Below are 144,179 nucleotides of genomic sequence, written 5' to 3'. Positions count from 1 at the left end.
GGCCCACTTCATGACAGTGAAAGCATCGCACTTTCGACTTATCAACCTTCTTCCCACCATGAGAAGATTTGGATTGGGACACCTTCCCTTTCCCTTTCTTAGCTTTACTCGCTAAAGCTAGATTTTCTTCATCATCTTGTTTTGATGAAGATCCATCCCTAGTGCTTCGCCTTATCTCCTCCTGCATCAAATCCGACCAAAGTCATTCTCAATTTGGCAGTTTCTCTCTTCCATTAACTGAGTCCTGGTAGCTATGCTAGCTCTTAGGAAGATCGAGGAGTGCAAGACTCACCATGTCATCATCAACTGTCACGATCCTACGCTTCCAAGCTCATCCCTGCAGGTGGTGAGCTTATTCAGGAACGTAGAGATTTTGTCGCCCTTTTCGCACTTGATCTTTCGAAGCTTGTCTTTCAATGCCAGCTTCCTCTGATCGCTGCTATTCTGATAAAGATCTTTCAATGTTTTCCACATCGAAATTGGAGTCTCCTTCCCATGGAGGCTCAAGACAATGTGATCTCGAACTTCCTCTAGGAGGATTCTCCTTGCTATATCCACACACATTTTCCATTCCACCAGTTGAGTAGCATCAGTCGATTTTTGGACTTCTTGATCAATGAAGTCCTTTAGACCGTTATCTTCTAATACTGGCTCCATGCGATCCTTCCGGGCTATATAATTCGAACTGCCATCAAGGGCATATTCGAGTCTTAAATCACTGAACGACATAGGTGAAATAGATGTGATAAGAACTTAATTCAATATTCAGAAACCAAACTTCGAACTTCTCCTGCTTGTATACTATTCTTCCTTAATCACTTTGCTCCGATACCATGTAGAATTTTCACTATAGATCACCTGATATATGCAATATCCTAAAGCATAATACTAGATCTACTTCTACCATAAACTTAGCAGAAGCTTAAACAGATATGAGCATCATCAACCAAGAACAAATATAACTGAGAATGAGAAGTATTCAACCATAACACAGAAGATATAACACTAGGGAAAGCACCAGCCTAAAACCCTAACTCTGTATTATCATACAAGTGGAAATCTTATTCAAGTTACAAAATGAATCAGTTCTCAAGCTATCCTGCTCTCTCTGCAATTAAACAATACAGCTCACAGACTCAATAGACATAGAATATATCTTCCTCAAGCCCTCCAAGCCTCCTATTTCCTTACACAGTTTTGATTGGGGTCCAATGATGTCACATATGTGAATTAGCCTCATCACACTCACTATAACCTCTGATCCAACTGTGCAATACTTAAGGAATAATATTCTTTCTGCATGCAAGGAATATTCACAATAGAATATTCTTGCAACTGATAGTACACTGTCCCTCCATCTGATATCAACTAGGTCTCTCACTAAACTGACATGCATGAGTTATCCATGAGTGAATACTCAGTTATCTAAAATACAGCAGTTACATGCGTGCAAGCATTAACTAACTAAACTCTCATTAATTTAACAAACTGTTAAATTAATCTAACTGGACTTGACTCAGTTAACTGAGCCAACTAATTACAACTCACTCTTATCTCTTTAACTGATGGATAAATCACTCAATCAAAGGAGAAATTGTTGCATGTCCTCACATAGACTTCATGTTCATAATTCCTTAACTAATTAACTCAAGATGAATTAATTAATCAATTTACAAACAATTGTTAACATCAAATTCGAATTTTACTTCCTATGTTTAGTCCAAGGACTGACTAAAATAAGAAGGGATCCCGTAATGTTATTTTTAGAAAAGCTATTTTTAACACTTTCACTTTTTACCCATTGTAGCTAAGATCCACAATGGCTGAACTACTATTTATAGCCGGGAAGTGCTATTTTTAACATTTTCTATTTTTAGCATTTCTTGTTGCACATTTCAACAATTCTCACTTTTATTCAGCAAATATTAAAATTTTATGCCATTATTACTAATAATGTTACTAAACTCTTAGTCATTTTTCATCTCTCTAAGTATCTAATAAAACATTGTTAAAGTGAACCAGCACTACAAGGTTATCAATTGATCATGTTTTCGTATGAGAAAGAACAATCAAATCCAAATTGAAAATATTCCTTATATTATCTTAAGTTTTCAATCTCAAAAATATATTGAAGAAGCATGTGGTGAATATTCACATTTGGTAATTCTAAAATGGAATATAGTGGTGATTCTAATGTTTATAATTCCACTATTCTGGTGAAAATAGTGGTGATTCTAATTCCGTTCAATTTGACATGGGCATGATGAGTAAAGTAAGACCTACTCATAATCAAGTGTTTTCTAGAATTTGTATATATAAGACAAGGTAGCATTGTGGATAGAGAATAATAAATGAACCTATATCTGTCTCTTATTATGAACTATAATTTATCATAATTTAAGATAGTGACTAGTTACAAAATTGGAGTTTTAAAGGAATTGACTAGAAAACATGGTGCACACTACCAACTATGACTTATGAATAAATCCAATAGTTCAAATAAATCAAAGTAACAACTCAAAGGATTCACCATTATACAAAATTGCATGTAAAAGAATTCAAGTCAAAAGAAAGGCAATAAGTTTAGGAACTACACTACCTTTATTATCCAGGTAGTGTGTCAAAGGATTCACCATCATACAAAATTGCATGCAAAAGAATTCAAGTCAAAAGAAAGGCAATAAGTTTAGGAACTACACTATGTTTATTATCCAGGCAGTGTTACACATTTGATATGCATTTGACTTCTAATTAGTTACAGTTTATTTAAAAATTAAATTATGATCTCTAAACTAAATATAAGAAAACAATTCAAATTATTATTTTTAAATATCATTTTTTTGCATTTATCACAAATTTTATTGGCTGTAACTTATTTCTCTTATTATATAATCATTACTGATTTGATGGGTAGTACTCCTCTGGTAATAGATGGTTGTACAACCGAGCTTGTTGTACAACCTAATGCTTGTATTTCGCTAGATGCTTTTAATCATTTACCTATTCTATTAATTTGAATCGATAATGGTTTGTGGGTAATTCTTATTTCCAACCTCATAGAAAAGTTATTGTGCCTGACATGCGCCCTCGATAGCCACATATAACACGCTGTTTTTTCCTTTTTCTCTAATCATCACCGCGCGCCTGTTATATTTGGCTATCAGGGCCATGGTTTGTGTGACTCATTTGCGATATGTAAATCCTAATCCTTTAAATGTTACGTTGGGTGCCGGACAAATTTCAAAATGTTATCTGAGAGTGTATCACATCACGCAGTATGATGTATCACCTCACAAGTCTGCCCGAAATTTGTTTTATATTGGGATCCTTAAAACCTTTCCTAAAAAGCTTTGTTGCGTGTACATTTTTACAGACAGAGGTGTGCATTCGAATAAGTAGTATGAATATCAAGGTTGTAATAATATCATTGTCCATTAACCATTCAGAATAGAGTAGAGTCTATTGTACTTAGACTTCTTCATGTAACTATTGTAAAAAAATGCCTACTATTCCAATTGACCCACTAACTATATAATTATTTTTAATATAATTTTTCTGCAATTAAATGTATATATAGTTTCTAACTCTTTATTGTTTTGTTATTTTTTTGATACTATCCTACAGCTAATCGAGTTTTCCCACATTTACGACATTTCCAAGAAAGAAGGAAGCCATATTTTGAGTTGAGAATTAGTAAAATCGCGTTGAATTGCCTTTAGGAATTTCGAATTTCATTTATAAAACAAAAATAATGTTCGTAAAAGTGATGCTTTGAAATACATTGATTTTGATTTTTTATTGTTTTCACTTTGCTTTTTTTTGTTTATATATATGATAATATTTTTATATATTTAATTGGATGATTATTTAATATGAATTCTATTCTAAATTTAATTTAATAAAGAGAATACTAATAATATTTTTCAATTATTTTAAGTATTTTTTTAATTAAAAACTATACCATTTTATATATTCCCTAGATACTAAATATTTTTTTTTTTTTTTTTTCTTTCTCGTTAAGACTATGCTATTCTATTATGTACATAAACAGGAAAACAGTTACAGTCATGCGGTCATATCGCCAGAGGCCAAGGATGGCCTTCTGGACTGACAGTGATCAGAAAGAACCCCCCACACCTGTGCCCCAGCATCAGAGAAAACCTCACCCACGCAGGGGCCTTAACACATAGACAAGTCACCCACGCAGGGGCATCACCACTGAGACTAATCACCCGCGCAGGGGTGTCACCACTGAGACCAACCACCCACGCAGGGGCGCCACCACTGAGACCAGTCACCCACACAGGGGCATTAAACCGTTGAGGAGCAGTAAAAACGAAAATTGACATCCCATGCAGGGGCACAAAAAAGGAAAAGACGACTATCATAAGGAGCCCTTGCATGGGCATTGACAAACATTGAACATGAAAATTCACAAACCAAACAAAAACAACCACATTATACCGAGGGCCTTTGTAGCACGCGAAGCAAAACTTAAGAGAACCTGAGCAGCATCTGAAGAGGAGAACCGGAACGAACGGGCTACTATTCGTCCGGTTCCTCCTCAATGATCCAGCACATACCTTCCGGGAGAGGGTCCCATGCTGCTTTGTTCTTCTCTGGCGGAGGAGCTGCTTGAGTCGAAGGTTGAATGTCAGCATGTTCTGGGCGAACCTCTGGCAAAGCTTCAGCGTCCCCAGAGCTTCCAGCTTGGTGCAGCTTTGTGTTGGGTTGTTCCTCGTCCTCCTCCTTCGGTTCTTCAAGAAACAGGACCGAGACATGGGCGTTGATGCGAGAATTGCCCTGGGAATTGCTAAAGGAGAACACTGCCGTTCCAAACGCAGGTAGCGGAGCCGAATCCGGATCTGGATTGCTGGAGTCCACGGAGTGGCTCGCCTGGATGTGGTTAGTCTCTGCAACTTGGTGGCATAGACACCTACAGCAGCGGGAAGGGGGAATTGCCACTGAGGGGCGAGAGGACCCGCCTCTGGTGGTGCCTCAACGGCTAAGGAGGCGCTGTCGGGGCCTGACCATGTTTCCACTGATTGCAGGAGAACGAAACAGAGCAGGATAAGAGGAGTCAGAGAAATTGAGACCTGAAACCACCCTCTCAGACCTGAAACCACTGTCAATTGCCAAAGGGGCGACGTGAGCATCAGCCCTGTGAGCCGTCGACCATAAACCCACTCCCGAAATCTGAACTCGACCCAACACATAACATTCCAAGGCCTCACCATTCTTATGCTCCTCTGCTCTTCCTCGAATTCCACAAGCCATAACTGCACTCTGAATGCGAGATCGAAACCCAGACAGAGCAATGAATTGCTGTCCCTTACCGCCCCTGCACCCACGCTTGAGCTCCATGGCGGCGGATCGCAGTAAATGCGAGACTTATACTTAGGGCTGCCCATGGTGACCATGTGGCATCGCCTTCTCCGCTATCATGTCACCCGCATCCGGGGTCCTAGATACTAAATATTAAATACTACCAAGGTAAATATTAAATTGGTGTATGAGACCTCTAAATCAATTTTGTAATTAAAACTTCACTTTTATTATCTTTAAAATTAGATATAAATATAATCCCTATAATTTTACGACTGTTACGAATTATTCTCAGTTTAGTTAACCTATATGGAAGTATTTTAGAAAAGAATATTAACATAAGGCTTAAAAGCTATGGAAAAAGAGCTAAATGCCAAGTTAGCTCTAAAGACTATCATACAACATGTTGTCATTTTTATGCTTAAAATCATTATAGAGGAGATTCAATAATAAATCCAAACTCATTTATTTTTCCATTGATTTTAGAAAAACTATTGAAACTCATTTAACATAGTTATAAATTAAATCTTTAATTAAATTGTTAAATTTATATTTTAGTAAAAAATAGTTTACTCTGGTATAAAAATGTAATATATATATTTTATTATTTTTTAAAATATATATTTATTACTTAAACTTTTAATAATTTAAAATGTTTTATTTGATATATCCTTAATTTATATTTGAAGTTTGTTAACTTAAATTTAAATAAAATATAATATAAGAAAAAACCATTTCCATAAAACAATTTCAATATATATAACATTTATATGATATTTACTAGTAACAAGGGAATCATATCTAAGCAAGGGTAGTAGTAGAATACCATATCTATGCATATCATACTTTTGCTTAGTGTCATACCCATATTTGAAGTCAAGAATAAGGGAAGCATATGTAGTAGATCTAATCTAAACCCTCAAATTCACATGGTCATGGGTCATCCTAGTAATTATTAATTGGTTACCATCATCAAGGCAAAGTTTTTACTTCAATTTAGATGCATTTAAACTAAGCTGCAGGTACTCACTATAACATAATTATCTCTCACATGTATATGATTAAATTAGTAAACTATTATTTTGAATTTTGTAATAAATGCATAAATTCTCTTTGAAATCAGCTTAGTACCCATCGAGAGCAATTATTATTCATTAAATACAATCCAACTAAAATCCTAACCTTGTTGTCCTCATAAAAAATTATACAAACTTAACATAGCCAAATAAAGTTTATTATGAAAGTCATAAAAGTTTAGAACTTATATAACTTAAAGCCCACAATTCAAACAAATTAGTTAAATAATACAAAAACTCACATTTCCTTCTTTATATGAAGCATCATATTTCACATTTACTTACTACATATGCGCTTGACGCATTTTGTTCAAATGTGAGAGCTGGTTAATACCTTTCAAAGTTCAAGAATTAAACTAAGCAGGAAATGCATGATATTCGACCTTGCTTGTTTACAAAATAAAAGGAACTCTGTGACATATTTTCTTCTAATCAAAAAATTATATAGAAAATTATGAAAGTAAATGACCCACAATTGTATGTTCAATCACTCCTAATGATTTGACCCTCTGCATCCACCAAAGAACACCTATATTGATAACTATTGTCATCATGCTAGAAGTTTGGTGTTATATCTGGCCCCAAAAATATAAATAATAAAACTTCAACTAGTTTTCAAAAAAAAATTAGAAAGAATCCATCAAGACCTTCAAAAGTATCTAAAATATACTATTTGTTAAAGATATTGGTAGGATTTTTTATTATAAAAATAAATAACAAGGTTAGGCCTTCCATAGATGACGCATAGGTACTAATTAAGCATGTTGCTTAATAAAAATTCAAAGTTATGGCATAAAATAATATATTTAAGCAAGAAGCAACCAAACCTAAACCAAGCCAGCAAAATTTCACGAGAAAAAATATTGAAAATTATAAGAGAGCCCATAATAGGGTTTAGGTAGATACAAATTATTCATTATAGCTATTTCTTCTAAGTTTTCCAAAATACCTAACTTTAAATGCACCATATAGTATACATGTTTAATGAACTTTAACTAACACAATAAACATGGTATATTTCTAGAAAATAGAACCTTAACTTCAACATATGGAAATCCACAAAATACTTCTAGAAGAGAGGACTTGCTAGCTATGATTTCTATACCACTATAAGGAATGTGTGTCATTTCTCACCATCTAGGCATTAAAAAGATGATGAAAAGAAGAACATATCCATTCTCACACTCTAAGCATGGGGTTGATGAGGTTAAAATAGAAGAATGAAACCATTATATACATATATTAATACATGTTAATAGTTAAAATGGCATTGACATTAAGGATTCTATTTGAATACATAAGTATATAAGGCTTACAAATAAAATATAATGTACTAAAAATAAAACTAGCAAAGTGAGGTACATATCTTTTACGATATAAATAACAATGAATTGTTTTTAGTTTCCTACCTGACAATGAGCCACTATTTACATACCAAATGCACCTAATAAACAATGTTTTAAATGAGTATGTGAACAAGCTTATACTTTAGCTTTTGTATGATATCCTTATAAAGTCTAAATCAATAGATTATGAGAAGCAATATTATCTAGATCTTGATGAGGAGCATTATTTTCTAGGCATTGAAGTTGAAGACTAATTAGAATTTAAACAAATAAAATGAACATGAGAACCTTTACACACTTGTCATCATGAACAAGAACACCTAGTTATCGATCATGAAAAGGGACTACTTGAGAAAGACCTACAAAATCTAAGCAAATCAAGATTAAGAAACAAATAGAAACATGACTAAATTTTCTTATATTTCCTTCAATATTTCACTGAAATCTATATTGATATAGATTTTTTCTTTTATGTAGATTAAATATGGCATGCATTATAAGGCTACAATATTACCATAAGTAAAGACAATATAAGTCATCATATGATATGTAGAAATTCCTTGTAGATTCAAACTACAAATTGTAATATGCTAAAACAATTGACTTGAATATACTCTACTCATCGGCAAAAACAATAATTGATTGATGAAATCATGAAGTATATAAGAGAAAGAATTTAGTCACACATAACATAATGATTTTCTAGGGAAAGTTGCAGCTAAAAACCCATGCTATCTGTATATTTCATTAGTCAAAGAATCTGGATGAATACAATATGATCTACTCAACCTTGAGCTCAACCTGCACAAGTATTTTCTATGCTCTGCCTGATTGATTGCCTTTTGCAAATACTTAGCCAAATTTCCAAGCCTCCTATCTCCTAATTCCTTGCATGCCCAAGTCCTTATTTCCTTGTGTTTTTCCCTTGGGAATTATCTCGCATTTAATTGGGAAATTCTACAATTATGAATTGTGCAATCCTCATAGGTCTTCCTTTAATTACATGCACCATTAGTTTAATTTAGATGATTTTACAACTAATAGTACATTTTCCCTTAACTCAAATATCAACTGGGTCTTTCTCTGGTCTGACATGCATGAGTTAATTATGAGTGAATCTTCATTTTATTGTTTGATCACTGCAGGTAGCACCACACTGCACTTTAGGCAACACCCCACTGAACTTTAGGAAACACCCCACTAAACTTCAAGAAACACCCCATTGAACTTCAAGCAGCACCCAACTGAACTTTAAGAAACACCTCACTACTACAGGTAACACCCAACTACTGTAGGAAACACCCCACTATTGTATGTTGCACCCCACTACTGGACCTCCCACTAATTCCTCCATTAGTTGGAACTAGTTTAATTGACTTTAACTCAGTTAGACTGAATTAAATAATTACAGCTCAAAATAAACTCAACTAGTCCTCCCAATTGTAGGAGACTCTTTACATGACTCTAGTTAGATCCTCAAATTGAATTAACTGAGCTAACTAAGTCAAATTAACTTAGTTAACTAGTACAAGATGTCATGAGATGTGGAATTACAATTCCCAATTTAATTCAAGGAAAATTTAAATTCGAATTTTTCTTGATGTTATTTTCAACACTCCCTTTAAACAAGAAAGGAATTCAAATTTATCCCGATCCAATACCTTTGGAATGTTTTGCATGAAACTCTTGTCATTGATGTTATTGTCACTGCAACATCTGCAACCAAAAATCATGCAAAAAAAATAAAGTGAATCAACTGTGTCTGCAACTATCTACTAGTAAAATTGTGTTGTTGTTGACTCTGCTATTGGGCCTCCTATTATGTTGTCAACACTTCTCTACACTCCTCAGTATCTGATAGACACTAATCCTCCTGTTACAGAATACTATGGGCCCTCGTAGCAAGGTATTTATCCATGAGACAAAAAACACCTCAAAGGATCCTGCCCAATTTCTGAAACTTTTGGACTAAGGTTTCATATCACCCCACTTCACACCTAGAGGTATGGTTGCATGTTCTCCTTCTGCCCACTTGGCTTCAAATTTCCCCTTGCTGGGGGTCTTTGCTTGAGTGTATGTCTCCACTTGGTCTCCTCCCTTCTTCTCCAATTGTGGCTACTCCACAACTTGTTGAGGTTGCTTTTGAGGCTGCATATTGAGAGGTAATTCATTCTCCCTCTCAACCACCAAGTCTCTAACCTTTACCTTGCTCCTCAAGGCTTTACATGCATGAGCTAAATATAATCTACTCATACTGTTGTTTCTACTCCTTTGTTGTTGCTTCGGCACTGTTGTTGCAACTACTACAATAATGAGTCTGATCTCCCCATATCCTAAAGTACTAGCTTCCATAGAGCTACTCCCTTTGAAACTATACTCCCATTAATTTTTGATCTCCCTGTGGGAAATATTGTTGCTCCTCAATCTACCAATATTAATGATTAAAACTTATTTTTGTGTCACTAAAAATGGCTCATTGATCTGCCCACTAGCAACCTTCTTGCTCCATTAAGAAGTTTGCACATAGGGTCTTCTAGATCTGCCCTAAGCTAGAGCTCCATCAATCTACAAGGACAACTTCGAATTCTTATCTTCTATAGTGTTTTTATCTCTGATAACATGTAGAAATTCATTGTAGATTCAATCTACATATTGTAATATGCTAAAACAATTGACTTGAATCTACTCTACTCATCGACGGAAACAATAATTGATCGATGAAATCACAATGCATGTAAGAGAAAGAATTCAATCAAACATAACAAAATTATTTTTTGGGTAAAGCCACAGCTAAAAACCCATTCTATATGTATATTGCATTAGTAAAATAATTTGTATGCATACAATATGCTCTGCTCAACCTACACAAGTATTTTCTATCCTCTGCCTGACTGATCACCTTTGGCCAATACTTAGCCAAACTTCCAAGCCTCCAAGCCCCTAATTCCTTTCATTCCCAAGTCCCTATTTCCTAACGATATTCCCTTGGGAATGAGCCCCTATTTAACTGGGAAATTAAAATATTATGAATTGCACAACCCTCATAGGCCTTCCTTTGATTGCAAGCAACAAAGGTTTAATTTAGGTGACTTTACAACAGATAGTACACTATACATGAACTCCAATCTCAACTGGATATTTCTATGATATGACATGCATGAGGTAATTATTATTGAATCTTCAATTCACTGATTGATCACTGCAGGCAGCACCACATAACACTTCAAGAAACACCCCACTGAACTTCAGGGAGCACCCCACTAAACATTAAGTAGCACCCCACTACTACAGGAAGTGCCCCACTACTGCAAGTTACACCACACTATTGGACCTCCCACTAATTCCTCCATCAGTTGGAACTAGTTTAATTGACTTTAACTTAGATAGATTGAATTAAATAATTACAACTCAAATAAACTCAACTAGTGCTCCTAATTGTAGGAGATATCCTACATGACTCTAGTTAGAACCTCAACTCAAATTAATTGTGCTAAATAAGTCAAATTAACTTACTTAACTATTACAAGTTGTCATGAGATGTGGAATTACAATTTTATTCCCAATTTAATTCAAGGACAAATTAAATTAGGATTTTTCTTGATGTTATTTTTAACATTTCTTGTTGCTATTTTCAACATGATATTTGTCAAAATACTCATTACAGACTTCATGTATATTTTTATCCAACCTGTAATAGAAGCTACAAATATTGATTACCATTTGATTTGATATGCATTTAACAAAAAAGAAGAAGAAAATATAAGAACTTGATGAAAACATCGTTATAAATTATTTAAGGGTTGAGCTCATGAATTGGATGATTATGTTGCAATTTTGTTACTATCTTAAGAGAACTACTATATTTATTTTATCTCGTCTTAAGAATTCTTTAATCTCTAATAATGAGGCCAACCATAAGAAAGTGGAAGTTCATATGGATCCTTCCCTGACCTCACATCACTCTCATTTACCCATAGCCAATTTAATTAGTAAATAATGTGCATACACATCATAGTGGTAAAGAGGTAAAATAAAAATAAATACATAATACATCATAATGTTAAAGATAAAATAAAGAACACCAAAAGTACAAAGTATATGTCAAAATGAATCAATCATAGAACACATTTGTTTACAACAATATTTCCTCTTCGTTTTTCTTTAAAAAGTATTTTTGGAAGGACCACAATTTTGATGTTGGCATCTTCATCTTGATGCTCTTCTTCTCTTGATTTAGGTTGTTGTTGAGAATTCATGTTATTATTTGCATACTAGACTAAGGTCATATGGTACAAACTGGGTAATAACACCCTTTCCATGACACCCTACATCCTTCTCAACTTTCTTCATTCCACCTTCTTCTCTTCTTCATCTATTTCTCTTACAAGTGCAGGGTGAAATAAGAGAGGGGAGATTGAATCTAATATCAATCCACTTAAGCTTGATTCTCATCATGGACTCGTTGCATAGCTAGTCCATAAATAAGGTAGATTTTAATTTGTGAGGGGAGTGAGGCTCTACCTTCTAATGATCATAGCAAGGGCCACTCCATCTAGTTTTGCATGCTTGAGGTGCCTCTTCCCTAATAATCTTGATGTTGTCCTAAAAATGGGAAATCACCCCTATTTTTTTTTTTCCGAAATTCAGATGAACTCTAAACTAATAGTTAGGTATGCATGGTTGATAATAAACTTAGAAATAATAGCTTTTCTTAAAAAATTCCTCCCTTTTCACTCCATTCTTTTTTCCTTGGGCTTTTCATAACTTATAAATAATGGTTATCTTCCTTATCCCAAGGTATCCCCATTTGGGGAGTCATGAGACCCTACTAATCATTGGCTCATTCACTTGGATTACTAGGCCCTTAACGAATTCAATGTAGTCTTAGCTCTTGATGCTCTACAAATTGAGTGCAATTTCCATGAATACCCTAGCATCATATCCTTGTATCATGTTGTAGTGTTGATATGTTCCTAGTTACTTGGGAACTATGCCAAGACATCTCAAACCTAATTTAGGCCTCAAGTTCGATCTTGGGCTAGACAAAGTAGCCCTAAATCATTAATTATAACTTATTTTCCATCATTACTAAGCAAGAACCTACAACATAAGATGCACAAAATGATAGGTTTAAAGTGGTAAGAAATAGATAAAAGGGATGAGGGTAGAATGACAATAGACTTGAAATAAAAGCTATAAATTTCTTAGACCAAAGGGATTTTCATTAGGCATGGATTTGTTGGGAAAATATATGTTTATATTTCCAACATTAAATTCTTCAACTGGGATCCAACTTGGATCATGAACTTAGAGATGCAAGAAAAATATATGAAAGATTAAAGCACTAATTTATCCAAGTCTAATGTTGGAAATTAACACCCAAATAACATGTGCATAGGATAGAACTAAATGTCAATAAACATGTTGGCACTAAAATTTGTCTGGCAAGTCCTTGTCTCAAACTCCTTGGCACAACCTGAGAGTACAATATTTTTCTTTTATCAGACAATGTTCATGCACTCAATAGCAGGTTGGGTTTGAAAGGAAAAGCTTTCTAGTTCTAGTTTTTAATTCCCTAAAATAAAAGACTAAGAATCAAAAGACAAGGCCTTAAATCATAAATCAAAGTACTTTATGTTGGCATTATGGTACAAGTATTGTACTTGATGGCAACTCACTCAAGTGGCAAAACTCTGTTCAGGCTCTCAAAATGATGAAAATTACGAGGTTCGCAGGTGAATGGTTCAAAAGGTGCGGACCCGCAGGTTCGTCGTTCATGAAGTGCGGTCATACTCACAGGTTACCCGTTCAGAAAGTACGGTCCCCCAGTTCACTCACTTCAAGGCAGAGAAGTGTGCTCACGTGGGGTTTCTTATGTTTGGCCCGTGGTATTTAGCCCGTCGTTCATGATCCTATGGTTTTGGCCCGTGGTATAGGATCTATTTTAGCCCCAGTTTGGATCCCTTGTATTGATCATTGATGGTTTTGTCCCATGGTGTGAATAAGGACTTGACTATAAATAGGGAAGGAGATCTCTTGGCTGAGACATCTTTGAAAGTTGAATATCTTAAGATCTGAATTTTGGGTTATCAGTTTTAAAAGCTAGATCTAAATCAAGGTAAAATTTAAAGGCGAATCTATTGCTAAGTCGTGATCTCTCGGGCGCATGATCAGATCTGTGGATCTGACTGTTTGTGGTACATTGGAGGACTGTTAATTTGGCCCTAATCAGAGGTTCGCAGGCGATCTACAGCGTGAGTGCGGGGGTACGCAGTACAGAAGAGGGCGCAGTGCGGGTATACGCAGCGCAGCTGAAGGCACAGTGCGGGGTACGCAGTACAGAAGAAGACGAAGTGCGGGTATACGCAGCGCAGCTAAAGGCACAGTGCGGGGTACGCAGTACAGAAGAAGACGAAGTGCGGGTATACGCAGCGCAGCTGAAGGTGAAGTGCGGGTATCCGCAGGCTTATTTTGGTGAAGTTGCGGACCTGTTTTGAAATATTTGTTGGCTGCCTGTTTTCTATTTGCTGCTGTGATTTGGGTTTAGGTTACTGTTGATTTTCTGTTTACAGCATTCTGAGAAGTTTGGGGTGGCTCATTGGTTTGATTGTATAAGGGGATTGGTTGATTCACATGTACTTGATGTTTATTTGATGTTTAATGAGAAGTGGTCCTTGAAAGAAAAGAAGTAGGGGGTTGTAGCTCCCTTCCAGGGGAGACTGGAAAACGAGAGAGAGTTGTAGCTCTTTGCAGGTTGCAGCCTGCGTACTGGTAAAGGACTGCACCAGTACAAAATCATTGTAAAAGGAGTTTCTAATTGAAAGAAGATAGAGACATATTGCAGCAGGTGGTTTTCACCCACATTGGGTTTCCACCTTATATCTGGTGTTCTTTGGTGTGACTATCTGTTTTTCTTGTTTATGCTCATTATTTTATGACATACAATATCTGAAGAATAATTCAAAGTATAAATATATTGAAAAGAATTTGATAATACTGATTCACCCCCCCCCTCTCAGTATTATTTACAACAATTGGTATCAGAGCCAAGTTCTTCTGAAGGAGCTTGATCGCTTGAAGGAAGATCTATCATCATGAGCAACTACGAGAGGGAAGCATCAATCAGGCCACCGATTTTTGATGGGACATAATTCGTGTATTGGAATGTAAGAGTTACTGCCTATCTTCAATCTTTGGGTACAGAAGTCTGGGACATCATAGAAACAGGGTATACTTTTCCATCAGCTACTCCTACAGATCCAGTTGAGAAGAAGAAATATGAAACAAATGCAAAGGCAGTCAATACTCTTCTAGGATGTCTATCTCAATCAGAATTTGTGAAAGTTATGCAGTATAAATCTGCAAAAGAAATATGGGACAAGATTGTTCTGAGCTATGAAGGAGATGATCAGGTAAAACGTGCAAAACTTCAAACCCTCAGGATTCAATATGAAAATCTCAAGATGTATAATGATGAAAGTGTGGCTAACTATTTTCTTCGTGTGGATGAGATTGTTAATTGTATGAAAAATTTGGGTGAAGAAATAAAAGAGGCTGTTGTGGTTGAAAAAGTTCTAAGATCTTTGTCACCTAGGTTTGAATCTAAAGTTTCTGCTATAGAAGAAAAGGAGAATCTACAACATCTTAAAATGTCACAACTACATGGAATTCTAACTGCTTATGAAATGAGGAAAGGAGGTCCATATGACAGGAGAGAAGCTGCCTTCAAGGCTTCAGGCAAAGGAGAGTACTATGAATCAGGACATGGGTCAGAAGAAGAAGAAGAATCAAATTTTGTCAGAAATCTTCAACGGGGTGTTGGACGGTTCAGAGGTAAGTTACCCTTCAAATGCTTTTCTTGTGGAAGAGTAGGTCACTATGCTGCCAAATGTCCTCATAAGGATAAGATCGACAAGGGAAAGGAACCTATTAGATGGAACAAGAAACAGAATGCAAATAAGAAAAGCTACTACACTCATGAAGACAATGATGGTCTATCAAATAGTGATGAAGATGAACGAGGTAATGACTATAAACTTTTAATGGCCTTTGAAGATGATGATTACATGGATGCTATAGATGTGGATAGTTTTTATGAAGAGATATCTAGACTCAAGACATGTATAGAAGAAAAGAATGTGATCATTGATACTCTACAATCTCAAATTGATGAAAAAGAAAAATTTCTTGAAAAGTTAGAATGTGAAATTGTTGGCCTTAGAAAAGAAATTGAGAAAACAAAGGTTATTAATCTTAAGTTTGTCAAAGGATCTGAAACTCTGGATGAGATCATCAATGTACAGCGTTCTCCGCTAAACAAGACAGGTCTGAGGTATAATGGAGAAACATCTCAAGCATCCACCTCAAAGAGTTATCTTGATGCAGCAAGAAGGAATGAGCAAAAGCACAATGGAGATCACCAGGTAAGGCAGGGACGAATTACATCAAGAACAAACAAAGACTACCAGGTAACCTAGGGGCAATCTATCTTAAGGGTGAACAAAAGCTACAACCAGCCACAGGTAAAATCTTCTCAGTTTGCTTCAAGAATGGATGACAATAAGAATTACAATCATTTAGGCGGTAGATTTGATAACCGTAGAAGTTTCTTCAATGGCCAATGTTTCTCTTGCCATAACTTTGTTCACAAAGCAGTTCAATTTGTTGCATATAAAACAATCATGACCAGAGAAGCTCAAAAACAAAGAAGTATGACTAGGATTACAAAAAGGACCTATAACAACTTTTCGGCTCTTGAAAATGAAATTGAATGTTCTATTTGTATAACTTCGGTCATGAAGATTCTGAATGCAGGAGCAGATTTCAGCAGACAAAGGAACAGGCCTCAAGCACCAGAACATGGAGAATAAAGGAACCACAATCAGAAAGATGTGGGATAGCCTTTTATGCAGAGGGACAGGAAAATCTATGGTACATCGACAGTGGATGTTCGAAGCATATGACAGGTGATAAAGAAAAACTTGAATCATATTCTGCTTTAGAAAAGGGAAAGAAAGTTTCTTTTGGAAATGATACTCCAGCAGCTATAAAAGGAAAAGGCACAACTCAGTTGAAAGAAAAGGTCAAAGCTGGAAATGTTTTGTATGTTGATGGCTTGAAGCATAACCTTCTGAGTGTCAGTCAGATGTGCGATCAAGGAACCGAGGTAATATTTCGATCAAATGGATGTAGTGTTCGTGATCTTGATACAGGGAAAACAGTGATCAAAGGTAGAAGAACTCCAAATAATCTATACATATTTGAAGAAGGACAACAACAATGCTATTTGAGCAAGGATGATGAACATTGGTTATGGCACCGGAGGTTGGGACATCTAAGCTTTTCACAAATAAGGAAGGCATGCAAATATTAGGCAGTTCGTGGTCTTCCAGATATCAAAATTCCAGACAACACCATATGCAAATCATGTCAGTTTGGTAAGCAAACCAGAACCAACTTCCGGAGAAGGAAGGATCAGCCAGCAGGCCTCTTGAACTAGTCCATACAGATGTATGTGGTCCTTTCAGAACAAGGTCACCTCGAGGAGAAGAATACTTGATATTATTCATTGACGATTTCTCCAAGTTTGTTTGGTTAGGATTTTTGAAGCACAAAGGCAAAGCATTCGAAAAATTCAAATCCTTCAAAGCCTTGGTTGAAAATGAATCAGGTTACAAAATTAAGTGCCTCAAGTCCGACAGAGGTGGGGAGTTTACCTCAAATGAATTTTTCGATTTCTGTGAAGAACATGGGATAAGAAGGGAATTCTCTACAGCTAGAACTCCTCAACAAAATGGAGTGGTGGAAAGGATGAACAGAACAGTCCAACAAATGGCTCGTGCTATGCTTGATGAGTCTGGAACTCCCGCAACTTTCTGGGGTGAAGCTGCATATGCTGCGGTTGTTATTCTCAACAAAACAAACATCTGAGTGAACAGCACTCAAACTCCTCATGAGCTCTGGTATGGTGAGACTCCTTCGGTAAAGCATTTCAAATTTTTTGGGAGAAAATGCTATATTAAGAATACTGATGAGCAACTTGGCAAACTTGAACCTAGAGGAGATGAAGGCATTCTTCTTGGTTATTCTCCACACAGCAAAGCATATAAGTGCTACAATAAAAGACTTGGAAGAATTGTTGACAACATTGATGTAGTGGTTGATGAAAAAGGATACATTCCTAGGCAAGTAAATCATTAAAACATCGAAGAAAATGAAGACTACCCTCAAAGACAGAACGATGAAGAAGAAGAACCTCAAGGAGCACCAGAGGAACTGATAAGGATAGAAGAGAAAACTCCATCCAGGTACGTTCAGAAGAATCATCCAGAATCTCAGATTTTGGGGCAGAAAGAAGCAGGTGTACAAACAAGAAGAACAATTGCAGAAGCTTCAAGCTATTTGGCATTACTCTCCTCCACTAAACCACAAAATGTAAGAGAGGCATGCAAAGATGAATGTTGGGTCAAAGCAATGGATGAAGAACTTGAGCAGATCAAAAAAAATAACACTTGGGAGTTGGTTCCGAGACCAAAGGATAAAAATGTTATAGGGACAAAATGGATCTTCAAGAATAAGTTGAATGAAAATGGGGAAGTAAATAGAAACAAGGCCAGACTTGTTTGTAAACGGTATGCCCAGCAAGAAGGAATAGATTTTGAAGAAACTTTTGCTCCTGTTGCAAGACTTGAGGCCATCCGAATGTTCCTTGCTCTCTCAAGCTTTCAAAAGTTCAAAGTATTTCAAATGGACGTGAAATCAGCCTTTCTGAATGGAGACGTAGAAGAAGAAGTATACATTGAGCAGCCAGATGGTTTCATTCTTGAAAATGATCCAAATCTTGTATGCAGACTGAAAAAGGCTCTCTATGGTATTAAACAAGCTCCAAGGGCTTGGTACTATCGTTTGGACAAATATCTTCATCAACAAGATTTTTCAAAAGGATCAGCAGATAGCAATCTTTATATAAAAATTGAAAATGACAAATTGCTAATACTTGTTGTGTATGTAGATGATATTATCTTTGGTAGCAATGAAGAAGCTACGAGTCAAAGCTTTGCCTTGGTGATGCAGAAAGAATTCGAAATGTCTTTACTTGGAGAACTGACATATTTTCTTGGATTGCAAATCCAACAAAATGAAGGAGGGATCTTCTTGTTTCAAACCAAGTATCTCAAGCAGATTTTGAAGAAATATGGTATGGAAGATGCAAAACCAGTATGTACACCCATGGTCACAGGATGTAACCTCAGTGCAAATGATGAATCAGCAGCAGTGCATCAACCAACCTACAGATCTATGATTGGAAGTCTACTTTATTTGACAGGTACTCGACCAGACATCATGCATGTAGTGGGAATAGTTGGAATACTTCAGGCAAATCGAAAGGAAACTCATCTTCAGGCAGTGAAGAGAGTTTTCAAATATCTTCAAGGGACTCAAAACTATGGCTTATGGTATCCTAGAGATACATATCTCACACTTCATGCTTATACAGATGCAGATTGGGCCGGAAGCATGGATGACAGGAAGAGCACAAGTGGTGGTGCATTCTTTATGGGTTCCAGATTAGTATCTTGGTCCAGTAAGAAATAGAGTTCAATTGCTTTGTCTACAGCTGAAGCGGAATATGTGGCTGCTGCATCTTGCTGCACTCAACTCCTTTGGATGATGCAAACCTTGCAGGATTTTCAAATCACTTGTACACCACCTATCTCCATCTTATGTGATAATACAAGTGCAATCAGCATTTCAAAGAACCCAGTCATGCATTCAAAGACCAAGCACATACCAATCAAGTATCACTTTCTCCAGGAACAAGTGCTTGAACAAAAGGTCAAGTTGGAGTATGTTCCTTCTAAGGAACAAGTTGCTGATATATTCACCAAACCATTGCCCAGGGAGACCTTTGAATACCTCAGGCAAAAGCTGGGGGTTGTTGATGCATCATCTTGTTGTTGACTCTCTTCTAATTGTTGGTTGTACGCAAGGTTCATCTGGAGTATATGCGTACATTTGCTGAGTTGCGGATTGGTCGAAGATCGAATGGCACAGGTTCAGGGGGAGCATATAATGCATTGTTGGCATCAGGAAGTACAGAAGGAATATTGCTGCAATATGTCTCTATCTCTTTCATGGTCATTTATGGTGTTTGGTGGATTATGGTTTTTCTTGAAGAAATTTCTTTCCTTTGCAGATCTGGTTTATAGTCAGGGGGAGCATGTTCTTAGGGGGAGCATAACCCTTTGCCCTTGATGTCAAAGGGGGAGAATGACGTTGAGGATCTTGAGGTTGCCATCAAGTCCAAAGGGGGAGATTGTTGGCATTATGGTACAAGTATTGTACTTGATGGCAACTCACTCAAGTGGAAAAACTCTGTTCAGGCTCTCAAAATGATGAAAATTACGAGGTTCGCAGGTGAATGGTTCAAAAGGTGCGGACCCGCAGGTTCGTCATTCATGAAGTGCGGTCATACTCGCAGGTTACCCGTTCAGAAAGTGTGGTCCCCCAGTTCACTCACTTCAAGGCAGAGAAGAGCGCTCATGTGGGGTTTCTTATGTTTGGCCCGTGGTATTTAGCCCGTCGTTCATGATCCTATCGTTTTGGCCCGTGATATAGGATCTATTTTAGCCCAAGTTTGGATCCCTTGTATTGATCATTGATGGTTTTGTCCCATGGTGTGAATAAGGACTTGACTATAAATAGGGAAGGAGATCTCTTGGCTAAGACATCTTTGAAAGTTGAATATCTTAAGATCTGAATTTTGGGTTATCAGTTTTAAAAGCTAGATCTAAATCAAGGTAAAATTTAAAGGCGAATCTATTGCTAAGTCGTGATCTCTCAGGCGCATGATCAGATCTGTGGATCTCACTGTTTGTGGTACATTGGAGGACTGTTAATTTGGCCCTAATCAGAGGTTCGCAGGCGATCTACAGTGTGAGTGCGGGGGTATGCAGTACAGAAGAGGGCGCAGTGCGGGTATACGCAACGCAGCTGAAGGCACAGTGCGGGGTACACAGTACAGAAGAAGACAAAGTGCAGGTATACGCAGCGCAGCTAAAGGCACAGTGTGGGGTACGTAGTACAGAAGAAGACGAAGTGCGGGTATACGCAGTGCAGCTGAAGGTGAAGTGCGGGTATCCGCAGGCTTATTTTGGTGAAGTTGCGGACCTATTTTGAAATATTTGTTGGCTGCTTGTTTTCTATTTGATGTTGTGATTTGGGTTTAGGTTACTATTTATTTTCTGTTTACAACATTCTGAGAAGTTTTGGGTGGCTCATTGGTTTGATTGTATAAGGGGATTGGTTGATTCACATGTACTTGATGTTTATTTGATGTTTAATGAGAAGTGGTCCTTGAAAGAAAAGAAGTAGGGGGTTGTAGCTCCCTTCTAGGGGAGACTGGAAAACGAGAGAGGGTTGTAGCTCTTTGCAGGTTGCAGCCTGCGTACTGGTAAAGGACTACACCAGTACAAAATCATTGTAAAAGGAGTTTCTAATTGAAAGAAGATAGAGACATATTGCAGCAGGTGGTTTTCACCCACATTGGGTTTCCACCTTATATCTGGTGTTCTTTGGTGTGACTATCTGTTTTTCTTTTTTATGCTCATTATTTTATGACATACAATATCTGAAGAATAATTCAAAGTATAAATATATTGAAAAGAATTTGATAATACTGATTCACCCCCCCCTCTCAGTATTATTTACAACACTTTACATAAACATATACTAAAGCTAACTCCTAAGGTTTGCTCAAGCAATAAACCTAACACAAAATCTTTTGGATCAAACTCGAAGTAGAAAACATAAATATAATTTATAACTCTCAATCCACATATATACCAATCTCTATATATGTACTAAACTAGAATCAACATGTATTAAAAGGCAACTGTGCAAAGATTATTTGAATCTTGACTATCACAATGAGAGTTACAACATTTTTTCATATTGTTAATCGATCTCAAATGTAACCATAAGCAAGGTCCAAATCGATATATGCAAACATAGATAATGTACTTTATGGGAATTGAAACCAAACTTGTATATTGATTGGTTAGACTTCTAATTTGTAAGGTAAGGGTATTAAATTATTCCTTCGAACATAGATTGCCTTCTGATAAAATAAGTATAAAGGAAACATATCATTTATAGAATCAATGTAAATCATATCAGACCAAGGTCACTTGTCATAAAGTGTGACTTCTCAGATCTCAATATTGTATTAATGTTGAATCAAAGAGAAAGGGGGTCAAATTATGATGGGAAATAACAATTTTATCAATCTTGATATCTTAATATGATTCTCAACTATTTCTAAAGTATGTAACTTACCCTAATTCCATAGTATAAATGAAATCTTGAAGAAAATATAGAGATATGATATAGTCATGCAATCATTAGCATGAAGCAAGTTAAGGTCGAATCTAAACTCAAGTAATAATCTATATGCACTCAATGTTTCTTTGTATACTATCTGCACAACCATATTCACAATGATTATGAATTCATAAATTGTCAAAACACTATAGAGAATAATTTATATGCAAAAAACAACTATAAAGTATACACACATAAATGGAAACGATACATTACAAATCAAGTATGTAGTCAAGTGAGGGGCCCTTCCCACCAGTAGCATGTTGATTAACTTACAATCACAAAAAGAAGATTACAGTGAAACCATGAATTGAAGCCAAACTTGTATTAATACAAACCCTTCTACAACAAGCTTGTCAATACATAACACAAAGAACTATAGCTTGACAGAGTTTATAAAGAGAACCTAAAACATTATTTTGTCTTTCTAAGTTTAGGTTTATGTGATGTGAATAGATTTAATTTGAGTCTTCCAGATCCCTCACAACTTGTTATTTGAGCCAAAATTTCAATCCAGCAAGTGTGGCTCACCATTATTTTGTCATCAACCCCACTTCAAAGTGTTGTATGGTCATATTTTTATATATTCTAGTACAAGTTCTTACCCTTGAGAGGCTACTTACATAGATAAGAGTGGATCCCCTGTTTTAGAAAATAGAGCCACATGAAATAACCAAGACACCAAAAAAAAAAACTTTCTTGGGCTTTGTAACTTTTACTAGGAAAAACATAAGAGTGTGTAAATAGCCATATCTTCCTGATTTGACTCAATCTTGCATTCATTCGAAGAGATCTAGGTGTTGTATTTATCCTTTTTCAAATCTAAGAAAAATGTCCAAATTGTGGAGATCTATGTTGAAGAACCAGTCATAAATCCTAAATCGTATGTTATTTTAGAAAAAAATCCAACTTGATATTCAATTTTTCATATGCTAGGCAAAACCCATATTCCATAATTTCAAGATTTGCCTTCATTCTCCTGGAAATCACATCACAAATATGTTATTTGAAAACTATCGCTAAATTTGGATGAACCTTTGTTTATGAGTTGGAGGTCCACATGTGTGATTTGGGTGTGACTTGAACAATGCCTAACTATGTTGACACCTCATCCTTCAAATTCCATGTGGATGATTTCCTTCTAAAATCATGCACATATCCTAAATAACGATTCAAGTATCAGAAGTGAATTGTTGGTATATGAACTAAAATGTAGTGAACTATAGGGATTATAAAATCATTAGTAAAACTATGATATAATCGTATTTAATCACTAAAAACATATAAAAATGATGTATTAACCACACGAGAAAGATGAAAGGAAATGATAAAGTTTTATGGCATAATTGGATGTGTATTTTTGGCGAAACATAAGGAAAAGGTGTAAGAGTAATGAATTGATTGGGTGGAGAAATATGACAAATGTGGAGCCCATCATTCCTCCCAAACCTAAGAGTTTGCATGTCCTTATGAAAACAAGAGCTTGTGAGTCCTTTCTCACTACTTATTGTCTACTTTTTCTAATTATCTTGCATGAGTGAATATTTGTGACATTATTTATTTGTGATGGTGTTGGTTCTTGTGGAGCAACACTCTAAAGACCAAAGGTGTTGGTTGTTTTGGAGCAACCCTCTTAATACTTGTCACAACAAATAGATCTTGAATAGAACAACATAAATGAGTACAAGTAGTGAATGGGTCTTCATGAAGGGATGATGGATGGTGTGAGGTTGGAGTCATTCATTGAATGATGGAAATGGTGACAATATGAATGGACTTGGTCATTTCTATGCTCTATATGTTGCTTAAGACCAATATTTACTTGCGTGTTTTTCTTAGGTGAGCTACAATGACTTCATTCTTTTATTTAGAACATTCAAATAATAGTCTTAGAAATATTTTATGATGTACAAGGAGAAGACATTATAGATTTTTCTTTGTATTTGTATACCACAATAACTTTTCTATGGTCTCATAATTAGAATATAAATTTATAAATGATGGGAAAATGGAGGATTGATGGTTGGTGATGAGTTCTTTTTCAATGGTTATGTTATGTAGTGAAATCCGAAGTGGATAATAGTGGTTATGCATTGTGCTTTCCAAATTCTTAGTAAATTGGAGCAATTTATACATGTTTTACCTCAAGAACCTTTTCCTTGAATTTCAATGTGTTGCAGAATTGTGTGGAACTGATGCATGTTGATTGAGAACTAAAAATGAGGGTGAGCAACGATGAAAAGTTAATCAGAGATGAATCTAATGAAAGAGGTTGAACTAGATCATGTTGAAGGGAATAAAAACTGGTTGATGTGAATTGAAGATGTTATATACGTTGAAGATCTTAAAGGAATAGGAAGAGCTTCTCTAACTCTCCCCTAAACCTAAGGGTTTTCATGTCCTCATGCAAATAAGGTAAGGGATGTTTTTGTCTAAGACTAAGTGGAAGTATTTTATTGGAACATGTTGCTACAAGAAAATGGAAATGTTTCAAGTTGTTGATATCATAAATTCATAGAATGTTCAAGTGCGCCAAACCTGTGGTACAATTTTGATCATCTGAATGAATGTGTTGAGGTTGAACATGATTAAATTTCATTGTATTATTGGTAATTGATGTATTTCATTAACAATGCAGGATTTCTCATCGTTAATGCCAATGAGTGCCAAGGTACCTAAGTACATCTTGACAATTACGAATGAATGAGCTATTGTTGATTCACCTGCAAGATCTGGAAATCGAGGGACCTTAATGTATTCCCACTGTCATCAGCAAGAGAACCTACCATTATTGAATGCAAGCATCAAGTTACTTATGAAAATATCTAGCCTTGATCCAAGATTATGTGCTAGATTCAATGGGATGATATTTGTGAAAAGGTGGGCCTTAAGGAATCCAACATTAGTCGACATGAGTAGAAAACATGAATAATTTTGAAGAATAAAATATTTAAACCAACATTAACATAAAGGTTTAATTGTGAACTTTTCCCGCTAGTTTCCTCGTTTTCAAGAAAATCTCATGTCCTATTGCATTAGTAAACTAAATTTCCAAATAGGACTTATTTTTCTCTTTACTATTTTATTCATTTATTTATTATACTATCCTATCCTACTTGAAAAAGAACATTCTTGTAACACACCCCTTTACCACCTTAGATCACACCAACGATGTAAGGAGATGGTTGCTATGTTGACTTGACCTCCATAGTCCTGATATGGAAATAAGGTCCCAAAATTTCATCATTTTCAAAATATTTAAAATCCAAAATAAATATCATCATTGCATTCTTGTCATCGAGACCTTTCTAGTGATATAAATTTTTTCATCAATCCAATCTATGGATCAAAACTATTGACCATTTAAGGATTTTCCTATTAAATGTTGCCACGTCATCCTGACCTACCATGTGGTCCCCAAGTGGTGCCTCGTGGCTACCCATATCATAACCCTATGGTAAGTTATGGACCCATTCATACCATGTCGCATTATACAAGCACTTCCCTTTGGGAATTATAACTAAATATACATATAAGATTATTCTCCCCCTTATATGTGTGCGTGTGTGTAATATGTGTGGGGCCTCTGCCACCACATCACCCCAGGGATGAAATACTGGGGATTTCGTTTACTATCCTTATAATATCCCCGGGTTAAAGTTCATGTAATAAAGGATAATAAAGGAAAAATAAGACCAAGGTCATGTGAGAAATATCCCAAGACTAATGTTGGGAAAGCACTATAATGGGAATCACTTTTGGTTTATTTATGGCTATGTAAATTGGCAAAGGAAAGAGGCAATATATGGTATTTAATTATGAAAATAAGTGAAAATAGGAACACAGATTTGCATGTTCCAAGGGAAATTAGAGGAAAAATGAAGGAAAATGAAGAAAAAGGAGACATCAATAATAAAAAGGCATTAGAGAACCAGTTCACAACTTTTTTTGGTTTAGCTTTTATCATTTTTGGCTTGAGAATAGTGCTAGAGAGAGAAAGAGCTCCAAGAAGAGAAAGCAAGCAAAGGAAAGAAAAGGATAAGAAAAGGAGAGAAAAGGAAAGAAATGATAAAGTTGGATCAACAGATTCAATAGGAGGATTTTTCAAGTAACAAGTTGCATGTGTAATTTCCTAGCTAAGGAGTGAATGCATGGTTCATGCATTTGTTTATTCGATTCATTTGTTGTCATTGTCATGGTTTTTCCCTGGTTTGACGATGGTTTCTACCTTGCCTTACCATTTCCTAGATAATTATGGTGTGTTGGGATTCATTCCTGGTTGAGCTTTCGATTGTCATAATATTTTAGAACTAGGTGAGGTTGTCTTAGGAAAAATCCCAATGGTTGGGGGTGGAGATGTTTTTCTCTAGGAATCCCTCTATAGGTGTGTGGAGACAAGAAAATTCCTCGAGGTATAGTGAAGAAATTCCGAGGCATCCAATATTGGTTTGGTTTTGTGATCTTAGGTCCAGTTTAGGTGAGATCACGGTAGTTTGAGAGTGGAGGTGGCTTAACCTCTGGAGTCCCTAGTTTATTATGTCTTGGTTTAACCCATGATATCCCACTTTCATTCTTGGAATATGGCACGGGGTGATTGGCTGAAAGAAAGATTTGGCTTAGATCAATCTATGGTCGAGTGGTATGTGGAAGTCCCTAACTTGGTTGGATTTTTCATATGTTAATAAGAGTTATTTTTCTATTATTATCTATGAGAACTTTTACTTGTTATTAGGCTGATTTTATGGTTGTTTTATCATGGTTAATATTCTGGTTATGTGTTGTTTATAAGCATGGTTCTATGATGTTCTCTAGTTATTGCTCTTGTTCATGATTTAATACATAATTGAATGGTTGATGAATGCATGGGCTAACGAGTGTTGTTGCATCTACTTGAGAGGGAATTAGACCTTCTCGGTGATTTTCAGATGAAGTTTAGAGATTTATAATAAGATGTACATTCATGACCTATATCTTACATGTTTACCATATGTTTGATGAAATATATAGTGTGTTCTAGGTAGTCTAGGTCAAGTTTATCATTCAATTTTGAAGGTTTATTATTGTTTCTATGTCAAATATGATTCTAGAAAGTTACATAAAGTTTTGGGCAGTGGTCTAGAGGCTATCCCAGAAAAGTGGCTCGAATTTCAGGAATGTTGGAATAGAACAGGGGAAATTAGGTCATAACCACATGGAAGAAAACCTATGTGTGTGGTTGAAGGCCTATAACCACAATATTTCCTTGTTATGTGTGTGTGATTGAGGTGTTAGGTCATTCAAAAAGGGTTCTTTCTTAGGGATTGACCACCTGGGGTGGTTTGCAGCCTTCTAATTGGTTAGTGGTCTCTGAGGGATGTTAGTAAAGTTCTCATTTTGTCATCCCCACTTCCATAACTAGAACTTAGAGGTTGGGTCATGTCATAGTAGCACTCAGCTTCACATTTACCCATAGGGCTTGTAAAAGTAGGTAAATGTGGGGAGGGGTAGTGTTACAAATTTGTATCATAGCTCCCAAGTTCAAACACTTGTACTAGATGGGCTAGATGTGATTTTTATACATGCATGCCAGTCGATTGAATGCATTGCAATGGCTATGGTTGTCATGTATATAGTCGGTGTCACATTTTGAGTTATCATGCATAATGTTGATAGGTTGATATGTTGGTGTCATTATGAGTATATACATGTATATTGTGCTAATCTGGACTAATTTATGCATACCATATAACCTCCCCTAAAATTCACTAAGGTATGATTTTTATATTTTTTCTATTTGGTTTATCTAACATGGTATGTTTGTTGGAAATAGGAGATCAAGGATGAAGAGAATAGTAGTGGATTATAGTTCACATGACTCTCCTTATAGATCAGTTGAACAATAAAGAGATGAGTACTCTCCTGATATAGAAGATACAATGAGAAGTCTGAAGGAAGAAATCATAAGTTGCAAGGAATATAATGACAAGTTAATTCATTCACAGGAAATGCTTGCCAGAGATCAAGAAAATCAAGTCGAGGTCAATTCATTTATCCTTCAGAGGCTATCGTATTTGAAGAGACACAAACAACCAAGGATCGGTTATTGATAGGAGGAAAGGACTAATGGTGCATATGCTAGCAGGTCTTGATCAAGGAACAACTTAGACATGGATGACACAGTTAGAGGTGGCATATGGTTGGATACACCCAACCATAGTGGTTATGGCTCCTATTATAGTTATAGTTCAAAGAGATATCCTGGTCACCATCACCATCATCCTTACAGGAGGAGTGAGAGGGGGTACTTTCCATATGATTTCAAGAAAGCCAAGCCTCCTACCTTTGATGGAGACCTAAAGAAACCAGAAGATGCAGAAGCATGGATGCTTGGGATGAATAAGTTCCTTGACTTGCATGATTATACAGAGAACATGAAATCTAGGATAGCTATTTTTAGTCTCAAGAGAAAGGCGGAAATTTTGTGGGACGATGTGAAGCGTGTCAGAGGCATCAGGATAAAGGAGTTGAGTTGGGATGAGTTTAAGAGACTCTTCAAAAAGAAGTACATGCATGAGATAAATTATGATGGAAAGGCTAAGGAGTTCTATGAGTTGAATATGGGGTCTTTTATAGATGAAGAGTACACAACTAAGTTTTTGGAGTTGTTAAGGTATATGCCTTACCTCAAATATGAGAAGATGAAGGTACAAAAATTCATCAATGGATTTCCAGTAGTATTCAAAGATCGGATAAAGTATTATGAGCCTCAATCATTGGAAGAAGTCATTAGGAAATTGAAGCATTGTTATGAGCAATCGAAGCGTAAGTCTAAGAATAAGCATGATTGGAAAGGGAATTTGAAGGCTAAAGGAAAATGGCCTCTGAAGCAAGAAATAACTTAGGATGTAAGTGAGAAATAAAATGTGGCTCCTTACAAGAAGTTCGGTGCAACTGAGAAGGGTCATGGATCTTAGCATGGAGAGGAACAGAATAAAGGTAGTGGCAGGTAACCATTGTAGTGTTGGATTTTTGGTAAATATCAGCATAAGAAGTTTTGTCTGTTGTACCAGGGTGGTAGGCCTCAGATCTACAGTTCTTAGGAAGCACAAACAATTGGGGATGTTGGTCATAACATTCCTTGGCTCTATGTAGCACTTCATAATAAGCATGTAGATCATCTGGCATCCATTATTGAGATGGAAGATAAGCTTCGTGATTGATTTGTTTCCATTTTGATTGATCATGGATCTAATTATAGTTATGTTAGTCCTAGCCTGGTGGATAAGTGTGGCTTGAATAACGAAGTGCATGCAAAGTATTGGTTAGTATAGTTGGCTACATGAACCAAGAAATGAGTTCATCATTGGGTGAGATCTTGTGCATTTGATCTTAATGGTATGCCTACATCAACATATCTAAATGGGCTTCCATTGGGTTCCTATAGCTTGCTTTTGGGTATGGATTAGTTGTTTACTCATAGGACCAAGGTAGACTACTATGAGAAGTGTAGTGACCAATCCAGGGGTCTAGATTAGACTAAATTTAATGTCAACCAAGGTAGGTAAACTTAGAGGCACGTGTCTACAATATATAGACCTAAAAGGATCTCATCTACCTAGATAAGTTTCTACTATGACAGGCTACAACACTCTTTTACAAGAGATTGGAATATGTTTCCTTTCACACTTTAAACACTCAGATCATCTAATTTAATTAATTGTTCTAAAAACACAGCGTGTTACTACTCTGAGTTTTCAATCCTCTTACAAGTATATGTTGGCATTATGATTCAGGTGTTGTCCTTGATGGCAAACCCATTCAGGTGATAAATCAAGAAGGACGCAGGAAATATGTTCAGCAAGTGCGTCCCCGCAGGTATACCATACAGAACCCGCGTCCAGGGACGCAGGCCAGCCGTTCAGGAGGTGCGTCCGCCCAGTGCACACATTTCAAGGCAGAGAAAAGCACGTGGGGGTTTCTTGTGTGGTATCTAGCCGACGGTTTTGTGTTTCTATGGTGTCGGCTCGTGGTTTTGTTCCATGTTTTGGGGAGAAGCTTGCCTATATAAAGCAAAGGAGTTCATTTGGATTAAGCATCATCTTGGTTGAATATCTTTTGGTGAGATCTAGTCCAGATCTATGAAGGCGAATCTTCTAATGGACTGTGATCTCTATGGCGCATGATCAGATCTGTGGATCTGAGTGTTTGGGTTGGTTCTGAAGTCCTCATATCTTTTATATCTAAAGGGACGCAGGTTCAGTGAAGGGAAAGTGCGCCGGGACGCAGTACAGTAAAGGCTCAGGTGCGTCTCTGAGGCAAAGGACGCGGCGCGACTGTGTTATTGGGTGCGTCTCTGAAGCAAAAGACGCGGCGCGATAGTGTTTCTGGGTGCGCCGGTCGCAGCAAAGCATAGAGGAACAGTGCGTCAGCACGCAGAACAGTGGAAGGTAGACTGCGTCCAGTCGCAGGTCACAGAAAGAAAATATGCGTCCCTGTCTTAAGATGATCTGTTGACTGTATATTTCTGTTCATAAGGTGTTCTGGGTTATTTCTGTAATTACTGATCTGATATCTGTAGTGGACTGTATCTGTTGTATACTTGTTGATCATTTGATTCTTCATGAAAAGAAGTAGGGGGTTGTAGCTCCCTTCCAGGAGAGACTGGAAAACGAGAGAGAGTTGTAGCTCTCTGCAGGTTGCAGCCTGCGTGCTGGTAAAGGACTGCACCAGTACAAAATCATTGTAAAAAGAATTTCTTGAAAGAAGATAGAGACATATTGCAGCAGGTGGTTTTCTCCCGCATTGGGTTTCCACCTTACATCTTGTGTTCTTTGGTGTGACTGTCTATTTTCTTTATTCATGCTCATTATGTTATGGTACTAATATGCAAGAATAACTCAAAAGATCAAATAAGGAAGATTTGGTAAATTGCTTGATAATACTGATTCACCCCCCCTCTCAGTATTATTTCCAACAATTGGTATCAGAGCAGGTCCTTCAGAAAAGCTTGATCGCTTGAAGGTAGATCGTTCATCATGAGCAACTACGAGAGAGAAGCATCAATCAGGCCACCAGTTTTTGATGGGACAAACTTCAATTATTGGAAGGTAAGAGTTACTGCATATCTTCAATCTCTTGGTACTGAAGTTTGGGACATTGTAGAAACAGGCTATGCTTTTCCTTCAGCTACTCCTACAGATCCAGCTGAGAAAAAGAAGTATGAAACAAATGCAAAAGCAGTCAGTACTCTATTAGGAAGTATATCCCAAACAGAATTCATGAAGGTAATGCACTTCAAATCAGCAAAAGAAATATGGGACAAAATGATCACAAGCTATGAAGGAGATGAACAGGTAAAACAAGCCAAACTTCAAACTCTCAGAATTCAATATGAGACTCTCAAGATGTATAATGATGAAAGTGTGGCTAATTATTTTCTTCGGGTAGATGAGATTGTAAATTGTATGAAAAATTTGGGTGAAGAAGTAAAGGAGTCTCTAGTAGTTCAAAAGATTCTAAGATCATTATCCCCCAAGTTTGAATCCAAAGTATCTGCAATAGAAGAAAAAGAAAATCTCCGTGTTCTTACTATGTCTCAGCTACATGGAATTCTAACTGCTTATGAAATGAGAAAGGGAGGACCATCAGACAGAAGGGAGGCTGCTTTTAAAGCATCAGGCAAAGAAGATTACTATGAAGCAAGCCATGATCCAGAAGAAGAGGAAGAAGAATCAAATTTTGTCAGAAATCTTCAAAGAGGTTCTGGAAGGTTCAGAGGTAAGCTACCTTTCAAATGCTTTGCTTGTGGAAGAGTAGGTCATTATGCTGCAAAATGCTCTTATAAGGATAAAGGAAAGGAACCAGTTAGATGGAACAAGAAACAAAGCGCAAATAAGAAAAGCTACTACACCCATGAAGATAGTGATGGCTTATCAAACAGTGATGAAGATGAACAAGGTAATAAATATAGGTTGTTAATGGCATTTGAAGATGATGATTATGAGGATGCTGTAGATGTGGATAACCTTTATGATGAAATTACTAGACTCAAGAGATGCATAGAAGAAAAGAACATGATTATTGATACTCTACAATTCCAAATTGATGAAAAGGAAAAACATCTTGAAAAATTAGAAGGTGAAATTGTTGGTCTTAGAAAAGAAATTGAGAAAACAAAAACTATTAATCTCAAGTTTGTCAAAGGATCTGAAACTTTGGATGAGATTATCAGTGTGCAGCGGTCTCCACTAAATAAGACAGGTTTGGGCTATAATGGAGAAACTTCTCAAGCATCCACTTCAAAAAGTTATCTTGATGCAGCAAGAAGAAATGAGCAAGAGCACAAGGAAGATCATCAGGTAAAGCAGGGACAAATGTCAAGCAGAAACTATCAAGGGCAATCCAGCTTAAGGGTGAACAAAAGCCACAACCAGCCACAGGTAAAATCTTCTCAATTTGGTTCAAGAATAGATGAAAATAGAAATTACAATCAGTTGGCTGGTAGATCCAATAATCGCAGAAGCTTCTTCAATGGACAATGCTTTTCTTGCCATAACTTTGGTCACAAAGCAGCTCAATGTGTTGCGTATAAAACAATCATGACTAGGGAAGCTCAAAAACAAAGAAGTATGACAGGGATTACAAAAAGGACCTATAACAACTTTTCAGCTCTTGAAAATGAAGTTGAATGTTCTATTTGCAATAATTTTGGACATAAAGACTTTGAATGCAGAAGCAGGTTTCCGGAAAGAAAGGTACAAGAGCAGAAAAAGGAACAAGCCTCAGGCGCCAAAACATGGAGAATAAAGGAACCTCAAACAGAAAGATGTGGGGTAGCATTTTATGCAGAAGGACAAGAAAATCTATGGTACATTGACAGTGGATGTTCGAAGCATATGACAGGTGATAAAGAAAAACTTGAGTCTTATTCTAATTTAGAAAAGGGAAAGAAAGTCTCTTTTGGAAATGATACTCCTGCAACTATAAAAGGAAAAGGTATTGCTCCTTTAAAAGAAGATGTTAAGGCTGGAAATGTTTTGTTTGTTGATGGATTGAAGCATAATCTACTAAGTGTCAGCCAAATGTGTGATCAAAGAACCGAGGTTATATTCAGATCAAATGGATGCCTTGTTCGTGATCTTGATACAGGTAAAACAGTTCTCAAAGGAAAGAGAACTCCAAATAATCTATACATATTTGATGAAGGACAACAACAATGCTATCTAAGCAAGAATGAAGAGCACTGGTTATGGCATCGAAGGTTGGGACATCTAAGCTTCTCACAAATAAGGAAAGCTTGCAAATATCAGGCAGTTCGCGATCTTCCAGATATCAAAATTCCTGACAACACCATATGCAGATCATGTCAGTTTGGAAAACAAACCAGAACTAACTTTCCAGAGAAAGAAGGATCAGCCAGCATGCCTCTTGAGCTAGTACATACAGATGTATGTGGACCATTCAGAAAAAGAACAACTAGAGGAGAGGAATACTTGATATTATTTATTGACGATTTCTCCAGGTTTGTTTGGTTAGGACTTATGAAGCACAAAGATGAAGCATTCGAAAAATTCAAAACCTTCAAAGCCTTGGCTGAAAATGAATCAGGTCACAAAATTAAGTGCCTCAGATCTGACAGAGGTGGGGAATTTACTTCAAATGAATTTTTCGATTTCTGTGATGAACATGGGATAAGGAGAGAATTCTCTACAGCTAGAACGCCTCAGCAAAATGGAGTTGTTGAAAGAATGAACAGAACAATCCAACAAATGGCTCGTGCTATGCTTGATGAATCAGGAACCCCCGCAACCTTCTGGGGTGAGGCTGCACATACTGCGGTTATTATTCTCAACAAGACAAATGTCCGGGTGAACAGCACTCAAACCCCTCATGAGCTCTGGAGTGGTAAAACTCCTTCGGTAAAGCACTTCAAAATATTTGGGAGCAAATGCTATATCAAGAATACTGAGGAGCAGCTTGGCAAAATTGATCCTAGAGCAGATGAAGGCATTCTTCTTGGATATTCTCCACATAGCAAAGCATACAAATGCTACAATAAAAGACTTGGCAGAATTGTTGACAGCATTGATGTAGTGGTTGATGAAAAGGGATATATTCCTAGGCAAATACATCGTGAAGACATCGAAGAAGATGAGAGCTACCCTCAAAGACAGAATGATGAAGAAGAAGAACCTCAAGAAGAATCTCAAGAAGAACCTCACGAAGAAGCAGAAGAACGGACAAGAATAGAAGAAAAGACTCCATCCAGATATGTTCAGAAGAACCATCCAGAATCTCAGATCATGGGACAAAAAGAAGCAGGTATACAAACTAGAAGAACAGTTGCAGAAGCTTCAAGCTATTTGGCATTACTTTCCTCCACCGAACCACAAAATGTGAAAGAGGCATGCAAAGATGAATGTTGGGTGAAAGCAATGGATGAAGAACTTGAGCAAATCGAAAAGAACAACACTTGGGAGCTGGTTCCTAGACCAAAAGATAAGAATGTTATTGGAACAAAATGGGTCTTCAAAAATAAATTGAATGAAAATGGAGAAGTAATTAGAAACAAAGCCAGACTCGTTTGTAAAGGGTATGCGCAGCAAGAAGGAATAGACTTTGAAGAAACTTTTGCTCCTGTTGCAAGACTTGAGGCCATCCGAATGTTCCTTGCTCTCTCAAGTTTTCAGAACTTCAAAGTATTTCAAATGGATGTGAAATCAGCCTTTTTGAATGGAGACTTGGAAGAAGAAGTGTACATTGAACAGCCAGATGGGTTCATTCTTGGAAATGATCCAAATCTTGTATGCCGATTGAAAAAGGCTCTCTATGGTCTCAAACAAGCTCCAAGGGCTTGGTACTACCGGTTGGACAAATATCTTCATCAACAAGGTTTCTTAAAAGGTTCAGCAGATAGCAATCTGTATATAAAAGTTGAAAATGACAAATTGCTAATACTTGTTGTGTATGTTGATGACATTATTTTTGGCAGTAATGAAGAAGCTATGAGTCAAAGCTTTGCCTCAGTCATGCAGAAAGAATTTGAAATGTCCTTGCTAGGAGAACTGACATATTTCCTTGGTTTGCAAATCCAACAGAAAGAAGGAGGAATCTTTTTATCTCAAACCAAGTATCTCAAGCAGATTTTAAAGAAATATGGCATGGAAGATGCAAAACCAGTATGTACACCCATGGTCACAGGATGTAGTCTCAGTGCAAATGATGAATCTGCAGCAGTACATCAACCAACCTACAGATCTATGATTGGAAGTTTACTATATTTGACAGGTACCCGACCAGACATCATGCATGCAGTTGGAATAGTTGGAAGATTTCAGGCAAATCCGAAGGAGACTCATCTTCAAGCAGTAAAGAGAATTTTCAAATATCTTCAAGGGACTCAAAATTATGGCTTATGGTATCCTAGAGATACAGATCTTACTCTTCATGCCTATACAGATGCAGATTGGGCCGGAAGCGTGGATGACAGGAAAAGCACAAGTGGTGGTGCGTTCTTTATGGGTCCCAGACTGGTCTCTTGGTTCAGCAAGAAACAGAGTTCAATTGCCTTGTCTACAGCTGAAGCGGAATATGTTGCTGCTGCATCTTGTTGCACCCAACTTCTTTGGATGATGCAGACTTTGCAGGATTATCACATCACTTGTACACCTCCTATTCCTATCTTATGTGACAACACAAGTGCAATCAGCATCTCAAAGAATCCGGTTATGCATTCAAAAACCAAGCACATACCAATCAATTACCATTTTCTCCGGGAACAAGTACTTGAACAGAAGGTCAAGTTGGAGTATGTTCCTTCTAAGGAACAAGTTGCTGATATTTTCACCAAACCGTTGCCCAGGGACACTTTTGAATACCTCAGGCAAAAGCTGGGGGTTGTTGATGCATCATCTTACTGTTGATCATCTTCCTATTGGTGGTATAGGCTCAGGGGGAGCACATAATGCATTGTTGGCATTATGGAAAAGGAGATCTTGGAAATAGCTGCAATATGTCTCTATCTCCTTCATGATGGATTTCTGGTTACAGATCTGGAGATGCATGAGCATAGGGGGAGCATACCCTTTGCCCTTGATGTCAAAGGGGGAGAATGAAGCTGAAGATTATGTGGTTGCCATCAAGTCCAAAGGGGGAGATTGTTGGCATTATGATTCAGGTGTTGTCCTTGATGGCAAACCCATTCAGGTGATAAATCAAGAAGGACGCAGGAAATATGTTCAGCAAGTGCGTCCCCGCAGGTATACCATACAGAACCCGCGTCCAGGGACGCAGGCCAGCCGTTCAGGAGGTGCGTCCGCCCAGTGCACACATTTCAAGGCAGAGAAAAGCACGTGGGGGTTTCTTGTGTGGTATCTAGCCGACGGTTTTGTGTTTCTATGGTGTCGGCTCGTGGTTTTGTTCCATGTTTTGGGGAGAAGCTTGCCTATATAAAGCAAAGGAGTTCATTTGGATTAAGCATCATCTTGGTTGAATATCTTTTGGTGAGATCTAGTCCAGATCTATGAAGGCGAATCTTCTAATGGACTGTGATCTCTATGGCGCATGATCAGATCTGTGGATCTGAGTGTTTGGGTTGGTTCTGAAGTCCTCATATCTTTTATATCTGAAGGGACGCAGGTTCAGTGAAGGGAAAGTGCGCCGGGACGCAGTACAGTAAAGGCTCAGGTGCGTCTCTGAGGCAAAGGACGCGGCGCGACTGTGTTATTGGGTGCGTCTCTGAAGCAAAAGACACGGCGCGATAGTGTTTCTGGGTGCGCCGGTCGCAGCAAAGCATAGAGGAACAGTGCGTCAGCACGCAGAACAGTGGAAGGTAGACTGCGTCCAGTCGCAGGTCACAGAAAGAAAATATGCGTCCCTGTCTTAAGATGATCTGTTGACTGTATATTTCTGTTCATAAGGTGTTCTGGGTTATTTCTGTAATTACTGATCTGATATCTGTAGTGGACTGTATCTGTTGTATACTTGTTGATCATTTGATTCTTCATGAAAAGAAGTAGGGGGTTGTAGCTCCCTTCCAGGAGAGACTGGAAAACGAGAGAGAGTTGTAGCTCTCTGCAGGTTGCAGCCTGCGTGCTGGTAAAGGACTGCACCAGTACAAAATCATTGTAAAAAGAATTTCTTGAAAGAAGATAGAGACATATTGCAGCAGGTGGTTTTCTCCCGCATTGGGTTTCCACCTTACATCTTGTGTTCTTTGGTGTGACTGTCTATTTTCTTTATTCATGCTCATTATGTTATGGTACTAATATGCAAGAATAACTCAAAAGATCAAATAAGGAAGATTTGGTAAATTGCTTGATAATACTGATTCACCCCCCCTCTCAGTATTATTTCCAACAGTATATCATTCACAAAAACTCTTTCTCAGTAACACACTAAGCATCCTAATAATCAAATTCATGAAAATGAAAGACTCTTTTAAGCATACTAAAACTCAAATGCATGAAAACAGAGTCCACAGAGATACTTCGAAATTCAGTGCTCAATTAAATCTTTTACAAGATCTTTGATCCAGGTGGATATTGGTGGCCACCTGCCAAGTCCACCTAGACCCCCACCATTGTCCCTCTTGACATTTTCAGTTTCCTTAATTATAGCACAATTTACTATTTTTCGCAGTTTTCGGGTCCTAAACTTCCGGAGCCGTTTTGAGGCCCTAAACGACGTTTTTTTGGGAAATCCCGCTCCTGCGATTTTTTAGATAAAAAAATCGTTGTTTGCGTTATAGTCCTCAGAAAGATCTTTTCAACGGGCTATCATGCGCGTAAAACGGAGATCGTATGCCAAAGTTACGACCCCGGGAAGTTGATGTACCAATTTACCCAAACGGGGCCCATAGTTTGGCGTTTTCATCTTCTAGGGTTAGGTTTTGGAATGTTAAGGGTTTTCCATTGTTTCTCAATAATAAATAGGCCTTCGAGCCTCATTGTAAAGACAGTTCGGGACAGTTCAGAGGCATGTAGCCGACACATCTCTTCTCAGAGATAAGCTACCATCGCCCTAGCTGGGTCATTTCTATTTGTAAGCATATTTCAGTATTCTCCATTAGTGAAATGAAGTATTATTTCCGCTGCATCTCTATTTTTATGGTTATCGCATCTCTGTATTTATGGTTATCTCTGTAATCTATTGCGTTCCTGCTTAAATCCGGATCAATCTTGTTCAATAATTTAGCAATTGAAGTTTCAAGCTATCACCATGAATCATACAATAACACTCGCAAGAACTTCTAATCGAATTAATTAATTCACAAGCAAAGAAATGGCATCAAACGCTATTCAGATCTGAAGTCTAAATGCTATGAAAATGAAATGAAAGTATACCAGTCCCCACGTAGGGCCCGTCCACGCGTTGATGGTACACTTAGAAAACTTCAGATGATGAAACCGTTAACACATAAAACACTAGAATGATGAAACGTTGCCTGTGATTAAAGTCTGGAAATCAATTACATGCAAGAACAGAGTTCTGGTAACAATACAATATGCAGTCTTAAGTATGCTCAATGTCTATTTTCCTTTGTTCACTAACATTCCTTAAGGTTTACAATCGAATGTACATACATTATCACGCAGATGTTTCTGCTTTTATAGTCAAAAAGGCGATTTTTGTTTTTTTTTTTTTCTAATCTTAACTGATTTCTAAAACAAAACGAAATTAGTTTAGGTAACTTTGGCTTTTTGCTGCTTTTATGAGCAAAAAGGCTGGGTTTGACCAACATTGACCATGTATCCAGGAGCTCCAGATGTGATGCTGAATAGATCTTTCACCATGTATGTACATCCGTGATCACGCCCCTATCCTCTGTTTTGATTTTCCTACCATGCCACGTGTCACAACATAAACCAATTACAAGAAGTCATGACATCTCGTAATTTTGTTGAAAATTTCTAATTTTTAACATAAAAATCCACAAATTAAATTTAATGTAAAATAACAATTATAATGCTTAATTGATCAATTTCAATGGACTATGAGGGGTTTATGGGAGAAAATGATAGATGAATGATGGATTTTTAGAAGAAAAGGATGGCAATAAAATAGTACCAACATCTCCCCCAAGCTCAATGATTTAGCATGTCCTCATGCTAATCCTGATGTGCTCCCTTTATATTCTGTTCCTGCTTGTGCCTCTGCCACTTGTAACAAGACATCTATACTCTTCTGAACTTGGGCATTCTTCTGAACTTGGAACTCATGTTTCAGATTCTTATATTTTTCTTTGAGAGCTTTTTTCTGAGTGTACCATTTTGTCACCCATTTGCACATTTCGGTTTGTTCAGTCTTAAGTTCTTTGATTTGCTCCTTCAGTTTCTCATTTTTCTGCTGAGTCTTCTTGCTCTGAGCTCTCAACATTTCATTTTCCTTCTTTATGACCTTCTCTAACATGTTTGCTTCCATCAATTCCTCTTTTAGCTCTTCAATTTGTTTCTCTAACCTTCTCTGTTTCTTGTTTGTAAGTACTGGCTCTTTCCTTTCTTCCTTGTTACTCTCGATTTCCATTTCTGCTTCCTGTTCTATCTGTGAATTAGTATTGCTTTCAATGTCCATTGGTGCATTTGCATTCGGCTCTGGTTGATCATCTTGTGTTTGATTCCTTTTTATTCTCCTTGATCTTCTCTTATAAGTAGTGAATATTTTAACTTTTTCAATCTTCTTGGCAGTTTCTTGCCTCATCCTTCTTGTCCTTACACCACTGCTGGGTTGAGGAACATTGCTTGACTTACGCTCAAGGATTTCTTCATCAATATCAAGCATAAACTCTATGCGTTCTTGCTGCTGTTCATGTTCATCTTCTTTAATTTGCTTGGCAATTAAAAATTCTTTCCATGTTTTTCCTCTCCTCTGCAACTCAAATTCAATTAAAATTTTGATCAAACCAAAATGACACAAACTCTTGTCTTCCTTACCTTTTCGTTTCTGAATGGTCTTCGACATTTTAGTCAAACTCTGCAAGAGGAAGTAGGGCAAGCTGATACTGCATTGACCTTTTAAGTGCAACAGAAGTTTTATGTGATATAGGTATACTATACTGTAACGTCCTTCACATGTAACAAATTTTTGAATAATGTATACCATTTCGTCCCATGGGTGAATTAGCCAACATCTGGGAACACCCTTTTTCTAATTGACAGAGGAAACCCTTGACCTACACATAAACTGAGTCCATGATTTTTCTCTAAATTGCTTGGTTTTGAAATATTTTTCCCCTTCTGGACTGAGTTCCAATGTTTGTGCTATGGTATCCTCTGAAATTCTAAAAGAGAAGTTTCCTATTAAAGCTTTCTCTCCATTGAAGGAAAATGCAAATTGCTTTGTAACTTCTTCATTGTTTCCACTGAATTTCTCTAGAAAAGACAACCATTGTTTTTCCCTTAAAATCGTGACACAGTCTTCATGATATTGTGAGCTATCAAATTTTTCGGGCTCTGCTCTATTGGTCATTTTATTAAAAATCTCTGTTCTAACCCTTTTGTTTATGCTCAAAAATTTAATCAGGGTTTTTTCAAATTTTTACCTCTTTTCCTGCGTTCCACTGAGCTGACCTGGTAATGTCTTCAATTCTCTAAGTTCACTTCTTCAACTACTTGAGCGAGCGACCTGGTTAACGTCCTCGATTTATGGGTGGAAGTAAAAACTCAGGGTAAGCCCGTTTGCTATTCTCTCCCACCTACTATCTCAGCCCTCTTTGAGAAACTCAGAGTCTGAACAGTAACACACTTTATGAACTCAGAGTTTTATAAAATGAAAACTCAACAGCCGACCTTCATCCAATTGCTATGATGACAATGCAGAGTTGGAAGGCGCATTCACATCATGAAGACAAAGGAGCAGTACTAATTTGCAGAGGTATAATCATGAGAACACAATATACAAATTGTACGATGGTAACAAATATATATATTTCATGAGCAGACTTGGGTCAAAAGATTGTTTTATAACTCCAGTAGTTGAAATGAATGAACTCATTTGAGGATAGACGGTTTAACACTTGTCTTCCCATTGAACGGACTTGTACATTGAGTATCCCAATTGTTGGTACTTGATTGCCAGAAGGCCGATTTAAAAATGATGAGTTGATGACAAGGTTTGAAGAGCGGTGTAGGAAAAGGTTTGAAAATCGTAGTAGGAATATGGCAATAGGCTAAGGTGTGATAGGAAATGATAGCAGAGTGATAATGAGATGAGTAGTTAGGAATGTTACAAGGTTGATGGGTATAGGGGTTTTTGAAATTGATAACAAGCAATCATAATCATCATTTTTAACACTAAAATAATTCAAGAATTTTAAATGTTAAAAATAAAAATTTCACCAATACATTACACTTGTTGGTTGAAAATGGCTGATTTGGCATGCACAGGTAGGACTGATCTTCACTGTCAAAATATGACTGGTCTTCATTGTCCAAAATAGGTCCCTTTGAAATGAAATTGAATATAACAGGTCCCTTTAAAATCTGAAGAACTTTGAAGAACTCTGAAGAACCATGTTTGTGAAGCTTCTTTTATCCTTGGTGTTGATGTAGCCTTGATTATAATTCTGATGATAAGAAACCTTTGAAAACTTTGTTGAAGTAGCCTGATGTATCTTGAATGCAGTCTTTAACAGGTCCCTCTGATATTGGTGATGTTGATAGCGTTCTGAACAGGTCCCTCTGATATTGATAATGTTGACATAGTCTTCTGAACAGGTCCCACTACATATTGCTTGAACAGGTCCCTCATTGTTTCTTTAATGTTGACATAGTCTCCTGAACAGGTCCCTCTGATTAGAACAAAAACAGCTCTTTTATTGAAATACTAAATTACTAAAACAAATTCCTTGAAGATATAAAAATGAGGAGATTAGGTAGGGAAAACAAAATGTTGATTCTTGCTGATTCTTCTCCCCCACTAAAGCTTTGACTTGTCCTCAAGTCATTATTGAATGGATGAAAAACAGTAAACAAGTAGAACAAGGAATTCTGACCAACCAAATGATTGGTTTTCTAGTAAGAATTTAGGTTTAGAGTGTGCCTGAGGATGGTTTTCACATCTAAACCATTATTATTTTTTTAATTTCTTTTTATTTTGTATTTTTTTTATTTTTTTTTTTTTATTATTTTTATTTTTTTTTTATTGTTAAAGAAAAAATGAAATTGAATTAACTAAGGTAGAGATATCACAGCTGAAGGCTACAATATCTCAACCTCCCTTTCCTGAGATACAGTGTGAATAAAATCCTCCTTTTTGATGGGCTTATGATAGAGTTTCAACCGATGGCCATTGACAAGAAAGGTGTTGTCTTCTCCATCAATGGTAGTAAGCTTGATTGATCCATTTTCATATACTTGAATTATTTCATATGGGCCCATCCAATGTGTGGTAAATTTGGCTTTATGATCTCTGAATTTAGAGTCAAAGAGTAAAGCCCAGTCTCCTTCTTTGAACTGTTTCTTTTTAATGTGTGCATCATGCCACTACTTCCTTTGTTTCTGCATTAGGATTGCTGTCTCTTCTGCTTGTTGCCTCATTTCATCTAACTAGTTCAGTTGTCGAATTCTCTCTTTTTGTGCTTCATTCAGATCAATTCCTAAATCTACAGCCATCTTATAAGTATGTATTTGAAATTCAATAGGAAGTAGTACCTCTTTTCCATACACCAACTGATATGGTGTAAATCCTGTAGTGTTTTTCCACGTGATTCTGTAAGCCCAGAGTGCATCTTTGAGCTTCTCTTCCCAATTCTTTCTGTTCATTGCTACTGTCTTAGTGATAATTCCTTTCAATGTTTTATTGGTAGATTCCACCTAGCCATTGGCCTGTGGATGGTAAGGTGTACTTTTCCTGTGCTTGACTTTATATTTTTCTGTGATGTCTTTGACTAGCTTTGAGGTAAACTGAGTACCTTGATCCATCACTATCTCCCTTGGTACTCCATACCTTACAAAAATTTCTTCAAAAAGGAAGTTTACCACTGTTTTTTCAATTGCCCGGACTAGTGCTTTTTCTTCAGCCCATTTTGTCACGTAACCAGTACATACTAGGATGTACTTTTTACCTTTTGAAGTAGGATTGATGGGGCCTTTAAAATCTAGAGCCCATTTTTCAAATGGCTCTAAATGTACTTGAGGCTGAAGTGGAATTTCATCTATAGCTGTTGGTCTACCCATTCTTTGACAGCTATCACAACTTTCACATACTTCTTGGAATCCTTAAAAATAGATGGCCAATAGTATCCAAGACTGAGAATCTTGAATGCTGTTCTTTTGGCTGCAAAATTCCCACCACACGGTTCATCATGGCAAGATTTTAAAATATCAATTATTTCATCATTTCTTACACATCATCTAATAATCATATCATAACCGGTGTAAAATAAATCTCCATTAACCCATGAATATCTAACACTTTGTTTGATCAACCTCTTCTTTTCCTTTGGAGTAAAATATGGAGGTGTTTTTCCTGTTGACAAATAGTTGGCTAAGTTAGCATACCAACGATTCACTATTGAAATTGCAAATAAATTTTCATCTGGAAAAGAATCTTCAACTGGAACAACCTCACCTAAATTTTGCAATCTAGAAAGAAAATCTGCCACCTGATTCTCCTTACCTGGTCTATCTAACACTGTAATATTAAATTCCTGTAATAATAACAGCCATCTGGTAACTCTGCCATTAGTGATTGGTTTATTCATTAAATACTTAATGGAAGAGTGGTCAGTATGCACAAAAACCTCATAACCAGTTATATAATGTTGGAATTTATTCACAGCATGTATGATTGCAATCATTTCTTTTTCAGTGACTGTGTAGTTTAATTCTGCAGGTGTTAGATTTTTACTGATGAAATAGATGGCATAATTGAAGGACTCTTCTTTTTGGCCTAATGAGGCACCTACTGCAGTATCAGATGCATCTGTAAAGATGTGAAATGGTAGGGTCCAGTTAGGTCCTTTTAAGACTGGTGTGGTTGATAACTTTTCTTTGAGTGTTTCAAAAGCTTTCTGACAATTCTCATTCCAGTTGAAAGGTGTATCTTTTGCTAGAAGCTTAAACAGAGGTAAAGCTATTTTACTAAAATGTTCAATAAACGTTCTATAATAGCTTGCATACCCAAGAAAGCTTCTTACCTCTTTTTGAGTCTTCGGAATTGGCAAATTGACAATGATTTGGATTTTTGATGGATCAACTTTAATGCCTTGAGAAGAAATATAGTGACCTAATACTATCCCTTCATTTAACATCATAAAACACTTTTCATTGCTCAGGGACAGATTAGCTTCAATACATCTCTTCAAAACCTTTTCAAGATTTTCTAATGAATGCTCAAATGAATTACCATACCCTGAAAAATCATCCATGTAAACTTCAACACAGTCATGAACTAAATCAACAAAAATAGTTAATACAGGTCTCTGAAATGTAGTTGGAGCATTGCAAAGTCCAAATGGTAAAACATTATAGGCATAAGTGCCCCAGGGACAAGTAAAAGTGGTTTTGTCTTGGTCCTCTAAGGCTATCCTGATCTGGTTATAGCCACTGAAACCATCAAGAAAAGAGAATGATGATTTCCCAGCTAATGTGTCTAGCACTTGGTCGATAAATGTAGTGGGAAATAATCTTTGAGGGTTGCTTTGTTCAATTGTCTGTAATCAACACAAATTCTCCACTTGCCATTTTTCTTGGGCACTGCTACCAATGGGGATACCCATTGACTGTCAGAGATAGGATAAATAAAATTGACTTTCAATAGTTTTTGTAATTCATCTCTAACAATATCCTGAAGCATAGGATTCATTCTTCTCTGTGGTTGCCTCACTGGTTTGATATTATTGTCCGTATAAATATGGTGAGTGCATGTTTCAGGGTGAATTCCGTGCATATCGGTGTAGTCCCAAGCAAATGATTTCTGATATTTTCTCAATAATTGAATCAATTTTTCCTCCTAAGATGAGTCTAGGTGAGCGCTGGTATTCAAAGTTTTTCCTGGACTAATCTCTATGGTCTTGCTCTGTGTATTTGTGATAGATTGAATGGGAAAAATGTTCTGAAATGTTGTTTGCAAAGAATGAATGGTACATGTTTCCTGAAAATTCTATGCCAAAAGTTCATCTACAGCATGGTATTGGTCATTTCTTAATTCTTCAGAAATATCAAGTTGAGAAAGGAACAATTCTACCAAATCATCATTATTATGTTCTTGAAAATCATAGGTTTGATTGATGCTGAAAACAGATTGAACTTCTTCCTTATCATTGTATTTATCATCAAGCCATAAATTGTGTGCTACTACTGGTGATTGTGTTGATGGGTAAAGAGTGAGTTGTTTCCTTTCAGTTCCTCGTGAGATAATTATATTACCCGATCTACATCCTATGAATGCATTAGCAGTTGCTAACCATGGTCTACCAAGGATGATAGGGTGTCCTCCTAAATTATATTTTGGCTGAAGAACTAAAAAGTCCACTGGATACTCCCAAGAGTCCAATGAAACAATTACGTCCTCCAAAAACCCTTCAGGAATCACTTTAGACCTATCAGCTAGTTCTAGAACAATTGTTGTGTGCTGCAAGTTTGTGAGCTGCAATGTCTTCATTGTTTCAAGAGTCATCACATTTATTGCGGCCCCAAGGTCAATTAAAGTGTTTGGAATATGTATGTTGTTAATGATTGTAGTGACTTTAGGAATACCAGGATCAACATACTTTTCCATTGAAATGGTGTTTGTCACAAGGCCGGCTAAATGTCCAATAACATGAATAGTTTGTGGATCAATTCTTTTCCTAGTAGGGTTCTTGAGGCACAATTCTTTGATTGCTTTAGTATATATGGGAATGTCTTTTATGGCTTGCAATAGTGGAATTTTTATATAGACATTCTTTATCTCATCTAAAACATCAAACTGTGGTATAGACATGGGAAGTTTTGCTTGGACCAATCGTTCTAGAAAAGGTGGTGGATGCAACGGTTGCATTTGTTTATTTTTGATGCCATCATTTTGTTTCCTTTGAGTTCGAGTTTCATTTTCATTTTCTTCGTTTTCTTCTTGTTTTTCATCTATTGGAGGTTCTTTTTGAAGTACCTTACCAGACCTCAAATTGATATTTTGTAAAGGTAATGTGGGATATGATGGTCCCTCATGTACATCATAAGTTGGTCTCTCTGCTCTGTTATTTGAATTTGGTATAGGTTGAGCAGGAATCTGAGTGGGTCTAGGAGGTTGTTGGTTAGATGGGAGTTGTAAGTGAGGTGGATTTATTGGTGGAGGAGTAGGCAATGCTTGTTGGGTGTTTTGGAGTTGATAAAAAACTTGTTGCTGAGGATATTGCTGATATGTTGGAGGATATTGCAGATATGGCTGATGATACTGTTGATATGGCTGAGAATATGGTTGGTATGGTTGAGGATATGGTTGATATTGTTGAGAGTATTGCTGAGATGGTCTCCATTGTTGTTGTGGGTAATTTTGGTGTTGCCATGGCATGGGTACATTCCAAGAATTCTGAGCATACATCTGATCTTGGGCAGGAAATTGCAAATTTTGGTTTGGAAACATCCTGGAGGTGGAGGTCTAGGTTGCCACGGTCTCTTAGCGCCCATGAAATACACATTCTCCGTATCTGTGTTAGCTACTTCCACATTACAATTCTACAAAATATTGACTTTAGAGCAATGAAATATATCATGATTTTCAGAACAAAAGGCACAAACTTGAATGTTTTCTAATGGGCAGTCTTTCAAGGCATGTTTATTCTGGCATTTTGGACAAAAGACAACCATTAATTAATCTTCCTCTTCTTGCCTTTTCTTGGATTTCAGAGTGTCAATTTGAGTTCCTAAGGTACTTAATAGATCTGTTTTGGATTCTTCTAACAGGTTTCCTATTTCAGCCATTGTGACACTTGCTAAAGCAGATTTTGTGGCTTTAGATGATACAGCTCTTTTTCCATATCTAGCTTTGCTCCTTGAATACTTTTCACGTAAATCAACAATTTCTTCAAAAGGTAAATTGGAAATATCACCTTTGCCCATCAAATTAAGATCATCTAAGTATTCCTCTCGAATGCCCTTCAAAAATATTGTTCGAATCAGATCAAGAGACATGGTCCTATGTTTTGATTTTTGCAAATTGTAAACAAATCGTTCCAAATACTCCTCTAAATTTTCATCCTCTTGTTGATTCATCCTAAAGATATCATCTTTAGAATCTTTCGATCTGCAATAAGGTTGGTATTTCTTTAGGAATATTCTTCTCATGCCATCCCAATCAGTTATTGCATGTTCACCAAGTCCCATGAACCATCTTAATTCTGATGCTTTTAATGTTGCTGGGAAGAGTCTAAGCCTATGGGCATCATCTATGTAACCATATGTTCGACATACTATGTCAAATTCAAACAAGAATGAATCTGGATCTTCTGAAGCCATGCCATAAAAATTTGGTAGCACAGATGGAGGTATGTTTTTCATTTTTATTTCCTCATCATAATTTTCTCTTGGTTCTTGAATAGGAAATTTAAAGGTTGACTCTTCCTCCTCTCTTTGACCTTGATTTTGTGGTCCTCTTGCTGATCCATCTCCTTCCTCAGCCATTTTGATAGGTTCCTCTGTTGATTTAATTTCTTGTTTAGTGTCACTTATTTCAAAGAGAAGTTGTTCTAGTGATTTTTCTCCTTCTTGAGATTTTTCAAAGTCAGTAGGTTCAAGGAGAGATTGTTGAGTTATTGTGCTACTTTCTCTTGTTATAGAGGATTCAGGGAGATGTTTCTTATGTGATTCGTGTGCCAATAGAATTTGTCTCTCAATGAGTGTGAGTCTTTGCCCTGATTTTAGTTTATCCTCTAATTTTTGTATGGTGACTTTCCCAGCTGGTGTTGTGTGTTCAACTTTTCCTAAAGGGTCTGCTCCTAGTGGTGAATTAGTTTTTGGATGGGGGGTTTTTATGAATCTACCTTTATCATCTCTAGATCTAGACATAAGTAAACATGACTTCTAAAATGATGAATCAAAATTAAATCTATGTTTTTGTTTGTTTTTGTTTATTTTTATTTTTTAGAAATCCTCTAGTTGCGCCTCCCTGACAACGGCGCCAAAATGTAGTGACCAATCCAAGGGTCTAGATTAGACTAAATTTAATGTCAACCAAGGTAGGTAAACTTAGAGGCACGTGTCTACAATCTATAGACCTAAAAGGATCTCATCTACCTAGATAAGTGTCTACTATGACAGGCTACAACACTCTTTTACAAGAGATTGGAATATGTTTCCTTTCACACTTGAAACACTCAGATCATCTAATTTAATTAACTATTCTAAAAACACAGCGTGTTACTAGTCTTAGTTTTCAATCCTCTTACAAGGATATCATTCACAAAAACTCTTTCTCGGTAACACACTAAGCATCCTAACAATCAAATTCATGAAAATGAAAGATGCTTTTAAGCATACTAAAACTCAAATGCATGAAAACGGAGTCCACAGAGATACTTCGAAATTCAGTGCTCAATTAAATCTTTTACAAGATCTTGTTTAATAATTTAGCAATTGAAGTTTCAAGCTATCACCATGAATCATACAATAACACTCGCAAGAACTTCTAATCGAGTTAATTAATTCACAAGCAAAGAAATGGCATCAAACACTATTCAAATCTGAAGTCTAAATGCCATGAAAATGAAATGAAAGTATACCAATCCCCACGTAGGACCCGTCCACACGTTGATGGTACACTTAGAAAACTTCAGATGATGAAACCGTTAACACATAAAACACTTTGACAGGCTACAATACTCTTTTACAAGAGATTGGAATATGTTTCCTTTCACACTTTAAACACTCAGATCATCTAATTTAATTAACTATTCTAAAAAGACAGCATGTTACTAGTCTGAGTTTTCAATCCTACACATCACAAATCAATGTCTATTATCCTTCGTTCACTAACATTCTTTAAGGTTTACAATTGAATGTACATACATTATCACGCAGATGTTTATGCTTTTAGAGTCAAAAACGTGATTTTTGTTTTTTTTTTTTTTCTAATATTAACTGATTTCTAAAACAAAACGAAATCAGTTTAGGTAACTTTAGCTTTTTGCTACTTTTATGACCAAAAAGGCTGGGTTTGACCAGCATTGACCTTGTATCCAGGAGCTCCAGATGCGATGTTGAATAGATCTTTCACCATGTATGTACATCCGTGATCACGTCCCTATCCTCTGTTTTGATTTTCATGTCATGCCACGTGTCACAACATAAACCAATTACAGGAAATCATGACATCCCATAATTTTGTTGAAAATTTCTAATTTTTAACATAAAAATCCACAAATTAAATTTAATGTAAAATAACAATTATAATGCTTAGTTGATCAATTTCAATGGACTATGAGGGGTTTATGGGAGAAAATGATAGATGAATGATGGATTTTTAGAAGAAAAGGATGGTAATAAAATAGTACCAACAAGAAGGCTATTAAGTGTTTGGATGATGATGGAGAGGAGAATCTTGTAGGGAAAGAAGAATTCTACATCACTGAGAATGGTTACAACTATGCAAGTTAAGCGAAGTTGTAGGAAAGGGTGTGTATTATTTCCAGTGAATTTTTATAGTGACAAGGGGAAGAATGTTGAGGATGATGAAGTCTTGAAGAGGTATCCCGTTTTGCAACAATTTCAGGATGTGTTTCCAACAAATATTTCAGAGTTACCGCCTCATAGGGAAGTGGATTTCTCGTATGAGTTGGTACCAGGAGCAGCACCAACATGAAGGAACCTTACAGGATGCACATCCCATAGTTGGTGGGATTGAAATTGCAGCTTAAGGAAATGTTGACGGTGCTGGACCTGCCAACATGTCAAGGGGATCTCCCCGGTAAGAAGTCCTAATTAGACCTTAGACCGTTTGGTGTAGGAGTCCCAGCAGTGGGTCGTAAGGTAATGCCTTGACTGTGATGTCGCATAGAGGAAAGTAGGATAACTCTGTCAGCAGCAAGGGTGTGACTGATGCAGTGAGTCAATGAAGGTGTATGAGAGGTTCCAACACTTCGAAAGGGGAAGGAGGTGAAGGTGAGTTCCAGGTTGAAAGGGATCAGTCCCAACTCGGCTAGGAACACACAACACAAAAGGACATGCACAGCTTCCAGTGGAGGAGTCCACTCGGATGCGACAATCACATCATACAAGGTAAGATAACACACACAACAGTCACGGATCAATCCAAGACAAGTGTGATAGTTTTTATAGCAAGGTTCAAGTGAAAGGTATGTCTGATGTCTGGCAGAGCAATCGACATGGACGGTGACAACATTAACAACATATGCAACACATTAACAACAAGATTCATATAATTGCATACAAATCAGTTCATACAAAAGTTCATAGTTAAAAAACATATAAAATGAGGCAAACAAAGCAGTCCAACTATAATAACAACATATGCATGAAAATGTGTTGGCTCTCATTATATAAAGAAGTGTAAGTCTCAATCATACAATACATGCATGTAAACCTGCTAGCCCCAACAATGGAACATTACAGCCACATCCACATGCTCCTCCAAAGAGATGTACTAGCTCCGTGTAGTGGAGAAGCCAAGGTGCGTTACAATACCATCCAACCCTTCTTCAAGATAGTCTTAGTAGAAGCTTGGCTGACCAAAAGCCCTTACAATGAGTTATGAGGGACTGTTTATAGAAAAGGGTGGGGTGACCCTTGGCATTCCCCTTTGTGATAGTTCAACTACCCTCATGACTCTTCACCTACTCTCTGACCGTTACATCCAACTATTGACACTTGACATGACTCAACATTACAATGCACATGTACTCATGTGAGACAACATGGCCTGAGCAAGCCTTGTAAGTCATCACTGACACTCGATCTAATGTGATGAGACCAACTCTTTGACATGCTTGTGCTGGTGAAGGTGGTGAGCTGATGCCAAGCTTGGTCGTCTGTGATGGTGTGCATGCACCTCATGGTGACATCTTACTGAAGTGAACTCTTGCCTCTATTGCAACTGGTGCATTGGTTTGGCTCCTTCATCCAACTCATCTGCTAACATGCACATGGTCTTCTTGGGTGTGGTTGAACCAGAAACACATTGATGCATAGTGTCCATGTTAATCTTCAAGTGTGTGTTGGTGGTCATGTGCATCAACTTGCTGAAGTACATGTTCAGATCCAGTTGGACTTGCTTCTTGTCTTCGCCTTGGTGTGTGTATTGAATGGGTTGGATTGCATGCGTGCGCTCAATGTCATGCATGATCCTGAATCCCTTACATGCGATCAAAAACATTTCTCACCATGTCTACTTTTTGTCAGCTGCTAGGATGTATCTTTAACTTGTACGAGCGCAGTTACATCAGTGAGTGCATGTTGCGCTCACTGTTGTTCAGGTTCCTACTACAACTCATTTCTATGTCTGTGCAGCTTCATGCTCTTCCTGAATTGTTGCTTCAGCACATGCAACTCCTTCTTTGTTCCATTCTTTTTCTTCGCACGATCTTCATGTTGCATCTTCACCTCATAGTTGGAGTCTCCAAAGTTGCTTTCATCACCAATGGATCTACTTGAGCTTGCAACCTTGTTTCGTCTCCGTGATGTCAACAACCCTCTTCTTGCATTTGTTGCATTTGGTATGCTATCTTCAGTTGTTGTTCATGATGTTGTTCACTGTGATGTTGTTGTTATCATACCTTGATGTCCTTGTCTACAAACAACTTGATGTCTTCATGAGTAGGCGAGTCCATAAAAACTTGATCAACTGCATCCCCAAGTGTGCTATGAAAGGTATATTCGCCTCTTCTCTCCTGGAAACCATTGTACTTGTACTGTTAAGAAGCAGATGAACACCTGTGATACCTGGAGACATGGAAATACTAATGGAAAGAAATCTGTCAGTCGAAAACCAAAATGAACATGAGAACTGACTTGCAACATACCTAGGTGAATGATCATGAAGGTTGTGCAATTTCAACTAAGAGGTCGGGGGACCAACTGCCAAGACTGTACAAGGCACAGTCTGGGCTTCTCGGAAACTGACTGATTGTTGGAACTGTGTAATGCATAGTCTAGTCTAGCTGCTGACTGTTGGGATTACGTATTGCGCAATTCGAGTTGGGAAGAATTACTGGCCTAGGGACATATTTGCAAAAATTATTGGGCCAAGTAGCCACTGTCCTCCAAAAATATGCAAAACAGTCTTGGAGGCTAGTGCTGGGTAGGAATATGCAAATATAGAGAGGAAGGTGAGCCTTCCTTCCCTAGATTGTCCAATGCAGCTTTGGTGAAGGTAGAGTCTGGGCCAAGGTTGGCCTGACTCGCCAACGGGAAACTGAAAACAACTAAGACAATAAATGCATGGAAACACTAAATGATAGAAGAAGTGACTCACAGTGCATGAAAAACATGAATGAAAGATTCAGAAATCAGATCAACATGCATGTGGGTGAGGCAGTTCGCCGGTTCAGTGAACATCTATGCAAAACAGTTTCATGCATGCGACAACAGTGAGATAGAAACGAAAACTAGAACTTAGGTAGGAAAAGCTAGTAGACATGTAAACGACAACAAGCACTCAGAGAAATCAAGAAAACAATACTCCCACAAGGGAAAACTCAAAAAGAGACAGAAATGCAACACAAGGCATGGGAAGCAGGCTTACCCCAAAACAGCTGAGATGAATGTGCCCATTGTTCCTAGATGTGACGTGGGATGTTAAATTTGCAAGGTTGATGTGAGGAATGAGCACTGCAACATCTGGTTGATGAGTTTTGATAACATCGAGGTTGTGACACGCATGCCACAAATCTAGGGGAAGTGACACTTTGTGGGAGGCTTCTGAATGGCTCCTTGCATGTAACCTCCATCTGTTAAACATAGATCCCTGAGACAAGGGATGTCTTTGCATGCTGCCTTAGGAGAAGTAACCTATGCATGCAATTATGCTTTTCTCAGTCATAGAGGGAACCGGTCAACTCAGCTGCACATGCAAGAGGTTGTTCGACTACTTGAGGAAATGCACATTTCTAGCTGGGAGTTGGGCTGACTACCCATGAGATTTATGGAATTTTTGGGCTGAGCAGTAAACTTCTTCCTAGATTTGCACAAATTCTAGGCTGAGTAGCCTTTTTGGGGAAATTTACGCAAATCCTGTTGGGAGTGTTGGCAGGAATGATTGCACAATCCTGGAGCCCAATAGGCTACCAAAGAGGACTACACAATTTCTAGAGGGAAGGTTGGTTTCCCTCCAGAAATGCACAATTTAAAGGGGAATTTTCTCAACCTGGAGCTGGACCAAGTTCGGGTGAACAACTTGTGAGTGGAATGGATCAAGTTGTGACCGATGAGCTGCCTTTTTGCAAGAAATACATTGAAGTTCGTGAACTTGACGAAGCAACGCAAGCTGTTGTGAAGGTGGAAGGGAGGCTCCAAAATGAGGCTAAGTGACTATCAAGAACAAGTATCCATTGTCATGGATTGATGACTTGTTTGATCAGTTGAAGGGAGCATCAGTGTTCTCAAAGATTGTATTGATATTAGGATATCATTAGGTGCACACCAAAGAAGAAGATAATTACAAGACCACATTCCATACCAATTATCGACATTATGATTTTGTAGTGATTCCTTTTGGTCTTACTAATGCTCCAACTACTTTCCTGTGTTTGATGAACAATGTGATGTGTCCTTATCTAGACATGTTTGTGATAATATTCATTGATGACATATTGATATATTCTAAGAATGATGAAGAGCATGCAGAGCACCTAACAATAGTATTGAGATTGTTGAGAGAGAATCAGTTGTATGCCAAGCTTAGCAAGTGTAGTTTCTTTCATACTAAAGTTCACTACTTGGGGCATGTTGTTTCCAAGGAAGGTATAGTAGTGGACCCAGAAAATATTAGAGCCATCTTGGAGTTGATAACTCCTAGGAATGCATATGAGGTTAGATCATTCATGGGATTAGTAGGTTAGTGCAGAAGGTTCATCAAGAATTTTTCATGTGTTTTCTGTCCTATTACATAATTGTAGTGAAAAGGGAAGAATATTGAATGGATAGAGGAGTGTGTAGTTATTTTGAGAAGCTGAATTGTTTGCTTACAAATTCTCCAGTCTTGAAAGTTGTAGATCTTGATAAAGAGTTTGTGGTATGTATGGATTCTTACAAGAGAGGACTTAGTTGAGTTTTTATGTACAAAGGACAGGTGGTATGTTATGAGTCAAGGAAGTTGAATGCACACGAGTAAAATTATGTGACTCATGATCTTGAGTTGGAAATTATCATTCATGCCTTGAATATGTGGAGGAATTATCTTCTCGGTAGGAGGTTTATTTTTACTAGTGATCACAATGGACTGAGGTACTTGTTTGACCAACCTTATATGAATTCCAGGAAAGCTAAATGGTTGGGTACCCTTGGTGAGTTTGAGTTTGAGATCAGGTACATCAAGGGCAAGGAGAATAGGGTTGCAAATGCTCTTAGTAGGAGAGTGCAGGTGAATCACATCATAGTAGTGAGTTCTTATGGGATAGATTTGAAGGATTAGATCTTGCAGGAAGGATAGAATGATGACATGTATCAGTAGTTGAGGCACAGTTTACAACAACAGGGTGAAGGTGAGAAGGATAAGGAGTATCATAGCACAGTAGATTACTTGGTCAGATTTTGGAACAAGTTTTATGTGTTAGATAGCAGTGAGCTCAAGAATCCTATATTGAGGGAGTTTCATGTCAATCCATATTCAGGTCACCATGGGTATCAAAATACTTTGAAATCAGCTTAAAATTTCTATCATTGGCCAAATTTAAAGAAAGAGGTGGATGAGTTTGTTTCCATATGTTTGTGTTGGAAATACTGAGAGGGGGGAATCAATATTCCTTAGAAATCAGAACTTTGAAATATTTTCAGAGAATTAGTTAATATTCAATTATTATTAATGTTTATCCATTAACAACAGTAAAAAAAATAACATAATAGGCACAAGAATGTTAGGTGGAAAATCCCCTCCGGGTCAAAAACTACCAAACTCTTTTCTAGTAAATTCTTTAATCTTCGGCCCCAAGTGAAATGAAAGTTACAACTTCCTAGAATTCTAGAAAAGCATTCTTCTCCAGCTCCCACTGGAAGGATGCCCCAATTCCCTGTTTTCTTTAGTAGTTAACTGAATGGATGCCCCAACATCCTATACCAACCTACCACCTTGAAGTGTTCACATGCTTCAACTTGTAGTCGACTGCATGCACTTGCCTAGCACCCCCCTACCACCCTATAATGGTTAAAGTGTGACAAGAGTGTGGAATCTCGTACCAAGGACAATGATCCATGCTACAATATGATTTACAATGATTTTCTATTACTTGACCAAACACCCAATCACACTATGACCTACAATCCAACCATGATATCATCCCAGTGGTGACTCCTATACCTCCCAACAATGCCTTTTCAACTCTAGACAAATTGACTCTTACAATAATGACACTTTCAATGATGACTCTTTTACAAATTTACAATGATGACTCTTTTACAACACTAGATTTTTGACAAGACCTACCACTTGAAACGACATTTCTTCTTGGATCACTTGCAGTTGTTGAGGTATTGTTTTTCTTGCTTCAAGTAATGGTACTTTGGCATTGCATGTCCTTCTAGGATGTGTTTGAGCTGTTCTAAAGTGTCATCCTGCCTGCAAAGGCATTAACAAGAAAGACCCAAACAAATACAAAACAATATACTTACGTTGTCCTGCAAAAACATATGTCAGAGATGATACTCAAAATTCAAATGCAAACACTAACCATACATACCTTGTTGTAGCAGACTTACCCTTGACTGTTGATGTGTGGTCCTTACTGTAGTGATCCTTGAATGCATATTTTTTCTTTCCTTCTAGGAGCTCTATATTGAATATGTTGTATCTATGTAATTTAGGATCTCCAAGTTCTGAAATTTCATCCCATGGTAGCCCTATCAGCCCTCTTTCCAACCCCATGGCTTTGATGGAGATTGGATTCTTCAAGAAAGAGTTATGCCCAATCTCCCACGATGGCCGAATTATAGACTAGTTTAGTAGATCAAACTTGTACGAAGTTCCATGTGTCATTGTTTCAACCTTCATCCCTGGAAATGATACCCAACAAACTATAGTCCATCCTCTTTCTATCACTATTTACGAAATTTGAATCCAATTCTCAAAGATAAAGTTATGACAAGGTTCTCAAGGTCACCTGTTTGACAAGGAATTCAGGAGCTTGCAAAACCCTAACTTCCTCAAATCATATCTCCGAAAATATAGTGAAACAACATCTGAAATTCGATCATGAGGTTCATCAAGATTTCAGCTCAAATGGGTGTTAATTTCAGCTTCTTAATATTTGTATAAAAAATTTATAGTAAAAATTCCGTGATGGCTTGTTTGAAGCAGTGAACTTCTAGAATCCAAGGCTCTAAACTTGCTTCAAAACAGACCTTCAAACTTGATCATAATTTTGTACCCTAACCAAACCTCAACGAAACCTTAAAATCCCTACAACAAATCTTGTGTTAGAAGCTCATGAGGGCCGAAATATTACAGAGGTATTCTCACAAGATAGTTCGTTGAAAATTTCTTACTAGAGAAGGATATGAGGGTCACTATTTATAGAAATGTTTGGATTTGAGAGGGTCCTCAACAAGTGAAAGTTGGAGGGATTTTAGGAGTGTAAAAAAGTATAATTAATGATAATTAAATTAATACAACCGATGATGAGTTCCACGCCACAACCCCATGGGGTTTTAGCCCACTAACTGGGTTACTAAATTCAAACATGAATAACTCTCAAACTGTGAAGAACTACGTGGCATGCCATATGTCAATAGAAACATCTCGATGAGTAGAATCCATATAGAAGATTCTTGACTAAGTACAAGATGGGTTTTCAAGTAAAAATTCCCATGCAATATCAGGGTAGCCCCTAGTGCTTCTTGGGTTGACATCAATGACAACCATTGATCAATAGTTTGGACTGTCAGCAGGTAAAATCATAGAGTAAGCATCTAGCTAGTCTACTACAACTGATTCTGATTCCAAAGTGAAATGGGAGGTCATTTCCATGGACTTCATTACAAGTTTTCTGAATACATCGAAGTAAAATGATTCCATCATGGTTGCAGTTGACATGTTAAGTAAGGTAGCTCACTTCATTGTAGTTAAGTATACGAATTTAGATAGTGAGGTAGCTCATATCTTCATCAAGGAGATAGAGAGGTTACACGGTGTACCCAAGAATATCATATTAGAAAAAGATGCCAAGTTCTCTTCCAAGTTTTAGAAGGATTTTTTTGCAGGTTTTGGGACAGAGTTGGATTTTAGTACATCTTATCATCCACAAATAGATGGACATATAGAGAGGGCGAGCAAGATTCTTAAGGAAATGTTGAGAATGTACGTCATGCATTAGTAGAGGAAGTGGGAGGAGTATCTTCCATGGTAGAGTTTTCATATAATAATAGGTATCAAGAGTCCTTGAAGATGATTCCATTTGAGGCTCACTATGGGGTGGAGTTGTAATACTCCTATTATCTAGAGAGATCCAATGAACAAGGTGTCATTGGACTAGACATGTTGGTAGATATGGATTAGGAAATGCAGGTTATAAAGAGGAATTTGCAAGTAGCATGGGACATGTAGAATAGTTATGTAGATTAGCACAGGGAATTTAAGGAGTTTCAAGATGGGGAGCATGTATACTTGCACATCAGTATTGCAGGCCTTTTGAGATCCTTTATAGGATTGAACTAGTGGCCTAAAGACTTGGATTGCCACCAATAGTGAATTCCCATGATGTTTTCCATGCTTCATTTCTTAAGAGATATGTTGATCATGTGATTGATTGGTTTTTATTGCAGGTAGAACCAGAGGGAGAATTCCATCCAGAACCTTAATGCATATTGCAACGGAAATAGCGCATGCTCTAGAACAAAGCAATCAATCAATTTAAAGTCTAGTGGAAGCACTTTGGGCCTAATGAAGCTACATGGGAGATGGTTGATCAGATGTGGGATTTGTATCCTTCATTATTTGTTGGTTCAAGAAAATGATTTTTTGGTATATGTACATGTATATGGTTGTAAATACCATAATGAGTTGGGTTATAAAGCTCCAATAAGCAATAGTTTGTTTTGTTTCTCAGATGGATGTCATTGTAAATACTACATCAAACTATGTTATAAAGCTCCATATGCAGTATGTTCTATTTTCAGCAATTTGTTGGTCATAGGTGTCATAGAACCCCAAAGACAGTGTCCCCCTAAGGGGGATGAGTTTGTACCATCCCCGAGTTAAAGTTCATGTAATAAAGGATAATAAAGGCAAAATAAAATCAAGGTCATGGGACACATATTCCAAGCTTAATGTTGGGCAATCACTATAGCGGGCATAAATTTTGGTTTATTTATGGCTATGGAAATTTACAAAGGCATTAGAAAAGGAAAAGAGGCAATAAATGGTATTTAATTATGAAAATAAAGGAAAATACAAGAAAAGGAGGTGAAGAGACACATATTTTCATGCAAGGGAAATTAGAGGAAAAATGAAGGAAAATGAAGAAAAAGGAGGCATCAATAATAAAAAGGCATTAGAGTGCCAATTCACAACTTTTGTTGGTTTAGTTTTCGTTTTTTTTGGCTTGAGAAAAGTGGTAGAGAGAGACAGAGCTCCAAGAAGAGAAAGAAAGAAAATAAAGGAAAAGGACAATCAAAGGATAGAAAAGGAAAGAAAGGATAAAGTTGGATCAACAGCTCCAATAGGAGGATTTTGCAGGTAATATGTTGCATGTGTGATTTCCTAGCTGAGGCATGAATGCATGATTCATTCATTTGTTGTCATTGGCATGTGTTTTTCCTGGTTTGACAGTGGTTTCATCCTTGTCTTTCCATTTCATCGATAGCCACGGTCTAATGGGATTCATTCTTTGTTAAAATTTGGATTGTCGGAAGGTTTTGCAACTGGGTGAGGTGGTCTCAGAAAAATTCCCAAAGGTTGGGAGTGGAGATGGTTTTCTCCAGGAAGCTCTCAACAAGTGGGAAGAGATAGGAAAATTCCTCAAGGAATGGTGAAGAAATTTTGAGGCATCCAAGCTTGGTTTGTTCTTGTAATCTCGAGACCAGTTTAGGTGAGATCACGGTAGTTTGATGGTGGAGGTGCTTTAAGTTATATATTCCCTGGTTGATTATGTGTTGGTTTAACCCATGAGATCCCACATTCATGGTTTTAATATGGCATGAGGGTGATTGACTGAAAGAAATATTTGGTTCAGATCAATCTATGGTTAGGTGGTAAGTGGAAGTCCTTGGCTTGGTTGGATTGTGTATATGTTAATAAGAGTTATTTTCCTATTGTTATCTATGATCACTTTTACTTATTATTAGTTTGATTTTATGGTTTTTTTTCATGGTTAATATTCTAGTTATATGTTGGTTGTAAGCATGGTTCTATGATGCGCTTTAGTTATGGCTCTTGTTCATGATTTAATAAGTAATTGAACAGTTGATGAAAGCATGTGCTAACAAGTGTTGTTGTAGCTACTTGAGAGGGAATTAGACCGTCTCGGTTATTTTAGATGAAGTTCAGATTTTTATAATCAGATATGCATTCGTAAATAGATTGGCTTCAGTTTATAATTAGCATAGAGGGTATATCTTCCATATTCAAGTATAACCAACCAATATATACTCAACATCAAACACAGTAGTCAGCCATTTCCCAACATTAATGCAACCATAGTTAATCAACATATTAAACTAGAATAAATACTTCACTAATATTACTGTAGATTAAACAAATCATCTAGGAGCATTTATTCGAGTGATTGATGCCACAATTCATACTCAGGAAGGAAATACTAATTAATCCAATTCCTTATAACATATTCAAGGAAATAGAATCACCATTATATCAATAAACCTCTTTTATTAAAGGTAACAAAAATAATTTAATAGCTCTTATGGTCATAATGCAAGATCCTACATAGAGAAACGTGAACTAGAATTAATATATCCGACCCACAGTAATTATTCATTCCCTAAAAATGCACAGGAGTTAGCGGTACATATTCACATAGGATTCCTCATTCCTACTCTTATAGAAATAAACATTTCAAGAAACTCTATTAGAAATTATATAGTACACTGAGAATCCATTTAATATTCTATATGGCATACCAGGCATAAGACCCACTCCCAATGGCATGTAAATATTTCAATAAAAAATTGTATAAACTCTACAAGCACACAGAGTTTCAGGAATAATTATATGCTAATGTAAAATCCTAGCAAATGAGATTGGGACTCACCTTAGACACATTGCAACCAAGCCTTTCTTGCAGTAGTCACCCCTGAGATAGATTTTATAGATTGAGGATGAGTGCTCAACCAATAAATCATCCTACTCTTTGTTTCCTTCTAACAACATAGTGCTACCTCTCATTATTCTCCTGCACTTAGTTTCCTCCTCCTTCTTGTGTCCTCCCATATTTGACTCTAGTCTCCCCCTCTTATCTGCAGAGGGTCTTCCTTTTTCATGGGATGGACCTCTCTGTTTTCTCTTCTCACTCTCCCTCTAGCCACACTGACCTCATGTACTCCTCCCACTATTGTCATTTCCACTGCCTCTAGGTTGTGTGGCACACACTCTTCATTGTCACCCTTTCCAAGTTGGTCATGGTGGATCTATTTTAGTGTCTTTGTGGGAATTTTCTTACGGTAACACACCCTTCACTACTCAACTTGCTCTGTCAGTATATCAGTGAGGCCATACTTTTCATTTAATTTTTGTTCTCTATCTTCGAGATATTTTTGCAAAGAGTAGTATTCTCGGGATCCATTCCTTTCTCAATTGTATTTAATGTGCATCCAGTTCATTTAAAGTACCGAGTTGGTTCACCATAATGGCATTAATAGAAACCATGCCTCCTCAAGAAAATATCCTTCCCCAAACTCTGGAATCTATGTCCCAATAACTTAGTTTGGTTCTTCATAGTAGGTTAGTTACAATATTTACAATAAGGGGGTATTAGAAAGCGGTTGTCGCAATTATCCTTCACTAGGAGTATTTTCAGTGAAGTAATGTGCACAACAGAATTACAAATTTACTCATACTTAGGTTTGAAAAGTATGCTTTGATGTATACACGAGCATGCGATAACAACTGCTTCAAATGATAGTATGTCAATAATCACTGAAGAAGAAAGCGATGCTTCTACCTAATAGTCATATGGAACTAATGTTCAAGACAATCATGATGCTCTTGGTCTACTTTCTTATTTAGACCACTCTAAATGTCCTGCTCTTCCATGCCATACAAATATTCTATTGTTAGATGGTTGGTGTCTTTAGGAGATATTGGATTTGAGGATAGGCATGTTAGGAACTCCTCGATATCGGTTTCTAATGATTGCTCCCCATCGAATTTGGTCCATGCTTTTTTGGTCTCCTCAGAATATTGGTAAGGGTGATCAGAGAAGGATTTTAAATCTTCTTGAAGAGGTGGCTCATGGATATTTTTTTCTTCTATCACTTATGGAGAGGAATATATGTTCTTGATTGTTTTTAACATGTTCTCTTCTTGAGAGGCAGAGACACCAACTACTACTAGGATTTTAGAAATTTCTTGGAGCAACATTCTCCAACAAGCTATTGAACATTTTTTTATGCCACGTTTTTGGTTGCTAATTCCTGTCTAGCACATTGATTAGTATGTGGGTGGGTTCTGACAACACCTTAAAAATGAAAACTTTTTAAAGAAATTAAATATGCTAAAATAAAACAACTTCAAAGAAATATTTCTCATGAGGCTTGGACACCCTCACACTACTAATACCTATTGCCACCAATTATCTATTCATCATGAGTTAGCTTCTTCCTTTTGATGAATCAATCCTAAAATAAAAACCATTTGCATAAAAGGAACAATCAAGGGTCTAGAGAAACCCATTAAAGTGGATGTGTCAAGATAGAACCATTTTCAAATATTTTGAAACGAGGGTTTCTTTGCGTCTTACCGTCTTTACTCCCCCAAGTTGTTTAATTTAAAGGAAACCTATTCACCTAAGCTTTAATCCTTTTAGAACCTCCTCACCAATGACTCTAGAAATGTTGGGAAAAATATATGTTTATATTTCCAACATCAAATTACAAAATTGGGGTCCTAAACTTAGAGAAGCAAGAAAAATATATGCAAGATTAAAGCCCTAATCTATCATAGTCTAACATTAGAAATTAACACCCAAATAACATGTGCATAAAAGAAAATTGAATGTTGATAAACATGCTAGGACTAAAATCCATCTATCCAATCATTGTCTTGAACCCCCTAGCACAACCCTAATCCAAATCTAATATGCAAACACAGGGTCCAAATCTGTATATGCAAACACAGAAAATGTATTTTATGGGAATTGAAACCAAACGTGTATATTGATCAATAGACTTCGAAATTGTAAGGTAAGGGTATCAAATTAGTCCTTGGAATCTAGATCGCCTTCTAACAGACTAAGGGTAAAGGATAAATATCATTTATAAAATCAATAAAAAAAACATATCAGACCGAGGTCACTTGTCACAAAGTGTGCTTTCTCATATCTCAATAGTGTATTGATGTTGAATCAAAGAGAAATGAGGTTAGGCTACAATGGGAAAGAATGAGATTATCGATCTGGATATCTCAATACAATTCTCAATGACTTCTAAAGTATGTAACTTACCCCAATTACAGAGTATTAATGAAATCTTGAAGAAAATATAGAGTGATATGATGCAGCCATGAAATCATTAACATGAAGAAAATTAGGGTTGAATCTAAATTGAAGTAATAATATGTATCCACACAATGTTTCTTTGTATACAATTCACACAATGATATTCACAATGATTATGAATACATCAATCATCAAATTTCTATAGATAACAATATATATACAAAAAATAACTATAGAGTATACACATAAATGGAAACGACACATTATAAAACTCCTAAACCATACATTATTTTGGAAAACCACCCCTATGTTTTTCAATTTTTCATATTCTGGAAAAGATCCATGCTCTAGAATTTCGATATTTATCTTCATTTCGATGGAAATCATGTTGCAATTATGTTGTTTGAAAAATATTGCTAAATTGGGATGAAGTGTTATTTATGAGGTCGAGGTTCACACGTGTCACTTGGCTTTGATCTGAACAATACAAAACCATGTTGAACCTCAGGCTTCAAAATCCATGTGGTCTATTTCCTTCTAATGCATGCACATATTCTAAACAATGATTTGAGACTAGAAGTGAACTACTGGTACAGGGATTGAACTATACTGAACTATAAGAATTATACCTCATAAATTTTCATTAGTAAAACTATGATATAGTCATATTTAATCTTTAAAAACATATAAAAATGATGTATCAACCACATGGGATGTATGAAAATGATTGATAAAAGTTTATGGCATAATTGGACGTGTATTATTAGCGAAATGCAAAGAAATGGTGTAAGAGTAATGACATGACTAGGTAGAGAAATATGAAAAAAACAAAGCACAAAAAGAGTCTCAAATATAAGATCACAATAGTTGATAGGTGGTATGTGCAAAAGAACTAAATTAGAACAATGAATCTTGAATCTAACAAGGAGTAAGGAAGTCCCCATTAGTCAATATGAGGAAGAGTGATTTTTTTGGGCATAAATAAATGAATCCAACAAATGAACAAATGCAAGAGTTTGGCATGATAATGAATCCAACATATAAACACTAATTTGTAGGTATATATGATACTCTCATCAAAGTAGAGAAGATGTATTTAAAGTGGGGGAAGTAGTGCCAAATTGTTGTCTCCTGCACATATAAATATCAAATGAAAATTAAAATAATAGTTTGAAAGAAAAGGGTGAAGACATTAGAAGATTAATATAAAAAAATAAATGAGAATGGGATCTACACAAATGAGAAGTGAATCCAGCAAGTTCTTTGAATCGAATATTTACAAAAGATGGCCCCTCATGCTCTATGATAGAAAACATGATCATGTGTCCAAAATAATTACCTCCCCCACATTCTCAAATGTTTGTTTGTTTTTCTCTAATGCTACCTCCATGCCTTGAATTATGCAAGAGGTTTCTTATAATATGTATTCTAAATAAGTGTATTTAGGATATCTCAACACATAAAATATTTTTGTTGTCCCATTTAAAAGAAAAAAATTATATTGTTTGAATTTTTTTAATTGATTTTCTACCACCTATTTTAATAATCCATATGACCACTTTTATAATACACATAAATAGATTCCATCTATGTGTTTATGTCCTCTATATATGGAAGAACTAGTGCACAAACAACTTTCTTGTGATACTTGTTAGAGTCGGTCTGGTCAGTCCTCTGTCAGAGATCAAAACTCTTTATGCATTTCATTTTTAGGTGTCCCGCTCCATTCATTCAGCTACATTCCGCTAGGGGCATGCCATGATCTAACGGAGAAAGTCATGCTAGTCATTTCCCCTCATGTCTGGCTCTTGCTGGCTTATGTCTTTGTGTCAAATAATCAAAAAGTCCATACCAGTCAAGGTCTGGTCCTTTAACAGACGAAAGTCATTTTTCGTCATTAGGTCTAGGGATTGATCAATTTGGTCTTTACATATGTCCACTAAAGCCATGCAGGCCAGAGTGATGCTCTTGCAAAGAAATGATCTGCAGAGTTTCATCATCATATTGATAAACTTCGGCTGTGCTTCAAAACTTTGTTTTGAAGAAAAGTCAAACAGTGCTATTGGTGACAAAATTTTCAAAAGGGGTCTACAGTTGATTTCTTCATGTGCAGTCATGGTTTCCATGGCCAAATGCTCTGTCATGCAATCCCCACAAAAAGTGTCGAAAATTTCATCGTTTGAGCCCAAAATTCAGAGAAAAAGTGAAAATCAGGGTTATATTAAAGTCAATGAAAAAGGTGCCAAACAAGACATTAGAAAGTGGGTTTTTTAAAAAAGCAAATTTAAAACATGACCTCCAAGCCTATATACAAAAATTCCATCATGAATCCAAGTCATTGTGCAACCAAGTGCTTGGGAGAACATTTCAAACTGTTTGAGTGAGAAATCGCGCGATTTGGAGCAGTTTGAGGAGGTTTCAGGGTGCGCGGCGCACACAGGCAAGGGCGCAACGCACACAGAGCCCACCTGCAGTGTTAAATTACAACTAGCATGGAGCACACTTGAAGCGTGGCGCACTGGGCTTTGCACGCAGCACATAGAGACATAGTGCCCAGAAATTGCCAAACTCACCCAAATTTTTTGTGAAGACACTCTAATTGCAAGGTAGGCTACCTAAACTCACTTGTGCATCAAATTTGGTAAATATATGATGGTTTCATGCCCGTGATTGAATGCAAAAATTTCTTAAAGAAACCACAAAAAGACACCAAGAAATCATCTTGCTAGGGTTGTATAACAGTGTTATTGCTGCCAAGGTATTTTCCCTTCCCTACCCCTGTTCCTTATTCCCCTATTGCATTCTTCCTACTATCACTACCCTAACACTACCAAACTCATATTCCCTTACCCCTCCTCCCATTACTCAATACAAACCCTAAAACCCTACCTTGCCAAAAACCCAAACCCTACCCTATCAAAAATACCCAAACCCCCTACATGTCCCTAAACAAAATTCTCCCTATAACCCCTGTTCCCATTATATTATTCCCCTCCTAATATTCCCTTGTTTCATTGTCCCCTTGGTGGCAGATTATCAAAACAACCTAGCTTTCACCATCATCAAAAGGGCAGCCTAAATACAGTTTATAAACAGCAGTCATGGCATCCGAGGTTTCATCAGAGTATGAGGTGGAGACCCACAATGATACAGCTTCAGGAGAACAGGCCCCCAGGAGACATCACCGGAGTGGAAAACATGTTAGAGATGAGCCAAACACCCTCACTGAGTTGCAGGCATGCCCTCTTGCTATGTCATGTTTCCAGCACCTAGCATGTTTTGAATTTTGTCAAAGGGTGGCAAATGTCAGAGTTCATCATGAGTTGGCCCATCTTTTTGCGCTTCACCTACATGGAGGTCAGTCTATCTTGGCTGGGGTCACTTTCACATTGACACCCGAAGCCATATCAGTGGCAACAAGCATACAAAATGTTGGAGAACAGTGGCATAAGAAGAAGAAGGTGGAGAGGCATCATTATGAGCCTTGCATTAAGGCCAGTTTTTTGAGTCAGCTCACGAGAGTTTTCCCATTCAGATTTTTTAGAGATGAGTATGCTCCGCTCATGAAATTGATCATGAAGTACTTCAATTGTGAGGGGAGGTTTTCTCGCCTTTATGCATATCACATTAGGTTGCTCATGCACTTTATCAGGGTGTGGATGATGAACCTCCCATTTTTAATTTGCAGAAACATAGAGAGGATGAAAAATTTCATGCAGCATAAGACCCCTCAGCAGTAGCTCAACAGTGTTTATCACTTTGCTCTTATCCGGATTTTGGTGGATCATCAGTTGGGATTGCAGGGTATTTCTTAGGAGGACTTCATCTCCCGCGACTTCTTCAGCGCTCCACAGGTAGTATCAAAGGTAGAGCATGAGATAGGTGGTCCATCACATCAGTATGAGCGCCATGAGACTGCTACTATGCCAGTAGTCATCACCTATCAAAGAGGCAGTAGACATTTGTTTGCAATGGCAAAGCGAGTGTTATCTCCACCCAGGGTGGAAGGGGCCTCACTTCCGACATCAGCATCACATGAGCAAGGCAGAGGTAAGGAGCCAGTACAAGAGGAAGGGCCATCAGGTGAACGAGAGACCGAATTCATTCTCCTCCATGATGATGAGACAGAAACAAAACCAACAAATGCAGATATTACAGAGATCATCCAGGAGCAGCAATCAGTGATTGAGGCCTTATCCCTTGACTTGGAGAGGGCCAAGTCGAACATGAAGTACCTGGAGCAGAGAAACAATCAGGGTGAGGACCAGCGAGTGATTATGGAGCTGCAAAACATTCGTGAGCATTGCCAAGCTGCTCAAAGGAGAAGAGTTGAGCTCACATCATTGGAGCAAGAGACCAATGGGGATCGGGAGGCCCATCTCGAGAGCGTGAAAATGCACTTGGAGAGGCTGTTGGACAAGGACGATCAGGACCTTGCCTTGCTGAGACACATGGCTTATCATTACAGGACACGAAATATGAGTGCAAGGGCTCGGATAAGGAGCTTGAAGGCGAAATTGAGGAAAGCAACAAGAAAAGCAAAAGAGGAAAAAGAGAAAGATTGGCTTTGAATCTTGGCTGAGGCTTCCTTGGCCCATCATAACACCCCATTGAGAACCTCCAGCCCAAATTTCAAGAAATTTGGGGAATTTTTGGTCACATGACAAATTTTTGGGCAAAACACAGGGTTTTTCTCCCTGTGTGGAACGACGCTAAAAATCTAGAGCTCCAAATGAGAAATGGTTTGCATTTTTGGATTCAGCATGGAAAATCACGACTACTGGTGCCCGAACAAGAAATTTGGGCAAGATATGAGTCTCCAGGAGGTCAAAAACAACCAAAAAAATGGCCTCTCTGCCCCTTTTTTGACACACAGGAAGCAGTCTTGGGAGAATGAAGATTTGGAGGGGAAAATGAGCACCAAATTCAGAAATTCCAGTTAGGTTAGAAAGTAGACAGGACAACATTTCCAACAAGCCCACTTGGGTACATTTTGGACACCTGCAAGTGCCCCAAAACAGGCCCCAAAGTAGCACGGCGCACAAAGAAAATGGCACGATGCACAGGAAAAATTGCCAAATTTGCTTCCGTTTTGTGAAATTTCGATTCGCAACTTCTCCAAGTGGGCCCGCTCATCTACATTTCAGATTTTTTGCACCTAAATTGGAATTTAAAGTATTTTCTCTCCATATTGGCTTCTATCCAAGTGGCGAAGGAAGGAAAACGGTCACCCAAGCCATTTGTCATGTTTGTAACGCTACACCTATAGCTGATGGTTGGCTCTTCATTTCCATTTTGTAATAATTTGAGTAACTCCCCAACCCTTGGGAATTCTATCTCTTCATGGCACATTCTATATATTGTATGTAAGCTATTTGCAAAGGGTTGGTTGGGTTGTAACTTCTGGGAGACTGTGGGAAAGAAACTCTGTTTCTTCACTGTATTTTTTGACAGAGAATTAATGAAAGGCAGCAGCTCTGTTTCATGAGATTCTTGTGGTTTGAGTGTAGTAAATGTGTCTCTTATGTTTTCATATGTATTTTGTTATGTTTCATAATTCAATTCATGTTCATTTCCAGTGAAATTTTCTGAGTGAGATTAGGTAGAATTCAATTTTATTGCTCTGCCTGTGGGAAAATTTCATGTTCAGTGTTCTTCTTCTGTTGAAAAGGATTCATGTTCCTATGCCCTTTTCACACTCCTCAGCAATCTCTCCGTTCCGTGTTATCCCAAACTAAATTGCTACACTTTCCGCTTGCCTTGCCTCACGAAGTAATCTGTGCCTTTGTATTAAATTCTCTGTTCTTTGCTGACCGTTGGTCCCATACCATCCCAGAAGCTCAGTCATTCATAGAAATTGTTTCTTGTATCCCTATTCACTTACTAGCCTAAGATCAATACTTCACTGTAAGTCATCTCAGACCGTTTTTTGCTTATCTATTCACTGAGCGTGACTCAGAGAGAGCCCTCTCCTGTTCTGGTAGGGCTAGCTACCAGACTGAGCGTGGTTTGTGGTTACCCTGAGTTTTGCCTTCCTTCAGCCTAGGGCAAATTTAGGTGCTAACATAGTGGCGACTCCACTGGGGACAAACTGAAATCAAATCCCCTTGTTTCATAATACTTCTAAGCTTCCGGATGATGAGCTTAGGATTGGATAGGCTGAGTAAGTTGGTTGTGTCCTGTGATTTTCCTCAATAGCACGCTGGCTTTGAAACGATATACCAGAGCCAATCCAGACCCAGATCCTCCTCATATCTACGAAAATCCCAATTTGATTCCAAGACTCCTTCATCAAGAAAGCACCATAACTCCCGTGTTCAAGTCTAATTCATGTCCTGATATTTTTTAGTATCTTGAAGAGCTTGAGTTTGACGAACGGTTTGAAATATCATTGTTTGAGTCTAAGTCCGAAAAGGCTATTGATTATATTGTCCCCAATCCTCAATTTCTTATAGATCTAGAAATAGAAAGAGCTAATCAATCAATTGATAATTATATTGCGACACAGCCTCAAACTCCAATTGCCAGCCCCTTACAAACTGTGCACACTCCTCCAACACCTCCAAGGCCGAATCCACCGAGAGTGATGGCTGCCCGTTTCGCACCCCTTGTTCTGCCCCAAGTTCTAGATGATATGCCAGCGGATTATCAAAGTAAAATCCCGTTTTTTGATGGCACTCCTAACAGCATTACTGCTCAGCAACATGTGGACAAAATGGCAGACTTCTATGAACTCCATGAGATCGATGCAGAGAACGTGGCAATGAGACTCTTTGTACAGACATTTGCAGGTGATGTGAGGAAATGGTTTAGAGGTTTGCCGGCAGTGAGTATCACTACCTTGGCCGAACTACAAAGACAAATTTTAAATCGATGGGAAGTGAAAAAGAATCCCCTTCAAATTCTGACTGAATATGAACAAATCAAATGAAACACTGGTGAGTCGGTCCAAGATTATTGTGTTAGATTCAATACAGTTTATAATGATATTCCAGATCATCTAAAGCCACTTGTGGGACTGGCTATGATGAAATTTCTAGATGGTTTTGACACTGATATGGCCTACCAATTAAGAGAGAGAGAACAGGCCACAATGGAAGACATGCAGAAAATCGCAGTCAGCGTTGAAGCAAATCTGTTGTCCAAGAGAGCTAGAGTGAAAGCAGAAAAGAAAGTCACGATTAAGGAAGAGTCTTCTTCAATGGATCAATTAATCAAAAAGGTATATCAGATGCTTGAAAGGGTGAATCTCGACAAGCCTAAGCCACAAGTTAGGAATCCTAACTTCCGTGGCCAGCAGCAGCCACAATATAGAATAAGGCAGAGAGATCAATGAACCCAAGAGCAGTCAGCACAACAGCCAGTACAAACACCTTTGCAGCAGAATTTTGTGCATGGACTAGAGTCAGATGAGGACGGGAATGTAATAGGTGAAGAAAACCACCTCTTTACTCTAGATGAGCTGCCTACTTACATTACCGAAGAAGAAGAGTGTGCGGTGAGTTCAGCTGCGCACAAAGATGCATATTTCATCCTAGCTAGTGACACTGTTTTACAAGAAGAATCAGAGGAATATCAAAGGGGGTATATGAATGCTCTATCTGCACAGCAGCAGCGATATTCACTTAGAAATAGAGATGTGCCGGCCAAACCAATTCAGAAAAAGAAGGAGGTTGAAACAACAAAGAATGATTCATTAGCTACACAAAAGAAAGGAAAGGAGGCAGTTGGTCTGGAGAGCAGCAAATCAAAATCAGCAGAACAATCACAGCAACAAGCTGCATCAAAGGAAAAAGAAAGGAAAGAAATCCCAGTCAAAGAGGTAGAAAGGACTCCCGCCTTTAGCTTAGAGAATGAGATTTCTAAGTTAAAGGTATCCATCCCCTTGACTGAAATAATGAAGAACAGCAGTTATAGAGGACAAGTATCTAAGATGTTGAATTTTGACCCAATGTCCAACATGGTAAATGTAGAAGATGATCAACCTGAAATGATTTTTGGACCAGCATCGAATGGTGAGTCTCCTGATAGCAATGTGCCACCCTTTTATATCAGTTTACGATTGCATGATTTTGTGTTACATAATGCCATGTTCGATTCCGGAGCTTCTCACAATCTCATGCACAAGGCTATCATGGATAAGCTCAGTCTGGACATCACCCGACAATACCACGATCTCTATTCATTTGATTCCAGCAGAGTAAGATGTATAGGACTCATCAAAGACTTGTTGGCATTATGATTCTAGTTTGGCTCTATGGTACAGGTGTTGTACTTGAAGGCAACTCACTCAAGTGGAAAAACTCTGCTCAGGCTCTCAAAATGATGAAAATTACGAGGTTCACAGGTGAATGGTTCAAAAGGTGCGGACCCGCAGGTTCGTCGTTCATGGAGTGCGGTCATACTCGCAGGTTACCCGTTCAGAAAGTGCGGTCCCCCAGTTCACTCACTTCAAGGCAGAGAAGTGCGCTCACGTGGGGTTTCTTATGTTTGGCCCGTGGTATTTAGCCTGTCGTTCATGATTCTATGGTTTTGGCCTGTGGTATAGGATCTAATTTAGCCCCGGTTTGGATCCCTTGTATTGGTTATTGATGGTTTTGTCCCATGGTGTTAATAAGGGCTTGACTATAAATAGGGAAGGAGATCACTTGGCTGATATATCTTTGAAAGTTGAATATCTTAAGATCTAAATTTTGGGTTATCAATTTTAAAAGCTAGATCTAAATCAAGGTAAAATTTACAGGCGAATCTATTGCTAAGTCGTGATCTCTCGGGCGCATGATCAGATCTGTGGATCTAACTGTCTGTGGTACATTGGAGGACTGTTAATTTGGCCCTAATCAGAGTTTCACAAGCGATCTACAGTGTGAGTGTGGGGGTACACAGTACAGAAGAAGGCGCAGTGCGGGTATCTGTAGCGCAGCTGAAGGCGCAGTGCGTGGTACGCAGTACAGAGGAAGGCACAATGCGGGTATACGCAGCGCAGCTGAAGGCATAGTGCGGGGTACGCAGTACAGAAGAAGACAAAGTGCGGGTATACGCAGCACAGCTGAAGGTGAAGTGCGGGTATCTGCAGGCTTATATTGGTGAAGTTGCGGACCTGTTTTGAAATATTTGTTGGCTGCCTATTTTCTATTTGCTGCTGTGTTCTGGGTTTAGGTTACTGGTGTTGGTTTTCTATTTACAGCATTCTAAGAAGTTTGGGTGGCTCATTGGTTTGATTGTATAAGGAGATTGGTTGATTCACATGTACTTGATGTTTATTTGATGTTCTTGGATCCAGTCTGAAAATTAATGAAAAGCGGTCCTTAAAAGAAAAGAAGTAGGGGGTTGTAGCTCCCTTTTAGGAGAGACTGGAAAACGAGAGAGAGTTATAGCTCTCTGCAGGTTGCAGCCTGCATACTAGTAAAGGACTGCACCAGTACAAAATCATTGTAAAAGGAGTTTCTAATTGAAAGAAGATAGAGACATATTGCAGTAAGTGGTTTTCACCCACATTGGGTTTCCACCTTATATCTAGTGTTCTTTGGTGTGACTATCTGTTTTTCTTGTTCATGCTCATTATTTTATGGTACTGACATACAATATTTGAAGAATAATTCAAAGTATAAATATATTGAAAAGAATTTGATAATACTGATTCACCCCCCCCCCCCTCTCAGTATTATTTCCAATAATTGGTATCAGAGCAGGTCCTTCTGAAGGAGCTTGATCGCTTGAAGGAAGATCTTTCATCATGAGAAACTACGAGAGGGAAGCATCAATCAGGCCACCAATTTTTGATGGGACAAACTTCGTGTATTGGAAGGTAAGAATTACTGCCTATCTTCAATCTTTGGGTACAGAAGTCTGGGACATCATAGAAACAGGGTATACTTTTCCATCAGCTACTCCTACAGATCCAGCTGAGAAGAAAAAATATGAAACAAATGCAAAGGTAGTCAATACTCTTCTAGGATGTCTATCTCAATCAGAATTTGTGAAAGTTATGCAGTATAAATCCGCAAAAGAAATATGGGACAAGATTGTTCTGAGCTATGAAGGAGATGATCAAGTAAAACATGCAAAACTTCAAACCCTCAGGATTCAATATGAAAATCTCAAGATGTATAATGATGAAAGTGTGGCTAACTATTTTCTTCGTGTGGATGAGATTGTTAATTGTATGAAAAATTTGGGTGAAGAAATAAAAGAGGCTGTTGTGGTTGAAAAAGTTCTAAGATCTTTGTCACCTAGGTTTGAATCTAAAGTTTTTGCTATAGAAGAAAAGGAGAATCTACAACATCTTAAAATGTCACAACTGCATGGAATTCTAACTGCTTATGAAATGAGGAAAGGAGGTCCATCTGACAGGAGAGAAGCTGCCTTCAAGGCTTCAGGCAAAGGAGAGTACTATGAATCAGGACATGGGTCAGAAGAAGAAGAAGAATCAAATTTTGTCAGAAATCTTCAACGGGGTGCTGGACGGTTCAGAGGTAAGTTACCCTTCAAATGCTTTGCTTGTGGAAGAGTAGGTCACTATGCTGCCAAATGTCCTCATAAGGATAAGATCGACAAGCAAAAGGAACCTATTAGATGGAACAAGAAACAAAATGCAAATAAGAAAAGCTGCTACACTCATGAAGACAGTGATGGTCTATCAAATAGTGATGAAGATGAACGAGGTAATGACTATAAACTTTTAATGGCCTTTGAAGATGATGATTACATGGATGCTATAGATATGGATAGTTTCTATGAAGAGATTTCTAGACTCAAGACATGTATAGAAGAAAAGAATGTGATCATTGATACTCTCCAATTTCAAATTGATGAAAAGGAAAAATTTCTTGAAAAGTTAGAATGTGCAATTGTTGGCCTTAGAAAAGAAATTGAGAAAACAAAGGCTATTAATCTTAAGTTTGTCAAAGGATCTGAAACTCTGGATGAGATCATCAATGTACAACGTTCTCCACTAAACAAGACAGGTCTGGGGTATAATGGAGAATCATCTCAAGCATCCACCTCAAAGAGTTATCTTGATGCAGCAAGACGGAATGAGCAAAAGCACAATGGAGATTACCAGGTAAAGCAGGGACGAATTACATCAAGAACAAACAAAGACTACCAGGTAAACCAGGGGAAATCTGTCTTAAGGATGAACAAAAGCTACAACCAGCCACAGGTAAAATCTTCTCAACCTGCTTCAAGAATGGATGACAATAGAAATTACAATCATTTGGCTGGTAGATTTGATAACCGCAGAAGTTTCTTCAATGGCCAATGTTTCTCTTGCCATAACTTTGGTCACAAAGCAGCTCAATGTGTTGCATATAAAACAATCATGACTAAAGAAGCTCAAAAACAAAGAAGTATGACTGGGATTACAAAAAGGACCTATAACAACTTTTCGGCTCTTGAAAATGAAATTGAATGTTCTATTTGTAATAACTTCGGTCATGAAGATTCTGAATGCAGGAGCAGGTTTCAGCAGACAAAGGAACAAGCCTCAAGCACCAGAACATGGAGAATAAAGGAACCACAATCAGAAAGATGTGGGATAGCCTTTTATGCAGAGGGACAGGAAAATCTATGGTACATCGACAGTGGATGTTCGAAGCATATGACAGGTGATAAAGAAAAACTTGAATCATATTCTGCTTTAGAAAAGGGAAAGAAAGTTTCTTTTGGAAATGATACTCCTGCAGCTATAAAAGGAAAAGGCACAGCTCAGTTGAAAGAAAAGGTCAAAGCTGGAAATGTTTTGTATGTTGATGGCTTGAAGCATAACCTTCTGAGTGTCGGTCAGATGTGCGATCAAGGAACCGAGGTAATATTTCGATCAAATGGATGTAGTGTTCGTGATCTTGATACAGGGAAAACAGTGATCAAAGGTAGAAGAACTTCAAATAATCTATACATATTTGAAGAAGGACAACAACAATGCTATTTGAGCAAGGATGATGAACATTGGTTATGGCACTGAAGGTTGGGGCGTCTAAGCTTTTCACAAATAAGGAAGGCATGCAAATATCAGGCAGTTCGTGGTCTTCCAGATATCAAAATTCCAAACAACACCATATGCAAATCATGTCAGTTTGGTAAGCAAACTAGAACCAACTTCCCGGAGAAGGAAGGATTAGCCAACAGGCCTCTTGAACTAGTCCATACAGATGTATGTGGTCCTTTCAGGACAAGGCCACCACGAGGAGAAGAATACTTGATATTATTCATTGATGATTTCTCCAGGTTTGTTTGGTTAGGACTTTTGAAGCACAAAGACGAAGCATTCGAAAAATTCAAATCCTTTAAAGCCTTGGTTGAAAATGAATCAGGTTACAAAATTAAGTGCCTCAAGTCCGACAGAGGTGGGGATTTTACCTCAAATGAATTTTTCGATTTCTGTGAAGAACATGGGATAAGAAGGGAATTCTCGACAGCTAGAACACCTCAGTAAAATGGAGTGGTGGAAAGGATGAACAGAACAGTCCAACAAATGGCTCGTGCTATGCTTGATGAGTCTGTAACTCCCGCAACTTTCTAGGGTGAAGCTGCATATGATGCGGTTGTTATTCTCAACAAAACAAATGTCCAAGTAAACAGCACTCAAACTCCTCATGAGCTCTGGTATGGTGAGACTCCTTCGGTAAAGCATTTCAAAAATTTTGGGAGCAAATGCTATATTAAGAATACTGATGAGCAACTTGGAAAACTTGAACCTAGAGTAGATGAAGGTATTCTTCTTGGTTATTCTCCACATAGCAAAGCATATAAGTGCTACAATAAAAGACTTGGAAGAATTATTGACAGCATTGATGTAGTGGTTGATGAAAAAGGATACATTCCTAGGCAAGTAAATCATGAAAATATCGAAGAAAATGAAGACTACCCTCAAATACAGAATGATGAAGAAGAAGAACCTCAAGGAGCACCAGAGGAACAGATAAGAATAGAAGAGAAGACTCCATCGAGGTACGTTCAGAAGAATCATCCAGAATCTCAGATTTTGGGGTAGAAAGAAGCAGGTGTACAAACAAGAAGAACAATTTCAGAAGCTTCAAGCTATTTGGCATTACTCTCCTCCATTGAACCACAAAATGTAAGAGAGGCATGCAAAGATGAATGTTGGGTCAAAGCAATGGATGAAGAACTTGAGCAGATCGAAAAGAATAACACTTGGGAGTTGGTTCCTAGACCAAAGGATAAGAATGTTATAGGGACAAAATGGATCTTCAAGAATAAGTTGAATGAAAATGGGGAAGTAATTAGAAACAAGGCCAGACTTGTTTGCAAAGGGTATGCCCAGAAAGAAGGAATAGATTTTGAAGAAACTTTTGCTCCTGTTGCAAGACTTGAGGCCATCCGAATGTTCCTTGCTCTCTCAAGCTTTCAAAAGTTCAAAGTATTTCAAATGGACGTGAAATCAGCCTTTCTGAATGGATACTTAGAAGAAGAAGTATACATTGAGCAGCCAGATGGTTTCATTCTTGGAAATGATCCAAATCTTGTATGCAGACTGAAAAAGGCTCTCTATGGTCTTAAACAAGCTCCAAGGGCTTGGTACTATCGTTTGGACAAATATCTTCATCAACAAGGTTTTTCAAAAGGATCAGCAGATAACAATCTTTATATAAAAATTGAAAATGACAAATTGCTAATACTTGTTGTGTATGTAGATGATATTATCTTTGGAAGCAATGAAGAAGCTATGAGTCAAAGCTTTGCCTTGTTGATGCAGAAAGAATTCGAAATGTCTTTGCTTGGAGAACTGACATACTTTCTTGGATTGAAAATCCAACAAAATGGAGGGATCTTTGTGTCTCAAACCAAGTATCTCAAGTAGATTTTGAAGAAATATGGTATGGAAGATGCAAAACCAGTATGTACACCCATGGTCATAGGATGTAACCTCAGTGCAAATGATGAATCAGTAGCAGTGCATCAACCAACCTACAGATCTATGATTGGAAGTCTACTTTATTTGATAGGTACCCGACCAGACATCATGCATGCAATGGGAATAGTTGGAAGATTTCAGGCAAATCCAAAGGAAACTCATCTACAGGCAGTGAAGAGAATTTTCAAATATCTTCAAGGGACTCAAAACTATGGCTTATGGTATCCTAGAGATACAGATCTCACACTTCATGCTTATACAGATGCAGATTGGGCCGGAAGCGTGGATGACAGGAAGAGCACAAGTGGTGGTGCATTCTTTATGAGTTCCCGATTAGTATCTTGGTTCAGCAAGAAACAGAGTTCAATTGCTTTGTCTATAGCTGAAGCGGAATATGTGGCTGCTGCATCTTGCTGCACTCAACTCCTTTGGATGATGCAGACCTTGCAGGATTTTCAAATCACTTGTACACCACCTATCTCCATCTTATGTGATAATACAAGTGCAATCAGCATTTCAAAGAACCCAGTCATGCATTCAAAGACCAAGCACATACCAATCAAGTATCACTTTCTCCGAGAACAAGTGCTTGAACAAAAGGTCAAGTTGGAGTATGTTCCTTCTAAGGAACAAGTTGCTGATATACTCACCAAACCATTGCCCAGGGAGACCTTTGAATACCTCAGGAAAAAGCTGGGGGTTGTTGATGCATCATCTTGTTGTTGACTCTCTTCTGATTGTTGACTCACTTGAGTGAGTTGCCATCAAGTACAACACCTATACCATAGAGCCAAACTAGAATCATAATGCCAACAATTGGTATCAGAGCAGGTCCTTCTGAAGGAGCTTGATCGCTTGAAGGAAGATCTTTCATCATGAGCAACTACGAGAGGGAAGCATCAATCAGGCCACCAATTTTTGATGGGACAAACTTCGTGTATTGGAAGGTAAGAGTTACTGTCTATCTTCAATCTTTGGGTACAGAAGTCTGGGACATCATAGAAACAGGGTATACTTTTCCATCAGCTACTCCTACAGATCCAGCTGAGAAGAAAAAATATGAAACAAATGCAAAGGTAGTCAATACTCTTCTAGGATGTCTATCTCAATCATAATTTGTGAAAGTTATGCAGTATAAATCCGCAAAAGAAATATGGGACAAGATTGTTCTGAGCTATGAAGGAGATGATCAAGTTAAACGTGCAAAACTTCAAACCCTCAGGATTCAATATGAAAATCTCAAGATGTATAATGATGAAAGTGTGGCTAACTATTTTCTTCGTGTGGATGAGATTGTTAATTGTATGAAAAATTTGGGTGAAGAAATAAAAGAGGCTGTTGTGGTTGAAAAAGTTCTAAGATCTTTGTCACCTAGGTTTGAATCTAAAGTTTCTGCTATAGAAGAAAAGGAGAATCTACAACATCTTAAAATGTCACAACTGCATGGAATTCTAACTGCTTATGAAATGAGGAAAGGAGGTCCATCTGACAGGAAAGAAGCTGCCTTCAAGGCTTCAGGCTTGACTCTCTTCTCTTTCACCCTTGGGTTTAATCTGTATGGTCTATGTTTTTCCGGTCGAGCATCCCATCTCAAGACAATTTTCATCTCCCTAAGGTTTCCTTTTATTCCCTTCAGTTCTGCCACTGAAGCCAGGAATAGGTCTTGATATTCATGCAATAGGTAGAAAATTTCCTTGGTGGTTTTTTCATCCCAGTAGTCTCCCGCCGATGTTATCTTAGGCTTATCCTCTAACCCAACGTTCTACTTCCTCATCTTCATTCGTAGAATGTAAGCACCTTCTGTTAGGGGGCTCCCGCAGATATCCCTCTCCCCTTCCGTTTCCCCGAAGGCTAGATGTCTTAATCCCTCCATCTTGTCATCGTCATCTGGTCCTGCATCTACCCTATCGCACATTGCATATCCTGGCGACTCTATCTCATACAAATACTGCAGAAAACTTTCATCAAGCCCTCCTTCAACCAACTGATCCGGTGTGAACAGAACTCGCTTTATTGCTTGGAGTGGCCCTATTATTTGTGTCTCGTCCCCTCTGAATGAGAAGTTGCTGACAAATTGTGCCTCCACAATATCCCAATCTATTGTCTACTGATGGAGCTCCTCTTGGACATACCACACTTGGGGAACAGGTCTGAGGGTATGTATAAATGTGTGTACCCATCGAGCCCTCGGTGTTCCTCTACTTTTCCAATTGACCATGCAATCCTTGATGTGCTCCTCGGGACTTGAATTCCCCTTTTAGTTTCCCTTATCCTGTGGTTGGTCTCCATCCCGGGCAAACCTTTCCCTCATGGTTTGTTTGATGCTCGGCCAGTCGTTCAATGTATTGCAATGCGTTCTCCACCATATTTTTGGAGTTTCCATGAGGCCGATACTTAGATAGGAGATCCTTTGATCATCTGTTACTTCCCAGTCTAATCTATCTAATAAGTTGTCCACTGGCTCAAGGCCATGCTACCTCAGGTAGCCATCTATCCCCCTTTCTCACCAGTTTACTCAGCTTATCATTGCACACCGTCTAGTGGTCAATTCGTATCCCCCTTGTTGCCATGCATCCCATGTAGCTTCTAAGCTGGCTTTCGATCTTTGGATACTTCGCCAGCTTATTGATCCTCTAGCCGTGGGGTTAATGCAGTCCTTCCTCTTCCCTGCCATGAGCGCATATAGTTGGCCTAACCCTCTTGGATCATCCCTACCATCTGCTGGTTCTATGAACCTAGGTCCTTAGTAGGGGTCTGATGGTTGGATCACCCTTAACTCGTCTGCTTCGAAAATCATTAGTTCCTTCTTCAAATCTATGACCGCGTATTTCTCGTATGCCCAATCAATCCCCATGAGTGCCAGGTATGGGTCCTTATCCTCCATGATGTCAATCACCTCAAATTTTGTGTGCATCTTCACCCTCACCACATCAACCTATACATTCTCCATTCTCCCAATTGGAAGTATGCAGTACTGATTTTCCATTCTTAGTTGAACTGGGGAGTATTTTAATTGAGGCTTCCCCATTGCCTCCCAATTTTTCCAAGGTAGGATGTTTACATCTGACCCCAAGTCTAACATGGTGTCTCTTATCTGGAATCCTACCACTTGTGCATTGATTTGGAACTCCTTGCCGCTTCTTCTCTTATTCTGTTTCACTCTTCTTGAAGCCTTCTCTGGAAACCTTGCACCTGGTCGATCCACTTCCTCTTCCTCCAGGGATACCGCAACCTTTAGACTTTTTCTCAATTCCTTCAGCATGTCTTCATCCTCAACAATTTTCAAGAACAGTTTAAACCATTCTCCAATCGGCTGGGTGTGATCAGGCATGTGGTTCCGCAGTCTTTTAGTATCCTTCTCTGCGGTCATCCCTTCGAACAACTTAGTTGCCTCCTAATAGTACTAATTTTAGCATTTAGGCTGATACCCCTTCTGTGGAGACGTTGCTTTAAGCATTAATGGGGGGTCCTCTGTGTAGTGGTCCTCCCCTGTCTTCTTCCCTCCTTTGGTGACTATATTAATATTGGTTGTGGGGAGGCCATCATCGGTCCGTGGTTCAACATTCACCAAGTTGGCCCCTCTCTGTCTGGTCCTTTCTTCCCACTTTGCAATGAGTTTCGGACAGTCCTACGTTACGTGGGTATTAATTCAACATTGCGATCACCAACGTCTCCTCGGTAGCGAACATTCTCTAGCAACATTCCATTCTTGATCGCAGCTGTAACACGTCATAGGCCCTCTTCCTCCTATTCTTCCTCCTTGCCCATTTCCTCCTCGTGCCCCCCCCGGGCTTGATTCATTGACCCTGAACGTGGACCTGTCCAGTCTTTCTGCTACGGCATCCAATGCTTGGCACTGATCGGTGTGATGCGTCGTTGAGGTGTAAAACTCATAGTAGGTATTATTGGGGATGTTAGAGTACTTTTTCAATATGGGGCACATTAGTGGCAGGTGTCAATACGCCCTGCAGACTTCACAAAATTCATGATTATTCCTCCTCGGGAAGGCTCCTTATGTTCCCACCACCGCAACTCCCACAACTTGTTGGGCTCCCGACGACCCCGTAACCCCACCTGCATGATTAATCCCTCGCAACCTCGGGCATTCTGTCACGACATGCCCCTCCACCATGCAATGGGTGCACCAAACGTTGGGTCTGGCTGGATGCACTGGCTGAAGATCTTTCAATTTCTTCGTCAAGGTCACGATCTGGTTCTGTAGGCCTAAAATTGATGGGTCTTGTAGGCTCGCCCCTCCCCTGTACTCATCTAGGTATCCCGACATCGCTTCTGTGCATGATGCTTGTTCCAACACATCCTGGAGGGTTCCTATCTTCTGTAGTGTTAGTGGTGTTCTGGTCAAATGCAATAGTGCCTTAATGAACTAGTCTCGTTGGTGGTTTGGGTCTAGAGTGTAACTCAACTTAGCAATGGCATGCTCAAACCTTTGCATAAGCTCCCAAGATGTCTCTCCTTCCCTCTGTTTAATCTCCCAAAGTTCCGATAGCCCTTGCTGATCCGTATATGGTACCTTGAACTCCTGCACAAACCCTCTCTTGATGTCATCTACTATGGGGTTTTGATTATGCTCCTCCCACTTTATAAACTAGTGCAGAGCCCTTTCTCTCAGTGTGTTTTGGAATTCTACTGCCCCTACATTGTTTGGAGTCTAATGCACCCTCCAAATAGCTTCGTAGAGATACCAGTGCTACTCTACATCCTCGTTTCCTCTTCTCGCAAATTCGGGGTATCTAATGAAAGATCCCACCATATTTATTTGGGTAGGCACTATCAACACGAACCCCTTGTTCCCCGGCTGCTGGGTTCCCTGTAATCCTAAGTTATTGATATTACTAGTTCCTGTGCTGCTCCCAATGTTGAACTGGACTCGGTATTTCTCCCACGCACTATATACCCGCACTACCTTCGCTAAGCTAATAATAAATTCCTTCGGATTGTGATAAAGTACCAGGGGAAGATTAGGGGAAACACTACCTTCATCTCGGGGGTATTGCTGCTGACTCTTAATGCATGCTTCCTCTTCATTGAATAGCCTCCTCATCACCTCACTTGTATCGTCCTTGCTTCCTTCTCTGTGCCCACGCGGCCCCTTCTCTTGCAATCCGTCTGTCACAACCTATACTTGCGATACAGTTTCCGCAACTTGCAGGGAAGGTTCGTCCCCATTTCCCCAACTCTTCCATATTCCTTCATCACCCTCGCTTTTCCCATTACTGTCTTCTCCTTCCTCTTTGACTTGAGGTTTTCCCCTCACCGCTCTTACTTGGTGGGGCCCCATCCTTTTCTTCCCTAGAGTCTGAATCACCCTTCCCTACCACTTATCTGCTAGAAGTTCCCTTCTCTGCGCCCTAACATCTCTTGCTTTCTTCAGTTCTTCAACATCCATCCCTTCAGTAGCATCTCTATCCCTCAACTGATAGCATTCCCCCCTCTACGTCTCCCCCCGGTACCGGGGATTTACACTGCCATCCCCGCAGTGGGCAAATACAACAGTCCTTCTTCCACCATAAACATCTTGATCCATGTCGGGACTTCCCTCATCATCTCACCTCTCAATCCTGAGTCGAACATAACTTCTGCTTTTAAGAAAGACTGATAACTCTTCGCGGCAAACCCAACTATGTATCCCTCTATCGTAGTCCTTACCCAAAAGTCAACTGCTCTGGTCAGATCATTATCCAACTGTTGCAGCAGGGTGACATCGACGGAGTCCAGCTTCAGCAAGTTGTCGCCAATCCACCTGGATGAGTCTGCCTCTTCAGCCTTCTTAACCAATTGTACAGATCCTCCGGGAACTTACACCAGAAAATTTCATACTGATCATTAGTGTCGTTAGCATATAAAATTTCCTCGCTTACCTTGCTGATCGGTTGACTTCTACGGGTAGCCTACTCTGCTACAAACTGATCTACTTTATGGTTCCACCAATCCCTGATCTCTCTTTTAAATATCCTCGACACCATAGTCTGAATCAGTTCTTGTACCTTCAGGTCCTAGCACCAGAACCATTTGTTGGCTTGTGAGAGTCATCAGGGGGAAGACCCTGGGTTCGGGCATAGGAGGCCAACAATGGTCCGCTGTAGTCTAGGACAGCGCTAACATTTTCACCTTACCCTAAAGGGCAAGGAGTCTCACCCGAGGTGCGTCGCGACCAAAAGGGAGAAGCATTCATAATGGAGTCATGAAAGGCTTAACCGAGTTGCATTTGATCAAATACATGAATACATTATATAAAACACAGAGATAACAACATACTCATGATGTCACATGAACTACCGATTACATGCAATTGTTAAGTCATTCAAAAAAAACTTTAAAGATCCCTCATACACAGGGCTCGGATACATAATAAACCGCAATTGATCTTAGCAGATCTTTATATTAATCATAATCGTTAACCATTACAACATCACTTGGTTTCCGCCATAAACAACTACAGAAAATACCCGGGTCAGTTCCGCGGGTATTGTTCAACTTCACGGACCATGTCTTCTCGGTTCCTGTGATCTTCCCTTCCATCGGCCGCAACAAGAACCCTTTTCACCTTCCCTTAACCTTTCCCAATCTAAGCCTTCTCCTTTCCTGGTCTTCTCTTTTTATATCCCTTCTCTGTTACTTGGACTGCCAGTTCTTCCCCTCGTCTACTTCTGCACCTTCCCATCCCCCCAGTTGCCTTTGCCTCCTGCTGCCACCTTGCCGCAACTCTTGCCCAACTGCTTGTTCCACGAGCCAACAGTTGCTGCCATGCATTCCTTCTCATCCCTTGGTCAGTCAAAATGGGGCAAAACCTTTCCAAAATTTAAACGAAGGCCCCAACATGTTATCATCCATTTAACTACTTAAAGAGATGAAACATGTCGTGTTTATTATCATAGGAATAAAGAAAACACATCGATAACTCATTTACTCTTCTCGATGTTCCCATATGACTCACTAGATGACATAGATTTAATTAATTTAATTATGAAATTTATTTAAAGGAAACTCTAAGTAATATATAATTGTGAAATGCACATGAATGCTGCATGTAATGAAGTTGGCATTTTTGTCCCGAAGGTTATAAATATGAAACTGAAAAAAAGAATGGTGTTGTCTAATTATTTTATATTTTGGAGTTTTTGGTTAGAATTTGGAAAATTAATTTTTGATCAAATTATGTTTTTTTGTTGTTTATTTTTTTTTAATGCATAAATAAATTTAGCACCTTGAAAAATTCCTAGGATCTGAAATTATGTAGAAATTATGTAGAGTTTCCAATAAATTCTTTCTTGAATTTGGGCAACCTTAACTAAACAAATATAACCGAAAAAACTTTATAACTTAGAACAATTAAAATACAACAAAACCGAAAAAATTGGACATTGTTATTGCGACTCAACTGGAATTCACTGATGGAGGACCAAAGCCAGGTTATGGTTTCTCCCTTCGGCACTTTTATCGGTGTTTACGAAGGCCATGGCGGACAGGAGGCCTCTGTGTTTGTTCGTAATAATCTCTACAAACACATCGAAACGGAGAAGGTTTCTGCAGTTATCCTTCACGCATCTTTCCAGTCCAGCATTCTGGGCAGCCTCAGCAAGCACAGCTCGGGATCCTTTTGCCTTCACAGCAGATCTGCATTCGCCATTCTGGTCTCGGCTGGACAGTTATCCGTGCGCTTTGGCCATGAACCAGAGCATGAGATCTCAACAATCGCATGGTCTTTGTTTGGATCTGGGGCAAACACTCGCTCTCAGAAACGCAGTCTTATCTTCAGATCTGACAGATCCGGTCACCCAGAAGGCAGAAAAGCCCATGCTTTGGCCAGATCCAGAGATCTGTATACATCTTGGCTCGGTCCTTTTCCAAACCGCAGTCTCAAATCGCAGAGAAGGATCTGCATGGAAAATCTGGACAGTGCTGCCTGGAGCCTGGAAATCCCAAATTATTTTGCTGCCCCTACCAGATGAAGTTCAAACAATCTCAGAGAATCGGGGTTCGCATTGCCGTCAGCGAAGGACTCGCAACCCACTTCACGGATCTGCTAACTCCGCCCCTGGGAGAACGATGCAAGGAGACGGGACGTTCACTTCAAGCATAAGAAGGTATAAAATCCCAAGATCCGCCGCTGATCAATCAGATCGGGCTCTCATCAAACAGATCGGCCAAGATCTTGCAGATCTGATCCCCCTGATGGGAAATAGCCATGGCAGATCTGCTCTAGGAAGCTCAAGAAGCCCTGGCATGGGGTCAAGGCCCTTATCTGACTCCTTTCAGATCCAAATTTCTCAGCCTACAGGCAGAACCATCATGCAATGGGTTAGTCCTTCAGATCTGGTGCAGGAACTCAAACTGAATCTAGAACGCAGGATGGGGATCCCATCAAGCCTTCAACGACTTCTCTTTCAAGGTAAACAACTTGAAGACCCTCTCCCCCTCTCTGCTTACAGCATTTCCAGGAACAACTCTGTGGTGGTAACCCTTCGTTTGAGAGGAGGTGCAGCAGGACAATCATCCTCTACTCGACCCTTCTCATACAAAGACGTAGTTCACTCTAAGAACCCCAAACCCCCGGAAGCCCTTAAATCTAAGGCCTTCTTGGTTGACAAGATTGAAGAAGTTCCCTCTGCTGAACTCATCCATGAAGATCTGGCAACCCAACTTCAAGAATTTGCAGAAAGAGCCATCATTTGCAGATTTAATGGATTGTGGCCGCGATCTCAGGATCTCTATGCATGGATCCATGCAAACTGGATGCATCATTGTAAGATCTTTTTTTGTTCGAAAGGTTACTTCATTGTTCTATTTGATAACAGTAAGAATTATGAAAAGGCCTTAACAGAGGGCCCTTGGTTCATGGGAACTGCAGGGCTCTTCTTGACTCCTTGGTTCCCAGATTTTGATCCAGCTACTGCAGTCATTACCAAGACACCTGTATGGATCCGGCTTCCAAACTTACCTGCCCACCTATGGAGTACTCGTGTCTTCAGAGCTATAGGCGACACCTTGGGCAGCTTCATTAGTGGAGATTTATGGCGGGAATCCAAAGGTCTCTACTCATATGCAAGAGTATGTGTTGAGTTAGACCTGAGCAAAGGACTTCCAGAACAAATCAATCTCAAGATAAACGACTTTGTCTGGACCCAGACACTGGATTACGAGAATACTGCCTTTCGGTGCCGCCATTGCCACCAATCTGGGCATTTGTAGAATACATGCCCATCTCGCCCGGCAAAAAAGAACAAGGCCAACGTCTCCAAGCCCAAGTCCAAACGATGGGCTCCTTGCTCTCCTCCTCCAGTCGTGGATTCTGATTCCTCCAGCTCTGAAGATGAAGATAGCGATGAAGAATTGAATCAGGCCCCTAATTTCGTGGGCCCTTCCACCGATGGTCTGGCGCCTTCCTCTGACTCAGCCACTGCTCAGAAACGTGTCCATTTGTCCTCCTCCTCTGATTCAGAAAAGGAGGGCTCCCCTGTGGAGGACCCCAATCTTCAAGTTGCTATCGCTCATCCACCCCAAAATGGTTGGGTTGAAGTCAAAAAAAGGAAAGGGAAAAAGCTTCGTGTTGAGGCCTCTACCCTTTCAGGGTAGGAATCAATGCTTCTTTAGGCTCCCAGTGACTTGTTGTAGCTCCTTGTTTGCTTAACTCCTTCTCCGGAACCGAGGTTGATAGTCCTATCATTTCCGGTTGCCGGTTTCCTGTCTCTCTGGAATGTATCCTCTTGTACAATATTTTTTGCTTAATAGAATTAGTCTAAATTCAGAAAAAAAAAAAAAAAAAAAAAATACAACAAAACCAATTCATTAAAAAGTGAAAAAAAATGTTTTTGCTTTGTTGCAAGTGTATTATGTGATTATATAATATCCACTGCCCTCCACTTCAAAAACCAGATCTGTATTTCATCATAGATCGAATATCATCATAACTTTCTCTTTGAGCATCAAATTTGAATTCTGTAAAAATTCACATTGGTTTATAATATTAAATGATTGGGTTTAATATTATTCCCTTGGGTATTTATTGTTAATCCCTTACTTTTATTAGTCCCTTTGGTTTATAATATCAATCCATTGGGTTTATTAATCTAAGGGTTCATATTCCTAGGGTAGAATATTATTCATATGGTTTATAATATTAATCCTAGGGTTTAATATAAATCCCTTCGGTTTATAACCATGGTCAACAAGGGTCAAATGTCACATTGTGACAAATATTGTCTCGATATGAAAATCTACAATGTTCAACCATTGTCAACCATCATCAACCATGGTTAGGGTTTATAATCCCTTAGGCTTAATCATGGTACATATTAAAACTAATCATGGACAATCATGGTCAACCATAGTCCAACATCACATTGTGAAAAATATTGTATCAATATGAAAATAAACCATCGTCAATGATCATCAGCAATGGCCAACCATGGTTAATCATTATCGACCATGGTCCAACATCACATTGTGACAAATATTTTCTCAATATGAAAATAAATCATGGTAAACTATGGTCAATCATGGTCAATTATCGTCAATAGTCATGGTCACATTGTGACAAAGATTGTCTCATGGTCCAACGTCACATTTTCACAACCATGGCCATCCATGGTCAACCATGGTCGACCATGATTGAGCGTTGCATTGTGACAAACATTGTCAATATGAAAATCATCCATGGTCAACCATGGTACAATGTCACATTATGATAAAGATTCTATCAATATGAAAACGAATCATGGTAAACCATGGTCCAATGTCACATGGTGACAAATATTGTCTCAATATGGAAATCAACCATGGTCAACCATGTTTTTTTTACGTCTTATAATATTTATCTTAAGGTTTATATACCTTGGGTTTATAATATTAATCCTTTGGGGTTTTTTGGTTTTTAGAATTAATCCCTTGTTTTTATTACTGCCTTGGGTTTATAATATCAATCCCTTGGGTTTATGGACCTAAGGGTTCATATTCCTAGGGTTTATAATATCAACCCTAGGTTTAATATAAATCCCTTGGCTTTACAATCCATTGGGTTTGAAACATAAATTCCTTGGGTTCATAATATCAATTATATGGTTTATATTCCTTAGGTTTAATATTAAGCCTAGAGTTTACAATATTAATCCCTTGGATTTATTAATTTTAGGGTTTGTATTCCTATGGTTTAATATTCATCCTAAGATTTAATGTTATTCCCGTGGATTTATAATCCTTTGGGTTTTTAATATTAATCCCCTGGGTTTATTAATCCATTGGGTTTATAATATTAATCATAAGGCTCATGATATGAATCTTCGGGTTTAATGTTTATTTTAGGGTTTATAAAATTTATCATAGTGTCTATATAACTTTGGTTTATAATATTAATCCTTTGGGTTTAATATTATTCAGTTGGGTTCATAATCCCTTACGTTTTTAGTATTAATACCTTGGTTTTATTAGTCCCTTGGGCTTATAATATCCATAGTTTAATACTGTAACATTGGAATGGTACAAAAATTTATCCAACATCACATAGTGATAAACATTATCTCAATATGCAAATAACTCTAACAATCATTGTCGCATTGTTACATTGAAAAAATTGGATTTAATATAAGGTTTATAATATTAGGGTCTTTTAATATTTGGTTTATAATATTAAAGTTTAATATTGGTTTTATAATTTGTAGTATTAGGGTTTATAATATTAATATTAGGGTTTACTGTTAATCCCATGGATTTCGAATATTAATCCTTTCAGTTTATCAATCCCTTAGCTTCATAATATTAATCCCTTGGGTTTAGAATTATCCCCTTCGGTTTGTAATCTATTGAGTTTATAATATTAATCCCTTAGGTTTATTAATTCCCTAGATTTATAGTATATTCCTAGCTTTTAATATTACACCTATGGTTTAATGTTTATCTTCGGGTTTAATGTTTATTTTATGGTTTATATCGCTTTTGTTTATAACATTAATTCCATGTGTTTAATATTATTCCTATGGGTTTATAATCCATTAGGTTTATCAGTCCCTTGTGTTTATCATATCAATCCCTTAAGCTTATTAATTTACAGGTTCATATTCCTCGGGTATAATATTATTCACAAGGTTTATAATATTAATCCTAGGTGACGAACATTGTCTCAATATGCAAATAACTCTAACAATCATTGTCGCAATGTTACATTACATTATAAGTTATTCAATTCGCATTGTTACATTGAAAAATTTGGATTTAATATAAGGTTTATAATATTAGGGCCCTTTAATATTTGGCTAATAATATCAAAGTTCAATATTGGGTTTATAATTTGTAGTATTAGGGTTATAATATTATTCTTAGGGTTTACTAGTAATCCCTTGGGTTTCGAATTTTAATCCTTTCAGTTTATCAATCCCTTAGCTTTATAATATTAATCCCTTGGGTTTAAAATTATCCCCCTTATTTTGTAATCTGTTGAGTTTATAATATTAACCCCTTAGGTTTATTATTTCCTTGGATTTATAGTATTAATCTCTTGGGCTTATAATATTAATCTGAATGTTTATAATATTAATCTTAGGGTTTATATTCCTAGGGTTTGATATTAATCCTAGGGTATAATGTTATTCCCTCAGGTTTATAATCCATCAGGTTTTTAATATTAATCTAATGAGTTTATTAATCCCTTGGTTTTATAATATTGACCCTAGAGTTTCTAATATTTCTCATACGGTTTATGTTCCTAGGTTTTAATATTACACCTATGTTTTAATGTTTATCTTAGGCTTTAATGTTTATTTTATGGTTTATATCGCTTTTGTTTATAACATTAATTCCTTGTGTTTAATATTATTCCTATGGGTTTATAATCCATTAGGTTTATTATTCCCTTGCATTTATGATATCAATCCCTTAGGCTTATTAATTTAAGGGTTCATATTCCTAGGGTATAATATTATTCAGAAGGTTTATAATATTAATCCTAGGGTTTAATTTAAATCTCTTGGATTTATAATCCATTGAGTTTATATTATTTTGTCAATATGAAAATCAACCATGGTCAATGATGGTCAACCATGTTTATTTTAGGGCTTATAATATTTATCTTAGGGTTTATATACATTGCATTTATAATATTAGATCCTTGGGTTTAATATTATTCCCTTTGGGTTTATAATCCCTTGGGTTTTTAGTGTTAATCCATTGTGTTTATTAGTCCCTTTGGTTTATAATATCAATCGCTTGAGTTTATTAATATAAGGTTTCATATTGCTATGGTGTAATATTATTAATAGGATTTATAATATTAATCTTAAGATTAAATATAAATCATTTCAGTTTATAATCATGGTCAACCATGATCAACGAGGGTCCAATGTCAAATTGTGACTCAGATTGTCTCAATATAAAAATCAACCATCTTCAACCAGTGTCAACCATTTTCAACCATGGTCATTCATGGTCAACCATGGTCCAACATCACATTGTAACAAAGACTGTCTCAATATGAAATTCGACCGTGCTCAACCATTTTCGATCATGGTCAACCATGGTTAAATGTCACATTATGAAAAATATTATATCAAAATTAAAACCAATCATGGTCAATATAAAAATAAATCATGGTCAATCATGTTCCAACGTCACAATGTGACAAGTTTGTCTCAATATGAAAATCAAGCATTGTCAATGATGGTCAATCATTACTAACCATGTTCCAATGTCGCATGGTGAAAAAGATTGTCTCAATATTAAAATAAATCATGGTAAACCATGGTCAATAATCATCAATAGCCATGGTCACATTATGACACAGATTGTCTCATGGTCCAACACAACATTGTCACAACCATGGTCATCCATGGTCCAACGTCGCATTGTGACAAAGATTGTGAATATCAAAATCAATCATGGTCCACCAAGGTCAGTCATCGTCAACCATGGTCCAACGTCACATTGTGACAAAGATTCTCTCAATATGAAAATCAATCATGGTCAACCATGGTCCAACATCGCATTATCACAAACATTGTCTCAATATGAAAATCAACCATCGTGAAAAATGTTTGTTTTAGAGTTTATAATATTTATTTTAGGGTTTATCTACCTTGGGTTTACAATATTAAACATCTGGGTTTTTGAGTTTTTAGTATTAATATCTTGTTTTATTAGTGCCTTGGGTTTATAATATCAATCTCTTCGATTTATTAATCTAAGGGTTCATATTCCTAGGGTATAACAATATTTATAATGTTTATTATATTAATCCTATGGTTTAATATACATCCCTTTGGTTTATAATCCATTGGGTTTAGAATATAAATTCCTTGGGTTTATAAAATAAATCATAGGGTTTATATTCATAGGGTATAATATTAACCTTAGGGTTTACAATATTAAACCCTTGAATTTATTAACTTTAGAGTTTATATTGTTATGGTTTAATATTATTCCTAGGGTTTGATGTTATTCCCTTGGGTTTATAATCCCTTGGTTTTGAATATTAATCCCTTGGATTTATTAATCTATTGAGTTTATAACATTAATTGTAAGGTTCATGATATGAATCTTCAGGGCTAATGTTTATTTTAAGGTTTATAATATTTATCTTAGGATCTATATCCATTGGCCTTATAATATTAATCCCTTGGGTTTAATATTATTCCCTTGGGCTTTTAGTATTAACCCCTTGGTTTATAATATTAATCATATGTTTTATATTGCTAGGGTCTAATGTTATTCCCTTGGGTTTATGACACTAATCCTAAGGTTTATATATTAATCATACAATTTATATTCCTAGGGTATAATGTTATTCCCTTAGGTTTATAATCCCTCTCGTTTTTAATATTAATCCAATGAGCTTATTGATCCCTTGGGTTTATGATATTAATATTAGGGTTTAATATTCAGCCTATGGTTTATAATATTAATCCCTTAAGTTTATAATCCTTTGGATTTATGGTATTAATCATTTGGATTTATTAATATTAGGGTTTATGTTCCTAGGATTTAATATTAATCCCGAGGTTTAATGTTTTTCCCATGGGTTTAAAATCCTTTAGGTATTAACCTCTTGTGTTTATAATATTAATCCTAAAGTTTATAATATTAATCTTAGGGTTTATATTCCTAGGGTTTAATATTAATAATAGAGTCTAATGTTATTCCCTTGAGTTTATAATCCATCAAGTTTTTAATATTAATCTAATGGGTTTATTAATCCCTTGGTTTTATAATATTGATCCTAGTGTTTCTAATATTAATCATAGGGTTTATATTCCTAGGTTTTAATCTTACGCCTATGGTTTAATGTTTATCTTAGTGTTTAATGTTTATTTTATGGTTTATTTTATTGTTTATATCGCTTTTTTTTATCGTATTAATTCCTTGCATTTAATACTATTCCTATGGGTTTATGAGTCCCTTGCATTTATGATATCAATCCCTTAGGCTTATTAATTTAACGGTTCATATTCCTAGGGTATAATATTATTCACAAAGGTTATAATATTAACCCTACGGTTTAATTTAAATCTCTTGGATTTATAATCTATTAGGTTTATACTATTCTGTAAATATGAAAATCAACCATGGTCAACGATGGTCAAGCGTGTTTATTTTAGAGTTTATAATATTTATCTTAGGGTTTATATACATTGCGTTTATAATAATGGATCCTTGGGTTTAATATTATTCCCTTTGGGTTTATAATCCCTTGGGTTTTTAGTGTTAATCCATTATGTTTATTAGCCCCTTTGGTTTGTAATATCAATACCTTTGGTTTATTAATCTAAGAGTTCATATTCCTATGGTGTAATATTTTTCATAATGTTCATAATATTAATCCTAGGATTTAATATTCAATTTGTAATCATGGTCAACCGTGATCAACTAGGGTCTAATGTCACATTGTGACACAAATTGTCTCACTATGAAAATCAACCATGTTCAACCATTGTCAACCATCATCAACCATGGTCATCAATGGTCAACCATGGTCCAACATTACATTGTAACAAATATTATCTCAATATGAAAATCAACTATGGTCAACCATTTTCAATCATGGTCAACCATGGTCAAATGTCGCATTGTGACAAAGATTATATCAAATGAAAACCAATCATGGTCAATCATGGTCCAACATCACATTGTGACAAGTTTGTCTCAATATGAGAATCAACCATTGTCAACCATGGTCAATCATTACCAACCATGGTCCAATGTCGCATTGTGACAAAGATTGTCGCAATATGGAAATCAACCATGGTCAGTAATCATTAATAGCTATGGTGACATTATGACAAAGATTGTCTCATGGTCCAATGCCACATTTTCACAACCATGGTCATCCATGGTCAACCATGGTCCAACATCGCATTGCACCAAAGATTGTCAATATCAAAATCAACCATGGTCTACCAAGGTCAATCATGCTCAACCATGTTCCAACGTCACATTGTGGCAAATATTCTCTCAATATGAAAATAAATCATGGCCAACCATGGTCCAACATCCCATTGTGACAAATATTGTCTTGATATGAAAATCAACCATGGTCAACCATCTTTGTTTTAGGGCTTATAATATTTATCTTACAGTCTATATACCTTAGGTGTACAATATTAATCCTTTTGGTTTTTGAGTTTTTAGTGTTAATACCTTGTTTTTAGTAGTGCCTTAGGTTTAGAATATCAATCCCTTAGATTAAGTAATCTAAGGGTTCATATTCCTAGGGTATAATATTATTGATAAGGTTTATACTATTAATCCTATGGTTTGATATAAATCTCTTTGGTTTATAATACATTGGGTTTATAATATAAATTATAGGGTTTATATTCCTAGGGTATAATATTAAGCCTATGGTTTACAATATTAATCCCTTGAGTTTATTAATTTTAGAGTTTATATTGCTATGGTTTAATATTCATCCTAGGGTTTGATGTTATTCCCTTGGGTTTATATTCCCTTGGTTTTTAATATTAATCCCTTGGGTTTATTAATCTATTGATTTTATAACATTAATCGTAAGGTTCATGATATGAATCTTTAGGTTTAATGTTTATTTTAAGGTTTATAATATTTATATTAGGGTCTATATCCATTGGGCTTATAATATTAATCCCTTGGGTTTAATATTATTCCCTTGAGTTTTTAGTATTAATCCCTTTGTTTTATAATATTAATCATATAATTTATAAAAGGTTTATAATATTAATCGTATGGTTTATATTCATAGGGTTTAATGTTAATCCTAGGGTCTAATGTTATTCCCCTTAGCTTATAATCTTTCTCGTTTTTAATACTAATCAAATGAGTTTATTAATCCCTTGGGTTTATGATATTAATATTAGGGTTTAATATTAAGCCTATGGTTTATAATATTAATCCCTTAAGTTTATAATCCTTTGGGTTTATAATATTAATCATTTAGGTTTATTAATCTTAGGGTTTATGTTCCTAGGATTTAATATTAATCCTCGGGTTTAATGTTTTTCCCATGTGTTTAAAATCCCTTAGGCTTCTTAATCACATATGTTTATAATCCTAATACTAAGGTTTATAATATTAATCTTAGAGTTTAATGCTTATTTTAGGGTTTATATACCTTTAGTTTATAATATTAATTCATTGTGTTTAATATTATTCACATGGGTTTATATTCCTATGGTATAATATTATTCCTAGGATATAATATTATTTACAAGGTTTATATTAGTAATTCTAGGCTCTAATTTAAATCTCTTGGGCTTATAATACATTGGGTTTATAATACAAATTCCTTGGGTTTTTTAATCCAATGGTTGAGAATATTATGTTAATTATGTTATAGTTTGAAATACAACTATTAATATAAAAGCATTTCATTATATTAATATATAGTATAATATTAATATAATAACCATATTATTTTTTATATCATTATTAACAATTACAAATATTTAACTTTTAATAGCCACATTTACATTATACAGCAAATAATTATTAATGTGGTAAATATAAGCTTATCAGCGTATATCTAACACATTTATTAATGTGATTGTAAATGTACTTCATATATGCTTATCGGCACATATCAATCACATTTACTAATATGATTGTGTCAATATGATACTTTAATATTTATAAATTTATTAAAATACTTAAAATAAAATAATTATAATATTTTCCTGATTTAAGTATCTATTCAAATATAATATAATTAAATTTTGTTTTAATCATGAAAATATATATATATATAATAAAAAATATAAATATTTAACAAATAAACATAAACATCGATAATGAGTGCAGTATAGATGATTTAAATTATGTAAATGATTTATTTTATTGGTAAATTAAAAATATTTAAAACCATTACAAACATCATTGTGCAATATTAATATTTCTATATAGTTATTTTTAATTGGATTCTATTTATGCAGTTAAACTTTGACGATATTAGTTTATTTCCCAGTCTTACTTTATCTCCATGATAAAAAGTTAATTTACATCCTATTAAATTTGAAGAAATATTTTATACATAAATTAATAAATTATAAAATTATATATAAAAAGTTTTAATTTTTTCTTAATTTAATAAATTATGATAATATTTTAATTTATTTTTACTGTAATAAATTATAATAAAAAAAAAATTAATTTATATCCCGTTGAATATGACGAAATATTTTATGCAAAAGTGAACTGTGTTTATATTTTATTTTACCTTCAATTTAATAAATTGTGATTATATTTTATTTACCTTCAATTTAATAAATTATGATAAAATCTTAATTTCCATTAAATTCTAAGAAACTTTCTTTCCATGTGATATATTCCATGAATTAAACTTTCCTTCGCACAGTGATACTTCATTTCCATTTATTTTTTAAAATCATTGTCAAAGCATAAACCCTAATCTTTGTCACATTAGTTTAAGAAATAATGAATAAATTCTTAGAGCCATAGTAAACATCATTGCTCCATATGTATATATAGTCATGCTTGTGCAAAATACAAAAAGGGCCTTATATTTGATATTGGTGAATTTGAGGAAATGTTTTCTACAAATGTCTTTGAAAAATATTCTATATAGCTTTATTAAACCATGATAAAGTTTTAATTTACCTCTCATCTTATTAAACTATGGTAAAGTTTTAGTTTTCCTTCCATCTAATAAAATATGAAAAGGTTTTTATTTACATGAAATTGTTTCAATTCAAACCAAGTTCTTATCTTCCTAACAAATGAAGAAATTCATTATAATATTTTTTAGAAAATTTGGACAAAACATATTTTTTAAATGTGTCAAACATAAACCAACTTTACATTGTGATGGACATAACTAATGTTGTAATGTTACAAATAAAACTAGACATCATAATGATTGTCATATTTAATGATTTCCATATTGTGAAATCAAGTAATGCTTGTCACATTGTGACATTGAGTAATGCTTGTCACATTACAATATTTGGTTTTTTTTTATGACATCATAGTGTGATGAACATTACGTGGAGTCACAATGTGACAAACATCACCCAATGTTGCAATATGATGAACATTACCCAATCTCATAATGTGACAAACATTATCCAATGTTCCAATATGACAAACATTACCTAATGTTGCAATGTGATGAACATTACCTAATTTCAGAGTGTGATGAACATTTCCAAGAATGATGAACATTATCTAACATTGCAATGTGGCTAACATTACCCAAGGTCAAATGTGATGAACATTTCCTAATATCACAATCTAATGAACATTACTTGATGCCAAAATGTGAAGAACATTACCCAATACCATAATCTAATGAACTTAACACAACATTGCAATGCCATGAACATTTAATATTGCTACGATGTGATAAACAAATCCAAGCAACATTGCCTAATGTCACAATGTGATGAAAAAATCCAAGCAACATTGCCCAATGTCACAATGTCATGAACAAATCCAAGCAACATTTCCCAATGTCGCAATGTGATGAACACTACCGAAAGTTGCAATGTGATGAACATTTCCTTATATCATAATGTGACAAACATTACCTGAACGTTGTAATGTGACAACCATACTCAATGATGCAAGTGACAAATATTTAAAATTAATGGACATTACTTGATGTTGCAACATGATGAACATTTCCAAATGCTATAATATGAAAAACATTGTCTGACATTGAAATGTGATGAAGAATACTCAATATCACAATGTGATGAACATATCTTGAGGTTGCAATGTGACAAACAATTCCAAACGGCACAAGGTAATGAACATAGCTTGATGTTGTAATGTGATGAACGTCATTGAATACCACAATATGAAAAACATCCCCCCCACATCGCATTATCAACCATAATCAATAATGGTTAACTTTAGTCAAACATAGCCACCGTAAGGCACCCATAGTCAACCATAGTAAAGCATGGCAAACCATGGTTAGCCATAGTAAACCATGGTCAACAATGGGAAACCATTTTCAACCATTTTCAGCTATGGTCAAATATTTTCAACCATGGTCATCCATAGGCAACTGTATACTTTCTTTGGAAACCATAAGCAAATCATAGTCACACATGGTTAACCATATTCAACAATATTCAAAAATAACCAACCATTTTCAACCATGGTCAACAGAGTCAACCATAGTAAACCATAGTCAATCATAATTAAATATAGATAACAATAGTCAACCATGGTCAACAATAGTCTATCATAGTCAACCATAGATGCCCATAGTTAATTATGGTTAAACTTGGTCAACCAAGGCTAACCATGGTAAACCATTGTAAAAAATATTCAACTATAGGCAACCATTTACAACCATAGTCAACCACAGGAAACAATATAAACCATGCTCAAAAATTTTCAACCATGGTTAACCATAGGAAATCATAATTTGCCATAGTCAACATGGTTGATTGTGGTTAACCATGGTTAGCCATGGTTAGCATCGTCAAACATGGTCATGCATGGTAAACCATAGCTAACCATAAATAACAATGGAAGCTAAGGTCAAATGTGATAAGCCATGGTCAAACCACGGTCAAACATTGTCACTATGGTCAAATTTGGTTAACTATAACCAACCATGCACCATGATCAACAATAAGTAACCATAAACAACAAGGGAAACCATGGTTAAACATGGTCAAATGTGGAAAACCACGGTCATCATGGTCGACCATTATCACAATGTTCTACTATGGTCAACCATAGTCAACCAAAGACAATCATAGTGAACATGGTCAAAACATGGTCTACAATTATCAACCATTTCCAATATTGTTAACTAGGTAAAACCATGGTCAACCATTTCCAATATCATTAACTAGGTAAAACCATGGTCAATCATTTCCAACATCATCAACCAAGTCAAACTATGGTCTACCATAGTCAACATGGTCAACCATTTCCTCCACAACCATGATTTGCCATGTACACCCTTAGTTAACCATCGTCAACCATGGTCAAACAAGCACAACCATGATTAACATGGTAACCAAGTTTAATCATAGTCTACCATGGTCAAACCAACTTAAATAATGGTCACCATGGGCATCCATGGTCAATACATTCAATTTTTTTCAACGATGGTCAAACCTACTTAATAATGGTCAATCATGGTCGTTCGTGGCCAACATTGGTCAACCATAGTGCAAATGTTTAGTCATACTAATCTCTAATTAAATATTGACAACCATGCTTGACCATGTTCACCCATAGTCAATCATAGTTGATCATAATCAACCATGGTCAATAAGTTCAATTATAGTCAACCATGTTCAACCATGGTTAAACCAACTCAATAATTGTTAATCATGGTCACCATAATATTCCATGATCAACCATATTTAGCCATAGTCAACCATGGTGAACCCTTGCCACCCATGGTTAGCCCTCATGAACCATGATCAACCATCTTCAACCATCTTAAGCATATTTAACCACAATCTACCATAATCAACCATTGTCAACCATAACTTGATCATATTTAACCATAATCAAACATAGTCAACCATAGTATATTAATTCTTCCACATATGTCAATTGTTAACTAGTATAACCATATTAGAAATATAATTGATATATATTAATTAACATTATTAGTTTTTCAAAATATTAAATAAAACATATATTAATCATAATTATTAATATAATTATACTCATCCATATTATATTTATAAATTATTTAAAAAATACACTTAAAAAAATAATACAATAGTTAAATCCAAATTATAGTATTTGAAATATACTTGAAAGTTGTTGTGTTGCGTCTTCTTTCTCTTGTGGTTCCCCTGTTCCAAACGAAGGCCCCCAGAGTAATCAGGGCGAAGACCCTGGGTTCAGGCACAGGAGGCCAATAGTGGTCCGCTGTAGTCTAGGATAGCGCCAACATTTTCACCTTACCCCAAAGGGAAAGGAGTCTCACCCGAGGCGCATCACGACGAAAAGGGAGAAGGGTTCAGAATGGAGTCATGAAAGGTTTAACCTATTTGCATTCGATCAAATACATGAATACATTATATAAAACATAGAGATAACAACATACTCATGATGTCACACGAACTACCGATTACATGTAATTGTTAATTCATTCAAAAAAAAGTTTAAAGATCCCTCATACACAAGGCTCGGATACATAATAAACCGCAAATGATCTTAGAAGACCTTTATATTAATCATAATAGTTAACCATTACAACATCACTTGGCTTCCGCCGTAAACAACTACAGAAAATACCCGAGTCAGTTCTGCGGGTACTGTGCAACTTCACGGACCATGTCTTCTCGGCTCCTATGATCTTCCCTTCCATCGGCTGCAACAAGAATCCTTTTCACCTTCCCTTAACCTTGCCCAATCTAACCCTGCTCCTTTCCTGGTCTTCTCTTTTTATATCCCTTCTCTGTTACTTGGACTACCAGTTCTTCCCCTCGGCTGCTTCTGCACCTTCCTGCCCCTCGGCTACCTTTGCCTCCCACTGCCACCTTGCCACAACTCTTGCGCAATTGCTTGTTCTTCTAGCCAACCGTTGTTGCCACCCATTTCCTTCTCGTCCCTTGGTCAGTCAAAATGGGTCAAAACCTTTCCAAAATTTAAATGAATGCCCCAACATGTTATCATCCATTTAACTACTTAAAGAGATGAAACATGTCATGTTTATTATCATAGGAATAAAGAAAACACATCGATTACTCATTTACTCTTCTCGATGTTCCCATATGACTCACTAGATGACATAAATTTAATTAATTTATTTATGAAATTTATTTAAAGGAAACTTTGAGTAATATATAATTGTGAAATGCACATGAATTCTGCATGTAATGAAGTTGGCATTTTTGTCCCGAAGGTTATAAATATGAAATTGAAAAAAATAATGTTGTCTAATTATTTTATATCTTGGAGTTTTTGCTTAGAATTTGGAAAATTAATTTTTGATCAAATTATGTTTTTTTGTTGTTTACCTTGAAAAATTTCTAGAATTGAAATTATGTAAAGTTTCCAATAAATTCTTTCTTGATTTTGAGCAACCTTAACTAAAAGGTGTAACTGAAAAAACCTTTAAAACTTAGAACAATTAAAATACAACAAAATCAATTCAATCAAAAGTGAAAAAAAAAAATGTTTTTGCTTTGTTGCAAGTGTATTATGTGATTATATAAATTTGCATTGTATAAGCACAAATAGTGCTCTTTGTAATTGGCATAAATGTTCATCATTAACTTTCAATATGCATTGGTGTGTAAATGATTTTGTGCGCCCAAATTTCAAGGTAACCATGAATAATTAACTAACATTATAAAAAACGATATTTTGTTATTTACATTTTTCTAGCTGTAATGAGTTATGTGTTTACATCATTACATGGATAGTATAAACAACCATGGGAGCACCCGCTAGGATAACTTGACTTTAAAACTCCATAAGCTTTTAGGAGGAGAAAAAAGTAGTTTAATTTCTATAACATATTTTTTTTATTTGTTTTGTTTTGTTGAAGGTGATGTGAATGTAAATGAGGTTGATATGAAAACATATGATGTTGGCTTGAATTAGACCCGCTCAACCCAGTGCTCAAATTTCTATGAAAAGGTGCTTCTTCATACCTAGTTCATAAACTCATTCCATAGGATAGAAATCCCTTCTATAAACAAATCATAGTGGGAGATTTAACGAACACTAGGAGGAGCCGAAAGGGTTATACCCTTTCTAAACTTGACCCTTTAACTCTTCCGGTCCACAAATTCCACATAACGATGTATTTTCTCGTTAATTGATGACCCTCTCTATATTAATTAACAAACATTGGCGCTTTGAATCTTCCTTGTGTTGACCTTAGATTTTAGCCCGATGCTGCTCAGCCTCACCGCTCCTTATGCCCTTCTCCTTTGTACTTCTGGGATGCAGCCTCCAGCCGGGCTCTGGTCTAATGATGACTTGATTCTGACAGAACTCCAACTTCCATCTTCCGGCACACTTGACGGTTTCCTCTTCACCTTTTTGAAATACCAAGTATTAGCTCCTCTCACTTGTGTATTTGGGCTTCGGGCCCATCATGCTTTCAAACTCCTTTGTCGCTCCCGTTGGCCCATTTTCACAATATGATCTCATTGTGTCTCTCTGATTTTATCTATAACCTCTACGTTGATCTCATCCTTCCCTCTAACAGGACTCCTTTACATCTATTGTCGTCTTTTATTCCAGCTCTGACTTCAATGCTACCACTACGTCTTTTCGATGTACCTTCTCTATACTCGACTTCCTTTGCATTTTAAAATGTCTCTCTCTTCTACTATAAGTTAGGTTCTATGCCCGTCTCGCTTCTCTCTTTCTTACTGTAAAAGGAATGATATTGTTCCTCTTTCAAAGTGGTTCTCTTTCTTGGACTTATACCTGCAACATATTGAGCTCAATATAATATGCAGGTTGATAACACATCATGAAACAGAATACTCAAAGCTGAGTATTTTCTCTATTCATGTAAATAATTACATAAAGCCCTTCAGGCCTGATTTACAACGATAGCTTTTGTTTGGCCTGTGACATATTGGCCCTCAATTCCTCTCAGAGCACTCTTTTTACACACCTCTCTATTCTACACTACTCTTTTACAATAATTGATTACATATCTGTACAGATGGACTTCTGAAGTAATTCTAGCTCATATCCACAATTTCATTAACAAAATTTTATTTTAGACTTTCTAAATCCACTAAATCCTCAAAAGATATAACTAACCTCTGAATCTCTCTAAGTCTCCCAAATATCCTTGAGATCTTTCTTTTAGAAGAGATCTAATTACATCAATTATCACTTTAAATTATTTATGTACAAATATTCTAGAAACTTAGGAGAATACATTAAATTAAACAATTTCACTCATTTAAGAACCAACTCCCTTGGTAAATGAAAAGGCCCCTATTTTAGTCAAAATACATTTTTACTTGGGAGTGGAATGCTCCTACATCAACATGTGATAAATGTTTAAGAGGCTCACAGATTTATCAACCAAATGATAAGTTTGATCATCCTTGTTACCATCTCTATAATATAGGAGGATTAAATCATACATGGTGTGAAGACACTTTCTAGTTAGCACCTTCACTTTTGCAATGTGAATACATTGCATGCTTTAGCATGATTCAATGTTGGCCTTGGCACAAAACTACAGGTTCATGAGAGGAGGGTGATTTATGATCTACATGAGTGAATAGGAGATAAGGATGAAGCTTTCCAAGGATGTCATGGCTATCACCTAGAGCAAGATATTTCTCAAAACCCTAAGAGACGGTTCTAGAATGGAGGATCATGTATTTTGTTTACTCAAATTGACTTCAAATATTGGAGGGTGAGGTTAATGAAACTTAGAAATTTGCTAGAAAGGGTTGGAAGAAGGAGATGTATAGTGAAGTCAAGTTGGAACCTAGGAATTTTTTTAATTAGCTTGGTGCCCAAAACAACTCCACATTCAAATATGAGTAAGAATGTTGGTTTAAGCACATCTGGGTTCTAGTAGCCTTGGAGAGGAAACAAATACAAATCATACGATTTTTAGCACGCACTTGTAAAATAAGAATAGTGTGAGAGAACTAGGGAGGATTGTGATATCAAGGATGCTCCATGCTCTCTAAACTTAGGTAAGGAAATCCATGATTTTTTTAATTTTTTAATTTTTCATTTCATTGATGAATTTTTTCCTAATAAATTGACTTGGTTTCATTGACTCAATCTTTCCTTGCTTAGTTATTAGGAATTTTGGGCCCTTTTTCCCTTCAATTTTGTCTCACAAATCAATGGATTCTCTGTGTCTTCTAATTCCAATCACTAAGTCCTATCCTTGTAATGAAGAGTATGACATGAAATTAGATTTAATGTACTTCAAGTTGTTATTAAAGAAGTTATATTTCTTACTTCTCTAGTAGCTGAAAATTGCTTTGATATTTTTTTATGCTCATAATTAAGTGCTCTTGACCCATAAAATTCATGATTCCTCTCTTTGGCCTTTTTAATCTTTTTCAACTTCTCAAAAGTCCAACGACATCCATTATCAATCGACCATTAATAACTCTACTAACAAAGTCTCATATTAATTATAATATTGTTTCTCTACCGACACAAACCCATATTAATCCCAAACTTATTATGTGTAATAGATTTCCAGACATGTCAATAATAATGTATTTCTAAATATAAAAATTGAATAAATTAATGAATAAAACATCTCAAATGACATAGCTAGTTAAACAAATACTATAATTTAATTAAAATCCACTTTAACACTTTCCCTGGAACCAAATCGTATTGCAAGAGTTTCTCATGAAAAACCAGAACAGAGTGAATGGACCTGGCCCACCTCCAACATAATATAACCAACACTCCATAAAGATTATAAACAATTAGCGCCAATTGATTTGATCAAAACTAATACTAAAATCCAACTATAAGCACAAATAGGGTAATTTCATCTTATCAAGTGTATATTATCTTTTAGCCTTTGGTTGAAATCTATCAACTAAAATTGATGCAGACTTAATTATTTATTATAAATTTTACTTGAATTTATGACAAGTTTGGTGAACTTACTCATCTAGACATTCAATCAACTATGTTTACATTACTACTGGACTCCATTTGGCACCTTGTAAAGCTTAGGGTTTTTAATGTAGCTGGGAGTAATATCTTAAAAGTGGTTGGGTTTTTATCATGATATTTATGGAGTCGTCTACCGATGTGGAGAAATTGTTTGGATGGCCAAAGACATTGGAATCTGGGCAAAAAAATTTCAAAAAATCTTGTAGAGGCAGTGTTTGAATAGTGTTTTTGATGGTAGAAATGGATTCAACACCATCTTCAACATCTAGAACACCTAAAATTTTGAAGTTTAACAACTATAACTTAGATTTACAAAAATCCTTACCGAATTTTCTTTAAATATAACCAGAATTTCCGTAACTTTCCAATCAATTCCTCATACTAGTTAGACTATGGCGATATTTATTTTGTGGCTCAGTGCAGTGAAGAATTGATGGACAATTTATATTACGATGTAGAGGGATATTGGAAGTTGGAGGATTAAGTGCGTGACATACTCAATAAAAAAAAATAGTCATTTAACTTATAGATGAACCAATTGCAAAGAGGAATTAAAGGGTTTAATTCATTGCTGAAAGCACTTTTAGATGAATGTGTCATAAAGAGGGTATACGTTGACTAAAACAATTGCCATGAAACAAAGCAACGTCATCACTAAAAATAGTAGATTAAAATTAAATGCTAATAAATGAGAGGTTGCATTTTGCAATATTATCATTGCCATCGACTAGAACAATTGCTATGAGACAAAGCAACGTATCACTAATCACAGCAGATTAAAATTAAATGCTAATAAATAAGAGGTTGCATTTTCTAATATTACCATTGCCATCTTTATTACATTAATAGGCCTGGCCTAGATTGGAATTGGGATGAATGAATTTTATTTTTTATTAAATGGATGGCGATGATTTGATGTTAAACGGGTATCTTTTGTTTTATACACTATCTAATGGATGACATCAAAAGCTTTTGAATAATTTTTCTGTTTAAAATTAAAATTTATTTTTATAATTATTTTTTATTTATTTATGAGTGACAACTATTTTAGTAAATGTCGGTTATGTTTTTCTATTTACTAGTCTCTTTGTCTGAGCAATCAATTATTTGAATTCATGTAACAGTTTATTCATTTCAATTCATTACATGTCGCTTTCAATCCATTTACTAAGGCATCTTTTAGGTTGTGATAGATAAGGTATAATGTAATGGCGATTTCCCATATTTACTGAAGAGCCAAGGAGCACAGTAGATGCCACATCTACAGTTGGGACATCTAAGGCTGTAAGGGCTTCTTTATTAGAGTATGGATATAGGTATCATTGTTTTTATTTTTCATTTTGTACCAATTTATTGTTACGCTGATAGGCATCTCTCTTATTGGTATTGGGCACTTTAATCATTTTCTTAATTAATCTTTTTGATCCGATGGTCTAAATTGAAAGATGCCAATATATTCTTGTCGTCGCCACTCTATCAATGAATGAAATGAAAATGATAACTTCTTTGCATATTTAAATCAAGTGTTTAAACCTTGTTTAAATTAATTTTTACCAAATCATTATTAAAAATTCACTGTGCCTCTTATTTATGTCCACGTATGAAGATTAAGAAAATAAAATTAAAAATTTAATGTGAAATATGCATGTGAAACAAATAGGTGTATGTTTACATTCTCAAACGTATGCATGATTAAACGTGTAGGAATAGACCACAACAACTGAAACTTATGCATGATTAAACGTGGAGGAATAAACCGCAACAACTGAAACGTATGCAAGATTAAACATGGAGGAGTAGACAACATATGCATGATTAAACGTGGAAGAATAGACAACACCAACGTGGAGGTATAAGGAAAATGTTTCGTGATTCTCATAGATGTGGCTTGGCTATGTAACAGCGCTGGTTCAATTTCTTCTTCATGCCATGCTCTCTTTCACCATACAAGAAGATGGTTTCTATTCCTCATATTTCTCTTAATCAATTTCTCCTTCTATGTCATGTTCTTAGTCACAAATAATTGTTCATCATGTAATAGATCGGCAAAAATATTTGTAGATTTAGTGAATAAATGATAATGGTGATGAGATCTCATAAAAATATAATGGCATAGACGACTCCCTTACACTGCTCCCCTTCTCATGGAAATATATTGGCAAAATTATCACGAAAAGGCGTGCAAGTAAAGCTTTGATGGCAGTGATATTATTACGGCTAAACTGGTATTGTTTGAACTAGAATTGTAAGCAGTAAATCTAGTGGTCTTCTCAATTTGAATTTAATTGCGTTTTTTTTAGAAATGAATTAATAATTTTTTGAGGAATTGACCTTTCTTTTAATAGATTACACACTATTTTCCAGCGTTACGTTAACCTTAGAGCTTGATTTATCAAAATATAAATAGAGCCTCACAAAAAAATTATGGTTATTCACCAATAAATTGCAAGGTGAATGTTTGGTTGTTTCAGGATAAAAGTTTAGAAGATTTATGCAAGATCGTCTCTTCAATTTGCATCAAATCACTAGATTAATTAGGGAATATCACACTGTAAATCAACAAATTATGAAGATATGCAGAACAAGAAGCCCGGAACAAAAATGTCTTCTTCATTTACATGGTCAATTAGTACAAAAATGTATTGGAATTTTTAGGTAGCATTTAACTCTAAAACTTTGAGTATATCAAAACCTTGGTGAATGCTAGCTGATTTGGGATATATATGATGGATTTTTATGGAATTAAATTCATACAAATTGTCCCAACATGGAATGATGATGTTTTTGACTTATTTGATATCTGGGTTCTACACACTCACAAGAGTAGTGTAAAATTTATACAAAAATTCTCTTTGAATAATTGATACATGTAATATTCCTCTTTTTTACTAGATTATTTTATATGTGATCTTCATATTTTATTATTGGATTATTTAAACATACCGTAGGGGTTCCATGATTTAGATTTTTGTCTCTACTCAATGGTACATGCTAATATTTATTATTCTAAACATGGGCAATGGAGCTCTTAAATAAGGGTGGTTATTTATTATCAGAACAAAAATGATGATTTAATATTTTAAAAAATAAAAGATTATGTATGGAGGAACCAATCATTGAAATTGATTTCCCTATTTATAAAATCATAAATTTGGGCTCAAATGCAAACCAAATCTTTATAATTTTGAGTGGCAGAATTGATGTAGCAAATGTTTTATAATTGATGTAGCAAATGATTTATAATGTTTAAATCACAGAATTGAGGAAATTCTTTTGATATTATTCTTTTCTTAGTTTAATTGGTTTATGTTTTTTATTTTTTATTTTTAGATAAATTAAAAAATAAAAACAAACAAACTTATTATTTAAAATATACAAATAAATTTAATATTTTGATTTTCTTCTTTCATATTTAACACATTAATTTTTTTTAGATATCTTAAACTATAAAATTTGATTGATTTCCAATATAAAATAATAACATTAGAATTTGTTTTAAAATTTAAAATTATATTTTTTAATAAAATCAATTAAAAAGAACAGAGAAATAAACTAAATTTATTATTTCAATTTTAATATATTTTTGTCATAAATTTTATTAAAAATATAAATTCAAAATAGTAATAACCAAGATATATACAGTTAAAATAATTAAAATCATTTTTATTTCAAAATAAAAATAATATCTAACACTTGTAAATCCCTATATCATCAACATCTGTCAAACCCTATATCACTTGTCTTTTGTGCCACATATTTCATTCCCAATTTTGGGTCAAATATACATTCTCATTTTCAAATATAAGAACATAATTATTGCATATGAAATACATTAATTTTTCAATTAATATTAACGAATTGTTTATTTAAATTTTAAATTTTATATCTCTAAAATTACAGCAAAGACCATCGTCAGTCTTTTATCTAAATACCTTTGGTTAGCTCTCAGTTTCGTTACCGCCTTTGAGGTTGACAATCTAAAGGATCATGCAATAAAAGGCAAAGGATAATTCTTAAGTTTAATCAATATGATATTTTACAGAATATTCACCGAGTTTAACCCAAAAAAAAGTACAATAGAAATCTTTTATATATTTGAATCGATTTGAAATGATTATGAAATAATTCTCCAATATCAATTATCTATTTAGATCATCCTGATTCTTTAAAATTAAATAAATATTTTAATAAATATTTGTTTTAGTTAAGTTAATAATTTTATTTTAATATTATATATATATATATATATATATATATATATATATATATATAATAAAAATAAAGATTAGATATTTAATGAATATTTATATTATAATTAAATTAATAATTACATTATAATATATTATTTAATTGTGCCACATATTTTATTCTCAAATTTGGTTTCATTTTGAGACTTGATAAATGAAAACCTTCTCAGGTTCTCATAGAAATGATGGAACGGATAATGAATCGGTAGACTTTATAGCCGCTAAGAGAAATATTGTCTCTTTGTCACAACGTCGAGCTTTTCAATTTTCTTTACATTTACATGTGGAAGGTAAACATTTATTTTTTATTTTATTTAAATTTTATGATAAGAGTTTTTGTGATTTTTGTTGAACTTATTTTAATGATATTTTTAATATAAAAAAATTTAATATTTTAAGTTTTTTATTTTTATAATTGTAATTTAAAATTATAATGGGCAATAAAATCAATTAAAATTAATATAACATAAATTGAATTTATTATTTCAATTTTAAGTTATATTCATCACTATAAATGCTAAGTGAAAATGGCTAAAATATACATATTGAAAATATATTAAATATTCTCATATTCACAGATAGCCAAACTCTAGGCTGAGGAGCAGTGTAGAATTTTTATGTTTTAGTTTCCTAAATTAAAAAAAGGGGGTGTGAATATTTTAATGTAGGGAGTGAAAAATAATATTAATATTAACAAATAAGAATAATAACATTTGTTTTTTGATAATTGAGGATAAAATTATTAGTAAAAATTAAAAATTAAAAAATCTATTTATTTTAACAATATTAATGATATTAGCACTAATATTGTTAATACAAAGTGTATTAAGATTAATATTAATAAATAAAATTAGTAATGTTTACATTCTCATTATTTTAATCATTGTTCAAATGGGTGACCATAATTTATGACAAAAGTATGGTCAATCATGACCAAATATGTGAAACCATCACAAAACATATTGAGCCATGGGAAACTTATGTCAACTATGGAAATCATAGTCACCTTTGGTCAACCATATTTACCATAATCAACCTATGAAAATCATGGTCAACCCATGTTTAGCATGGCAAACAATGGTTAAAATGGTCAAACATGGTCAACCTAAGTCACCATGGTAAAATGTGGTCAACTTAATGGTTAACCATAATGGTCTATTGTTTTCAACCATGGAAAACAATGGTCAAGCCTCGTTGGATATGCTCAACCATGGTCAACCATTATGGTCATAAATTGTCAGCCATTTTGGTCATAATAAAGGGTTTATACTATTATTGTTTATAATAAAGGGTTTAATATTAGGGTTTATAATATTGGATTTAATATTAGAGTTTATAAAGTAGGATTTATAACATTAGGGTTTATAATATTTGTTTTAATATCAGGGCTTATGATATAGTGTTTATAATATTCAAACATAATCAACCATAATGTTTAATCAAGGTATCTATGGTCAACCATGATCAACGATGGTGAAACAAGATCAACGAACATTAACCAAGCTCATACAAGATCAACATAATTAGAATGGTCAACGAATGTCTACCAAGGTCAATGTCCCATTGTTACATTACATTGCAATTTCCTTAAGGTCAACCATGATCAACCATGGTCAACTATGATGACTCATTATCAACCATGCTCAAACAAGGACATACATGGTTAAACGTGGTCAACATGGTTAGTCATGGTCATCCATTATCAACTATTCTTTATAATATTAATCACTTGGGTATATAATATTAATAATCTCTTTGGTTTATTTCTTAGGGTTTATAACATTTGTTTTAATGGATCTTATAATATTAGGTTTAATAAAGTTTATAATATTTTATTTATAATATTAAGTTCAATATTAGGATTTGTAATACAGGTTTTATAATATTTGGCCTTATAATATTTAAACATAGTCAAATAAATTCGACCATTGGGTCTATAATATTGGGATTTTTAATACCATATTTATAATATTGTATTTAATATCAGGGTCTGAAATGTTGGGTGCCTAATTGTCGCAGTATGACAAGCATCGTCACAATGCCACGATAACTGTCACGATCATTGTTACAATGATCTATTACATTGCAATTTATTATTAATAAAAAATAAAATTTGAAAATTCTATTCATTTTAACAATATTAAAGATATTAACAATAATATTCTTAATATAAGTGTATTAATATTAATATTAATAAATAACATTAATAATATTTACATTTTAATTATTTTAATCAAATATGGTCAAATATTGCCAATACTATCAATCATTGTTACTCATAGCCAACCATGGTTGAATGTCGCATTGTGACAAGGATTGTCTCACCATGAAAATAAACCATGTTTATTTCAGTGTTTATAATATTTATATTTGGGTTTACCAATGTTTGGTTTATAGTATTAGTCCCTTGGGTTTAATATTATTCCCTTGGGTTCATAGTCCCTTGGGGTTTTACTATTAATCCCTTGGGTTTATGTTTCCCTTGGGTTTATTATTTACTTGGCTTTATAATATCAATCATGGTCAACCATAGTCAACCATAACCAACCATGGTAAATTGTGGTCAATGATGGCCCGATCTCGCATTATGACAAAAATTGTCTCCACTTAGCGTTTATATACCTTGGGTTTATAATATTAGTCCCTTGGGTTTATAATATTATTCCCTTAGGTTCATAATCCCTTGAGTTTTTAGTATTAATCCCTTGGGTTTATTGTTCCTTTGGGTTTATAATATCAATTGCTTGAGTTCATTATTCCCCCATCAACCATGGTTTATTATGATGTCAACCATGGTCAACCACAGTCCAACATAGAATTTGATAAGACTTGTCTCAGTATTACAATCAATGATGATCAATCCTAAAATTTCTGTGAAAAGGTGCTTCCTTCCTACCTAGTTCATCAATCATAGTGGGAGATTTAACAAACACTAAGAGGAGCGGAAAGGGTCATACCCTTTCTAAACTTGACCCTTTAACTCTTTCGGGCCACAAATTCCACATAACGATGTATTTTCTCGTTAATTGATGACCTTCTCTATATTAAATAACAAACATTGGCCCTTTGAATGTTCCTCGTGTTGACCTTAGGTGTTAGCCCGATGCTACTCAGCCTGACTGCTCCTTATGCCCTTCTCCTTTGTACTTCTGGGATGCAGCCTCCAGCCCTGCTCTGGTCAAATGATGACTTGATTCTGACAGAACTCCAACTTCCATCTTCCAGTACACTTGACGGTTTCCTCTTCACCTTTTTGAAAGACCAAGTATTAGCTCCTCTCGCTTGTGTATTTGGGCTTCGGGCCCATCATGCTTTCAAATTCCTTTATCGCTCCCGTTGGCCCATTTTCACAATATGATCTCACTGTGTCTCTCTGATTTTATCTATAACCTCTACGTTGTTCTCATCCTTCCTTCTAATAGGTCTCCTTTTCATCTATTGTTGTCTTTTATTCCATCTCTGACTTCAATGCTACCACTACATCTTTTAGATGTACCTTCTCTATACTTGACTTCCTTTGCATTTTAAAATGTCTCTCTCTTCTACTATAAGTTAGGTTCTATGCCTGTCTCGCTTCTCTCTTTCTGACTATAAAAGGAATGATATTATTCCACTTTCAAAGTGGCTCTCTTTCTTGGACTTATACTTGCAACATATTGAGCTCAATATAATATGCACGCTGGTAATACATCATGAAACAGAATACTCAAAGCTTAGTATTTTCTCTATTCAAGTAGATATATGTAAATAATTACATAAAGCCCTTCAAGCCTGATTTACAACGATAGCCTTTTTTTGGTCTGTGCCATATTGGCCCTCAATTCCTTTCATATCACTCCTTTTACACACCTCTCTATTCTACACTACTCTTTTACAATAATTTATTACATGTCTGTACAAATGGACTTCTGAAGTAATTCTAGCTCATATTCACAATTTCATCTATCAAAATTTTGTTTTAAATTTCCTAAATCCACTAAATCCTCAAGGGATCTAACTAACCCCTAAATCTCTCTAAGTATCCCAAATATCCTTGAGATCTTTCTTTTAGAAGAGATCTAATTACATCAATTATCACTTTAAATTATTTATGTACAATTATTCTAGAAACTTAGGAGAATACATTATATTAAACAATTTCATCATTTAGGAACCAACTCCCTTGGTAAATGAAAAGACCCCTATTCTAGTCAAAATACATTTTTACTTGGGAGTGGAATGCTCCTACATCAACATGTCATAAACGTTTAAGAAGCTCAAAGATTTATCAACCAAATGATAAGTTTGATCATCCTTGTTACCATCTCTATAATATAGGAGGATTAAATCATACATGGTGTGAAGACACTTTCTAGCTAGCACCTTCACTTTTGCAATGTGAATACATTGCATGATTTAGCATGATTCAATGTTGGCCTTGGCACAAAACTACAAGTTCATGAGAGGAGGGTGATTTATGATCTACATGAGTGAATAGGAGATAAGGATGAAGCTTTCCAAGGATGTCATGGCTATCACCTAGAGCAAGATATTTCTCAAAACCCTAAGAGACGGTTCTAGAAGGGAGGATCATGTATTTTGTTTACTCAAATTGACTTCAAATATTGGAGGGTGAGGTTAATGAAACTTAGAAATTTGCTAGAAAATGTGGGAAGAAGGAGATGTATAGTGAAGTCAAGTTGGAACCTAGGAATTCTTGAATTAGCTTGGTTCCCAAAACAACTCCACATTCAAATATGAGTAAGAATGTTGGTTTAGGCACATCTGGCTTCTAGTAGCCTTGGAGAGGAAACAAATACAAATCATACGATTTTTAACACGCACTTGTACAATAAGAATAGTGTGAGAGAACTAGGAAGGATTGTGATATCAAGGATACCCCATGCTCTCTAAACTTAGGTAAGGAAATCCAAGATTTTTTTATTTTTTTTATTTTTCATTTCATGGATGATTTTTTTCCCTAATAAATTGACTTGGTTTCATTGACTCAATCTTTCCTTGCTTAGTTATTAGGAATTTTGGGCCCTTTTTCCCTTCAATTTTGTCTCACAAATCATTGGATTCTCTGTGTCTTCTAATTCCAATCACTAAGTCCTATCCTTATAATGAAGGGTATGACATGAAATTGGATTTAATGTACTTCAGGTTATTAGAGAAGTTATATTTCTTATTAAGTAGATTAAACGACTTCTCTAGTAACTCAAAATTACTTTGATAATTTTTCTATGCTCATAATTAAGTGTACTCTTTACCCATAAAAATCTCTTTGGCCTTTTTAGTCTTTTTCAACTTGTCAAAAGTCCACTTGATTAAAACAACATCAATTATCAATCGTCCATTAATAACTCTTACTAACAAAGTCTCATATTAATTATAATATTATTTCTCTACCAACACAAACCCATATTAATCCCAAACTTATTATGTGTAATAGATTTCCCAACATGTCAATAATAATGTATTTTTAAATATAAAAAATAAATAAATTAATGAATAAAACATCTCAACTGACATAACTAGTTAAACAAATACTATAATTTAATTAAAATCCACTTTAACACTTTCCATAGAACCAAATCGTATTGCAAGAGTTTCTCGAGAAGAGAGTGAATGAACCCTGCCCACCTCCAACATAATATAACTGACACTCCATAAAGATTATAAACAATTAGCGCCAATTGATCTGATCAAAACTAATACTAAAATCCAACTATAAGCACAAATAGGATAATTTCATCTTATCAAGTGTATATTATCTATTAGCCTTTGGTTGAAATCTATCAGCTAAAATTGATGCAGACTTAATTATTTATCATAAATTTTACTTGAATATATGACAAGTTTGGTGAACTTACTCATCTAGACATTCAATCAACTATGTTCACATTGCTACTGGAGTCCATTTGGCATCTTGTAAAGCTTAGGGTCTTTAATGTTGGATTTTTATCATGATATTTATTTTGTGGTTCAGTGCATGATATTTATTCTGTTGTTCAGTGCAGTGAAGAATTGATGGACAATTTATATTACGATGTAGAGGGATATTGGAAGTTGGAGGATTAAGTGCGTGACATAGTCAATAAAAAAAATAGTCATTTAACTTATAGATGAACCAATTGGAAAGAGGAATTAAAGGGTTTAATTCATTGCTGAAAGCACTTTTAGATGGATATGTCATAAAGAGGGTATACGTCGACTAAAACAATTGCTATGAGACAAAGCAACGTCATCTCTAATCACAGCAAATTAAAATTAAATGCTAACAAATGAGATGTTGCATTTTCCAATATTATCATTGCTATCGACTAAAACAATTGCTATGAGAACTAATCGCAGCAGATTAAAATTAAATGCTAATAAATAAAAGGTTGTGTTTTCCAATGTTACCATTGCCATCTTTATTACATTAATAGGCGTGGCCTAGATTGGAATTGGGATGAATGAATTTTATTTTTTATTAAATGGATGGCGATGATTTGACGTTACGCATAGTCTAACAAGGTAGAGGAATTGCTCGGAAAGTTATGGAAATTCCGGTCATATTTAGAGAAAATCCGGCAAGGATTTTTGTAAATCCAAGTTATAGTTGTTAAACTTCAAAATTTTAGGTGTCTTAAACGTTTTTGATGGTGCTGAATCCATTTCCATCATCAAAAACACGATTCAAGCACTCCCTCTACAAAATTTTTTGAAATTTTTTTGCCCGGATTCCGGCCACTTTTAGTCGTCCGGGCAATTCCTCCACCTCGTTAGATGACTCCTTTGTTTTATACACTATCTAATGGATGACATGAAAATAGTTTTTATGTTTAAAACTAAAATTTATTTTTATAATTATTTTTTATTTATTTATGAGTGACAACTATTTTAGTAAATGTAGGTTATGTTTTTTTATTTACCAGTGCCTTTGTTTGAGCAATCAACCATTTGAATTTATTTACCAGTCCATTCATTTCAATCCATTACATGTCGCTTTCAATCCATTTACTAAGGCATCTTTTAGGTTGTGATAGATAAGGTATAATGTAATGGTGATTTCCCAGATTTACTGAAGAGCCAAGGAGCACAGTGGATGCCACATCTATAGTTGGGACATCTAAGGTTGTAAGGGCTTCCTTATTAGTGCATGGATATAGGTATCATTGTTTTTGTTTTCCATTTTGTACAAATTTATTGTTACGCCGATAGGCATCTCTCCAATTGGAGTTGGGCACTTTAATCATTTTCTTAATTAATCTTTTTGATTTGATGGTCTAAATTGAAAGATGCCAGTATATTCTCGTTGTCGCCACTCTATCAATGAATGAAATTGAAAATGATAACTTCCTTGCATATTTAAATCAATGTTTAAACCTTGTTTAAATTACTTTTTTACCAAATCATCATTAAAAATTTATTGTGCCTTTTATTTATGTCCATGTATGAAGATTAAGAAAATAAAATTAAAAAATTAATGTGAAATATGCATGTGAAACAGATAGATGTATGTTTACATTCTCAAACGTATGCATGATTAAACGTGGAGGAATAGACCGCAACAACTGAAACGTATGCATGATTAAACGTCGAGGAGTAGACAACATATGCATGATTAAACGTGGAGGAATAGACAACACCAACATGGAGGTATAAGGAAAAGGTTTTGTGATTCTCATAGATGTGGCCTGGCTATGTAACAGCTCTGGTTCAATTTCTTCCTCATGCCATGCTCTCTTTCACCGTACAAGAAGATGGTTTCTATTCCTCATATTTCTCTGAATCAATTTCTCCTTCTATGTCATGTTCTTATTTCATCGAGTCACAAATAATTGTTCATCATGTAATAGATCCGCAAAAATATCTATAGATTTAGTGAATAAATGATAATGGTGATGATATCTGATAGAAATATAATGGCATAGACGACTCCCTTACACTACTCCCCTTCTCATGGCAGTATATTGGAAAAATTATCACGGAAAGGCGTGCAAGTAATAGCTTTGATGGTAGTGATATTATTATGACTAAACTGGTATTGTTTGAACTAGAATTGTAAGTAGTAAATCCAGTGATCTTATCAATTTGAATTTAATTGAGATGTTTTTACAAATGAATTAATAATTTTTTGAGGAATTGATCTTTCTTTTAATACATTACACACTATTTTCCAACTTTATGTTAACCTTAGAGCTTGATTTATCAAAATATAAATAGAGTCTCACAAAAAATTTATAGTTATTCATCAATAAATTGCAAGGTGTGAATGTTTGGTTGTCTCAGGATAAAAGTTTAGAAGATTTATGCAAGATCGTCTCTTCAATTTGCATCAAATCACTGGATTAATTAGGGAATATCACACTGTAAATCAACAAATTATGAAGATATGTAGAACAATAAGCCCGAAACAAAAGTGTCCTCTTAATTTACATGGTCATTTAGTACAAAAAGGTATTGGAATTTTTAGGTAGCATTTAACTCTAAAACTTTGAGTATATCAAAACCTTGATGAATGCTAGGTGATTTGAGACATATATGATGGCTTTTATGGAATTAAATTCATACAAATTGTCCCAACATGGAATGATGATGTTTTTGACTTATTGGATATCTGGGTTCTACACACTCAGAAGGGTAGTGTAAAGTTTATACAAAAATTCTCTTTGAATAATTGATACATGTAATATTCATCTTTTTTTACATAAAATTTTTATATGTGATCTTCATATTTTATTATTGGATTATTTAAACATACCGTAGGGGTTCCATGATTTAGATTTCTGTCTCTACTCAATGGTACGTGCTAATATTTATTATTCTAAACTTGGGCAATGGAGCTCTTAAATAAGGGTGGTTATTTATTATCAGAACAAAAATGATGATTTAATATTTAAAAAAAAAAATAAAAAATTATGTATGGAGGAACCAACCATTGAAATTGATTTCTCAATTTATAAAATCTGATAAATTTTGGCTCAAATGCAAACCAAATCTTTATAATTTTAAGTGACAGAATTGATGTAGCAAATGCTTTATAATTGATGTAGCAAATGATTTATAATGTTTAAATCGCAGAATTGAGGAAATTCTTTTGATATTATTCTTTCCTTAGTTTAATTGGTTTATGTTTTTAATTTTTTTTATTTTTGGATAAATTAAAAAATAAAAAATAAAAACAAACAAACTTATTGTTTAAAATATACAAATAAATTTAATGTTTTGATTTTCTTCTTTCATATTTAACACATTAATTTTTTTTAGATATCTTGAACTATACAATTTGATTGATTTCCAATATAAAATAATAACATTAGAATTTATTTTAAAATTTAAAATTATATTTTTTAATAAAATCAATTAAAAAGAAGAGAGAAATAAACTAAATTTATTATTTCAATTTTAATATATTTTTGTCATAAATTTTATTAAAAATATAAATTCAAAATAGTAATAACCACTATATTTATAGTTAAAATAATTAGAATTCTCTTTACTTCAAAATAAAAATAATATCTAACACTTGTAAATCCCTATATTATCAACATCTGTCAAACCATATATCACTCGTCTTTTGTGCCACATATTTCATTCCCAATTTTGTGTCAAAATATACATTCTCATTATCAAATATAAGAACATAATTATTGCACATGAAATATTAATTTTTTAGTTAACATTAACTTGAATTGTTTATTTAAATTTTAAATTTTATACCTCTAAAATTACAGCAAAGGCCTTTTATCTAAATACCCTTGGTTAGCTCTCAGTTTCATTACCAATATTTGAGGTTGACGATCTAAAGGATCATGCAATAAAAGGCCAAGGATAACTCTTCAGTTTAATCAATATGAAGTTTTACAAAATATTCATCGAGTTTAACTAAGAAAAGATGTACAATAGAAATCTTTCATGTATTTGAATCGAAACAACAACCAACCATATTAGTCTTAAACAAATCCATATTGATGCAATATCTATTTGAGATGATTATGGAATAATTCTCCAATATCAATTTAGTAAAGGCCATCGTCAGTCTTTTATCTAAATACCCTTGGTTAGCTCTTAGTTTCATTACCGATCTTTGAGGTTGACAATCTAAAAGATCATGCAATAAAAGGCCAAGGATAACTCTTTAGTTTAATCAACATGAAGTTTTACAGAATATTCACTAAGTTTAACTAAGAAAAGATGTAAAATAGAAATCTTTCATGTATTTGAATCGAAACAACAACCAACCATATCAATCTTAAACAAATCGATACTGATGTAATATCTATTTGAGATGATTATGGAATAATTCTCCAATATCAATTATCTATTTAAATCATCCTAATTCTTTAAAATTAAATAAATATTTGTTTTGAGTTAAGTTAATAATTTCATTTTAATATTATATATATCTATATCTATATAGATATAGAAAAGATATTTAATGAATATTTATATTATTTGGAGACAATCTTGGACTCGGCGGAAATGATTAATCAGGGTTTCAGCACGGTGCAGGTATTCGTTGCTAATGGAGGGCGCAAGAGGAGGGAGCTCAACTCCCTCCTACAAAGACGCGGCAGCTGGCAGAGGCAAAACACAGATCACCAGCAGCAAAAGTTTTGTGGATGGCAGGAACAAAGACAAGGAAAAGGAAACAGAAAGGAACAAAACCAAGGAAAACAGTAGCACAAAGGACACGGAGGAAGAAGACAAAAGTCAGGGTGCAAGAGACAAAAAACAAAAGGGACCCTGCAGACCAAAAGAAGAAATCACTCCTAGAATAATATTAAATGATCCTGCTTTGCAGGCGCACAGGGAACACATGGGAACCTACGCCATTATTTGTAAATTCATGGGACTCTGGCCCACTAAAAAAGCTTTACAGATGTGGATCAAGTATCACTGGAAACCCAAAGGAAGCATTGACCTACATCTTGGGTCAAAGGGATTCTTCACAGTAGTGTTCTCAAACATCGAAGACAAAGACAGAATATTTGAAGGAGGACCCTACTTTTATGCAGCAGTCGATCTCTATATGAGGCCTTGGAAGATGAACTTTGTTCCAGAGCAGGAAACCTTCACTTCAGTCCCTGTTTGGGTAAGGCTTTATTCTCTGCCTCTGGATTATTGGAAAACAGAATCGCTTACTGCCATTGGCAATAAATTAGGACGTTTCATCAAAACTTCTAAAGCCACAAGAAGGGGAAAATATACCTCCTTTGCCAGAATATGTGTGGAAATGGATCTATCTGGTGCTCTTCCAGAGGAAGTAATCTTGGAAGTTTTTTATGAAGAATTTGTGCAGGCAATGGACTACGAGCATATCCCATTCAGATGTCGTAGATTCCATGAGCATGGACATTTGTTCAGAGACTTCCCTCTTAGTAAAACAGAGAATAGAGGGAAGCCTAATATAATGAAGGATACTGAAAGCTTTCAGAAAGTGGCAAGTAATGGGAAAGTGGGAAAAAAGGGGCCAAAGCAACAACACAATGAGGCACAGAAGAACAGTCAGAACAAGTTTCAAGTGCTGGAAGAGAATGAAGAAATCACAAGAGAAAACCAGTCTCAGAAGAAAGGTCCTAATGAAGAAGAAAAGGAAGAAGACAACGAACATTCTCAAGATATTGGTTATCCAAAAGAGCCAATGACGATTGAAACAGAAATGGAGATGGACCAGGAAATGACCCAAAGTGAAATAGATCTGGAAGATTAGGAACTACTTGAAATACTTGATAAGGAAAACCTGGATCTAGAAGGTTTCTTGATGCAGGGAACCAAGGGAGGAATAGACTCTCTGCCTCAAGAAGAATGAAAAAAAATACAGCAGTTGTTTTTATGGAAATCTCAGGAAATAGGGTTGGAGAAAGGTAAAAACATTCACAAGCAAGAGAACCGAGGTGTGAAAACTATGAAAGCAACTCCAGGATTAGCGACTAGAAATCCAGGAAAGAAAAGGGGCAGAAAAAAGCAAAATGAGCTCTTGATGGAGTGTGGAAAGCTAATGATAGATTTGGGTAAGATGAAAGACCTAACCAGTTACACCATTACAAATCTTTAATTATGAAGTTCATATCTTGGAACATCAGAGGTCTAGGTAGCAAAAGAAAACAAAGAATGCCAGGTAATAGAATGAAACTAGCAAGGCCGGACGTTATCTTCATTCAGGAAACAAAATTCTCTATTCAGAAATTAAAACAGATTCACAGTAAATGGCTTAACAGATTTGAGTTTCTAGAGGTTAAAGCAAAGAACACAGCGGGAGGTATCCTAACTCTATGGGACCCACTAAAAATCAACATAATAGATGCAGAGGCATCTAGAAATTACTTATCAATAATTTTTCAACCAGTTGGGGTGTCGGATACCTTCCTGGTCACCAATGTTTATGGGCCTTAAAGGATAGATGAGAAACTCAAGTTTCTTGAATCCCTGGTTGATCTTAGAAGTAGACATGAAGAAATTCCTTGGGTCATGGGAGGAGATTTTAACATGATTAAATCTCTTTCGGAAAAAAAAGGGGGTACTAGACTGCTAAGTAAGGATTCAATAGCATTCCAAACCTTCACAGATGATATGAAACTAGTGGACTCTGAAACGCACAATGGTCGTTTCACATGGAACAATAAAAGAGGAGGGGAGGCACAGGTCGCCTCCAAATTAGATAGATTTTTGTTATCAGAGGAGCTCATGCTCACAAACAGAGAAATTACTACTAGTGTTCTCCCCTTTGGTGGCTCGGATCATTGGCCGATTCAATTAGAAATAAAGGGGATTGATTCTCCTAGGAATAGACCCTTCAGATTCGAGAATATTTGGCTCTCCCACCAAAATTTCATCAGCAATATAGAAAAATGGTGGTCTGAAGATTTGCAGATACAGGGCACTATGATGTTCCTCCTTCATAAAAGACTCAAGCACATAAAACTCCGGCTCAAAGAGTGGAACAAGAAGGAGTTTGGCAACATTTTTGTGGATAAAAAATCAGTGGAAATCAGACTTCAAGAACTCAATCAAGAATTGATCACGGATGGTTTTGATAAAGTCAAAATTGAACAAGCTGATAAATACCATCATGAATGGGAGACATTTTTTTTTTCTAGTTAAGACTAACCTAAGTACCCATGGGGGATTTGAACCGGTGACCTATCGCAAGGAGTGCCTTAACAGTGCACCCATTCACCGTCAATCCAAAGCCCTGTGGGCATGAATGGGAGACATTATGTAAACAAGAGGAATTTTTTTGGAAACAAAAGTCTCGAATTCAGTGGCTCAAAGAGGGTGAACGTAATACCAGATTTTTCCATAGATCCACCATGGCCAATAGAGCTCACAATAGAATCTCTTCAATATTGAATGAAAATGGAGAGCTTCAGACCTCCCATAATGGTATCCAAACAGTGTTGGTGCAGCGTTTCAGAGGCATCACTAAGGAAAATAATCTAAACAGAGAGCAAGGCTGTCAGGCAAGGAAGTAACTCTCCAAGGGCAGAAAAACTGATTGGTGTGTTTATTTCATAGGTATGTTATTGTTTTATACATTAGGAGTGATTGTTCAGTTCATCTTCCGATGACTGTTCACATTCCTGATTTATTTATGTTACAAATTACCCAATCATGAAGATTAGGTGTCAACATTCCCCCCCTTAATCTGAAGGGATGTTGGTGAGTCCAAGCATCATTCTGAATCGTTCAAGCATTTCCTTTCCAAGTGCTTTGGTGAAGATGTCTGCAACTTGCTCATTTGTGGAACAATAACGGAGATGGATTGTTTTGGCCTCAACATCATGTCGAATCAGATGATATTTAGTATTTATATGCTTTGTTCGATCATGGAACTTTGGATTCTTGGCCAACTTTATTGAAGAGGTGTTATCAATCATGAGTGGAGTTGATTGTACTTGTTTTACCTGCAAATCTTCAAGAATTTTCCTAAGCCACACAATTTCTTTCGTTGCTTCAGCTGCTACCACGTATTCTGCTTCAGTTGTGGAATCTGTTGGAACTGATTGTTTGCGTGATCTCCAGGAGACAGCTCCTGATCCAAGACTCATAGCATATCCTGAAGTCGATACCCCAGTTTCTTTGTCTCCATCGAAGTCTGAATCAGAGTATCTAATCAAGCTGAAGTCGTCCACCTGTGTATACTTGATTCCAAGGTCTTGAGTTCCCTTCAAGTACCTTAGAACTCTTTTTGCAGCAGACCAATGTCCCTCACAAGGCTTTTGCATGAACCTGGAGAGGATTCCAACAGTAAATGAAATGTCTGGTATGATAGTAGTGAGGTAGATGAGACTTCCTACAAGTTGTCTATACTTTGTTGCATCCTCAAATTCGTTTCCTTCAATAGATGTGAGCTTTAAGTTTTGTTCCATTGGAGTAGAAAGAGGATTGCACTCTGTCATGCCAAATCTGTTTAACAAATCTCCAATGTATTTCTTTTGAGAAAGAAATATGGATTTTGGATGTTGGGTTACTTCAATGCCAAGATAGTAATGAACATAGCCCAAATCAGTCATTTCAAAACTTTTCCCTAATTCCTTCTTTATGGATGCAATGTAGCTTTCATTGTTCCCTGTCATTAAAAGATCATCTACATATACCACAAGATACACAACTATTTTGCCAACTTTCTTGACAAATAAAGTTGCATCATCAAGATCAAAATGATTGAAGTTGAGTTTCAGAAGATGCTCAGTTAGTTTTTCATACCAGGCTCGCAGTGCTTGTTTGAGGCCATACAAGGACTTCACAAGTTTGCATACTTTATGTTCATGTACTTTCACAGCAAATCCTTCAGGCTGGGACATAAAAACATTTTCTTTTAGATCTCCATTCAAGAATGCAGTTTTTACATCCATTTGATGGACTTTCCAACCGTTCTGAGCAGCTAGTGCAAAGAGTGTCCGGATGGTGGCCCATTTTGCTGTGGGGGAAAATTTTTCCTCATAATCGACCCCTTCCTTCTGTGCAAAGCCTTTTGCCACAAGCCTAGCTTTGTGCTTGTCAAGTGAGCCATCAGCTTTGTACTTGTTCTTGTAGACCCACTTGCAGCCAATTGGTTTGGTTCCAAATGGAGGATCAACCAGCTTCCAAGTGCCATTCTTTATGAGGGCATCATACTCCTTTTTCATCGCTTCTTTCCATTCATCATGAGAAGCAGCTTCTTTGAAGGAAGTTGGTTCAAAATCTGTAGACAAGTTCAATTCACAATCATAAGTAACATCCATATCAATAGGTGAATTAGAGTCATCTACATCACCTCCATTTTGTCGGTTTGAATTTTTGGTTCCTGTTTTTTCAATTTCATCAGGATGAACACTTTCAAGTGTCTTTGTCAGCCACTTTGGGGGACCTTTCTGAGATGGTCCAGGCTGCTCTGTTGATCGAGTTGGGACTGAATCAAGATTGAGTCTCCCAATTCTATCAATTACATCACTTAAAGCATCATCCGTTGTTGGAGTTTCATGCAAGGGAGATTGTTCTTCAGAAGAAGATTCCACATGTTGATCTAGTATAGGAATCCCCCCTTCAAGATGTGGAATCTGATTATCAAATTCTTGAAATGATTTCATTTTTGCAAATCTATCCAAGCGATCAAGTTGCCGCTCAACAACATTGTCAGATTTGGATGATTCAAGAAAAATGACATCTCTAGATACAACAAACTTTTTATTTACTTCATCATAGAGGCGGTATGCTTTAGAGGTGTTTGAATACCCTAGGAAGATACACTTATGACTTCTAGCACCAAGTTTGTTTCTATGTACCTTTGGTATCAGAGCATAACAGGTGGAACCAAAGATCCTGAGATGTTTTACCAAAGGAACATGTCCATACCACAATTCATAAGGAGTCTTGTTTCTTATAGCATTAGATGGACATCTATTCTTTATATATGCAGCACATAGAACAGCATCAGCCCAAAACATTATCTTTACATTTTTGAAGAAAAGCATGGATCATACCATATTCAAAATTGTTCTATTCATTCTTTCTGCTACACCATTCTGTTGGGGATTATAAGGTACAATTGTTTGATGTTTGATCCCATGTTCTTTTCCATTATCAGTGCGAATAGACCCAATATGAGATTGTGCATCATTTTCAATCCATTTATGAAAATTCTTGAATGTTTGAAAAGCATCAGATTTGTTCTTCAATAAATAAACCCAACACATTCTGGTGTAATCATCAATAAATGTCATGATATATTTATTTCCATTTGCAGAAGGAACAGGCATTGGACCACATAAATCTGAATGAATGAGTTCAAGCTTCCTATGTGCTCTTGAATGTGAATCATGAAAAGACTGTTTGCTATGCTTTCCTAGAATGCAAGCATCACATTGCTTATGTTTCCTAGGAATTTTAGGCAAACTAGCAACACCATTTTTCTTCAATAAGCGAAGATTGTCATAGTTTAAATGTCCAAATCTAGCATGCCATAATAAACTTGATGGAAGTGTACCTTCTTCATGATGAGAAATATATGAGAAATGTTGTGCATGAGCAGAGGTTCCTTGCAGTTTGAGAAGTCTTTCTTCTTCTATTCCCCTCATGACAAGTGAGTGGTCAGATGCTTTTCTTACCTCAAGCTTGCCATCAAACATATGAATGGAGTGACCTTGCTGGCGGATATGGACCAAGGACAACAAGTTTCTCTTGAGCTGTGGGAGATATAGAACATGATCTAGAAGAAAGTCTGGAAGACCAAGCAGTTTAAGCCTGATTGTGCCAAGCCCTGATGGCTTGATTTTTGACTGATCTGCAAAGTATACTGCTCCATCAACATTGTCAGTGAAATCTTCAAAAAAATCTTTCCTATGAGTCATATGACAGGTTGCTCCTGAATCAAGCAACCAATCATTTTTTGAAGAAGCAAGTGAAGCATTAAACAAATCTTCATTTACTCCAATGTTACATTGTGCTTCAATATAGTGAGTGGATTCAGGTGCTTTACCTTTGTCTGTATCATCGGTTTTACCTTTCTGCTGGTTTCTTTTCTGCTCAATTTTGTCCCATGGTAGCTTGCATGTAGAAGCATCATGTGATCCATTTCGTTTGCAGCGAATGCAATGCAGATCTGCTTTTTCTCCTTGAGAATGTCTGCCCCCCCTGCCTCTGAAGTATCTTCCTCTTCCTCTTCGTCCACCTCTTCCTCTTGTAGAATCTTGAGCAGGATGCTTTTCTTTATGAGCAAGGCAAACAGTCTCTTCAGAAGATTCAGGGATTGTCTTCTTTCCAAAGGCTTTCTCTCTTTCAGCAAACTTTTTCACAAGAGAGTCAAAGGTTATATCTTTAAGATTTCCATTTGCTTGTAGAGACTCAAGATAATTGGAGTAAGTAGGATAGAGTGCCTTGAGAAAAGCAATAAGAGGGATATCCAGCTCAACATTAGTGGATTTGATATCATGCATTATGGATTTTACTTCAGATGCAAGAGCAAGAGGATCATTATTTTTCAGTTCAAGAGTGAAGAGTTTAATCATGAGCTGAACAACTTCAAGTGCAGAATGTGAGTCATAGAGTTCTTTGAGCCTTTGTAAAGCTTCAAAGGCAGTTGAATATGATGAAATATGGCGACTTACTTCTTCATTTACAGATGTTGCGATTAATGCATATGCTTTGTTGTTCTTGTTATCCCAAATGACGAGCTCTTTGTCTGATGTAGGCTGTATTGGGTCATTGTCTCCTTCTCCGACACACACTCCTTTCCACAACTCATTGAAGATGAGGGTGTGTTTTATCATCCGGGACCATTCAGGATAGTTCTCTTTGCCAGTGAGAACTATTCCTACCATAGAGATGATTGAATGCATTCTGTAAAAAAAAAATACTTCTGCTGATAAAAAAACTTCCTTACATTACAACCTTATGCACTATATTTTTATTTTTTTCAAATACCTCTAATATTTGATAGAAGTATCAGCATTTATTATGTACATATCACTTCAATATTACATATCACTGTAGACCTTCATTACAAATAAACTATTCATATCAATATACAAATTGTGTATTGAGCAAACAGAGTATTCCTCTATCTCAGTATACGAAAATTTTTAATGAAGCCTGCAACTTATCATATTGAAGTATCCCCATTGCACTAGTTCACACATCAATCACTAGACAGTGGATAACAGAAAGTTACAGACTACCAAAACCAACATCGCAGACTAACGGTTTATACCAACAGAAGTAAAAGTCGGTCGGAAGACAACCAAGTCAAGCCACGCAACACATTAGGGCCATCTTCATCTTCGGTTCCAAATCCATGCCCCAAAAGCTTAGATTGACGGTCGTAAGCGATGACAAACACAACAGAACTTATCAGTCAGAATCCGAACTATCTACCTTAACAAATCCAGTGTTGAGCGGATGCAATGTCGGGCATCTCAGGTTCGTTCTTCAGATTTATAGGTTATGGCCGGAACGAAAATCACTTATGCGTAAACAATTCCTTGAGACTTATCCTATCGTCGATTTGTCATTTCTTCCTTTAAGGAAGCTTCAATGCCTCCAGATTAGGTGGCACGTTCAGATCAAAAGTTGCGTTCCTCTGTAACGCTCTTTCAAGGAACCGTGTAACAGGGTGAGCTTCAATGCCTCCGGCTGACAAACCAGCGGCTTCAACACCCGCGACTTTACTTCAACTCTCAACCCAAGCAAACTTTAGAACGACACTCATGGTGGCCGTTAAAATTCTGGAGGCAAAGCTCGAAAGCTTTCCCAATGCCGATACCAATCACACCTTCTCGGCTGCTTTGAACGACATTGGTAAATTTGTTTCCAGTCTCGGCTTCTCCATCAAGGCCGATTCGTGCTTCACCAAGGCTCTGCTCATTAAACACAGAGCCCAGAAACAACAACCCAAACCTTCTTCTAATATCAGAGAAGAGGAAAACCGCAAGAGATTGTCTGAAAACTCCAAAGAAACAGCAGCTAGCGAACCGTCTACCTCCTCAGACGAAGACTGGTAGGCTATAGCAGATCAGACTCTAGAACCAACAAGTCATTCACATTAGAAGTATCAAATCTCTCTCTAAACAATCACTCTCGAACTTCTAAGCAACGAGGAAGGGTAGTGTACACTTATGGAGAGAATCCTCTTTACAATGACCAGACAATGCAGAGAACTGCACCGAGAGAGCTTGGGCTGCGACTTCACAAGTAAGGATACACTAGCGCACGGCAATCAAAAAACAGTGCGCAGAAATATTTGAGATTCAAGAGGAATTTGAAACGAAATTTGAGTGGGAGCGGCGAATTATATGCATTCAGCGCATAGAGGACAAAGCAGGGAATCAAAACAGATTTTCTGTCAAGGGAGAGAGGCAGAGCAGAACAGTGGACAGAATGACAGAGGCATTTGAGGACAGAGCTCAGGCCTGCGTACAGCCCATAGTAGCAAAAATGAAGGGAGTTACAACTAATTTTAGAACTGGCTCTGATACCATGTCAGGCCAGGCAGTAACTCTCCAAGGGCAGAAAAACTGATTGGTGTGTTTATTTCATAGGTATGTTATTGTTTTATACATTAGGAGTGATTGTTCAGTTCATCTTCCGATGACTGTTCACATTCCTGATTTATTTATGTTACAAATTACCCAATCATGAAGATTAGGTGTCAACAAAGGCATCAAGGAAATTACAAAAAACATCCCTAAGCTGGTGTCTAGAGAGGACAATTTTAACCTGAATAAACCAGTAATTGAAGAAGAGGTCAATGAAGTTATTAAAGACATGCAGAATAACAAAGCTCCAGGACCAGATGGTTTCAATGTAGACTTTTTTAAGGCATGTTGGAACATTGTCAAACGGGATATTTTGAATGTGGTGGAGGACTCCAAAAGGAACAGGACTATTCTGAAGGCCCTCAACACCTCCTTCATCTCCCTGATTCCCAAACAGGATTCAGCCCTGACTGCTGACAAGTTCAGACCCATTGCTTTATGCAATGTGGTTTATAAAATTATATCCAAGGTGCTGGCTAGTAGACTCAAACCTGTACTTCCTTCTTTAATTTCAGGGGAACAATCTGGTTATGTGGAAGGTAGACAGATCCTAAACAACATTATTCAAGCTCATGAAGTAGTTCACATGCTAACCAACAAGAAACAGGCTGGTATGATCATGCAATTAGACATTGCCAAAGCGTATGACAAGGTGAACTAGATACATGTCAAGAAGGTCCTTTATGCTTTTGGGTTCGATCACAATTGGATCAGATGGGTTATGGCTCTGGTTATTTCTTCCAGCTTTTTGATTTTAGTGAATGGTTCGCCCTTAGGAATCTTCGCTCCTTCTAGAGGTCTCAGGTATGGAGACCCCCTCTCTCCCTTTCTCTTCATCATCATGATGGAAGGACTGGGCAGGTCCATTAAACAGGGCAAAGCTGTGGGAATAATTAAGGGCCTTTAGTTAACGGAGAATGGGCAGGCAATGACTCACCAACAATTTTTGGATGACACTATGCTGCAAGGAATTCCTATAGTCAAAGAAGCCTTGGCTTACAAAAAAATCCTAATTGACTTTGCCTTGGCGTCAGGTATGGAAGTCAATCTCTCCAAATCTAAAATATTTTTCTTTAATACTAACATTGCCATTCAGAGAAATATCTCCAGAATTCTGGGTTTCCAAAGGGATTCTCTACCTTCAAAATATTTTGGAATTCCCCTCACCGCTAAACCACTGCACAAAAGTATTTGGGAACCGGTGCTCAACAAGATGCAAGACAAAGTTAAAAAATGGAATATCAGATTGTTGAACCTTGCTGGCAGATTCATTCTGGTCAAGGCCATTCTGCAATCTATCCTTGTGTTCTTTTTATCAGCCCTCCCAGCCCCCAAAGGAGTGTTATAGCAATTCAACGATATCTAGAGAGATTTCCTTTGGGGAAAAGAGGAAACAAGGAAGAAATGGGCTCTGGTTTCTTGGGAAAAAATCTGCAAACCCAAGAGTTACAGGGGCCTAGGCTTAGATGATCAGGAAATTCTAAGCAAAGATTTGGGATCCAAGCTCTGGTGGAGATGGGTTAAAGAACCTGAAGCACAATGGGCCATGACCTAGAAGGAAAAATATGCAAGCTCATGGCAAAATAAAGATCTTATAAGAATTTCGGGGAACATAAAAGGCTCCTACATCTGGAATAAAGCCTGGGAAAACAGAAGCCTAGTTCAAAACAACAGTTTCTGGGAGATTAGAGAAGGAAGCCTAGCACTCTTCTGGGAAGATAAATGGCAACAAGAACCAATGCTATTAAAAGAGGATTTTATGAGCCTCAAACAAGAGACTGACTCCCAAGGATTAATCAAAGTTAAATATTTCTGGAATCTTCCCCATGACACTAGAAAATGGAGAAATTGGAGAATCATATACTTCAGAGAAGAGAGTCCTATTAAAACAAATACAGAGGCACTTATGGATATTTTAAAACAAAGGAAAATCTTGGTATCAGAGGAACAGGATCAGTTAAGATGGGGCCTCAATAAAGAAGGCACCTTTAATCTGAGGGAAGCAAAGAGGATTATCCTGAACCTTGATTCCTGTGTTCTGGACAAATCCTGGCAACAACTTTGGAGCCATCAAGGGTGGATGAAGATCAAGCTATTTATGTGGTTAGTCCATCACAAGAAAATCTTAACTTGGGACAATATTAGAAAAAGGGGAGTTATTGGGCCCTCTAGATGTCAGCTATGTGAAACCCAAGAGGAAACAATGGAACACATTCTCAATAGCTGCACATTCACCACCTGGTTGTGGGATTCCTTTGCCACAATTTTCCATCAGACAGACAGAGATAAAGAAAGTATTATTAACACCCTTAACAAGTAGAGAAGGAACTTTTCAGAAAATGAGCTCCTTAATTTGGCCTGGGCCTTCACACCAAGCTTCATTATCCGAAATATTTGGAAAGAAAGGAATAAAAGAATTTTCAAGGGTGAACAAACTAGCCCTCTTCACCTGTTGGACCTGATCTTGAAACAAATTAAGGAGATAGTTAGCACCACTGTCCGCAATTATCCCAAGAATCCTCCTACTAATTATGAGTTGAAAACTCTCATGCAACTGGGTTTGCATGAGCTCATTCCCCATGAACAATGTAGAAAGGCAAAAGATATGGATATGGAGAAGAATTTCTGGCATCCTCCACTGAAAGGTTTTCTAAAATGCAATATTGATGGTGCTTCAAAAGGCAACCTTGGAACCGCTGGTTACGGAGGTGTTTTAGGAGATGAAAAAGGAAACATCATATTTGTTTTCCACTGCCATTTAGGGTCAGCCACCAACAATATGGCTGAATTAATGGCTTTGGAACATTGTTTAGAGCTTCTGAAACTGAGACATAGCTCCAATGTCATTGTTGAAGCAGATTCAGAGATCTCTATCAATGCGGTCAAGAGAATCAATTGTGGCACAGTACCAGAGAAGGTCTCGAAACACTGGAGACTAATTCAAGTGTATCAGAGAATTCAAAATCATCTTCTGAGTCTTCGAACTGCTAGTTTTAACCATGTTCGAAGAAAAGCCAATAAGTTAGCGGATACTCTAGCCAATCAAGGTGTGATAAATTCAGTGTGCAGAACTGAGTGGAATTGGCAGGAGGCACCTCAGATCAGATTTAAAGCTCTCTGCAATGAACAAGCGGCAGAGGACAAAGAGATTTTCAATTACTGGGCCAAAGTAAATTGTATGGAATGAAGGTTTCTTTGCACGTTCATTCTTAGTTCTTCAGTTGTTTCCTGGATGAAGGGCAAGCTCAAACCAGTCACTCTACAGCAGGGTGTGAGTTGTCCTTTCTCCTTACTTCTTCGATTCGTAGCTCTGAGGCTTTTTCTCAGTCCGCGAAAGTCTCAGAAACCAGTTCTGAGGTGGGCTCACGTGAGCTAGGTGGATGGTTCTTTCGGATGGCAGTTATTTCCTTACGTTTCGCTCATGAAGGAGAAAACCAGACACATGGTGGTTTCCAGGTGATCGTTGGGCTTCGGCGTGGTAAATGGTATCAGGATTATGGGAGTGATTCCACTAGGCTCCTGACGCGTGCCAAGGGGTGGTCAAAGATACCACCTTCCATCACGCCTTATCTTTTGATCAGCTAGGTGGTGTGATATTGTTCTGTGCCATCCGATCTCGCTGTAGGAATCAATGGTCAGGTTGGAAGTGCAGCTTTGTGGGGCCTATAGTACTGTCACACCTTTCGAAACCTTGTTTTTGAAGTTTGCGGTGTTATATTTTCAGTCAAACTTCCTTTGTTCTAACTTTGGGAATGATTTGCAAGGGTAGCTTTGTTCTTGCTGAGAGGATGGTCATTCCTGATTAGATTGACCAGTTTTCTTGTGTCCTTGAAGCGTAATCGCTTTCTGTAAATGCTGTAACTTTATTTTTTGGATAATGAAATAGAAGGATGTTCTCTTGCTTTAGCCAAAAAAAAAGAATATTTATATTATTTATTTGTGTCACATATTTTATTATCAAATTTGGTGTCATTTTGAGACTTGATAAATGAAAACCTTCTCAGGTTCACATAGAAATGATAGAACAGATAATGAATTGCTAGACTTTGTAGCCACTAAGAGAAATATTGTCTCTTTGTCTCAACATCGAGCTTTTCAATTTTCTTTACATTTACATGTAAAAACAAACTATCAATTATTATGGAAGGTAAACATTTATTTTTTATTTTATTTAAATTTTAAGATAATATTTTTGTGATTTTTGTTGAATTTATTTGAATGATATTTTTAATATAAAAAAATTTAATATTTTAAGTTTTTTATTTTTATAAAATTTAAATTATAAAAAAACTGTAATTTAAAATTATAATTGGTAATAAAATCAATAAAATTAATATAACATAAATTAAATTTATTATTTCAATTTTAAGTTATACTCATCACTATAAATACTAAGTGAAAATGGCTAAAACATACATATTGAAAATACATTAAATATTCTCATATTCACAGATAGCCAAACTCTAGGTTTAGGAGTAGTGTAGAACTTTTATGTTTTAGTTTCCAATACAAAAAGGAATTAAAAAAAGGGTGTGAATATTTTAATGTAGGGAGTGAGAAATAATATTAATATTATTCAATAAGAATAATAACATTTGTTTTTTGATAATTGAGGATAAAATTATTAATAAAAGTTAAAAATTAAAAAATCTATTTATTTTAACAATATTAATGATATTAGCACTAATATTGTTAATACAACGTGTATTAAGATTAATATTAATAAATAAAATTAGTAATATTTACATTTTCATTATTTTAATCATTGTTCAAATGGGTGACCACAATTTATGACAAAGGTATGGTCAATCATGACCAAATATGTGAAACCATCACAAAACATATTGAGCCATGGGAAACTTATGTCAACTATGGAAATCATAGTCACCTTTGGTCAACCATATTTACCATAATCAACTTGTGAAAATCATGGTCAACCCATGTTTAGCATGGCAAACAATGGTTACAATGGTCAAACATGGTTAACCTAAGTCACCATGGTAAAATGTGGTCAACTTAATGGTTAACCATAATGGTCTATCATTTTCAACCATGGCAAACAATGGTCAAGCCTCGTTGGATATGCTCAACCATGGTCAACCATTATGGTCATAAACGGTCAACCATTTTGGTCATAATAAAGGGTTTATACTATTATAGTTTATAATAAAGGGTTTAATATTAGGGTTTATAATATTGGATTTAATATTAGAGTTTATAATGTAGTGTTTAACACATTGGTTTTAATATCAGGTGTTATAGACATTTTTGTGCCTTACATCACTGAGCATGAAATGTCAATAATTAAGGGATCCCAAAGTCCCTAAACATGTTGTTCCTACCCCTAGAGGAACAAGGCCAGCAAACCACAGCAATTCACAAAAGTTCTCCACCTGAAAACACTCAAAAACAGGCCATTTCTGGATCATGTCAACTGCTCCACTGAGCATCTGCGCTGAATGTCAACTGCTCCACTGTCTACCTGCGCTGAATGTCAACTGCAAAGAAGGCTACCTGCGCTGAGCGTAACTAGACAAGTGGCAGACTCATTTCTCAAGGTGTCAATGCCCAGGAAGCTTCCAAAATGACACTTGGATCAGAGAATTCGACTGGTGATGAGTAAGAGGTTCCAAATCTCCAAGTGGAAGCAAGAACCTCCAAGTGGACTCAAGAACTGAAGTGGGAGAGGACACTAGTCAGCTCCATGCCAGCCTCAAGCTGACTCATCCTTTCTCCAAAACTCCTATATATAGATCTCTCTCAGGAGGTCATGGGAGGCTGGAATATTGTAATTGCAAAGAATTGATGTTGGATTGTGGTTAGATCATTGGGTGCTTATGCTTTGAAAGGGGCTGAAGAAGGAATTCCATTCTGCTGGGAAGGAGATGCTGGGTTGGAACCTTATGGGTTGTATCTCTTCCTGAACCTTGTTTATCAATCAATAAAGCTTCTTGGTTCTTTCCTATATGCTGGTGTATTTTGTATGATTTGCATTAGTGTATTTGATTTACTTCTAATCCTGAATCATTTATGAATATGTATATTTGCCTTTGTATTGTGTCCTTCTCTTGTTGCATGTAGCTGTTCTCTTGTCACAGGTAGCTGTTCTCTTGTGATCTCGTGGGAGCAAAAGCGAAGAGGCAAGTAGCTGTGGACACACAAAGAGGAGAGGATCTAGATCGAGGGACAACCGAAAGATAACGGTAAGTCTACCAATCTCCTCTCTTTCATATTTCATAAAGGAAGAAACCAAAGTAGCTACGTTCGTTTGTTGCTAAGGTACTGTCACACCTTAGGTGGATAGGATCGTCCTGCATAGGCATTTTTCCCCACAACAAATTGGCGACTCCGCTGGGGAAGAACTTTGTTTTAGTCATTTTGTTTGTTTGCATCATTGTTTACCTCATAGACTTAACAGCAACAATCGAACTGCTTTGCAAAGTAGAATGTTGCTGCTTTGATCCTTCACTGGGTTTTTGTCTATGATCTCAACAATGGACTCACAAATGACTTGATGATCCTTTGTGATAGTATTTAGTACCCTCTCAAAGCATCCCTCTGTTTATACCTTGCTTGTGTTTCTGATTTGGCCTGAAACAGTTGATTTTTGAGCATTTTATGACCCGGAAACCAAGAGAGACGAGAGTTTCTCCTTTCAGCGCAGACACTGTGAAGGCAGTCTGCATTTCAACGCAGGTCCCGTGAAGGCTACCTGCGTTGAATGTCAAACTGACAGTGTTACACTTGCGCTGAACCAGTGTGGCCTTGTGCAGCTGGGGTTCCTTGCTGTCTTTTGCCCTGTTTTGATCTCTGTTTTTGCTGCCTTTAACCAGCATAGGTACCACATCTGAAACCCCTTTTCTTTGCTTGAATTCCGCCTCATTTTTGTACAAAAAGACTGTAAGTGTTTTTATGTGTTTGTGGCGTCATTTACAGTTTTCCTTTGCATGAGCGAAATAGTCATCCTGTAGCCTTGATTCAGATCTGATTGATTGATTGATTGTGATCTTAGGAGAGAGTTCATTGGCTGTTTGCAGTTTGATTATCATTTGCTTTTGCTTATTGGTTTGAATTTGTCACTTTTAAGTGTCGAAACGAGTATTTCTTTCGAAAAATCGCAAAGTGCTTGTAATCTCTTCTACCCTTGCTGATTTTGGAAAAAGTAAACTTGTTTATTTTACAGTCATTTAAAAGCAAATTCAAAGTTGTACAAAAAGCTTTCTTTGTAGGCATTTATACTAAGAAAGTGAAAACAAACACCTGCATTGTGCATTTGCATTTTGATAAGTTTGCATGTGTGATTTAGGAAGAGTGCATTAGAGTGTGCTGATTGCTCTTTGAGAAAAGATAGTCGCTCTCTTTTCCCTTAGTAGCTAGGATTTTCAAAGTTGAAAGATTATAAAGCTTGCTTATCATCTTAGACTGCATTTAGGAATTTGTACCAATACATCTCGTGGTGATCCTGAAAGACAAACTTTAAAAAGATCAACTTAAAATATATTGAATGAACCTAACAACGCTTTGCAACATAACGCACAACATAGAGGTCTAGGTAGAGACGTGTTCCGGCGTCGTTAAACGTAGTGACTGTCGATCTCTAAGAAGGTGGGTGATTCCTCCTGAGGGACGATTGCACTAATACGGACTTGTGCTCCCACGTACCGTCGCGTATATATTGGGAGACCCCTATAGGCATATATCCTTTATCCTTAGGAAGCCGTGTCGGCCGCCCTACTGATCGCAATGCAGTGAACACAGCATTCACGAAGATCGACCACCCGTACCGTAAAAAGTATTCTGTGGTTTTGCGAAAAGTTTGGCACACCCTCTGCCTAGATCTCCAGAGCAGTTTCTTTTGGCCTTTTTCAGACTCTATAACAGAAAAAGTCCATCCGAGCATTTGTCACTTCGGGCTCGTTAAAACATCGAAGGAGACTAGAGTCATCTTTAGCTTTTTCTCGACTCTTTAAAAGTGAAAAAGCAAGTTGTGTCTAAAGCGTCGTTAACAATTTATTTTAAACGGAACAATCACCCTTATTCCTGCGTTGATCTTTAGGTTGAAGAGATGGAGCACACCAAACAAGGAGTTCCCCTTGATGGAAATCCTAGTCCTTTCTCCTCTTGGGGAGATGTTGGTGCGCCCCACATGGCCACATTGTCGCTTCCAGGACTGACAATTGGCCTACCAGTATGGCTCTTTTCAACCAATGTCGTTCAGAATACCACCATTCCTGAACAGTCGAGTCAACAGTTAGATCAGACAAGAGTTGCCCACCAGCCTTCCTCTCCTCCTTCCTCTTCGCTTGATGGAACTGGTCGGTCGAAGAACCAGATTCCTAAGGAGAAGAAGGAGAAGAAGAAGAAAGAAAAGAAGCAGAAGGAGCCTAAGGCGACTGGAGGCAAACAAGCGTCATCTAACAAAAATCCACACACAGCACTCGTAAGGCCTAAATCGCCATGCGTCATATGCAGGGGAGACCACTTCCATAGAGATTGTCCATGTATCCCCCGGATACTAAGAGACTGGTCCCCCTGTTTGCACAATTCGGTAGCATCGACCTCTGATAGCCATGTCGATTGTTCACCGTCAACTAGTGGGAGTGAAACTCCAGGACAGAACGGGAAAGCTAAATTTCCCTGCAGACTGTGTGAAGGCGATCACGCCATCCACCGTTGTCCCTTCTTAGACGAGGCGAAAAGAGTTCTGGAAGATCGCCCGATATTACGAGCGAATCTTCCTCCTGGATATCAAAAACTCTTGCCAAGTCCCTCGCTAGTTGAGAATCCGGTCGACCCGCCCAGGTGGTCAGCCGAAGCATCTGTCATTGAAGATGAACCGTCTGAATCTATACCTGACGAAAGTCTAAAGGTTGAAACGGCAGTTGACCCGGTTTTGCCTTCAGAGGCTCTATCTTCGAATGACACCATCACAGAGGAGAGTAAAGACGACACCGTCCAAATTCTCTTCATCATCACTGACTCTGATGATCAAGGGGGCAATGCCGCCATTCCTTTATCGCAGGAAGGAAGTTCATCAGAGCGCTATCCGGCCGTTTACTCGGTCCCACCACCAAGCAACCTGGTTGTGTCCTTTGACTGGAACCAACTAGGCAGACCCCGCTTGCCAGCTAGCATACCATTCAGAATCATTGTACAAATATACAGAATGGTAATGAATGGTACAGTTATTGATGAAGGGGCATCTGTGAGTATCCTTTCCTCTATTGCTTGGAAAGCGCTTGGTTCGCCTGCGCTTTTGCCTGAAATGAGAAATCTATCAGGCTTTGATAAGGGAACCAGTCGCCCTTTAGGGATCCTCCCCAATGTGCCAATAACATTGAAAGGGAAGACCGTTCAAATGAACGTGATGGTCATTCAAGGACCCTTGGATTATAACCTACTCCTTGGACGAGACTATATATATTGCATGGGAGCAGTAGTCTCCTCACTCTTTAGAGTAATGTGTTTTCCGCATGGAGGAAGAATGGTCAAGCTCGTGGACCAACTTTCGTTTCCCGGATCACACATCGCAAATAGTCATATACCATCCCTAAATGGTCTATGCACGCAAGAAGTGTCTCAACCCACAGTCCGTCCTCCTGATGAGCGCGAGTAATCCGGGAGGATATGACTGGAACCCAGGGAGCATGCGTCCTGGTCTGCTTCGGCAGAGAACTTCGGGTATAAGATAGGATTTCCGCGGAAGAATATGACTAGTCCGTACCCCGTCCGTGGAGGAAAGAGGGTTGTTCTGGAAAAAGATTCTTTTGTCAAAGTTATGTGAGTGAAATAATCTGCTTTTCGCCCACCTTTGTCTATTCCGGTAGACATTGCCAGGAAAGTGCTTTATTCGTAGCCGCGAACGAAACAATCCTTGGGTAACCAGAAAGAGGTAAGCCTCCCCAGTAACACAAATGTTTTGTCTTTGAGTAGTGTTCTTCTCTTGTCGCAAGTAGCTGCTCTCTTATCGCAAGTAGTTGTTCTCTTGCGATCTTGCGAAAAATCTATTTAAAGTTGGGCTAACGAGAAGACAAGTATCGTATAGACCCATCTAAACTAGCAAGATGACAAGTAGCTGTGAACACCCAAAGAAAAGCAGAGGTGAGAAGGAGGAGGGGCAACCTTGAAATTGTATTTTATACCTGGGGGCATGCAAACCTTTTGGAGTGCAAGCTAAGAGCGGTTATTTATCTGCTTTTTGGGTTAGCCGTTTCCGAACTTGCATAAAAAAAGGGTGAGGAGTAAAGCGCAAGAGAGATGAAGCTCCTTAAAAAATAGCAATCTCCATTGAGACACTCGTATCATATGACTGGTATATCGAGCAGTTTTACCGCGGAATTTATGCTCGTTAAAAAATAGAAAAGCGAAGATCCGAGCAGTTTTAGCACATAGTTCATGCTCGTTAAAAAATAAACATAAGATTGAGCAGTGTTTTGGCGCATTCAAGCTCGTTAAAAAATGAACCCATCCCGGTAAATAACCATTAAGAAAGTAACCTGATCAACCATAAAAGCCTTGGTCGTGTTTGTGCACCGTCACCTCCACTTTTCATTTGGCCGATCGTTTACCTCCATATGATTGTTTACCCATTTTGAGGAACAGCTGCGAAGAGTGATTTCACCTAGCCATCCTTGTGACAATGCCATGATTGGAAAATTCCAACCTGTACCTGGAATCAGCTGCTAACCCTGTTCATCACTCGTTCCTCAAAAGACGAGTCTTCTTTAAGCTCTTTTCAACTAACTCGTAAAATATGAAAAGATTGCCGAGTTTTGGCCTTCCAGCTCGTTAAACGACCGGAAGAGCTATCCCTCCTCTAGATTTTAATCTTTTTGGACCTGAGGGATTATTGCACAAAAAGATCGAGCGCTTGTTTTGTTCGGCTCGTTAAAACTATCGAAAACTCATCCCTTCTGTATTGTTTTATACTTTTTCGGACTTAAGGGATTAGATGACAAAAAAGGAATTTTGGAGTTAACTTTATGTACCTTTTCAGACTCTCTAAAAATGAAAAGGGCCGAGTTTTCCTTGTCGTTAGACTCGTTAAAATCACTAAATAGCGACAAACTTGTCTTTAGACGAGAACGAGTTTCCCTATCGCTAGGCTCGTTAAAACATAGCGATGGGCTTGCCCGAAGGGCAGGTTATAGAACAAGCATATGTTATCCTCCTCAAGCTTGACAAAAATAAAGAGGTACTGGTCAGCAATGACTGGGGAAAAATGGGAAAAAATCAAGAAGTCTTTGATGGTAGCAGGTCGCTCTTGAACATGACACTTTTCCTTCGTACCACATCGGGTTGGGTTGTTTCATTCACCGGTCACATCACCATGGTCTTTGCCACACCATCCATATTTGGGGTAATGCTACCAATCCATCGCATCAGTGTCGCCATATGTTCAAGAGAAGTCGTTCAGAAAAGAGTCAACCAGGTCCCATCCACTGCCATACATTATCCTTCATCCATTCATGACCGCCACCCTGAATCATATGTCACAGATTGTTTTCACCTCCATTAAAATCATTAGCTCCGTTCCATGTCACTGATGTGGGATTCATTAAGGCCCTCCTTTGACGGATCGCTTCTTGTCGACATCAACTCATTATCCAAGAAGTTGATCTAGGAACAACCCCTTCAGTACTTTGAAGCTTGCATGCCTCAATGGCAAGTTTCTCACTTCCGGCGACAGGTATACATCAATGACCTTCGACCAGAAGATTTTGCGTGGTGTTCGACGCCAAGTCCTTTATTCACACCACGTGAATTGTACTGCAGTACCTTGAGGGTCATTATCATTATCGGTGATTCCTCTCGCGCTTGTTAACGGTTTACATTATTGACCGGTAATCAAGCGATGTCTTTCCATGTTCGACTTCAGCGCAATTCTCACATGGATCGACTTGTACTTAGAGTGAAGATCGAACGAGATTGAAGACCCGGATCTAGTTTCATCCATCCGGGCTGCGATATATATTCAGGAAATATAAAGACATTTGACATGTACATCATTGCAGCAGATGATCATCCTACTCAAAGGATGATAGTTTCGCCAGAATTATCAGTCTACCATCAGACGATCGTCTGTTCTATGTACCAAAATGTATTTATAAAGCTGAGCATGGGAATGCCCGCCTCAGCTAGATCATGAAAGCTGTATGAATCATAATGTATTGTATTGTATCTTATTACAGGTCTCCTCCCAGCAAATGGATGAACTTCAGACTCCCCTAGATAAAGCATTTCACCCGATAAACGGCCTCATACTTTAGGGGGCAACTGTTATAGACATTTTTGTGCCTTACATCACTGAGCATGAAATGTCAATAATTAAGGGATCCCAAAGTCCCTAAACATGTTGTTCCTACCCCTAGAGGAACAAGGCCAGCAAACCACAGCAATTCACAAAAGTTCTCCACCTGAAAACACTCAAAAACAGGCCATTTCTGGATCATGTCAACTGCTCCACTGAGCATCTGCGCTGAATGTCAACTGCTCCACTGTCTACCTGCGCTGAATGTCAACTGCAAAGAAGGCTACCTGCGCTGAGCGTAACTGGACAAGTGGCAGACTCATTTCTCAAGGTGTCAATGCCCAGGAAGCTTCCAAAATGACACTTGGATCAGAGAATTCGACTGGTGATGAGTAAGAGGTTCCAAATCTCCAAGTGGAAGCAAGAACCTCCAAGTGGACTCAAGAACTGAAGTGGGAGAGGACACTAGTCAGCTCCATGCCAGCCTCAAGCTGACTCATCCTTTCTCCAAAACTCCTATATATAGATCTCTCTCAGGAGGTCATGGGAGGCTGGAATATTGTAATTGCAAAGAATTGATGTTGGATTGTGGTTAGATCATTGGGTTCTTATGCTTTGAAAGGGGCTGAAGAAGGAATTCCATTCTGCTGGGAAGGAGATGCTGGGTTGGAACCTTATGGGTTGTATCTCTTCCTGAACCTTGTTTATCAATCAATAAAGCTTCTTGGTTCTTTCCTATATGCTGGTGTATTTTGTATGATTTGCATTAGTGTATTTGATTTACTTCTAATCCTGAATCATTTATGAATATGTATATTTGCCTTTGTATTGTGTCCTTCTCTTGTTGCATGTAGCTGTTCTCTTGTCACAGGTAGATGTTCTCTTGTGATCTCGTGGGAGCAAAAGCGAAGAGGCAAGTAGCTGTGGACACACAAAGAGGAGAGGATCTAGATCGAGGGACAACCGAAAGATAACGGTAAGTCTACCAATCTCCTCTCTTTCATATTTCATAAAGGAAGAAACCAAAGTAGCTACGTTCGTTTGTTGCTAAGGTACTGTCACACCTTAGGTGGATAGGATCGTCCTGCATAGGCATTTTTCCCCACAACATCAGGGCTTATGATATAGTGTTTATAATATTCAAACATAATCAACCATAATGTTTAATCAAGGTCTCTATGGTCAACCATGATCAACGATGGTGAAACAAGATCAACATAATTAGAATGGTCAACGAATGTCTACCAAGGTCAATGTCCCATTGTTACATTACATTGCAATTTCCTTAAGGTCAACCATGATCAACCATGGTCAACTATGATGACTCATTATCAACCATGCTCAACCAAGGACATACATGGTTGAACATGGTCAACATGGTTAGTCATGGTCAACCATTATCAACTATTCTTTATAATATTAATCACTTGGGTATATAATATTAATAATCTCTTTGGTTTATTTCTTAGGGTTTATAATATTTGTTTTAATGGATCTTATAATATTAGGTTTAATAAAGTTTATAATATTTGATTTATAATATTAAGTTCAATATTAGGATTTGTAATACAGGTTTTATAATATTTGGCCTTATAATATTTAAACATACTAGTCAAATAAATTCGACCATCGGGTTTATAATATTGGGGTTTTTAATACCATATTTATAATATTGTGTTTAATATTAGGGTTTGAAATGTTGGGCACCTAATTGTCGCAGTGTGACAAGCATCGTCACAATGCCACGATAACTGTCATGATCATTGTTACAATGATCTATTACATTGCAAATTATTATTAATAAAAATTAAAATTTGAAAATTCTATTCATTTTAACCATATTAAAAATATTAACATTAATATTCTTAATATAAAGTGTATTAATATTAATATTAATAAATAACATTAATAATATTTACATTTTAATTATTTTAATAAAATATGGTAAAATATTGCCAATACTATCAATCATTGTTACTCATAGCCAACCATGGTTGAATGTCGCATTGTGACAAGGATTGTCTCACCATGAAAATAAACCATGTTTATTTTAGTGTTTGTAATGTTTATATTTGGGTTTACCAATGTTGGGTTTATAATATTAGTCCCTTGGGTTTAATATTATTCCCTTGGGTTCATAGTCCCTTGGGGTTTTAGTATTAATCCCTTGGGTTTATTATTTACTTGGCTTTATAATATCAATCATGGTCAACCATAACCAACCATGGTAAATTGTGGTCAATGATGGCCCGATCTTGCATTATGACAAAAAATGTCTCTACTTAGCGTTTACATACCTTGGGTTTATAATATTAGTTCCTTGAGTTTATAATTGTATTCACTTAGGTTCATAATCCCTTGGGTTTATTGTTCCTTTGGGTTTATAATATCAATTGCTTGGGTTTATTATTCCCCCATCAACCATGGTCAACCACAGTACAACATGGAATTTGATAAGGATTGTCTCAATATTACAATCAATGATGGTCAATCATGTTTATTTTAGTGTTTATAATATTTATCTTAGGGTTTATATATGTTGGGTTTATAATATTAGTCCCTTCGTTTTAATATTATTCCCTTAGGTTCATAATCCCTTGGGGTTTTAGTATTAATCCCTTGGGTTTATTATTACTTTGGGTTTATAATATCAATCCCTTGGGCTTAATATTATTCCTTGGGTTCATAGTCCCTTGGGCTTTTAGTATTAATCCCTTGGGTTTATGTTTCCCTTGGGTTCATAATATCAATCCCTTGGGTTTATTATTAACTTGGCTTTATAATATCAATCATCGTCAACCATAGTCATCCATAACCAACCATGGTCAAATGTCATCAATGATGGTCTGGCTCTCGCATTATGAGAAAAATTGTCTCCACTTATGGTTTATATACCTTGGGTTTATAATATTAGTCCCTTGGGTTTAATATTATTCCCTTAAGTTCATAATCCCTTGGGTTTTCAGTATTAATCCCTTGGGTTTATTGTTCCGTTAGGTTTATAATATCAATCTCTTGGGTTTATTACTCCTCGGTCAACCATGGTCAACCACGGTCCAACATGGAATTGTGATAAGGATTGTCTCAATATTACAGTCAATGATGGTCAATCATGTTTATTTTACAATTTATAATATTTATCTTAGGGTTTATATACATTGGGTTTATAATATTAGTCCCTTCGGTTTAATATCATTCCCTTAGGTTCATAATCCCTTGGGATTTAGTATTAATCCCTTGGGTTTATTATTACTTTGGGTTTATAATATCAATCCCTTGGGTTTATTATTCCCTTAGGTTTATAATATCAATCATGGTCAACCATTGTCAATCATAGCCAACCATGGTTGAATGTCGCATTGTGACAAGGATTGTCTCACTATGAAAATAAACCATGTTTATTTTAGTGTTTGTAATATTTATATTTGGGTTTACCAATGTTCAATTAATGATATTAGTCACTTGGGTTTAATATTATTCCTTGGGTTCATAGTCCGTTGGGCTTTTAGTATTAGTCCCTTGGGTTTATGTTTCCCTTGGGTTCATAATATCAATCCCTTGGGTTTATTATTAACTTGGCTTTATAATATCAATCATGGTCAACCATAGTCATCCATAGCCAACCATGGTCAACTGTCGTCAATGATGGTCCAACTCTCGCATTATGACAAAAATTGTCTCCACTTATGGTTTATATACCTTGGGTTTATAATATTAGTCCCTTGGGTTTAATATTATTCCCTTAGGTTCATAATCCCTTGGGTTTTCATTATTAATCCCTTGGGTTTATTGTTCATTTGGGTTTATAATATCAATCACTTGGGTTTATTACTCCTCGGTCAACCATGGTTTATTATGATGTCAACCATGGTCAACCATGGTCCAACATCGAATTGTGATAAGAATTGTCTCAATATTACAGTCAATGATGGTCAATCATATTTATTTTACTGTTTATAATATTTATTTTAGGGTTTATGTACGTTGGGTTTATAATATTAGTCCCTTGGGTTTAATATTATCCCCTTGGGTTCATAATCCCTTGGGGTTTTAGTATTAATCCCTTGGGTTTATTATTACTTTGGGTTTATAATACCAATCCCTTAGGTTTATAATATCAATCACGATCAACCATTGTCAATCATAGCTAATCATGGTTGAATGTCGCATTGTGACAAGGATTGTCTCACTATGAAAATAAACCATGTTTATCTAGTGTTTGAAATATTTATATTTGGGTTAAACAATGTTTGGTTTATAATATTAGTCCCTTGGGTTTAATATTATTCCCTTGGGTTCATAGTCCCTTCGGGTTTTAGTATTAATCCCTTGGGTTTATGTTTCCCTTGGGTTCATAATATCAATCCCTAGGGTTTATTATTAACTTAGGTTTATAATATCAAT

This window comes from Pinus tabuliformis, chromosome 6, assembly GCF_031772625.1.
Source record: "Pinus tabuliformis cultivar Carrire ecotype Pingquan chromosome 6, CPIR1, whole genome shotgun sequence".
NCBI classification, from domain to species: domain Eukaryota; kingdom Viridiplantae; phylum Streptophyta; class Pinopsida; order Pinales; family Pinaceae; genus Pinus; species Pinus tabuliformis.
This window is presented reverse-complemented; position numbering follows the sequence as displayed.